General features: G+C 47.5%; 5 protein-coding genes, 1 non-coding gene and 1 pseudogene across 20 annotated transcripts; 1 reads left to right on the top strand and 6 right to left on the bottom strand.

Moving 5' to 3' along the window:
- Positions 1 to 8,684: 8,684 nt before the first annotated feature.
- LOC125128699 (succinate dehydrogenase [ubiquinone] cytochrome b small subunit, mitochondrial-like) lies at positions 8,685 to 10,285 on the bottom strand (annotated as a pseudogene).
- Positions 10,286 to 39,352: 29,067 nt separating this feature from the next.
- Positions 39,353 to 64,677, bottom strand: F11R (F11 receptor). The gene is made up of 10 exons (XM_047784130.1): positions 64,538 to 64,677; positions 43,814 to 43,882; positions 43,534 to 43,641; positions 43,172 to 43,318; positions 42,676 to 42,878; positions 42,397 to 42,499; positions 42,153 to 42,260; positions 41,909 to 41,921; positions 41,566 to 41,614; positions 39,353 to 41,426 (listed from the first exon to the last, which is right to left on the bottom strand). The coding sequence occupies exons 1-10, from the start codon at positions 64,596 to 64,598 to the stop codon at positions 41,391 to 41,393; spliced, it is 897 nt and encodes a 298-aa protein (XP_047640086.1). The 5' UTR covers positions 64,599 to 64,677; the 3' UTR covers positions 39,353 to 41,390.
- On the top strand, positions 54,960 to 55,089 carry LOC125130166 (small nucleolar RNA SNORA19). Its single transcript, XR_007135666.1, has one exon. It is a non-coding gene; the product is annotated as a small nucleolar RNA SNORA19 (small nucleolar RNA).
- Positions 64,678 to 85,560: 20,883 nt separating the features above from the next.
- TSTD1 (thiosulfate sulfurtransferase like domain containing 1) lies at positions 85,561 to 87,287 on the bottom strand. Of its 2 annotated transcripts, XM_047784128.1 has the most exons (4): positions 87,149 to 87,287; positions 86,820 to 86,942; positions 85,845 to 86,007; positions 85,561 to 85,755 (listed from the first exon to the last, which is right to left on the bottom strand). In XM_047784128.1, the coding sequence occupies exons 1-4, from the start codon at positions 87,222 to 87,224 to the stop codon at positions 85,704 to 85,706; spliced, it is 414 nt and encodes a 137-aa protein (XP_047640084.1). In that variant the 5' UTR covers positions 87,225 to 87,287; the 3' UTR covers positions 85,561 to 85,703. The 2 variants fall into 2 exon arrangements, with proteins under 2 accessions (XP_047640084.1, XP_047640085.1); XM_047784129.1 differs by lacking the exon at positions 86,820 to 86,942 and having other exon boundaries at positions 87,149 to 87,274.
- A 253-nt stretch (positions 87,288 to 87,540) lies between these two features.
- On the bottom strand, positions 87,541 to 93,410 carry USF1 (upstream transcription factor 1). 7 transcript variants are annotated; one of them, XM_047784125.1, is made up of 11 exons: positions 93,275 to 93,410; positions 91,157 to 91,264; positions 90,759 to 90,808; positions 90,485 to 90,600; positions 90,099 to 90,200; positions 89,662 to 89,857; positions 89,325 to 89,412; positions 89,131 to 89,189; positions 88,883 to 88,977; positions 88,505 to 88,633; positions 87,541 to 88,312 (listed from the first exon to the last, which is right to left on the bottom strand). In XM_047784125.1, exons 5-11 carry the CDS (start codon positions 90,195 to 90,197, stop codon positions 88,223 to 88,225), a joined length of 756 nt encoding a protein of 251 aa, XP_047640081.1. In that variant the 5' UTR covers positions 90,198 to 90,200; positions 90,485 to 90,600; positions 90,759 to 90,808; positions 91,157 to 91,264; positions 93,275 to 93,410; the 3' UTR covers positions 87,541 to 88,222. The 7 variants fall into 7 exon arrangements, with proteins under 7 accessions (XP_047640081.1, XP_047640082.1, XP_047640083.1 ...); XM_047784126.1 differs by having other exon boundaries at positions 90,516 to 90,600; XM_047784127.1 differs by having other exon boundaries at positions 89,845 to 89,857; positions 91,172 to 91,264.
- A 957-nt stretch (positions 93,411 to 94,367) lies between these two features.
- ARHGAP30 (Rho GTPase activating protein 30) lies at positions 94,368 to 112,656 on the bottom strand. 3 transcript variants are annotated; one of them, XM_047784118.1, is made up of 12 exons: positions 112,255 to 112,656; positions 106,067 to 106,169; positions 103,111 to 103,255; positions 101,083 to 101,165; positions 100,806 to 100,913; positions 100,142 to 100,269; positions 99,063 to 99,234; positions 98,880 to 98,983; positions 98,727 to 98,804; positions 98,032 to 98,433; positions 96,833 to 97,098; positions 94,368 to 96,739 (listed from the first exon to the last, which is right to left on the bottom strand). In XM_047784118.1, exons 1-12 carry the CDS (start codon positions 112,349 to 112,351, stop codon positions 95,126 to 95,128), a joined length of 3,300 nt encoding a protein of 1,099 aa, XP_047640074.1. In that variant the 5' UTR covers positions 112,352 to 112,656; the 3' UTR covers positions 94,368 to 95,125. The 3 variants fall into 3 exon arrangements, with proteins under 3 accessions (XP_047640074.1, XP_047640076.1, XP_047640075.1); XM_047784120.1 differs by having other exon boundaries at positions 97,004 to 97,098; XM_047784119.1 differs by lacking the exon at positions 112,255 to 112,656 and adding an exon at positions 111,938 to 112,242 and having other exon boundaries at positions 103,111 to 103,251.
- A 1,160-nt stretch (positions 112,657 to 113,816) lies between these two features.
- NECTIN4 (nectin cell adhesion molecule 4) lies at positions 113,817 to 140,375 on the bottom strand. Of its 6 annotated transcripts, none has more exons than XM_047784117.1 (9): positions 140,242 to 140,375; positions 121,448 to 121,807; positions 119,591 to 119,881; positions 118,515 to 118,635; positions 117,306 to 117,454; positions 116,900 to 117,059; positions 116,391 to 116,466; positions 115,935 to 116,009; positions 113,817 to 115,597 (listed from the first exon to the last, which is right to left on the bottom strand). In XM_047784117.1, exons 2-9 carry the CDS (start codon positions 121,671 to 121,673, stop codon positions 115,373 to 115,375), a joined length of 1,323 nt encoding a protein of 440 aa, XP_047640073.1. In that variant the 5' UTR covers positions 121,674 to 121,807; positions 140,242 to 140,375; the 3' UTR covers positions 113,817 to 115,372. The 6 variants fall into 6 exon arrangements, with proteins under 6 accessions (XP_047640073.1, XP_047640068.1, XP_047640069.1 ...); XM_047784112.1 differs by lacking the exon at positions 140,242 to 140,375 and adding an exon at positions 130,913 to 131,297; XM_047784113.1 differs by lacking the exon at positions 140,242 to 140,375 and adding an exon at positions 130,913 to 131,296 and having other exon boundaries at positions 116,900 to 117,056.
- Positions 140,376 to 140,641: the final 266 nt, after the last annotated feature.

Here is a 140,641-nt window from a genome sequence, read left to right as displayed (position 1 = left end):
AAAAATATATATATATATATATAGTAGTAAAAGCATACAAATAAGTTTCAATTATATTTAGTAGCAACTATGTTGTCAACACCACCCGGTATTACTGATTATTTACTTATTTCTCTGTGGCCCACACTGGGAAATATGAGTTGTTCTACTAAATTACAAAATGTGCCCTGAAAATTCAAGAAACAGAACCCATTCCATTTCCCCTAGAACAAGAATCACCATGAAAGTTTACTCTACCTCTCACCTTTGCCATACGCCCTAGTGGAAGATTGGACCAGGAGGAGAAGCCTTGAGAAACATATGTATACCTGCCTCTAGCTCATTAGAGAACTGGTCGTCTCACTTCTCTAAGTATCACTGTTCTCACTGTTCAACAGCGATAGGGGTTTGATGAGAACCCTAGTGAGATGAGGAGCAGGCAGGTGGAACCCACACACAGCAGAGTGCCCGGGAATTTGACAGTACGTGTGCTCACTGTTACCCTGGGAATAACTACTGTCACCTCAAAACATCTTGGTGCATTCGGAAGACACAGCTCAGCTTTTACTCCAAGTCAGAAGAGATATTTCTCAGCCAAAGATGCTCAAAAATCCATCCTACCCACCACACCGCACGGCAGGGCCTGCAGCCACCTGGCCAAAGGTCTCCACCCAGCATCAGGGGCTAGAAGCACAGAGCTGAAGCTCCCATTCTAGGGCTAACGAGACCCAGATCCAAAAGATCCCTCTGAGCGGGCACTTAAGCAAGGAGGAAGACGCACAACTAAAGGCCCAGAAGCAAGAATTAGACCAAGACAGTATAGCAGCAAGGTCGGGAAAACAAACTCTTATCACCCCTCGGAGGGAGGATATTAACACCCATCACACCCAGGCTGTCCTGAGGCTCAAACTGGAAGATTTGTGTGTGTAGAGCTCTATAGACGTTAAAACACTACACAAACACTAGATAATATTAATCTCTTTAGGGTTGCGGAATTCACCATCTGCTGCCTAGTGCCAGCTGCCCAGATGGCATCAAAAGGGTGTCAGTCACACAAACCTGCCTGAATAAACCTCATGGTGTCAAATGATCTGCAGCTTGGGGAGCCCAGGTGAGAAGCTGGACCTGCAGACCCCCACCGGCCTAAGGTCTGCATAGATCAGGAAAGTCCCTGTTTCCAGGAATAATTCATTGATCCTTGGGCTTGCAAATCATGCTAGACTCTCTCCAAGATTAGGGCTGGGAGGAAATATTTCAGGGTCTCTCTGGAACAGAACTCTTTCTTTCTTTTTTTTTTTTTTTCTTTTTCTTTTTGTCCTTGCCCATGGCATGTGGAACTTCCCAGTGCAGGGATCAAATCCTCCCCTGGGCAGGTGTGGTGACAATGCCAGATCCTTAACCCACTGTGCCACAAGGGAACTCCCAGATTTTTAAGATATTTCTCAAAATTAAAATGTTTTTAGGAGTTCCCGTCATGGCTCAGCAGAAACAAATCTGACTAGCATCCATGAGGAAGCAGGTTCGATCCCTGGACTTGCTTGGTGGGTTAAGGATCTGTCACTGCCATGAGGTGTGGTGTAGGTCAAAGATTCGGCTTGGATCCCGAGTTGCTGTGGCTGTGGTGTAGGCCTGCAGCTGCAGCTCCGATTTGACCCCCAACCTGGGAACCTCCACATGCCATGGGTGCAGCCCTAAATTACAAAAGACCAAAAAAAAAAAAAAGTTTTTATAACTATACAAACAATACAGATTCAGTTGAAATACATATTTAATCTTTACAACCTTGTGACTCAACAACAACAACAAAAAACCTAGCCTGGAAACTTCCATATGCTGCAGGTTCGGCCCTGAAAAGCAAAAAAAAAAAAAAAAAATTAAAAGGAATGCTTTAATAAATGAATATGTAAGCCAAATATTTCTTGCCAAGATGTCCCTACACCCAAATTTTCTCACCTTCATTAGATACTCTTCCATCTAAAACTGAAAGGAGTTCCCATAGTGGCTCAGTGGTTAACAAATCCGACTAGGAACCGTGAGGTTTCGTGTTCGATCCTTGGACTTGCCCAATGGGTTAAGGATCCGGTGTTGCCCTGAGCTGTGGTGTATGTCGGAGATGGGAATCTGATCCCACTTTGCTGTGGCTGTGGTGTAGGCCGCCGGCTGGCTACAGTTCCAATTCTATCCCTAGCCTGGGAAACTCCATATGCTGCGGAAGCAGCCCTAGAAAAGGCAAAAAGACAAAAATTAATTAAATTTTTAAAAATAAATAAATAAAACTGAAAGAAAAAAACACACGCTATTGGCTCAATTTCCTGCCCTCCATACAATGGAAAAACCCAGTATCCTCTGAGATGTCAAGGGATTCCTGGGGGCTCTTCATGGTCACCTCTGGCTCTCGGTCTGACTCTGTTCTAGCTGAATTCTCTCAGGTTTCCCCTCCCACAGCTGTTGTCTTTCCTCCACTGTATGTAGGATCAAGTATGGAGCCAGCTCTTTTTTTCTTTTTCTTTCTTTCTCTTTCTTTCTTTCTTCCTTCCTTCCTTCCTTTCTTTTTTTTTCTTTCTTCTTCCTTTCTTTCTTTTTGCCACACCTGCAGCATGTTTAAGTTCCCTGGCCAGGGAACGAACCTGTGCTATAGCTGTAACCAGAGCCACAGCAGTGACAACGCCAGATCCCTAACCTGCTGAGCCACAAGGGCACTCCTGGAGCCACCTCTTTCATCTGCAAAACATCACCAATCTGAGACAGTTGTGTAGATTCCTGCTGCAGATTTCAGAGAACAAAGAAGAATTACCTCTCAGCCCCAGAATAAATAAAAATGGGATATTAGACATCTCTATATAATGCTCCTCAGCATTCTGCAAACAAAAAACTTCCAACTGACTGAATTTCCTCCCCAGAAGAATGACCCTGCCTCTGGCTTCCCTAGCCTCCCAGGTCAATCAGCTGCCAACTTCCCAATGCTATTTTATATGGGAGAAGCCTAATTCTTTTTGTTGAACCATCTCCTGTCTAGGCTAAGCTTTCACAACCAAAGTTGCCTATTTTAATGTTTTTCCTAATCCAAGAGTTTACAACTCTGCTAGGCCATGCTCTGTACAAGAGCATTTACTGTCTTCTATGAGCCAGGTGTCCTAATAGGTACCAGGATATAAAGATGAATAAAATATGATTTCTGGAGTTCCTGTTGGGGAGCAGCGGAAATGAATCTGATTAATATCCATGAGGATGTAGGTTTGATCCCTGGCCTAACTCAGTGGGTCAGGGACACGGCACTGCCATGAGTTGTAGTATAGATCACAGATGAGGCTCCTATCCGTGCTGTTATGTCATAGGCCTGCAGCTGTAGCTCAGATTTGGCTCCTAGCCTGGGAACTTCTATAGGCCACAGGTGCAGCCTTAAAATGCAAAAAAAAAAAAAAAAAAGATTTCTATATGAAAGAGGCTCATTTGTCACTTCTTAACCTCAGCATCTAGTTTTCATGACACAGCTGTCTACCTACCTTTAAATGAAATAAATTTCATGCTCTGCTTCAACATGTTGCACTCTGTTAATAGGAGTCAGGAATCTTTTATTTATTTATTTATTTATTTATAATTTTTTTATTTTCCCACTGTACAGCAAGGGGGTCAGGTTATCCTTACATGTATACATTACAATTACATTTTTTCCTCCACCCTTTCTTCTGTTGCAACATGAGTATCTAGACAAAGTTCTCGATGCTCTTCAGCAGGATCTCCTTGTAAATCTATTCTAAATTGTGTCTGATAAGCCCAAGCTCCCGATCCCTCCCACTCCCTCCCCCTCCCATCAGGCAGCCACAAGTCTCTTCTCCAAGTCCATGATTTTCTTTTCTGAGGAGATGTTCATTTGTGCTGGATATTAGATTCCAGTTATAAGTGATATCATATGGTATTTGTCTTTGTCTTTCTGGCTCATTTCACTCAGGATGAGAGTCTCTAGTTCCATCCATGTTGCTGCAAATGGTATTATGTCATTCTTTTTTATGGCTGAGTAGTAGTCCATTGTGTATATATACCACATCTTCCGAATCCAATCATCTGTCGATGGACATTTGGGTTGTTTCCATGTCCTGGCTATTGTGAATAGTGCTGCAATGAACATGCGGGTGCACGTGTCTCTTTTAAGTAGAGTTTTGTCCGGATAGATGCCCAAGAGTGGGACTGTGGGATCATATGGAAGTTCTATGTATAGATTTCTAAGGTATCTCCAAACTGTTCTCCATAGTGGCTGTACCAGTTTACATTCCCACTAACAGTGCAGGAGGGTTCCCTTTTCTCCACACCCCCTCCAGCACTTGTTATTTGTGGATTTATTAATGAGGGCCATTCTGACTGGTGTGAGGTGGTATCTCATGGTAGTTTTGATTTGCATTTCTCTTATAATCAGCGATGTTGAGCATTTTTTCATGTGTTTGTTGGCCATCTGTATATCTTCTTTGGAGAAATGTCTTTCAGGTCTTTTGCCCATTTTTCCATTGATTGATTGGCTTTTTTGCTGTTGGGTTGTATAAGTTGTTTATATATTCTAGAGATTAAGCCCTTGTCAGTTGCATCACTTGAAACTATTTTCTCCCATTCTATAAGTTGTCTTTTTGTTTTCTTTTGAGTTTCCTTTGCTGTGCAAAAGCTTTTCAGTTTGATGAGGTCCCATGGGTTTATTTTTGCTCTAATTTCTATTGCTTTGGGAGACTGACCTGAGAAAATATTCATGATGTTGATGTCAGAGAGTGTTTTGCCTATGTTTTCTTCTAGGAGTTTGATGGTGTCCTGTCGTATATTTAAGTCTTTCAGCCATTTTGAGTTTATTTTTGTGCATGGTGTGAGGGTGTGTTCTAGTTTCATTGCTTTGCATGCAGCTGTCCAGGTTTCCCAGCAATGCTTGCTGAATAGACTTTCTTTTTCCCATTTTATGTTCTTGCCTCCCTTGTCAAAGATTAATTGACCATAGGTGTCAGGGTTAGGAATCTTTTAATTCCAAGTGACATAAATCTAACCTCAAACCGCCATAAGCAAAAATGTGCAATTTATTAGCTATGTGGACTGGGAGATCTGGAGGTGGAGTCAGGGGCATGATAGGGTAAGTGCAGGTTCAGATGAGGTCATCAGGCTGCTCTATCTTTGTGTGTTTGTTTGTTTTGCTTTTAAGGGCCACATCTGAGGCATATGGAGTTTCTCAGGCTAGGGGTCCTATCGGAGCTACAGCTGCCGGCCTACACCACAGCCACAGCCATGCAGGATCCAAGCCGAGTCTGCCACCTACACCACAGCTCACAGCAAAGCCGGATCCTTAACCCACTGAGCGAGGCCAGGGATCGAACCTGCAACTTTGTGGTTCCTAATTGGAATCATTTCTGCTGCACCATGACGGGAACGCTAGGCCACTCTATCTTCTTTTTGCTTCATTTACTCAATCTTTGCTTTTGCAAACAGGCTGTCTACTATGGGAGGGAAAATGGAGAGGCACAGAGGGCACAGCCAGGGAGACTAGCGTGGTACCCTCTAAAGCATAGGACCCTGAACAGGAGCCCCCTTGTCTGGGTCTAAAGCAGTACTAACCATCGCTCAAGCTGAGTTGGAAGACCCAGGTTCAAATCCTGCTGATTCTGCCTTCTAAATATCACTGAAAGTCTTAAACCTTGCCCTTCGCATTCCCTGCTATTATTGCTCTTCCTTTCCTTCACAGGTAAGGATTCCAAAAAACATCTTGCACCTCAATCTCTTTTTCAGTGTCTATAACCAGAAAAGTCAACAAGAAACACCAGTCCTAGGGGAAGGGAGTGGAATGGACAGGGAGTCTGGGGTTAGTAGCTGCAAACTATTGCCTTTGGAGTGGATAAGCAATGAAGTCCTGCTGAATAACACAGGGAACTATACTGAATATCTTTTTTTGTTTATTTGTTTTTTGCTTTCTAGGGCCGCACCTGCAGCATACGGAAGTTCCCTCTCTAGGGGTCGAGTTGGAGTTGCATCTGCCAGTCTCTGCCACAACCAAGCCAGAGCAACTCGGGATCTGAGCCACATCTGTGACGTACACCACCATTCACAGCAACGCCAGATCCTTAACCCACTGAGCAAGGCCAGGAATCAAACCTCCATCCTCATGGATACTAGTTGAGCTCATTACCACTGAGCCACAACGGGAACTTCCTATATCCAATCTCTTGTAATAGAACATGATGGAAGATAATATGGGAAAAAGAATGTCTATACACACACACACACACACACACACACACATATGTGTGTGACTGGGTCACTTAGCTATACAGCATAAATTGACTCAACATTGTAAATCAATTATAATTTTAAAATGAAAAAGAAAAAAGAAACACCAGACCCTGTTTCAAAATACAGGTTTTAGAATTCCTGTTATGGCTCAGCAGTTAAGAACCTGTCTAGCATCCATGAGGCCTCGGGTTCAATCCTTGGCCTCACTCAAGGGGTTAAGGATCTGGCATTGTTGTGAGCTGTGGTGTAGGCGCAGACGCAGCTCAGATCTCAAGTTGTTGTGGCTGTGGCATAGGCTGGCAGCTATAGCTCCGATGTGACCCCTAGCCCAGGAACCTCCATATGCTGCAAGTGTAGCCCAAAGAATACAAAAGACCAAAAAAAAAAAATATATATATATATATATATATATATATATATATATATATATATATATGTATGTATGTATGTAGGTTTTATTACTATTTAGGTATGTCAAGGTAAATAGATCAGGAAACAACTGTCATCAGAGAGATGGCTATACTCAAAGAAGTACTAGGGATGTAACATACAACATGATAAATATAATTAACACTGCTATGGCACACACGGACCTATCTACAGAAAAGAAACAAGATCATGGACTTGGAGAATATACTTGTGGTTGCCAAGGGGGAGGGGGAGGAAGTGGGGTGGACTGGGAGTTTGGGCTTAGTAGATGCAAACTATTGAATTTGGAGTGGATAAGCAATGAGATCCTGCTGTATGGCACGGGAAATATATCGAGTCACTTGTGATGGAATGTGATGGAGGATAATGTGAGAAAAAGAAAGTGTATATATATGTATATTTATATATATATATGTGTGTGTGTGTGTGTATAATTGGGTCACTTTGTTGTGCAGCAGAAATTGCCAGAACATGGTAAATCAAATATAATAAATAAAATTTTTAAACAATATTTAACATTGCCATTTGTTATCTATGACATTTGCTCAGAGTTCTTAACACAAGAAAACAAATTTTATTCTTTTTTCCATTTCTTTAATTTTGTATGTGTATCAGATGATATTTGCTAAACTTATTGCAATAATCACTTCATGATGCATATAAATTGAATTATTATGCTGTACACCTTAAACTTGTACACTGCTCTATGTCAACTGTATCTCAGTTTTTTTTAGGAAAAGAGGAGTTCCCATTGCGGCTCAGTGGTAACAAATCAACTAGCATCCATAAGGATGAGGTTTCGATCCCTGGCCTCACTCAGTGGGTTAAGGACCTGGCATTGCTGTGAGCTGTGGTGTAGGTTGCAGACACAGATCGAATCTGGCGTTGTTGCAGCAGTGGAGTAGGCCATCAGCTATAGCTACAATTCAACCCCTAGCCTGGGAATTTTTTTCATTTTATTTTAATTATACAGCACTTTATTTTTTTAAAAAAACTTTATCTTCATAGAATACATTTTCACATTAGAAATCCCCACAGCAGGAAAACAACAACCTATTACTTATAATTTTGTATTTGTGGACAGATTATTTTCGAACAAGTAAAATAAACACGTGTGGATTAAGTCTCAGTTTAGAATATGTAACAATTTGAAACAACTATAATGAGACCTCTTCCCTACATGGAACTTCTCTATATTCAGAAACTCTCCAGGTTCTTCTTCCTGGGATTTAGAAATCAGTAATATGAAATATCAGCATTTCTAATGTTCTGATTTCCCTAGGACATGTAACCATCAGTAACTAGTAGCAACTGAACAGAAAGGGGAGGCTGTAAAAACTAAACACTGCCTAATTTTCCACAAAGTCTTTCCTTAGGAATTAACAGTCTTTCCCTTTCTCCATCATCCTAGGACAAATACAGAAGTGTGAGCAGATACTGAGAGTTAAAGCTGAATTCCCTTTAAGAGTTTAATAAATGAAAAGGCAAAAGCTCATGTGTACTGCTTAGGTACACTGAGTTCCATGAGAGCTCAGTCTCACAATTTCTTGGATATAATTCCTCCCAAATCTTTCCTAAGATTAAATTCAAAAATAACCCACTGATTAGGAGAAGAGGTTTGTCTCACCAATGGACTTGTCTGTCATTTCCTTCTTATTGTGAACTGAATGGCATGACAGAGCAGAGGCAAGAAGGTGTACAATCAATTCTCAAGGTATTAGGAGTTCCCGTTGTGGCGCAGTGGTTAACGAATCCGACTAGGAACCATGAGGTTTGCGGGTTCGATCCCTGGCCTCGCTCAGCGGGTTAAGGATCTGTCATTGCCATGAGCTGTGGTGTAGGTCGCAGAGGCGGCTCGGATCTGGCGTTGCTGTGGCTCTGGCGTAGGCCGGGGGGCTACAGCTCTGATTAGACCCCTAGCCTGGGAACCTCCATATGCTGCAAAAAATGCTGGCATTTTTATGCTGGTAAAAAAAAAAAAAAAAAAAAAAAAAAAAAAACCTCAAGATATTAGGTCTAAAATCTCAGAGTTTCCACAGCATGGCAACAGCTTTGCAGATGCCCACCTCATGCTAGTTGAAATAACAAAGCCCAGCAAAGGTGAAAGCCAAGAGCGCCAAAAGGCCTGCCTTGGCAGCTTTCTGCAGTGCATCCCCTCAAACATGGTAACGACTTGTCCAATGCCCCAGTGACTATGGAGAGTAAGGGCTGCGGCCAGAGAGTAGTCCATCGTACAGCAAGGATTCAAATAAGCAGCTGGAAGTAGCTCAGGAGCAAAACAGTGACAACCCTCTCACCAGCCCAGGGGAGAGATGCAGCCTTGGAACAAGACTGGTGGCTGGGTGATAGGTGAATGTGCTGTACTGGGGTAGGTCGGTCCAGGGGAAATGCTGAGACATGAGCAGATCTGACCACTGAGGTTCGGAGGACCCGCGCTCCTCCTCCTGAGGCACCACAGAGAACACAACACTGAGCCTCCGGGGAGTCGCCACGTCTCGCCTGGGAACTTTGATATGCCACGGGTGCAGCCCCAAGGAAAAAAATAATGCTTTTTAGGTTCAGCCCTAAAAAGACACACACACAAAAGGGAGAGAGAGAGCTATACTCACAGTTCTGGATTGGGGGAGCCATTCCACAGGGGTCGGAGTTGCCATACAGAGAAGAACCAAGGACAGTTAGGAGGCAGGAGTGAGGGGAAAATGTAGGCAAGAGCCTTTACTGTGGTTTCACAGGAAGAGGCCAGGCATGATAAGTAGGTTTAAGGTTGGCTGGTCTGAATAATTTCAGTGGGCTCTAAGGCACAGGGGCCGTCCCAAGCTGTCTGGTTCCTGGCGCTGGGTGTTTAGGGCAGGTGGATAATGAGCGTGAGAGCCCAGCGGACAGGTGGTTGAGGGTAGGGGCTCTGGACTGGTTGGTTTGCACAGGAATAGGCAAGTTGTTTGCTACCCCTCGCAATTAGCTAACCCTGAAAGGCGTAGGCCCTCCTGGGCAACTAAGGCCCCAAGAAGTCAAAGCACCTGAAAATTAAAGGAAAAGGCTCTTCTGCCGCCATTTTTTCTTTGCTTTTTTTGTCTTTTTTTTGCCTTTTCTAGGGCCACTTCCCGCGGCATATGGAGGTTTCCAGGCTAGGGGTCGAATCAGAGCTATAGCCGCTGGTCTACACCACAGCCACAGCCACAGCAACTCAGAATCCAAGCTGAGTCTGCAACCTACACCACAGAGCACGGCAACACCAGATCCTTAACCCACTGATTGAGGCCAGGGATCAAACCCGAAACCTCATGGTTCCTAGTCGGATTCGTTAACCACTGTGCCACGACAGGAACTCCTCCTTTGCTTTTTAGGGCCGCATCTGTGGCATATGGAGGTTCCCAAGCCAGGGGTCAAATCAGAGCTGCAGCTGCTGGCCTAAGCCACACCCACAGCTACGCAGGATCTGAGTTGATTCTGTGACCCACACCACAGCTCACGGCAATGCCAGATTCTTAACTCACTGAGCGAGGCCAGGGATCAAACCCCCAACCTCATGGTTCCTAGTTGGATTGGTTTCTACTGAGCCACAAGGGGAATTCCCAATCCAGTTATTATCTTAGCAAAAGACTTTAGGCATAATTCTCACCACCATAGTGTTCTCTATTGCACTGCTAAGGAGGGCCTCCCCCAGGAATACCATGCAAATATTATAATTTTCTCTGCGTGCAGGATGCAAAGGTTTGGAAGCACTGACCTAGCAGAATTTCAAAAAGGGATTTGAATTAAATAAAATTGTGTGAATGAATTGATGAATGAAATTAAATTACTGGCTTTGCCTATTGGTAACTGCAAATCGCCAGCATCTCCAAGCCTTGATTTGCCAGCTGCACAGAGAACAATGTCTACCTTATAGAATTAGGAGGATTAACAAGGAATGATCTAAATGAAAGTTCAGCTATAAAATATTATATAAATTTAATTACTGGCTTTGGCAGTAACAATTACACTACCATTTCCTCAACGGATCACCCTTTTTTCAACCTCTCCCCTCTGCTTTAAGAACTCTACACCCAATTCTAATGGGGAAGAGGGGATTTTCCCCTCACTGCCAAGCAGGTCTCCAGCATTAACTGGGTGCTCTACAATTCAGCACGATTCTTTTTCTTTTTTTTTTTTCTTTTGCCTTTTAGGGCCTCACCCTGGACACTAAACCTGCAGAGCAGGAGCCAAGGATCAAACCTCATCCTCATGGATACTAGAGGGGTTTGTTACTGCTGAGCCACAACAGAAATTCCCTAAGCCTATCTGGATTAAAACATATCATTTTGGGGAATTCCTGTAGTGGCACAGCGGAAACGAATCTGACTAGCCCTCCATGAGGATGTGGTTTCCAATCCTGGCCTTGCTCTGTGGGTCGGGGATCTGGCATTGACAGGAGCTGTGGAGTAGGCTGCAGATGCTGCTCGGATCCTGAGTTGCTGTGGCTGTGGCGTAGACCAGCACCTATAGCTCCAATTCAACTCTTCGACCCCTAGCCTGGGAACTTCCACAGGTGCAGTCCTAAAAAAAAAAAAAATCGCTTTTGCTCACAGTGCATTATGCACTAGTCAAATAGCCCCATCTAATTCGAAAACGACTGGTAAATGTGGGTGTGGTAGACAGAATTTAAAGCTATCAGCCCTATTCCTGCCCCATCCGTTACACTCACATCACTCCACCCATCAAGGGGTGCAGCCTGTTTCCCCCTCTTTAAATCTGGGCTGACCTTGTCACCTCCTTGACCAATAGAATGTAGCGGAAATCATGTCAGTATAGTCTAGCCCTTAAGAAGCGGCATCTGGAGTTCCCGTCATGGCTCAGAGGAAATGAATCTGACTAGGAAACATGAGGTTGAGGGTTTGATCCCTGGCCTCGCTCAGTGGTTAAGGAGCCGGCATTGCCCTGAGCTGTGGTGTAGGTTGCAGACGCAGCTCAGATCTGGTATTGCTATGGTTGTGGTGTAGGCCGGCAGCTGTAGCTCTGATTTGACCGCTAGCCTGGGAACCCTAAAAAAAAAAGAAGAAGAAGAAGAAGCGGCATCTTCTGTTTTTGTTCCCTTGGAATTCAGCCTCCATGGATAAGGAAGTTCAAACTATCCTGTTGGAGAGAGAAGGGTCATGGAGAGAGAGGCATGGAGGAAAACTAAGGAGCCCCTGCCAGCTTCCCAGCTGAATGCAGCCCCATAAGTGAGCCTAGCTGACAATATCCATCTCTCAGTCACCAAACAGAATCCGGAGAAATAACCTAAAAGTCTATCTATGAACTAAGTGGATAAATAAGACAAGTCCATAGGATAGAATATTTTTTGGTGATGAAGAGGAAGTATTGATCATGCTATAAAGTGGATGAACCATGTATATGAAATATTCAGAATAGATAAATCTACAGAAAGAGAAAGTACATTAGTGTTTGCCTGGGACTGAGGGGCTTGGGGGAGTTGGGATATAGCTGCAATGGGTATGGGGTTTCTTCGGGGGTGATGAAAAAGTTCTAAACTTGATTGTGGTGATGATTACACACTTCTGTGAACACGCTCTAAAAAAATTCAAACTGTACACTTTTTTTTTTTTTGCTTTTTAGGGCCGCACCCTTGGCACATGGAGTTTCCCAGGCTAGGAGTCGATTAGGAGCTACAGCTGCCAACCTACGCCACAGCCACAGCAACACAGATCCGAGCCGCATCTGCAGCCTACACCATAGCTCACGGCAACACCAGATCCTTAACCCACCAAGCGAGGCCAAGGATGGAACACAAAACCTCATGGTTCTTAGTCAGATTTGTTTCCGCTGTGCCACGACGGGAACTCCCAAGCTATATATTTTTGAAGCAGTGAATTATATGGCATGTGAATTACATTCCAGTTAAGCTGTATTTTAAAATCAAGGTATTTGATGGAGTTTCCATCATGGCTCAGTGGTTAACAAATCCAACTAGGAACCATGAGGTTTCGGGTTCGATCCCTGGCCTTGATCAGTGGGTTAAGGATCTGGTGTTGCCGTGAGCTGTGGTGCAGGTCGCAGACACAGCTCGGATCTGGCATTGCTGTGGCTGTGGTGTAGGCCAGCGGCTACAGCTCCAATTAGACCCCTAGCCTGGGAACCTCCATATGCCATGGGTGCAGCCCTGGAAAAGACAAAAGGTAATAATAATAATAATAAAATAAAATAAAGTTATTTGATATACCCTCAGAACTCTTAACACAATTATCCAGCAGTTCCCTGGCAGCCTAGCCAGTTGAGGATCCAGTGTTGTCACTGCAGCACTGTTCAAGCCCTAGCCATGAAACTTCCATATGCCTCAGCATGGCAAAAAAAAAAAAAATTATCCAAAACTTGCAAATAAAGCAAAAGGATGACTGTATGTGATTTCAATGTCACACAGAAGCATGGTCCAAGATACTCCCCGAAGGATTATGTCATTGTCTCTTTCTGGGTTGTCCAGTGCCTTAACTACAAGAGCTATGGGTATCTCCTGAGCACCTAAAATGCATCTAGGACAACCAAACATTTAATTTCATTTAATTTTAATCAATTTTAATTTTAAAACTCTTTATTTATTAGGAAATTTTTAAATATATTTTTAATTATGCTTGGAACAACTTTTTTTTTCTTTGTCTTTTTAGGCCCCACCCTCAGCATATGAAGGTTCCCAGCTAGGGATCGAATCAGAACTGTAGCTGCTGGTCTATGCCACTGCCACAGTCACAGCAACTCGGGATCAGTCTCGTCTGCAACTCGCACCACTGCTCATAACAACGCCAGATCCTTAACCCATTGAGCAAGGCCAAGGATAGAACCCACATCCTCATGGATGCTAGTCGGGTTCGTTAACCACTGAGCCATGACAGTAACTCCGTGAAACAACTTTTTAACTGTAAATTCTATGAAAATCTAAATGCAGGTCAACAATTTCTGATGAATATGTAGCAAACAAATTAAGCTGAGCTGTATATGTGTGTTAAACACACACTGAATTTTGAAGACTAAGCAAAAAAAGAATTTTTTTTAGATTGAATACACATTGAAATGATAATATATACACATATTAATTTCACTTGGGTTTTTTTTAACTTTTTTTATAGGGTCAATAGAAAATTTTAAATTATCTGCACAGTTCACATTATGTTTCTTTTGGACAATGCTGCTCTGAGGTATATACTTTTGCTTTGCTATTTACAATTAATCAGGGCCTAAACCCTGAAGTTACACATTAACTTGTAAATGTTTGCCTAGTAGCCCAAAGTTTTAGTGCCTAGTTTATTTATTTTCTCTTTTTCTTTTGTGTGTGTGGGAGGGGAGGGAGGGGTTAGGGCTGCATGCTCAGCATATGGAGGGAGGTTTCCAGGCTGCTGCGGGCCCAAAACACAGCCACAGCAACACAGGATCCGAGCCGAGTCTGGGACCTACACCACAGCTCGCTGCAACACTGGATCCTTAACCCACTGATCAGGGCCAGGAATTGAACCTGTATCCTCACGGATGCTAGTCAGATTCGTTTCCGCTGAGCCACAACAGAAGCTCCTTCTTTCTAACTTAGTTGATTTATTCCAGGATGCCCTCTCTGTCTACTATAAGTCTCTATTCTACAAATGCTTTTTGAATCAGCTTTACTATCCACCAGATCCAAGGGATCCCTCACTAATGAGTTAAATAAACACTTGACACATGTTCACTTTATAATTGTATGAGTCATATTTTCAACTTTTTTAAAATTACATTTTGGCAGAGTCCACTGTCATGGTCCTACATAATCAGATTTCTTCTTTAACAGGAAAAATTATAATATAGGTGTTCCTGCTGTGGCACAATGGAATCCGTGGCATTTTGGGGGCACTGAGACACAAGTTCAATCCCCAGCCTGGCACAATGGGTTAAGGATCCAACGTTGCCACAGCTGCGGCTTAGGTCTCAACTACAGCTCAGATCTGATCACTGGATCAGGAACTTCCATATACCATGGGGTGGCCAAAAAAGAAAAAAGGATTATAATATATAGTTCAAATAAAACTTATATTTATTTATTTATTTATTTATTTATCTTTTTAGGGCCGCATATGGATGTTCCAGGCTGGGGTCGAATAGTAGCTGTAGCCACTGGCCTACACCGCAAACACAGCAATGCCAGATCTGAGCTGGCACCTACACCATAGGTCTTCCACCTACACCATAGCTCATGGTAACACCAGATCCTTAACCCACTGAGTGAGGCCAGGGATTGAACCTGCATCCTTCTGGATACTAGTCAGTTTCGTTTCCACTGTGCCATGACCAGAACTCCCAAATAAAATTTTTTTTTTTTGTCTTTTTGCCATTTCTTGGGCTGCTCCCGAGGCATATGGAGGTTCCCAGGCTAGGGGTTGAATCGGAGCTGTAGCTGCCAGCCTACACCAGAGCCACAGCAACACAGGATCCGAGCCATGTCTGCAACCTACACCACAGCTCATGGCAACGCCGGATCGTCAACCCACTGAGCCAGGGCAGGGATCAAACCCACAACCTCATGGTTCCTAATCGGATTTGTTAACCACTGCGCCATGACAGGAACTCCCAAATAAAATTTCTAAAAGAAAAAATTCACAGAGTTCCCGTCATGGCTCAGTGGTTAACGAATCCAACTAGGAACCACGAGGTTGCAGGTTCGGGTTTGATCCCTGGTCTTGTTCAGTGGGTTAAGGATCCGGCATTGCCTTGAGCTGTGGTGTAGGTCGCAGACGTGGCTCAGATCCTGCGTTGCTGTGGCTGTAGCATAGGCCGGTGGCTACAGCTCCGATTGGACCCCCTAGCCTGGGGACCTCCATATGCCTCAGGAGCAGCCCTAGAAATGGCAAAAAGACAAAAAAAAAAATTCACAACCCTGCTACCCAAAGAAAATTGTTTGCATTCATTTTATTATCTAGCAATTTTTGCATATATGACATTTTTCACATAGGTGTAATTATAAGAGGTAATATTTTGCATTTTCAATAGGCCTATGTATGAAAATCATAAAGATTCTTCATGTTTCTGCATGTGCTTCGTAATTATCATTTTTAATAGCTGCATAATACTTCATTGGCCTTTGTGCTCTAACTTAACAATTTGCTTATTGTTGAGAATTTGGTTTCTTTCCAATTTTTACTCTTATAAATCATGCTACAATGAATGCCTTTCATATAAATGTATATACATGACCTTTTGCATCTATTTAATTACTTCCTTAGGGCAGATTCCCATGAAAGGGATTACTGAACTTCAGGGTGTGAACAATTTTATGGCCATTGAAATGTGCTGCTGTGATGCATCCAGAAAAGTCTGTAGCCATTTATATCACCACCAATAGTCCATTAACTTACCAGTTTCCCAAAAGGCCCCTGCTTTGGTGAAAGAATATATTTTTGCTTTTTTTTTTTTTGGTTTTTACTATAAATTAATTCATGTAAAACAGGTTCTGAATTTAAATGCTGCTTATAATTTCCTGTTTTCTTTCTGTTTTGCCCAAAAGAAAAGCAGGCATTCTGGGGACACCTAACGTGAGAATGATTCTCTTTTTCTCTTTCTTTCTTTGGCCACACCTGTGTCAAATGGAAGTTCTCAAGCCAGGGATCGAACCCACACCACAGCAGTGAGAGCCGCTGCAGTGACAACACCAGATCCTTAACCCGTTGTGCCATAAGAGAACTCCAAGAGTGACTCTTAAAATGGACCTACTACATAGCCCTCAGTTGCCTGAGGCCAACCTAGTAGAAATGTGAGCTGCAGAAGTTTTGTTTTGTTTTGTTTTGTCTTTTTGCCATTTCTTGGGCCACCCCTGCGGCATATGGAGATTCCCAGGCTAGGGGTCTAATCAGAGCTGTAGCCACCAGCCTACACCACAGCCACAGCAACTCGGGATCCGAGCCGCATCTGCAACCTACACCACAGCTCACGGCAACGCCAGATCTTTAACCTACTGAGCGAGGCCAGGGATCGAACCCGCAACCACATGGTTCCCAGTCAGATTCGTTAACCACTGAGCCACGACAGGAACTCCTGCAGAAGTTTTTGACAGGAAACAAAGCCTTGTAGTTGTAGAGAGATGTATGAGCCTATAGAGATGGAAACTTTTCTTCTAATCAGTTGTTTGGGTGGTCCAATAATTAAATTGATATGAGAGGAATTATTCAATCTAAATGTCCATCAACAGATGAATGGATTAAAAAGATGTGGTACATATATACCATGGAATACTACTCAGCCATAAAAAAGACCAAAATAATGACATTTGCAGCAACACGGATGGAACTAGAGATTCTCATACTCAGTGAAGTAAATCAGAAAGAGAAAGACAAATGCCATATGATATCACTTATATGTGGAATCTAAAATATGGCACAGATGAACCTATCTACAGAACAGAAACCAACTCACAGAGAACAGACTTGCGGTTGTCAAGGGGTAAGGGGGAGCAAATGGGATTAACGGGGAGTTTGAGGTTAGTAAATGCAAACTATTACATTTAGAATGGATAAGCAGGAGTTCCCGTCGTGGCGCAGTGGTTAACGAATCCGACTAGGAACCATGAGGTTGCGGGTTCGGTCCCTGCCCTTGCTCAGTGGGTTAACGATCCTGCGTTGCTGTGGCTCTGGCATAGGCCGGCGACTACAGCTCCGATCAGACCCCTAGCCTGGGAACCTCCATATGCTGCAGGAGCGGCCCAAGAAATAGCAAAAAGACAAAAAAAATAAAATAAAATAAAATAAAGAATGGATAAGCAATGATGTTCTACTGTGTAACACTGGGAACTGTATCCAGTCACTTTTTTTTTTTTTAATCTTTTTTGTCTTTTTTAGGGCTGCACCCACAGCATATAAAGGTTCACAAGCTAGGGGTCTAATCAGAGCTTCAGCTCCCGGCCTACACCACAGCCACAGCAACTCGGGATCCAAGCCACGTCTGCGACTTACAGCACAGTTCAGGGCAATGCCGGATCCTTAACCCACTTAGTGAGACCAGGGACCAAACCCTCAACCTCATGGTTCCTAGTCAGATTCGTTTCCACTGCGCCACTATGGGAACTCCTCCAGTCACTTTTAATAGAAGGTGATGGAAGATAAAATGAGAAAAAGGTGTGTGTGTGTGTGTGTGTGTGTGTGTGTGTGTATGACTGGGTCACTTTGTCATACATCAGAAATTTCCAGAACATTGTAAATCAACTATAATAAAAAAAAAATTATTAAAAAAAAAATGATAGGAGTTCTTGCTGTGGCACAACCAGACCTGCGGCATCTCTGCAGCGCCAGGACGCAAGTTTGATCCCTGGCCCCACATGGTGGGTTAAAGGATCTGGGGTTGCAGCAGCTACAGCATAAATCATGACTGTGGCCAAAATCTGATCCATGGCCTGGGAACTCCATATGCCATGAAGTAGCCAAAAAAGAAAAAAAAATTATATAAGACAGATTAATAGGAGAAAAACAAACAAATATTTATTATCATATGTACATGAGAGAGACCAGGAAAACTGAGTAACTCCTAGAAATGGCCCACGCACTCCCCTTAAATACCATCTCCAGCTAAAGACAGAAGATGATAGGGGTGGGGTGAGCCACTTATGGGAGGTGTTTGCACAAAGGAAAGTCAACAAGGACAAGGCTGTTATGCAGATTTAAGTCCATGCCTTCTCCATTGAAAAGAGGTTTCCAGAGATTTGATCATTCTCCTCTTCCAGGCACAGAGAGGGAGATACTTTTACAAATAGAGATTTCCCTTATACATGCAGATAATCCTTATGCTAAAGACATATATTGGGGTGGGGCAAATTTTGCTCCCCCGAAAGCTCCAGCAGGAACTGACTCCAAAATACAGGTCTGAAGCAAGAAAGGAATGACACCAGAGTGTATAGGAGAAGTCAGATTGAGTTATGAGTAAAACTGGCAAGGATAAATGGAAACATAGAATAATGCCAAGATTGTTTTTCCCTTTAGAAGTTAAGAACGGGCTTAATAGGCATCATCTTTAAATCCAGCCATATTCGTTTGCTAGAGCTGTCATAACGAAATACCTCAAACTTGGTGATTTAAACAACAGAAATTTATTTGCTTACAGTTCGAGAGGCTGTAAGTCGAAGATCACCAGGTCTTGACAGGTTTGATTTCTACTGAGGCCCCCGTTTAGCTGTGTTATTACTTGGCCAACACTTGATCTGCATGTGTCCTAATCCCTTTTATCAGGACACCAGTCCCATTGAATTGGGATCTACCCTAAAGACTTCATTTAACGATAACTGTTATTAAACTCGGATTCAGCTGCTTAGCACTCAAAAGCCAATACTCCAGAGACAACTGTTAGTGCCACCTGGGGAGAAGGCAAACGCATGTCCAAGGATCCATTTGAGCCCAAGAAGGCAGACTCACGTCCAAGAAGATTCTGCTTGACCAGGAAAGTTTTAAGGAGAAAGGGGAAGTTAATCACAGTGAATCATTGTGGAGGGGCGTCAGAGTCTGTTATCTTTCACTGTGTACAGATTTTCTTCTAACTGGTTGGTGGTAAGGCTCCTGGGCGGTGTTCCAGGAATCTTGTGCTCATCCTGCAGTTTCCATCCCCCAACCGGATGGTAACTTCAGAAGCCCTCAAAGATACTGTGATGTATGTCCCTTGAGGAGGAGCCAAGACCTTGCTTTATTACTGCACTATTGTTTCTTTTTCTTTTCTTTTTTTCTTTTTCTGCTTTTTAGGGCTGCACTCGAGGCATATGGAGGTTCCCAGGCTAGGGGTCGAATCAGAGCTACAGCTGCCGGCCTACACCACAGCCATGTGGGATCCAAGCCGAGTCTGCAATCTACACCACAGCTCACGGCAATGCCAGATCCTTAACCCACTGAGCAGAGCCTGGGATCAAACCCACAACCTCATGGTTCCTAGTTGGATTCATTTCCGCTGCGCCAAGACAGGAAATCCTGCACTATTTTTTCTTGATTTTTCCTCCTTTGTTTCTGAGTTTCCTCACTTTTTTTAATTAGCAACTGTTGGCTCCTTTTTTTGTTTTGTTTCGTTTTGTTTTTCTTTTTTTTTATGGCAATATCTGTGGCATATGGAGGTTCCCCGGTCAGGGATTTAATCCCTTCTACCTCTGCAGCAGCGCTGGATCCTTAACCCACTGTGCTGGGCAGGGAGGGGATTGAACCCACATTCCAATGCTCTGGAGAGGCCACTGATCCACTTTCACTGCAGTAGGACCCCCCCCCTTCCCTTTTTATTGTCTTTTTTTTTTTTTTAAGAAACTGTTTGAATCTACCATTTGATACTCCAAGAAGGTCTAGGAGGCTGAAGCCTCTTTCCTACAAACAGGAAACAAGGGACATGGGAAGGATTTGTTCCCCAAGACGGCCCTGCAGGGTCCTGCTCGATTTTATAATCACCCCTTTAAAGGTCTTATCTGAAAATATACTCATAGTCTAAGGGTCTCAGGGGTTAGAATTTCAATTTATGAATTGGATGGAAAGGTGGGGGCAGAGGAACACAATTAAGCCTATAACAGTAGTGTTACAATTTGTAGAAACGAAAGTTTGAAAACAATAAAGTTGCAGTTCCCTGGTGGTGTAGTGATAAAGGATCTGGTGTTGTCACTGCTGTGGCTCAGGTCACTGCTCTGATGCAGGTTCGATCCCTGGCCCAGGAACTTCCCTATGCCACGGGCACAGCCAAAAAACAAAAAGTTAGTAAGGCTAAAGCCCCTAGAGGGATGGTGCTTAGAAACCACAATTCAAATAAGCACTGTAGAGGCAGAAAATTTTTCCCATCTTCTCTTTTATGTTCTTTGGCCTAATCATTAAACTGATGTAAGGCAGATTAACAAGGGAAAAACAAACAAAAGTATATACTATCAGGAGTCACATAAAAATATGAAGACTCAAGGCAGCCAGGTAACCAAAGCTTATATAACATCCTTAGCTAGAAAATGACGTAAAGGTCTGAAAATACTAGAACCAAGCAGCACCTTGCAGGGCTCCCCCCACCCCAAGTACAAAACCAAGCTATTAATGATTAGGACAATAGAGTTGTAGTCTGATATCCATTCCTGAGTTATTTTACAGATGCTGTCACTGCCACTAGAGGAAAAAGCTAACTCCTTGATGATGACCAGACTATAGCCATGACATAGGGCTCCATCTTGAGCAGTACTGAATCTATAGCTAGCACAATTCCAAGAATTGGCCTCAAGAGAACGGGAATAATACTATTGCTCATAATAATCTATATCTTTCTAAGCATCAAAAGAATTGTAGCTTGCTCTGCCCATATACGTAAGCAGGCAATTAAAACTGTCAGCAAAAAGATCCTGCAGACCCATGTCGACATCTTCCACTCTGAGAATACGGAGCCCTGTGTCAGCATGAAGTTACAGAAGATAAACCTTGAGAGTTCCTGTTGTGGCTTGGTGGCAACAAACCCAACCAATATCCATGAGGATGCAGGTTTGATCCCTGGCCTCACTCCATGGGTTAAGCATCCAGCAGTGCCAAGTGCTGTGGTGTAGGTCGCAGACGTGACTTGGATACTGTGTGGCTGTGGCTGTGGCATAGGCCAGTAGCTGCAGCTCTAATTCAACTCCTAGCCCAGGAACTTCCATATGCTGCATGTGAGGCCCTAAAAAACAACAAACAAACAAAGAGAAGATAGACCTTTGACCCTAATCCCATAAATATGGAATGATTTTTTTTTTTCTGGCCACACCCATAGCATATGGAAGTTCCCGGGCCAGGGATCGAACCTGCACCACAGCAGTGACCCAAGCTACTGCAGTGACAACATCAGATCCTTAACCCACTGTGCCACAAAGGAACTCCCGGAACAATGTTCGATAGTGGAGAATTGAAATCAGCTCTTTTGCTGCTTTCTTTGTTGCCCATTTCTGCTCCCCTCTAACCTTAAGAGAACCTAATTATAGGAATGAGATCACTAAGCAATTGAAACTAACTCCTGACTGTACTCCATGCCTTGTCTAATCTGTTGATTTTTTTTCTTAGATAAGAAGTAGGAGTTCCCATTGTGAATCGGGGCGGTTTAAGGACATGATATTGTCTCCCTGAGGATGGGGGTTCGATCCCTGGCCTGACTCAGTGGGTTCAGAATCCCAAGTTGCCGCAAGATGCAGGCATAAATTGCCATAGATCAAAGATACAACACAGATCCTGTGTTTTCATGGCTGTGGCATAGGCCAGCTACAGCTCTGATTTGACCCCTAGCCTGGGAATTTCCATATGCCACAGGTGAGGCCATAAAAAGAAAGAAAAGTAAAAAAAAAAAAAGTAAAAATGAAGAATTAAGACTAACTTTCTACACCCATCAGCCCTCTTAGCAATCCTGCAGGGAGATCACATAGGCAAGATAACATCTGAAGAAAGAGTCAGCCAGTCTGCACTCAATGGAAAATGATGCAGAACCCAACCTCCTTCCTCAATGATTCACGGAGGTTCTTCCAGCTCCATTTTTCCCTTTAAAAACTCTCATGACTCAGAGATCTGTTATGACACAACAGGTTAAGGATCTGGCGTTGTCACTGCAGTGGCTTGGATCACTGCTCTGGCTGAGAGTTTGATTCCTGGCCTGGGAATTTGCACATGACTTGGGTGTGACCAAAAGAAATTTAAAAATTGGAGTTCCCTTCCTGGCGCAGTGGTTAACGAATCTGACTAGGAACCATGAGGTTGCAGGTTCGATCCCTGGCCCGGCTCAGTGGATTAAGGATTGGGCATTGCCCTGAGCTGTGGTGTAGGTCACAGACACAGCTCAGATCTGGTGTTACTGTGGCTCTGGCGTAGGCTGGTGGCTATAGCTCCAAATCAACCCCTAGCCTAGGAGCCTCCATATGCCACGGGTGTGGCCCTAAAAAGCAAAACAAAGAAAAAAAAGACAACAACAACAAAAACAAAGAACAGAAGAGTATTGCTTACCACCCAGTCCTACAAGGGTTAAGCTATAACCCAATGCAGTCCCCCCCCAAGCCCCCGCTAGTGCAACCTGAGAGAAATTCAGGATGAAAAACAAGAAGGGGATCTCCATGCTTTGATTAAATAGCCCCACAGATATTTTCATGCACATCTTAGGAATAATTTCAATTCTTGCTTCTTCCCCAGAGAAAAGCACTACAGTGTCTGTGATTAGCAGTAATTTTTTACCAAGAAGTATGCTTGTCTGCAAATTCCCTAGCCAAAAAACATCATATTTATACTGGCTCTTCCTATATATACCTCTTCAGAACTACTGAGAGGCACGGAGTTCCGGTCGTGGCTCAGTGGAAACAAATCTGACTAGTATCCATGAGGATGCAGGTTCCATCCCTGGCCTTGCTCAGTGGGTTAAGGATCCAGCATTGCTGTGAGCTGTGGTGTAGGTCAAAGACGAGGCTCAGGTCTGGCGTTGCTGTGTCTGTGGTATAGGCCAGCAGCTGCAGCCCCAATTCGACCCCTAGCCTGGAAATTTCCATATGCCACTTGTGCACCCCTAGGGGGAAAAAAAAAAAAACCTTAGCTGAAGGAGTTCCCTAGTGGCTAAGCAGGTTAAGGATCCAGCATTGTCACTGCTGTGGTTCAGGTCACTGCTGTGGCAGAGGTTCCATCCCTGACCCAGGAACTTCTGCATGCTGCTAGTATAGCCAAGAAAAGAAGAAGAAGAAAAAAAAAAGCTTTGCTGAAACTCTTCTGGGAGTTTGGGGTTTTGGGCACAAGCCACCCCTTCTCCATGCTCACCCCAAAAATAAATCTTTCTCTGCTCCAAATTCCAACATTTTAGTTTGTTTGGCCATACTGTGCATAAGACACACAAATTTTCATTCAAAGTTTAAGTGATGACTAAATCTTAAACTCGCAACTCTCACGTTGTGCATTCTTCTTAGGCAAAGGGGAGGAAAGCCATTCGCAAGAAGGCAGAGGTATTTGGAAAACAAAGGTTGTCCTGTTATTTAAATAAGTTTTAGGCGGCTCTGGTAATAGCTCTCTTCCTGGTACAGGCCAGCTTTCTAATATAAATTTAAGCAGTTGAGGGAGAGGTAAAGAACTTTTCCTGACTGCTGGATTTTGATTATGTTTAGCTCTAAGTAATCCTCAGGCCAAGTGATATTTTGGGGTTACAAATTCTGCCCCCCTTCAATACAAAATATTTGGGGGGAAAAAAATCTCTCTTGTATTTCCATTGTGGCTCAGCGGTAATGAACCCAGCTAGTATCCATGAGGACTCGGGCTTGATCCCTGGCCTTGCTCAGTGGGTTAATGATCTGGCATTGCCATGAGCTGTGGTGTAGGTCACAGACACGGCTCGGATCTGGTGTTGCTGTAGCTGTGGCATAAGCCAGCAGCTGCTGCTCCCATTCGACCCCTAGCCTGGGAACTTCCGTAAGCCGCAGGTGCAGCCTTTAAAAGACCAAAAAGCAAAAAACGAACAACAAAAAAAAATCCTTCTTTACATCGTCCCCCAAAGGACATTGAAATGGGGTAAATCATTAATCTCATTAACTCTTTATAATACCCTTCCTCCCATCTCACTCCCAAACCACAGAAAATTGCCTCTACGCCCACGTTCAGGGCTGCTTCCCAACCCTGACTATACTATTTTTAGTAGACTTTGCAGAAAGTGCCTTATGCTTGCCTCTCCCTGTCTTTCTAGTTCAACCCTTTCACTAACTCTGCATCACAAAAGTTCAGAACCGGTCTGGCCAGGATTTACTCTTTGCAGAAGGGAGGTAGGACTGAGGGTGGAGTCAGGTGTCAGACACGCTGGAGGAAATCACGCTGTTTTCCCCTGCAGGGCAAAGTGACTGGAGAAGTGAACAATAATTATGCACTTGCATTTACTCCACCTCCCACCTTCGAGATTCCCTCGGGACCCCCCCAAAGAGACGCTTAGTATCCCTCCGCACAGTGCGCTGCCTCACCTCCCTCCCTTCCTACCACCAGGGCAGGGTTTCCGCCCTCACTTTAAAACGCCCATAGGGAGAGTCGTGGCGCAGTGGTTAACGAACCCGACATAGGAACCATGAGGTTGCGGGTTCGGTCCCTGCCCTTGCTCAGTGGGTTGACGATCCGGCGTTGTCGTGAGCTGTGGTGTAGGTTGCAGACGCGGCTCGGATCCCGTGTTGCTGTGGCTCTGGCGTAGGCCGGTGGCTATAGCTCCGACTGGACCCCTAGCCTGGGAACCTCCATATGCCGCGGGAGCGGCCCAAGACGAAAAATAAAAAAATAAAATAAATAAAAAATAAAACTCCCATAGGGAGTTCCCGTTGTGGCCCAGCGGAAACGACTCCGACTAGGAACCATGAGGTTGCGGGTGCAATCCCTGGCCTTGCTCAGTGGGTTAAGGATCCTGCGTTGCCGTGAGCTATGGTGTATGGTCGCAGACGCGGCTTCGATCTGATGTCGCTGTGGCTGTGGTGCAGGCTGGCAGCTACAGCTCCGATTAGACCCCTAGCCTGGGATCCTCCATATTTTGCAGCTGCGGCCCTAAAAGGACAAGAAAAAGAAAAAAGAAAGAAAAGAGAACTCCCACGGACCACAAAGTTGTGAACCTTGGTAGGATCCACAGGGCCTGCTCAATAATTTCCTCCAAGATTACTGTCATCTGCATCCCAAGACAAACAAAACAAGGGGAAAGGCAGCCACTAGATGGCCCCTGCTGCCACATCCACAGATATGCAGGGCTCAGCTGGCAGTTTTATTTGAGGCAAAATTAGGACTTAGGCCTGGGAGACAGCATCTCAGGTAGTCCTGAGAAACCACTTCAAGGAGCTAGGATACATAGGAGTTTTTGCAACAAAGGGCAGGGAGCAAGAACAAAAGAGACCTGGGATCCCCGAAATCATTCCTTTGATATGCACCTCAGGGCCAGTTTCCATGCTCATGGGCTGACCCTTGGAGGTGGCTGCATTTGCATGCGACTGGGACAACCTTTGTTTTGTCCACTGAATTACCGGGCTGTGGTATTTCCGATGGCTCTGAAATACTGCTCCAAAGAGGCAGGGGGACATATCCATGTAAATGACAGAGGTGAGGGGGAGGTACCTGCAGCCAAGCCCACGTTTTACAAGTGTCTGTTCCTGGTCTCGTGAAGGTTACTACTAGTCACAAGCAGCAGATATCACCCTGAAGGATTTTAGTGTTTTTCTAGATATGAGGAGGTGCAAGAATTGGGCATATAAAATCTCCTAAAAATACCTGACTATCTGAAGACCTGTTCTTCCAGTTTTCCCAGAGCACAGAGTGCTTCATTCCTGATTTCCACCCCGAGCTCTGTTCAGGAGGGCCCTGGCCAGCACCACGTAGATTTAATCTATGTAGAGGCTGATGGCAAGTGCCAAACTCCAGCTCACATACCCAAAGTTCTGGTAGTCACTCATCCCCAACTGGGGATCCAACTGATCCCGGAAAGATGACACTGGAATCCGGGTTCTTGTTCATGGCAGTCAAAGAATGAATTCCAAGAACACACAGGCAGGAAGCAAGCAAGCAGTCTTAATTAAAGGAAAGCAGATAGCTCCCAGGACAGCTGGGAGGGAGGAGACGAGCCCCCTTCTTTATTGTCCTATAGGGGATTTTATTCCTTAAACGTGGGGAGGGGCAGCGACGTGGGATCCAGAAAGATGTGAATTTCTCCCATCGGCCTTGTTCAATTATCTATATCAGTCCTTGTCCAATAGGGCTTTTGAGGTTGGAAATGTCCCAAAAATTCTATGCGTTTGTTTTTTGTTTGTTTGTTTGTTTTGTCCTTTTCTTTCACCATTCCTCTCATTCCTTTTTTATCAGGTGAGGAGTGGGCTAGAGATTCCCATTTTCTATAGTAAAAAAAAAAGTCTGTGGGGAATGCGCATTTTTTGTAATAAAACAAGTCCTGTGGAGATGTTACCCCCTGGAGCCCTTACTCTCTGGAGCCCTTAAGCCACAAATGTTAATCAATGGCCATATCAAAGAATGCATCGAAGCCCATGCTCCTACGCTGACTACCTGAGTTAATATTCTGCCTCACATCGACTGGCTTCCTGGCCACAGCAGTTCCCCAGCAGCCCGCTGGGCCCCTGTGGAAGCAAATTAAAGCACGAGGACTGAGTCTGAGCTCTGACGTCTGAGTCTGGCTCCACGAGAGGGGGCCCCAGTGGAGTCTGAAGAACTTCCTTGAATTCACTGTCATGGACCTCACTGGGTGGATGCTTCATCTTTGAGGGGGATCAAGTCAGGCCTGCATCTCTCAAAGATCCCAAAAGACTTGGTGGGGAGGGTTGATAGAGGTGGGGTGGGGGTGGCAATGATACATTGAAGACTTTATATTCTCTCTATATTTCCAGGTTATCAGAGCCTAGGGAAATACAGCAGGACCCTGCGGGGCTCTCCTCAGCACAAATCCTTTGTGTCCCCCACTGCCTGTTTGTAAGGAAATAGGCTTCATTCCCCCTCCTAGAACCAAAGGGCGTATTCAAACAGTTGCTCATCAGAAAAGGGAGGGAGGGGTGTTCCCATCTTAGCACAGCTGAAACAAATCTGACTAGCATCAGTAAGGACACAGGTTCGATCCTTGGCCTTTCTCAGTGGGATCCAGTGTTGTCATGAGCTGTGGTGTAGTTCACAGACATGGCTTGAATCCTGAATTGCTGTGGCTGTGGTGTAGGCCAGTGGCTACAGCTATGATTTGTCTTTTAGATAAAAGAAGAAGAAAGGAGAAGGAGGAGGAGGAAGAGCAGAAGAAAGAAAAAGGAGGAAGGGAATGCCTAGGAAGGGAATGTGGTATGGGAGGTTGTCTCTTTGGTGGCACGGGTTCGATCCCCAGCCTGGCACAGTGGGTTAAGGATCCAGCAAGGCTGCAGCTTTGGCATAGGTCGAAGTTGTGGCTCAGATTTGTGAACTGGGGATCAGCGCTTGCCATCTGCCTCTTGACAGATTGAATCTTGAACCAGGTCCAGTTGCTGGACCCTTAACACCCCCTGAGAGGAGCTCAGGGTGGAGATCAGGAGTGAGGCACCCTGTGCCCTGGGAAAACTGGCAGAACAGGTCTTCAGACAGATATATTCAGGAGACAATTTTATGAACCAAATTCTTACATCTTCTCATATCTAGAAAAGCAGAAACCATTCAGGGTGACATCTGTTCCTTGTGACTAGTAATTTTTTTTTTGTCTTTTTTCCTTTTCTAGGCCGCACCCATGGCATATGGAGGTTCCCAGGCTAGGGGTCCAATCAGAGCTGTAGCTGCCAAGCCTACACCAGAACCACAGCAATGCCAGATCCAAGCCTCGTCTGCGAACTACACCACAGCTCACAGCAACGCCGGATCCTTAACCCACTGAGTAAGGTCAGGGATCGAACCCACAACCTCATGGTTCTTAGTTGGATTCATTTACCACTGAGCCAGGACAGGAACTCCCCTTGTGATTAGTATTAACCTTCACGAGACTGGCAGCAATCTCCTGTAAAAATGTGTGCTTTCTTGCATATACCATCCCTTTTCACCAAAATCACATATATACTGACATTCCCCTACCTCTTTGGAATGGTATTTCAGAGCCCTCTGAAATGCTGTCTCCAGGGCTATAATCTTCATTTTGTCCCAAATAAAACTTAACTCTCAACTTCTAGGTTGTGGTTTTTTTGTTGTTGTTGTTGTTTTGTTTGTTTTTGTCTTTTGTATGTATAGGGCTGCACCTGCGGTATATGGAGGTTCCCAGGCTAGGGGGTTAATCAGAGCTGTAGCTGCTGGTCTACACCACAGCCACAGCAACATGGGATCCGAGCCGCATCTACGACCTACACCACAGCTCACTGCAACACTGGATCCTTAACCCACTGATCGAGGCTGGGGGTCGAACCCAAAACCTCATGGTTCCTAGTCGGATTTGTTTCCGCTACGCCACGATGGGAACTCCTAATATGTGCATATTTTTTAAGTTGACAGATTTGATCCCTGGCTGGAGAACTTCCATATGCCTCCAGTGTGGCCAAAAAACAAAACAAGGAGTTCCAGTCGTGGCTCAGAAGAAACGAATCTGACTAGCATCCATGAGGACGTAGGATCGATCCCTGGCCTTGTTCAGTGGGTTAAGGATCTGGCATTGCCATGAGCTGTGGTGTAATTTGCAGACATGGCTCAGATATGGCGTTGCTGTGGCTGTGGCATAGGCTGGCAGCTACCACTCCAGTTTGACCCCTAGCCTGGGACTCTCCATATGCCACAAGTGCAGCCCTAAAAATCTAAAATATATGTTTTTGTTTTTTTTTTTCTTTCTTTCTTTCTTCTAAACTCCAACATTTCAGTTTGTTTGGCTTTACTTTAGGTCTGACAGTGTCTGGTAACACTAGCTTTCTATACAATGAGGTATTTGAAATTGGAGGTAATGTGTAAGCCACATGTAATTCTGGGATCTGTATAAATTTTATGACTTCCTTCCCCTCAAAAAACATCTATTTTTCAGAGTTCCCTTGTGGCCTAGATCTGGCATTGTCACTACTGTGGCCTGCGTTCCATCCTTGGCCTGGGGACTTCCTCACGCCTCAGACATGGCCAAAAAAAGAAAAAAAAATCAATTTTGCCTCCATTTGCAATTACTTCAACATTCTTTTACTCTATATAAACTTGTGTTTTTTCAATTCTCTTTTGAACTGGATATAATAGTTGCCTGATTCTCCCATTTGATAAAAATAAAATCTTTAACCTAGGAACTTTTTTTTTTTGCTTTTTAGGGCAAACCAGAGACATATGGAAGTTCCCAGGCCAGGGGTCACATCGGAGCTACAGCTGTTAGCCTTCGCCATAGTCACAGCAATGTGGAAGCAAGCCTTGTCTGAGATCTACACCACAGCTCACAGCAACACCAGATCCTTAACCCACTGTGCAAGGCCATGGATCGGACCTGTATCCTCATGGACCCTAGTCAGGTTCATTACTGCTGAGCCACGACGGGAATTCCGAGCCAATTTTTTATATTTCAGCATTTGGAGACAATTTCCAAATATATTACAATTACAAATAGTGATTTTGTGTAGAAGTTCCTGTGTGGCACAGTGGGTTATGGAACCAGCATTGCCACAGCTGTGGTGCAAGTTGCCACTGTGACACAGGTTCCATCTCTGGTCCTGGAACTTCCACATGCTGCAATTGTGGCTAATAATAATAATTTGGCCTACATGTATTTTAATATTGTTAGAGGTGTAACTTCAGGGTAAATTCCTAGACATGGGATTGAAACCAAGTCACCTAAAACCGAGTTCCCCTGCTGAGTTTATGATTAATCTCTCTATCCAAAAATTTATTTCCTTTCTTGTCCCACTCCTGTTCCTCTCAGGATTGAGGATTATCAAAGAAAAGAGGGGATTGAAAAAATGAGCAGGACCCTGCAAGAACTTCCCAGGTAAAAAAGCCCTGCCATGGTCCCTGTTTTTTATTCATAGAAAAAGGTTTTAGTCTCCTAGGCCTTCCCCGAATTCCAAGGAGCAGACTTAAGTAGTTACTAATTAGGGATGTGACAGAATCCAGAAACAAGGAAAAGCAAGCAAGCCAAGAAGTGTAGTGATAGCTTAAACAATATTTCAGCCATAATAAGAAAGTCTTATTTCCTTTTCAAGGCATTATCACGGCATATGGAGGTTCCCAGGCTAGGCATCGAATCGAAGCTGTAGCCACTGGCCTATGCCACAGCCACAGCAACGCGGGATGCAAATCGCATCTGCGACCTACACCACAGGTATGGCAATGCAGGATCCTTAACCCACTGAGTGAAGCCAGGGATTGAACCAGCAACTTCATGGTTCCTAGTCGGATTTGTTTCCACTGCACCACCATGGGAACTCCAAACAATATGATGCATATCTTTGAGTCATTCTGCAGAAACTAAGATCGGAGGAGGATGGTAACTACATCTTGACCACTAGCGTGTAGAAGGTTGATGACTAAGATTTCTGAAGCATCACCCTGTTAGCCCACCACCAACCCATCAGAAAAAATTCCGTGAATCCCATGTTGCTGTGAGCTGTGGTGTAGGCCGGTGACTACAGCTCCAATTAGACCCCTAGCCTGGGAACCTCCATATGCCGCGGGAGTGGCCCTAGAAAAGGCAAAAAGACAAAAAAAAAAGAAAGAAAGAAAGAAAAAGAAAATGTAAAAAGTCCATGAACTGCAACTCTCACCCTAAATTTTGCCTTAAATCTTTTCCCTCAAAGCCATTGGAGAGTTCAGGTCTTTTGAGCTCAGGCTACCCACTGTCCGTGCCTGGCTCTTTGCAATAAATGTTGAACTTTCCTTCACCACCACCTGGTGTCAGTAGGCTTTGCTGCATGGCAGGTGAGCAGACCCTAGTTTGGTTTGGTCACAGGATTGCCAGGTCAGTTTTTTGTTGTTGGTTTTTGTTTTGTTTTGTTTACGGCTGTACCTGAGGCATATGAAAGTTCCCAGACTAGGGTTCAAATCAGAACTGCAGATGTCGGCCTGCACCACAGCCACAACAAGGCAGGATCCAAGCCATGTCTGCAACCTACACCACAGCTCAAGGCAAAACCGGATCCCCAACCCACGAGCAAGGCTTGGAATCAAACCTGCATCCAACCTGCATCCTCGTGGACACTAGTAGGATTCGTTTTGGCAGCGTCACAATGGGAACTGATGATGTAAGGATAATTTTGAGCTAGTTAATTTTTTAAAACTGCAGATACTGGAAAAGCTCAGAAAACCAAATAGAAGTTACCCTTTGTAAGAATTTACATGTACCAAGGAAATCTCCACTTGGAAGGATGTCTTCCTCTTGGTACCAGGAAGAGGAGTATTGAAACCCGGCAGGGCCCTCTGGGGCTCCTGGGCACAAAAGCCTACGTCCCCCACTGCTTTTTAGGAAATAGGTCTCATTCAATCTCCTGGATCTTGCCTGAATTCAAACAGTTGCTAATCAGGGAAGGGAGGGGGATGTAGAAACCGGGGAGGAGCAGTCAAGAGACAATAGTACAGCCTTGGGGCAGGGTCCTGGTCCCCCCTCAAGGAATATACATAACAATATCTTTGAGTTCTTCTGCAGCACTAAACCCCCCAACAAATGGAAGTTGTTAATGAAGCATTCTTCATTCCAGGAAAAAGGACCCCCAGAACCGGTCTTGGGACCACTTAACACCAGCTTTGAAAAACTGTGAAACTTGCATCTACCTGATCCTCATCTGTGGCCCTATTTGTCAATCCCAAATTATAAAACCATCTCCTATTCTCTCCCAAGATGAGGGGTGGGGGAAAACAGGGCACAGTTTTTAGGGCATTAGCCTGCTGTGACCCTCCTTTGCCCGGCAAATGAATAAAGCTTTTTTTTTTTTCCTCCTTCACCCAAAACTCTTGTCTCCAAGTTTCTATTCGGTACCAGTGGACAGAGGCCAAATTTCAGCAACATTATGACCAAATCTCTAAAAACTTCTTATCAGTGGAGAAGGCATGGGCTTAAATACGAATAAGAACCTTACTGTGCTTTGCTAGAAAACTTTTAATAACTCTCTCTCCCCCACCACAACCTCCTAACATTTTATGTCTTTAGCTAGAGATAGTATTTAAGAGCAGTGCTTCAACCACTTTGGGGAGTCACTCAGTTTTCCTGGATGACTTTCCAGGGGCACTGAAGGTATACATGTTATTAAACTTCTGTGTTTTTTGCCTGTTAATCTTTTCATTGTTGGCAGTGTGGGTGTGTCTTCATCCAAGAACTTGCAATGGTAGAAGTAAATTTTTTTTCTACCTTATACAAGCTTTGTTTAAATTTTGCCAAACTGATGAGTCAAGTTAACTACTTTTAATTCCCAGTGCTTAACTCTAGTTCCAGGAAATCATGCTTGTAACATTGTATCACGATAGGAAGAGCCATGGCCGCAGGGTCTGGCTCCACCTGGTGGTAGCATATCTAGTTGCAAGAAAAGTCCCTTTTCTTCAGGGCTATTTGTGCCTTTGCACTTTTGCTTCTCTGTTAAATTTCCTGCCCCTTCCTCCCTAATGTGAAAAACCTACATTCTAACCTCTTTTGTACTGACTACAGCATGTGCCATTCTCCGAACTTTCTGAGTTAAATGAATACTAAAACAACCCGCACCCACATAGTTTATTGTTTACACTAACCTGAATTTAATGTGAAGTCTGCATTAACAAGACTTAACTGGAGTTCCTGCTGCAGCTCAGCAGGTTTAAGGACCCAATGTTGGGTCACCACGGGAAATCCTCTCTGTCCCTTGTTAATCTGTCTTTTGTCAGTCTCATGTACAGAGTCTCAGCAGGAGAACCTAGAAGGGTAGTGGGGAAAATGTGTTTTTTTTCCTCCTACAACAGACTTTGGGTGTTCTGTGTGCCATTTTAGGTGAGGAATTGAGGCAGGAAGCAGTTAAGGGCCTGCAGAATTAGAGATCACAGATTCCTAGGAATGTTGCCAAAACATAGGTGGGAAAAGGTGAGAGAAAGAGAGAAGCCTGGGATCTGAGACGTTGTCTTTGCTCCTCCTTTATTCCCCAGCTACACTGCCCTTGCCAAACTCCTTCCAGGGCGGTGTCAACTAAAAGAGACACAACCTGAAAGTTGAGAGTTAAATTTTATTTGGGGTAAAATTAGGATTTAAGCCCGGGAGTTAGCCCAGAGAAACTGTTCCAAGGAGCTAAGGTAGGAGCTAGGATACATAGGAGTTTTTGCAACAAAGGGCTGGGAACAGGAACAAAAGAGCGCTGGGCTCACTGAAATCATTCCTTTGATATGCACCTCTGCTGTCAGGGCCAGCATCCTGAGTTTTCACAGCCTGCAGGACTCACCGGCTCTCACCCTAGTAGGTGACTGCATTCACAGATGACGGTATATACTTGGGGGGTATTCAGACTGGGCTGAAATACCACCCAAGGTGCAAAGGGGGAAATACCAGGATCTGATAAAGGTGAGGGGGAGGTGTATGCAGCATACACACATCTTACAAAAATTTGTTGCTGGTCTCCTGAAGTTTACTACCAGTCACAAGCAGATGTCACCCTGAAGGATTTTAGTGTTTTTCTAGATATGAGGAGATGCAAGAACTGGGCACATGAAATCTTCTCCTAAAAATGTTCTTCCTGTTTTCCCAGAGCAGAATGCCTTGCTCCTGCTGTTCACCCTGAGCTCTGCTCAGGGGCTGTCATGGGTTGGCAGCTGCAGTGGCTCATAATTTAAACCATGTAGAGAGGTTGATGGCAAGTGCCAAGCATTCACAGCGGGACAAAGGGAACTCATTCTTGGAGTTCCTGTCATGGCTCAGTGGTTAATGAAATCTGGCTAGGAACCATGAGGTTTGCGGGCTCGATCCCTGGCCTTGCTCAGTGGGTTAAGGATCCAGTGTTGCCGTGAGCTATGGTGTAGATCGCAGATGCGGCTCGGATCCCACGTTGCTGTGGCTCTGGTGTAGGCTGGCGGCTACAGCTCCGATTAGACCCCTAGCCTAGGAACCTCCATATGCCACGGAAATGGCCCAAGAAATGGCAAAAAGACAAAATTAAAAAAGGGAACTCATTCTTGGCAGTCAGCCTTTACTGTGTAGGGCAATGTCTCTCTGAGGAAGGTGTCAATACTCCTCCTTGGCCACTCAATTCCTTAAACCCTGAGCTGGGCTCAGAGGTAGGAAGAGAACTGAACCAGGGAGCCCATCCCCCTGGGAAGGACTAAGAACTCCAGAGGGGAGTAAATGAGGTTACTTCATTCTCTTCTCGGTGGGTGATATACCCTGCTCCACTGTCTCCACTGCCCACAGCCCAGGAACAAAATGCTTGTGGTACCAACATTTAAAAATCCAGTTCCTGTCATGGCTCAGCAATAATGAACCTGACTAGTATCCACAAGGACACGTGTTCGATCCCTGGCCTTGCTCAGTGAGTTAAGGATGTGACGTTGCTGTGGCTGTGGCAAAGGCTGGCAGCTGTAGCTCCAGTTCTATCCCTAGCCTGGGAACTTCCATATGCCATGGTGAGGCCCTAAAGAGCAAAAACAAAAACAAACAAACAAAACAAGAGGTAATAAGGCTGGTGACAGCTGACATAGCAGTTCCTCAGTTATCTTGACTTATTCAGATTTGGGGACATATACCTATTCACCATTTTTTTTTTGTCCTTTTTTGGGTCCGCACTTCTGGCATATGGAAATTCACAGGTTAGGGATCAAATTGGAGCTGCAGCTGCTGGCCTAAGCCACAGCCAGAGCAATGCCAGATCCAAGCCACATCTGTGACCTACACCACAGCTCAGGGCAACAACAGATCCTTAAACCACTGAGTGAGACCAGGGATCAAACCCCAGTCCTCATATATACTAGTAGAGTTCGTAACCCGCTAAGCCACAAGGGAAACTCCCCAGTCACCATTTATTGCTTGGAATGATGCACCAGACACCAGGCCCGTACAATGACAAGTTCTCCACCCTCAAAGAAGTTGGTGACATCAGTCAAGGAGCTATAAATAATCATTACTGAAAATGACTTAATTTTCCATGCAGTTTAAGAATCAGCTAGAAAGAGAAACTAGATCTATGTTTTGTTCTAAAGTAGTGGGGGAGTTCCCGTTGTGGCTCAGCGGAAATGAATCTGACTAGCATCCATGAAGACTTGGGTTCGATCCCTGGCCTCACTCAGTGGGTTAAGGATCTGGCGTTGCCAGATATGGTTGCAGAGGTGGCTCGGATCTCGAGTTGTTGTGACTGTGGTGTAGGGCAGTGGCTACAGCTCTGATTGGGTCCCCACCCTAGGAGCCCCCACACACTGAAGGTGCAGCCCTAAAAGGGCAAAAGATTAAAAAAAAATAAAAAAAAATAGTGGTGGAGTTCCTCTGTGGCACAGTGGGTTAAGGATCTGGCGTGGTCACAGCAGCCGCTCAGGTTGCAGGTTAAATCCCTGACCTGGGAACTTGTGCATGCCCTGGGCATGGCCAAAAAAAAAAAAAAAAAAAAAAAACAACCAGCATAGTGGGGAAGAGTCTCCCCTACAGTTATACCCTCCTCCCCCAACACTTCTCACTGACCTCTGGTTTTCCATTCACTCCTTTCTCTCCTACTGGCTCCAATGATTTAGCATATATTCCTATCCAGCTGCTCCCACTCACTCTGTCACTGAGTTTCTTTTTCCCCAGAGATGTTACAGACCTGGACCAAAGGAATCTTAAATTCTGCATTCGAAGCCAAATGTGGTTAGTTGCTTTCTTTTAACTTCAACTGTGAATAAAAAGTACTAATTGCAGAGTTCTCATCATGGCTCAGTGGACATGAATCTGATTAGTATCCATGAGGACGTAGGTTCAACCCCTGGCCTCACTTAGTGGGTTAAGGATCCAGCGTTGCTGCGAGCTGTGGTGTAGATTACAGACAAGGCTGGGATCTGGCATTGCTGTGGATGTGGTGTAGGCCAGAGGCTATAGCTCCAATTCGACCCCCAGCCTGGGAACCTCCATATGCCACGTGTGCGGCCCTAAAAAGACAAAAATAAAAATTAAAAAATCGGGTTGTGTACATTTTATCAAACTTTGTTTTGCTTTTCTTTTTTTTGTTGTTGTTGTTTGTTTGTTTGTTTTTGTCTTTTTGCTATTTCTTGGGCCGCTCCCGAGGCATATGGAGGTTCCCAGGCTAGGGGTCTAATCGGAGCTGTAGCCACCGGCCTACGCCAGAGCCACAGCAACGCGGGATCCGAGCCGTGTCTGCAACCTACACCACAGCTCATGGCAACGCCGGATCGTTAACCCACTGAGCAAGGGCAGGGACCGAACCCGCAACCTCATGGTTCCTTGTCGGATTCGTTAACCACTGCGCCACGATGGGAACTCCCTGTTTTGCTTTTCTTTTTTGGCCACCTCTGTGGCATATAAGTTTCTGGGCCAGGGATTGAATTGGAGCCATAGCTTCAGCAACACTGGGCCAGGGATGGAACTGGCACCTCCACAGAGACAAGCTGGATCACTAACCCACTGCAGCACAGCAGGAACTTCCCAAACTTTCTTCTTAAAAATACCTTTGTGGGAGTTCCCATCATGGCTCACTGGTAACGAACCCAACTAGTATCCAGGAGGATGCGGATTCAATCCCTAGCCTTGCTCAGTGGGTTAAGGATCCAGCATTGCCATGAGCTGTGGTGTAGGTCACAGATGAAGCTTGGATACCACATTGCTGTGGCTGTGCTGTAGGCTGGCAGCTGCAGCTCTAAACCAATCCCTAGCCTGGATTTCCATATGCCATGAGTGTGGCCCTTAAACAAAAAAACAAAAACAAAAACAAAAAAAATAGTCAAAAAAAAAATTCTCTGGCCATTTACTCAAAGTTAGCCAACTCCTGTTGCCTCTAGTTTGAAAGCAACCATAGACAACTCTTACAATGTCAAGTAATGTAAAATCTCATTTACTTCTAAAAATTTCATAGGGTAAATACCATCACCATGTTTTAGACGACATCAGAGACCAAAAGAGAAAACTTTGCCAGTGTCACAGGAAAGGCTGGAATCTTCCTGACTCCAAAGCAGTCTTTCTTTCCACTATTCAACACCCCTGCTTAAAGTTCTGGAGAGCACCTTCTCAATTACAACCAGTCTTCCTTGACATCCCCCATTGGTCCTAATTTTCTCCCTTGAGACCATCCATGCACTCATCTTCAACTATCTAAAGGCTGTAACTTGGTCTTGCCTGAGTCTTTGATTTTCTAGGCTTGACTTTGATTGTTTTAGAAATGTCTCTGTGGCATAGTTTTGTTGTTGTTTTGCAGTTTTAAGTCCCTTCATCATCCAGCTCACTCTCTACAAATATATTCTAGTTTGTCTGTAATCTTGAGTACCTCTCTCCTTCTAGACATCCTCCATCTTTCTAAGTTCATACATGAAGAGTTAATTAGCTTTTTGGACACAAAGGCAGAATCTTACACTTACTGTTGAATTTCACGGTTAGATGGAGTTTATCATTTCTGCCTAATGAGGTTTTTTTTGAATTTTCACCCTGCACGTTCCTCTTCTAACCCCTTGCCATCCACAAACATGGCATGCGTACTTTGTTTTTCATCAGTCACTGGCAAAAGTGTAGTGGTTTATCCTCCATTCCAGAAGGTGGCATTCACAGGCCTTCCATTTTACCAACTCCCTCTGACCTGTCCTCCCTATGTCGTTGGCATAGTCACCGTTCCAAGGAAATATCCCAGGGGGACACGATTACTTTCCATGTTCTCTCTCCTCATTCCTACAAACCCACCTCTACAGAGAAAGTTAACTAATCTGTCTCCGGCTCCCCCTCCTGCGCTCTTCCATTCAGGGTCACTGTGAGCAGGACAACCTCTCCCCAGATGTCTTCTTGAACCCCAGATCTACCACTTGCCTAGTCCTGACTGTGTAAACATGGGCTGGCTCCTTAGCATTTCTGTGCCTCTTCTCCCTGTGAATACCCAATAAATAAGGTAGTGGATGATAGTAATTATTCAAAAAGTTACCCTCACCACCACCACAACCAAAAAAGGGATAATAGGAAGAGGTACACAGAAGTTTTTCTTTGTTTCTTCTTTTTTGGCTGCCCCACAGCATATGGAGTTCAAGGGTCAGGGATCAGATCAGAGCTGCGGTTGCAATCTAAGCAGCAACAGTGGCCATGCTGGATCTTTAACCCACTGTGCCGGGCTGGGGATTAAACCTGAGTCCCTTGCCCCAGCGCTACCAAGACACTGCCCATCCTGTTGTGCCACAGCGGGAACTCCAGATATTTCTTTAAGTGCAAGCTGTACTTCTTCATTTATCTCCTTTACTAAGCTGTCCCCTTGCCCCACCCCATACCATCCCCTCATTCACAAATGGACCAACCCTACTTCCCATTTTCCCCTCCCTTGGCCTTGATCCACAGATCTTAAGACAGCGACAAAAAAAAAAAAAGAAACTCGGAGTTCCTATTGGGGCTCAGCAGTAGCAAATCTGACTGGTATCCATGAGGACGTGGGTTGGATCCCTGGCCTTGCTCAGTGGCTTAAGGAACAGTATTGCTGTGAGCTGCAGTGTAGGTTGCAGACTCAGCTCGTATCTTGTGTTGCTGTGGCATAGGCTACCTGCAGTAGCAGGTCCGATTTGACCCCTAGCCTAGGAACTTCCATGTGTCCTACCATATGTGGCCCTAAAAAGCAAAAGCAAAAAAAAAAAAAAGACAGGGACAACAAACACACTCTTAATACGCCATCATTTTATCCCTGATCAGGGTGGGTTCATGTCTAAAACACTAATTTCTATGGAATTGCCTCATTCCCCAACCCCCAGGCTTCCCTTTAATGTAGGAAATGTCCATTTGAATCATCCCAAGTACAGGCTGATAGTAAGTTCAGTTGAAATGTCACTTCGAGACTCTGTAGGTCATCTCTAATCTCTTAAAAAGACTACAGGGAGTGTTCCCTTCGTGGCTCAGTGGTTAACAAACCCAACTAGTGTCCATAGGATATGAGTTTGACCCTTGGCCTCACTCAGTGGGTTAAGGATCTGGTGTTGGTGTGAACTACAGTATAGGTTGAAGAGGTGGCTCAGATCCCGAGTTGTTGTGGCTGTGGCTGTGACTGTGGCATATGCTGGCAGCTGCAGCTCTGATTTGACCCCTAGCCTGGAAACCTCCATATGCCTCAGGTATGGCCCTAAAAAGACAAAAAAAAAAAAAAAAAGACTACAGGTAAGATTTTTGAATGTCCAAAGTCACTCTGAAAGTCCCAATTCTTTTAATATAGAACTTCAGGATTTCAACAAACTCAATGTGAAAAATAAACATTTATTACAAAAAATTAGTTTTAACATTCTAAAATGAAAGCAGACAAGGTGTTTTTCAACTCATAGGGGCTGTTGCAAGCTGGGGAGGTAAATTCCAAGGCTGGTAACAACTGACTCATACTCCTCACAGTGACCTAGGGAGGGAGGGACCATTCGCCTCAGACATACAGGAGCAATGATTCACCTCTGCTTCCCTGTGCTCTTTCTTTCACATCCCTCCCACCCCGTCTCCCAGCCACCATACAAAACTGAAACATACTTCAAAAATCTCATTCTTACTGAACCGTGTCACAGTCTCTACTTTTATTGCCTAATTAGATATTACCTCCATCTGGAAAGTTTACTTTTTATTGGTGTGTGATGGTTTGATTTGGTTTTTGTTTTTCTTTCTGGATCCTTGATGCAAAGAAAGCTCAGTTCTGCGAGGAATTTCCAGATAAGGGAGCAGATGATGGCAAAGTGGCGCTTGGTATCCTCCACTGACATAAGCAAAGTCAACCCTAGAAGACCCCTTATTTGCCCTCTTGCCAGTTAATAAATAGGCTAGGGGTGCTGGGGAGAGGGAGAAACAGATGTGAGGGCAAAGAGGGGTCTGTGTAGCGAGAGGGACGTAGTGACAGGCAGGTCGTCCTTGCTCATTGCTGCTCTCACGCACACCTACCCCACCAAATAAAGCAGGAGCACTACTTTACTACTAAAGAAGTGATTCTCCAAGTGATGGGAGACATCCTGCCGCAGGCTCTGGAGCAGCTTTCCCTGCAGCCTGGGGGAAGCCTCCTTGTGCATCTGGTTGGCCCAGGTGGGAGGGCTGGCCGAGGTGGGAGGGTGGGCGCTCTTCCTCTCCCCGAGAGGATCAGACCCAGTATAACTGGGAGCACAGCACCAGCTTTGCCCAGGGTGCCCTCCTCCTGTGACAAGAGGACTCTGGAATGAGGGTCCAATGTCCAGAAGCTCCAGTGTAAGACAGGAACCAGGAGAAGTGGCACAGGGAGCCAGGGACCAGCCCAGGTTGCTGGAGAGCAGGGCTTTGGGGATTTTCCTGTTTGTACTAATAAGGAGCACAGGAACCTCATTTCTCCCGTCCCCACAATAAAACTAGTCTCACCAAAGAGATAAGTAGTCCTCCAAAACACACACTTGACTTCAGCATAGAGACCACACACTCTCGCGCAAGCGCGCGCACACACACACACACATGCATGCACGCACGCACGCGCGCTCTGCAAAGCTGACAACTGTCCATGTTCCCACCACCCTGCAAACACATCTTAAAAGGGTCAGTCCAGTTGTTCCAGCCAAGGGAAGGGTGATGGCTTGAGCTACCAGTTCCAGCTTTCTCTTCTGTAATTCTTCTGCTCTCGGTCCCCTGAAAGCTTACTATGTTCTCCACAACAAAGGCTCTTGTTTTCCCTACAGATGTGTGGTTGCTGTCAGTCAGCATGTGTTTAGGAAGAGGACGGAGCAGGAGGATCCCAGTGGCACTTCCTTGGGAAGACAGAGGAGAGTGGGCCGCAGAGGTTGAAGAGACTTGATGTCATCACCCAACAACCACTGCAGCTGCTCCGGTCTCCAGTCCCCACTCCAGAACAGCCAGTACCAGTCCTCAAAGGTACCGGTACCTTTTGTCTCAACAAGAAGAAAAAGTCAAGGAACCAGGATCCAGAGCTCTGTCTGAGGACTGCTACATGCAGGGGGAGGGAGCCCCGCCACTCTTGCGGTCTAGTTGGAAGGGAAGTCTTCAGGCATCACTCAGGACATCTGTGTGATCCCTCACAGGGATGGGAAAAGAAAGCTTTAAACAAGCCCTAGGCCACTCAGCAGTGGTGGGCAGGGAAGGGAGGGAGGAAGGGGCACAGGGCTGACATTATTAAAAACAACATTCTAAGATAAAAGTGGGGGGCCTTGTGGGGGCTTGAACACAAATAAGGCATCCTGTGAAACTACAGACATCAGGGGCCAGAGTCTGGTAGCACCTGAGTAAGGCAAGCACAGAGGAGACAGGCGATGCATGGACCAGGGTCACACCAAGAAGGATGAGGTCTGTCTGAATTCCCCCTGAAGAAAGAAAACATCCAAATCAACTCTACATTCTTCTTGAGCTGATGAGCCCCCGGATAGGTATAAACACAGGTTGGAAACCCCTCACTTTGGCTGGGAGGCCCCCCAACCCCTGCCCCAGGAGGGGCATACTCACTTCACTTCGAGCAGTGGGTTGGCTGTAAATCACCTTCTTACTGGAAGTCCTATAGACAAGCCAGAAGATGGAGACACTCAGTCCCCTTGTCTCTGTCCTCAATCTCTGCTTGCTAACGTTCAAGGCCAGGACTGAGAACTTCACAGAAGCACTGAGTTCTCAGTAGGGGGGTTTGGGTGGAGGGAGAGGGGACAGACACAGGGCACAGTGGTCAGGGAACACTGGTCTTCCCTACCAGGCTGGTTGCCTTCACCTCCAACCCCTTTCCCTGGCCATCTGAGCTCCAAACCGTACACATCCATGTTCTCAACCTCAGAGAGCCCCAGGACAGCAGCTCACTCACCCTTTCTTTGCTCCTGAAAAGAGAGGAAATGGGACTATGAGTGTCTGCAGGGTAGAAGACAGCATGGCACACAGGAAGAAGGGGGACCTAGTGTTGCGGCCCTGAGATATGGGTGAATGGTGATCCCTGGGAGGTAACCCCACCACACATGGGTTCAGTATCAAGTTAGTACTCAGGTGGCACCAAGAGCCAGGCCCTGGAATGGGGATGATACGTAGGAGAGCCTTTGAGGGCAAATACTTACTGTCAAAGTAGCCGCGGCTGTAGGCGAACCAGATGCCAAAAATCAACACTCCAAGGAGAATGAGTGTGACAAGGACAGCTGCCACGATGCCGCCCACATTCAGTTCCGCTATGAGACACAAATGAGACGTCAGGCCCTGAATGCTCACCCATGGTCCCGACAACACTGTTAAAGCCAGGATGGAAAGGAGACCCCAGTCCCCATCCCGGGTCTGGGCACAAGCCCTGGCCATGCCCTCACTCACCAGCTTCCATGTGCACAGTATCTGATCTCATGGGTGACCCATACCCATTCTGTGCCTCACAAGTGTAATCTCCAGCATCAGAGGCTGACACAGGATCAAAGATCTGGAGAGCAGAAGGGGAATTGGCTTTCTGCTTAAAGAAGCCAAGTACCTGTCTTTTATACCTCCTGACCCTAATGCCAAGCTCACCTTGTTGCCTGCTCTTCTTTCCCACCATCAGGGGTTCTATAACCCTCTGCCTCCCAGACCACACACCTTTTACCCCATTCCCATCCATACCAGCTCCCCTGTCTTCGGATTCAGGCTATAGGAAGAGTTGATGAAGGCACGGTTGCTCTTGGGCTCTGTAGGCATCAATACCCCATCCCTGAACCAGAAGTATTCAGAGGGTGGGGAACCATCTTTCTCTGAGCAGGTCAGCACAGCCCGGTTCCCGATGGTAGCAGAGGAGGGAACACTGATTGTAGGCTTCGATGGAGGCACTGGGAGGGAGACAAGGTACTGATCACAACAAGGGCAGGAGGGCTGCCCGAAGGTGAAGTCACTGACTAGCATGACACCCCCATCCACCAGCTCTAGCCTCCCTCCCTTACTATGCCCTTTGTTCCCCCCCGCTCCCAACCAGGGGCTCATCCCCCTTCTCCGACAGCCCTGGACCCTGAATCCTCCCACCCATGAGCATTCTCACCATCAGTAAGCTCCAAAGCTTAGCAGAGCTTGCTAAGAGTTTAGGGAAGGGACAGACTGCAAGCCCACATAGACCTATGGCACGTACCAAGCACAATGAGGTTAACAGTGACTTCCCCGTAGGTGTTGCCGCCTTCGTCAGAGACCATACAAGTATACGTTCCTGTGTCTTTCCTGGTCACAGAATGGAAGGTGATGCCACTAGCCGAGAAGGTAACTCGGTTCTCATAGGAAGCTACCAGGAGAGAGGAAGCAGGGCCGGGGACAGTGAGCTGAAGAGCTAAGAGACACAGGTGCCGGCGGCCCCCAAGGCACAAGGGGCCCTCTCCTTCCCCCAAGAAGGGCGATCGGGAGGCCATGGGACTTGAGCATAACCTTCCCCTGGAATCCAGGCACAATCAATCAATCCCTCTACTGCCCAGGCAGGCAGCAAAGAGGTGAGCAACTCACCTGTGATCTTGTTGTTATAGCAAACGAGGCTGGTGATGTCGCCATGGGTAAATTTCCACTCCACACGGGGAGAGGAGAACCCGGAGTAGGAGCAGGACAGCTTGGCAGCTGCAGACAGGATCAAGGTGAAGGCGAAGAAGGAACAGCCAGAAATGGAGAAGATGGGGAAATGGCCCCAGTCCACAGCCTGGGCTGGATGTTCCCCAGGGGTTTCTCTGCACGTGCTCACCTCCCTTCCCCCAACCCCCCACCACCCTCCACAGACCCTCTCCCAACTCACGTTTGTTCTCAGCAACTCTGACTTCTGATTCAGAAGTGTACACTGCACCCCTGCCCAACGTCAGGAAGCCTGAGAAGAAGATGAGTGGGTCCATTAGGAGTTGACAGAGGGAAGAGCAGTCCCAGCTGATGGGGATCTAGGGCTGAGACCCCAAGATCAAGGGATTCAAGAGATTCAAGCTCCTCTCTCTCTATAATACTTCTCATCAATATTCTAAATATTCTCTCTCTCTCTTTTTTCTGCTTGTTATGGTCATACCTGTGGCATATGGAAGGCTCCCAGGCTAGGGATTGAATTGGAGCTGCAGCTGCCAACCTACACCACAGCCACAGCAATGTGGGATCCTAGCTGAATCTGCGAGCTACACCACAGCTCACAGCAACACTGGATCCTTGGCCTCCTTAACCCACTGAGCGAGGCCAGGGATTAAACCCACATCCTCATGGATACTCGCTGAGCCACAACAGGAGATTCCTGCATATTCTCTTTAAATGCTTTTTGCTCTAATTGCCAATACTTCTTTTATCAATGGAAATAACCTATTTCTTTCAAATGTGATTTCTTTCATTCTTTAACATTTTCCCCTCTGAACCCCCAATAACCTAATTAGAGTCCTACAAGTCCAAAGGCAGCTTCCCAAATGACATTTCATGGTTCAGAGAAAGCTTCTCAACAAATAATTGCAGTCACTTGTCAGACAATCCTGGCAGGAGGCCAGCAGAGCTGGAGGCAAGAGAGGGAAGGAAAGGGCGGAGCGACAATAGGATAATAATAACACTCGACATTTGTGGGGCATTTTGTGCTTTGTGTTTTCATATACACCGTATCATTTGATCCTTGAAGGAAGCAGGACAGATCAGCAGGACGAGTATTACCATCCCAATTTTACATGAGGAACCGAAGCACAGAAACGTGTCTAAGATCACACAGCTGGTTCTGGTCCAGAAGTGGGCTCAGATCCGCTCATTAGAATCTCCTCCTGCCCAATGGAGAAGGGAAGGAGAAGGCAGTGGGTAGTGGGGGTGGAGAGAGGAGGTGAGAAGAGGCCAGGCTAATTAAATAACACAATGGGAAGAAGGCAGCAGGGTCCACAGGAGGCCCCACACACTCCAAAATAAGCAGCCGTGAGGATTCTGGGATGGTGAGATAATCACCAACCCACACTGACACAATTACTCTCATTCATGTTTTCAAAGCTCACACTCACGAAAGATGCTTTATTTACAGCTTTATGTCAAAGTCCTGCCTTCCTTAGATAAGTGCAAGCACATCTGTTCAACACAAGTACATTTTTCCTTTATTAAATTACTCACATAACTGAATAGGTCTCTTGACCCCTGAGACTGTTTTCTCATCTGAAACATAAAAGGTTTGAACTAGATGTTCTCTGTGATCCTTTAGGTTCTTTCATTTTCTTTTCTGGTTGGTTTGTTTTCCTCTTTTGGCTTAAATATTTAGAGAGTGCTTTTACATACATTTATTTCAATTTGATACGACAGCACTGAATTTGTCAGGGTATATTTTACAGATGAGAAAATTGAATGTCTAAAAAGTTAAATGGGGAGTTCCCGTCGTGGCGCAGAGGTTAACGAATCCGACTAGGAACCATGAGGTTGCGGGTTCGGTCCCTGCCCTTGCTCAGTGGGTTAAGGATCCAGCGTTGCCGTGAGCTGTGGTGTAGGTTGCAGACACGGCTCGGATCCAGCGTTGCTGTGGCTCTGGCGTAGGCTGGCGGCTACAGCTCCGATTAGACCCCTAGCCGGGGAACCTCCATATGCTGCGGGAGCGGCCCAAAGAAATAGCAAAAAGCCAAAAAGCCTAAATAAATAAATAAATAATAAATAAATAAATAAATAAATAAATAAATAAAAAGTTAAATGGGAGTTCCCGTCGTGGCTCAGTGGTTAATGAATCCGATTAGGAACCATGAGGTTGCAGGTGTGATCCCTGCCCTTGCTCAGTGGGTTAACGATCCAGCGTTGCCTTGAGCTGTGGCGTAGATCGCAGACGCGGCTCAGATCCCACGTTGCTGTGGCTCTGGCGTAGGCTGGCAGCTACAGCTCTGATTCGACCCCTAGCCTTGGAACCCCCATATGCCGCGGGAGCAGCCCAAGAAATGTCAAAAAGACAAAAATAAAATAAAATAAATAAATAAAAAGTTAAATGGCTGATCCAAGTTTTCACAGCTGGCAAATGGCAGAGCTGAGATTAGCATACAGGCTACTCCCCTTTTTCCTTATTATATTTGTATACACCATGCTACTTCTTAGAAAAGCCACTAGTTTAGCAAACCATGTAACTAAATGTCATTCTTTTAAGAAGTCAGGTCCTAGGAGTTCCTGTCTTAGCTCAGTGTAAAACAAATCTGGTTTGTATCCATGAGGACACAGGTTCAATCCCTGGCCTCACTCAGTGGGTTAAGGATCCAGCATTGCCATGAGCTGTGGTGGAGGTCACAGACGTGGCTCGGATCCCAAGTTGCTGTGGCTGTGGAGTAGGCCACTGGCTACTGCTCCAAAGCTCCATATGCCGCAGGTATGGCCTAAAAAGACAAAAAATAAAAAAAATAAAAAAGTCAGGCCCTGGAGTTCCCATCGGGGGGCCGTGGGTTAAGAATCCAACCTCAGTGGATCCAATCCCCAGCCTGGCACAGTGAGTTAAAGGCTGTAGCTGTGGCTCAGATTCAATCCCTGGCTCGGGAACTTCCATGTGTTGTGGGTTCAACCAAAAAAAAAAAATTACTGGTAATGAAATGCTTTGATTTTTTTTTGCCCAAGTCAGCTTTCTTTGCTTTGATGATGGAACTTTAGAGCAAGAGGCAAGATGGCAGAGTAGAAGGACTCAAGCTAACCTCCTCTTATGAAAACCACCAAAATTAAGCGAAGTGCTGAACAACCATCAACAAAATAGACTGGAAGGCTACCAAATAAGATTCTTGGGGAGGGAGCAGGATGGACAGGGAGTCTGGGGTTACTAGATGCAAATTATTACATTTAGAATGGATAAGCAATGAGGTCCTGCTGTATAACACAGGGATCCATATCCAGTCTATCTTGGGATAGAACATAAAGGAAGATAATATGAGAAAAAGAATGTGTGTGTGTGTGTGTATGTATATATATGACTGGGTCACTTTGCTATACGGCAGAAATTGATTCAACATTGTAAATCAATTATACTTTAATAAATAAAAAAAAATTTTTAAAGATTCTTGAATTTTACAATTTGCCACCTATGATGTGAACAAAGACCCTCAAACCAGATGTCTCTTCAGGAATGAAAGCCATGTCCCAGCTGCTAGGACTGCTGCCAGAAGAAAGCCCTCAGCTATCAGCAGTCTTTGAGGATACCCAGAACACAGCCTTGCCCAGGGGCACCCCTCCTACCAAGAAGGGGCAGGGGCAGGGCACCAGCTTCTAATGCCTGATCAGTGAGAGAAGCGGAGACATATAAAGCCCCAGCTCTATCGCCCCAACTCCCCAACCTGGGATAACACTGAAGGGCTATTCCTGCTTCAAAGCTCCTTGTGGAGCAGGCTGAGGCCTTGTAAGGACTACAATGCAACTCAGCTTCTCCCTCTGCTTCCTTTCCATAGGTGTGGCTCCCAAGAACACTTCCTAATTAATGTCTTGGTACAGTCACTAACATCTTAGAGTCAGCTTCCCAAGAACCCAACCTATGACACCACCCAAATAAAGAACAGCTTCTAATTAAGCTAAAAACTAGCCTTTGAAATAAAGGGCCACTGAAAAGAAAATAAATCAATCAACCCCAGCCTATGAATTGGGTGACTATTTCTGCATCACGTCTAACTTTAGCCGAAGTTCTCTTTTGAGTCCTCTCAGGTCATCAGATCTGAAACAAGTTCAGGAATGACACCACCACATATAGACGCAAACATGTGAGGCAACACCTTCCCCTTCTCATTAATTCTGACTGCTATTACCTCATCGAGGTTTCTCTTTTCTTGTTTAAAATATAGGGCCCTTCCCCTCAACGCCTTCTCCCCCTCCCTCTGATGCAGGAGTGCTGATGTCTGCTCGTGGTGGTTGCACTCCACCAGTCACAATGCTACTGTGACTGCGGATCATATCATGAGTCAAGTCCAGCCTTGACACCCTGTCCTTCCTTCCTAGTCATCACAGAGCACCTTAACCACCCTGATCCACGGTCCCTTCTCATTCCTGAACAAACCTCTGGAACCCAGCATTCAAATCCCAGCTCAGTTATTTATAATTTCTGTGACCCAGGTTAGCCACTTAGTCACTTTGAGCCTCAGTTTGTCCATTTGTAAAATGGGGATAATAACAGTTTCTACATCAAAGGGCTGTTGTTGAGAGTTAAACAAGGTAATACAAATAATACAAATAAAATACTTACAATGGTGTCTGACCAACAGGAAGCATCAAATAAGTATCATGCCCTGTTATTACCATCGTCTGCCCATAGGTCCTTCTGCACATACTTCTTTTTCTGACTTCAAAGTTTTCTTCAGTAAGATAAACATCAATACTCCCTGGAAAATGCTTACATTTCAGCTCACCAAACCATCTCTCCTCTAGAAAAGGCTACCTATTTTCTAGAATCCACATATATAAACCAGCAGAGCTGAGGGCTTTCCCTCACCATATTCCATCTACATCACAACACCCAGTTTCCCTACACATTCTCTCATGTTTTATATTTTCTCCTGTTTCATCATGGCCCCCGCTTTTGCACTTAACCTTTGACCTAAACTTGGCATACTGTGCATGCATATAACTGTCCTACTAATTAACACAATAAACTGAAATAGAAGGAAATTTCATCCTTTCCATTGTGATATTTAATTTACTCAAGTTTACAGCAAGAAAAGCCACACAATCAGAGTTCCCGTCGTGGCTCAGAGGAATCGAATCTGACTAGGATCCATGAGGATGCAGCTTTGATTCCCGGCCTCGCTCAGTGGGTTAAGGATCTGGCGTTGCCGTGTGCTGTGGTGTAGGTCGCAGACACGGCTCAGATCTCATGGCTCAGGTCTCACATTACTGTGGCTGTGGCATAGGCCGTTGGCTACAGCTCTGATTCGACCCCCCCCGCCTGGGAACTTCCATATGCTGAGGGTGCAGTGCTAAAAAGCCAAAAAAATAGAAAAAAGAAAAGCCACAAAATCAAAGACATAGATAGATTTTTGGCCCTTTCACATACAGAAAACCTTTACTTAATCTTGCACCCTTCTCAAGTTAAAATCTTTTCCTTCCTTCTTCTCCAAACTTCTTTTTTTTTTTGTCTTCTGTCCTTTTAGGGCCACACCCATGGCATATGTTTCCCAAGCTAGGGGTCTAATCGGAGCTGTTGCTGCCACAGCCACAGCAAAGCCAGATCTGAGCCGTGTCTGCAACCTACACCACAGCGCATGGCAACGCCGGATCCTTAACCCACTCAGTGAGACCAGGGATCAAAGCTGCATTCTCATGGTTCCTAGTCGGATTTGTTTTCCCTGAGCCATGAGGGGAACTCTCCAAACTTCTTAAAGAAGTAGTCCATACACTGTTTTGAGCCCAACATATACATCCACTGATCAACTCACTGCAGTACCCCTTTGACCCTCACCTTGAAATGAATTGCTTTTACCTAGGTCATCAATCATTGTATTCCTCAATTCTAAGATACCCTGATTATAAGATATAACATTGATTTAATAGTAGCTTCTTGGGGAAAAATTATATTAAATATATATACAGGCTATAAATCTTATTCCAATTTCCAAGACATTGAAGATATCCAGTATTTGCTTTTTCAATTACCTTCTGTAGCCTTTGTTAAGAGGTGTGACCCTGCTGATCACGCCCCTCCTCAGAAGCCACTCCACCCCACTGATTTCTTTTTTCTTTTTCTGGTCTTTTTAGCACTGCACCACGGCATATGGAGGTTACCAGGCTAGGGGGTCTAATCGAAGCTGTAGCCACCGGCCTAGGCCACAGCCACAGCCACAACCAAATCAGATCCGAGCCATGCCTTCGACCTACGCCACAGCTCACCGTAACCTCATGGTTCCTGGTCGGATTTGTTTCCACTGCGCCACAACGGGAACTCCCTACCCCCTTGATTACTGTGTACAGCCTTTCTGGCCCTCCTCCAACCTCAATTTTGTCTTTTTTTTTTTTTTTCCCTTTATGGCTGCAAACACTGAATATGAAACTTCTCGGGCCAGGGATTGAATCCAAGTCATAGCTGCAACCTACACCACAGCTGCAGCAACGCCGGATCCTTTAACCTACTGAACTGGGCAGGGGATTGAACCTGCACCTTTGCAGCGATCGAAGCTGCTGAGGTCCGATTCTTAACCCGCTGCACCATGGTAGGAAGTCCTACCTCAGTTTTGCCTTATTCTCCTCCTTGAACTTTACCTCCTCCGTCCATCCCTTAATAGTAGTAATCCCCAGCATTCCACCCTGTGCCTTGTCTCCTCTCTATATTCTCTCTAGGAAATTTCAAACACATACAGTTCATCTACACCTAGGTATGGCCAGCTCCAGCTATTCTCACCTGAGCTGCAGGCTCTTACTGCTATGCCTCCTGACATCTCTACTTGGGACTTCATACACCTCCTCCTGCAATCTCACACCGCTCATCATCTCCCACTGCCTCTCTCTTCCTGCTCCTCCCTCCAGGTTGGTGGTGTCACCATTATTTGGTCACTCACTCCAGAAGCTTTCAAGGCATCACCACCATCTTTCCTTTGCTCTGGTCAATCAAACACCAAGCATTACAATGTCATCTCCCAAACCTGTCTTAAATTCAGCTGCCCTCTCCAAACCCACTGCCGTTTCTTAGTACCAACATCACCTAAACATTTGCATTTGGGCTAGGGATCAAACCAGAGACACGGTTTTTTTTTTTTTTTTTTTCCTTTTTAGGGCTGCACCTGTGGCATAGGGAGCCTAGGGGTCCAATCGGAGCTACAGCTGCCAGCCTACACCACAGCCATAGCAACATCAGATCTGAGCCACGTCTGTGACCTACACCACAGCTCAGAGCAACACCAGATCCTTAACCCACTGAGCAAGGGCAGGGGTCAAACCTGCATCCTCATGATTCCTAGTCAGATTCGTTTCCACTGCGCCACGACGGGAACCCTGCAACACAACATTGACAACGCTGGATCCTTAACCAGCGAGCCACCAGGGAATGCCTCTCTGCCTTGTCTATCCTTGACATCATCACATCCATCCTCCACTGCACTGCTGGAGAAAGAACTCACATATCAAGGCAGTCTAATTCCAGCCTTCTAAAAAGTACAAATTTAGCACTTGCTTCAAGCTTCCAAAGATTCCGTACTGCCTCTAAGATAAAATCCAAATTCTTTAGCAAGGCAAGAGTTCTAGCGCCACCTGACCGGGTGGTGAGGTTATCATCTTCATCACTCTCTCTACTCTTGCAATTTACCCTCCAGTTATACAAAACTACTTAGAATTCCCAGCAAAGATGTACTGTTTCATAACCTCTGCCTTTGCTCATGCTCTTCCTGTTATGTGGGGCACCCTTTCTCCTCTTTCTTCACCTGGCCAGCAGCTATTCATCCACATTATTTTCTGGGAATTGACTTGCCTTACCCCCAATACTCAGCAGAGCCAAGGTAGGGTCTCTTTCTTAGGTTTCCACCAGCCCAAGCAAAACACTGTTAAAGCACTTCCCATGTTAAAATGACATTATTGACGCACCCATCAAATGGTAAACTCAGAATGATAGATTAATACTTGGTCCCCCTGCTTCCTGGGAGTTTAAGCTACCATTCTGAGTTCTCAGCACTTAGCATAATGCCTGGTACAAGCTGAAATCGAACATAGAGCCTTAACAAATCAGGTCATAAGCAGATCATTCACGGTAACATCTACTTGTTAAGGTTTATCTACAAAGATAAGTCCATTTTTCAAATAAGAACATGGGATACACCCAAATGAAGAAAAAACAAACTTGATTCAAAACCATGTTTTTTTTTTTTTTTGGTCTGTTTATGGCCACACCCAAGGCATATGGAGGTCCCCAGGCTAGGGGTCAAATAGGAACTACAGCTGCCAGCCTAAACCACAGCCACAGCAAGGCAGGATCCAAGCCCAGTCTGCAACCTACACCACATCTCATGGCAATGCCAGATCCTTAACCCACTGATCAAGGCCAGGGATCGAACCCACAACCTCATGGTTCCTAGTCGGATTGTTTCTGATGCACCACAACGAGAATTCCTAAAAAATTTTAATACTAGCAAAGGGGTTTTGTTTTAACTGTTTAGTTCTCAGAAAAAAAGGTGTATTCTATTAATCTTTATTCAATTTAGCTTTACAAAATTAAAAACTGGTTTTTTAATTACTTCATATTTCTGAAACAGAATTAAAGTATTTTGCTAAGATAATATGACAAAAAGAATATGTACATATATATATATAAATATATACACACACATACATGATGACCGGATCACTTTGCTGTACAGCAGACATTGACAGAACATTGTAAATCAACTATAATTAATAATAAATAAATAAAGTACTTTTGCACATGAGTGATTTCCACCTGCCATTTTGCAAAAGGGACTGATTCCTGCTCCTGGGCTGCCGTGTCTGAAGGTGTCTGCGTGCACAATGGTGGAGGCTGGTTCCCACATCCAGCGGAATTGTGCAGAGCCAAAAGTGGAAGAAGCACCAGGAAGTTTTCTAAAGCAAGTCTAAAATAGCAGCAGAAAGTAGGGAAACATGTGAATCCATTTAAAATAGTCCAGAGTCCCTACAGTGGTGCAGTGGGTTAAGACTCTGACCGAAATGGCTCAGTTTGCTGTGGGTTCAACCCCTGGCCTGGCACAGTGGGTTAAGAATCTGGCATTACTGCAGCTGTGGTGTAGGTTGCAGCTGTGACTTGGATTCAATTCTTGGCCCGGGAACTTCCATATGCCATGGGAGGAGCCATTAAAAAAAAAAAAAAAAAAAAAACAACTCATTTCCTTTCATCATCACATGAGTAACCTAGGACTCCTAGTAGACTCAAGTCATCTGAGGAGACTCCTGGCTAGATCATAGCCTTTCTGCAGAGGCAAGCTTCAGAATAGTTATGGTTTTTATGGATTGAATTATATTCCCTCAAAATTCATGTGAGAGCCGTAACTCCCAATACTGTAGAATGTGACTGTAGGGGTTCCTGTCATGGCTCAGTGGTTAACGAATCTGACTAGGAACCATGAGGCTGCCGGTTCGATCCCCGGCCTCCCTCAGTGGGTTAAGGATCCGGTGTTGCCGTGAGCTGTGGTGTAGTTCACAGATGGGGATTGGATCCGGCATTGCTGTGGCTCTGGCATAGGCCGGTGGCTACAGCTCCAATTAGACCCCTAGACTGGTAATCTCCATATGCCTTGGGAGCAGGCCCCAGAAAAGACAAAAAAAAAAAAGAATGTGACTGTATTTTGAGATAGGGTCATTAACAATGTAATTAAGCTAAAAAGAGGCCCTTGGGATATGCCCTAATCCAATCTGACTGATGTCCTTCTCAAAGAGACACCAAGGGACAAATGACCATGTGAAGAGGTAGCAAGAGGGCAGCCATTGTAAGCCAAGGAGAGGCTTCAGAGCAAACCTTCCCAGACCAGCAGCATGATCTTGGACCTCTGGGCTCCAGAATTGTGAGAATATAAATTAGTGTTGTTTAAGCCCATCCAGTAAAAGCCCAAGCAGACCAACACAAAGGTTTAAACCGCATCAGCAGGGCAGGTTGAATCCCCAGTCACTACTGCCTTGACTCAAGTACACATGATGACATTTCTGCACAGCAAAGGAAACCACTATCAAAATGAAAAGGCAATGTACAGAATGGGAGAAAATATTTGCAAGTCATTTATCTGATAGAGTATATAAAGAACTCAATAGCAAAAAAACCCCTCAACAATCTGTTTTGAAAGCTGTCAAAGGGAGTTCCCATTGTGGCTCAGCAGGATAAGAACACCACCAGTATCCATGAGGATGCAGGTTAGATCCCTGGCCTTGCTCAGTGGGTTAAGGATCTGCCATTGCCGAGAGCTGTGGTATAGGTCACAGACTCAGCTTAGATCCTGTGTTGCTTTGGCTGTGGTATAGGCCAGCAGCTGTAACTCTGATTCAACCCCTAGCCTGGGAACTTCCATATGCCTCAGGTGTGGCCATTAAAAAAAAAGAAAGTTGTCAGAGTATCTGCATAGACATTTTTCTAAAAAAGATATACAGATGGCTAACAGGTACATGAAAAGATGCTCATTATCACTAATTATCAGGAGAATCCAAATCAAAACCTCAGTGAGCTATCACTTCATACCTGTTAGAATGGCTATTATCAAAAAGACAAGAAATAGCAAATGTTGGTGAGGATGTGGAGAAAAAGGAACCCTCACGCAAACCTCCTGCTGGTAGGAATGTAAATTGTTACAACCACTATGGAAAACTGTATGGAAGTTCCTCAAAAAATTAAATGTAGGAGTTCCCTTGTTGCACAGCAGGTTAAAGATCCAGTGTTGTCACTGTTGTGCCACAGATTTGATCCCTGGCCTGGAAACTTCCACATGCCACAAGCAAGGCCAAAATCAATCAATAAACATATAACTATCATATGATCCAGCAATTCCATTTATGGGTATTTATCCAAAGAAAATGAAAACACCAACTCAAAATGATACAGGAACCCCCATGTTTATATATAAAATACATGCACATACGATGGAATATTATTCAGCCATTAAAAAGAATGAAACCTTGCCATTTGTAACAAGATGGATGGACATTAAGGGCATTACGCTAAGTGAATTAAGTCAGAGCAAGTCAAAGCCATTTCATCCCACTTCTATGAGAGATCAAAAACAAACAAATTCCAGTTATAAAATAAATAAATCATGGAGATGTAATGTACAGCATGATGACTATAGCGAAATAATACTGTGCTGCATATTTAAAAGTTGCTAAGAAAGTAAATCTTAAAAGTTCTACTCACTAGAAAAAAAATTCTGTAATTATGTATGGTGGTGAATGCAGACTTACTGTGGTAATCATTCTTTCATAAATGTAAATATCAAACTATTATATGGTATATCTGAAACTAAAATGTGTGCAAAATATACCTCAATAAAGTTTGGGGTTTTTTTTAAGTCAATAGAGTACACATTTCATTGACCTGCTTTCTTTCATGTATGTGAGAAGGGTTTTTTTCTTATGTGCCTACAAATAATTGAATGTTAATTAACAGTACAACTATATAGTAATGCTGCCAGTCTCCTTCAGATAATTTTTTTAAAACTTCAGAATTAGAATTACATGGAAAAGTGAAATTCAAGCACTATTATTGGTTTATAATAATTTTTAACAAGATAAAAATATCCAGTCCCTTAAATGAAGAAACTGGGAAAAAAGGGAGAAATAGTAGTGGAGTTCCTTTGTGGCCCAGCAGGTTGTGAACCCAACTAGTATCCATGAGGATGCAGATCCAATCCCTGGCCTCACTCAGTGGGTGAAGAATCCAGTGTCACTGTGAGCTGTGGTGCAGGTCGAAGACACAGCTGGGATATGGCATTGCTATGGCTGTGGTATAGGCTGGCAGCTGTAGCTCCAATTCAACCCCTGGCCTGGGAACTTCCATATGTCACAGGTACAGCCCTAAAAATACAAAAAAAAAAAAAAAAAAAAAGCAAAGCAAAAAACAAGATAGGTGTGAAATGTTTTTGGTGAACTTAGAAAGTTAATTAAATAAATACAACAAAATCAGACAGAAACCAATGATCAGATTTGCTCAATTCATCTATGTATCCGTGTTTTGCCTGTGGGTATGCCTAAGTAAAATGCCATCCTACATACCAAAAAAAACAAACCAAAAACAACAACAACAAAAAAACAGAACTCTTGAAGACCTTTGCAAGATTTGTCCTATACTTTTAATTAATTATATCCAAATTCTAGACACATATTACTAAGCATGATCAAATGAATAAAACAATAATAGCAGCTAACATTTCTTAAATATCATGTTCAGGTACTCTTCTGAGAGATGAGAAATACAGCTTTTCTTTTCTATGTTCTACATTTGTGTAATCACCAAGTATGTATAAAGCGTTTTAATTTAACAAAAAAAGAGTGGGAAAGGGGAATAGAAAGGGGGAAAAAAATCATATAGAGAACAAGAAGGAAAGAAAATAAAGCCAGAAAGGAGAGGCAAAACAAACAATGATAAAGAATCACAGGAAATATCCAAATACTGACACACCAGGAAGCACGGAATGATTAAATAAAACTTTAAAGGTGAAATGAAGTAACAGATGAGTAAGAAATAGGAGAATACTACCTCATCCAGATCCTGGAGAGTGTACGTCAGTCTGATAAATTTCCAAGAGAGGATAAGAGCGGGAAGAAACGAGAGCACATCCTTTGTCTCATTAAATCTCTCAAAAACCCCGAGAGACAAATACTGTTGTTATCATCATCCCATTTTATAGATGAGAATGTTGAGGCTTAGCACAGTTGCCCCAAATCACACAGCTACAAACAACAAGGTGGGAGTCTTAATCCAAGTCTAATTCGGAGTCTCCAAAGCTACTGGGCTATACAGCATCTCCATCAGACAAGCAAGGAAATCCCACTCATCCTTCAAGATCTTGTCCCCTGATCCATTACACCTTTCCCAAGTCAAAACTGATTATCTCAGAGTTCCCATCGGGGCTCAGCAGAAACGAATCTGACTAGCATCCATGAGGACAGAGGTTGGATCCCTGCCCTTGCTCAGTGGATTAAGGAGCTGGCATTGCTGTGAGCTGTGGTGTAGGTGGCAGACGTGGCTGGGATCCCTCATGGCTGTGGCTGTGGTATAGGCCAGCAGCTACAGCTCCAATATGACACCTAGCCTGGGAACCTCTATGTGCCATGGGTACAAAACTAAAAAGACAAAAGACAAAAAACAAACCCTGGAGTTCCCATCGTGGCGCAGTGGTTAACGAATCCAACTAGGAACCATGAGGTTGCGGGTTCGATCCCTGGCCTTGCTCAGTGGGTTAACGATCCGGCGTTGCCGTGAGCTGTGGTGTAGGTCGCAGACGCAGCTCGGATCGCACGTTGCTGTGGCTCTGGCGTAGGCTGGCAGCTACAGCTCCGATTGGACCCCTAGCCTGGGAACCTCCATATGCCGCTGGGAGCGGCCCAAGAAATGACCAAAAAAGACAAAAAAACAAAACAAACAAACAAAAAAAAAACCGTGATCTCTCCCTAACTTCTAGGAATATAGCCTGAGAAAATAGTCAAAGGTAAACTTAGAGAGATACAAGTTCAAGGACAACTTAATGTGGAGTTCCCATCGTGGCTCAGTGGTTAACGAACCTCCATAGGCCTCAGGTTGAGCCCTAAAAAGCAAAAAAGAAAAAAAACCAGGAGTTCCCATCATGGCGCAGTGGTTAACGAATCCGACTAGGAACCATGAGGTTTCGGGTTCGATCCCTGGCCTTGCTCAGTGGGTTAACGATCCGGCGTTGCCATGAGCTGTGGTGTAGGTTGCAGACTTGGCTAGGATCCCGCTGCTGTGGCTCTGGCGTAGGCCGGCGGCTACAGCTCTGATTTGACCCCTAGCCTGGGAACCTCCATATGCCGCGGGAGCGGCCCAAGAAATGGCAAAAGGACAAAAAGAAAAAAAAAACCAGCACTGGGTCGTTAACTAATAATCTAAATGAGAAAGTAACTAAAACACAGTTTTGTTTTTTTCCCACTGGGATTCCTACCTAATCTGACAAATTAGCCACAGCTCAAAGCAGTATTTAGTACATAGGTTTGGTTAAACATCAATATCTATGAATTTCTGTTGAGCTGGTGTGACATTGTACCCTAATCAATGTTTACCCACAAAGTCAAGGCTTAAGGAAAAGTCAATGACATCAAACAGCCACTTGATTTTTCCTGATACATTTTGCACTGGTCATATATACCACACATTTATTCACAAAGGAAAGACTAGCCATCAGTATTTAACTCTAAATACAATATGATTCTATTTTCTCTACATCCTTCTGTGTTTCCCCACTTCTCCACATTGAACATATACTATTTCTTTAAAAATTACTGTCTAAGGAGTTCCCGTCATGGCGTAGCGGAAACAAATCTGAATAGGAACTATGAGGTTGCGGGTTCAACCCCTGGTCTCACTTAAGGATCTGGCATTGCCGTGAGCTGTGGTGTAGGTCACAGAGGTGGCTGGGATCTGGTGATGCTGTGGCTGTGGTGTAGGCCGGCGGCAAGAGCTCCAATTGGACCCCAAGCCTGGGAACCTCCATATGCTGCGAGTGCGGCCCTCAAAAGACAAAAAAAAAAAAATCATCTGAGAAAGTAACTCTTTCCTTCTATGCTCCCCAAACATTGTGTACTTTGTGGAGAGCCCCTGGCGTACTGTGCTCTTTTCTATTTAGTCAGTATATGTCTGTAGTTCCTGGGGTACAGAAACCAAGCTATGTTTGTATCCTCTCCCTGCTCCTAGCACTGTGCTTTGCCACTTTGAAGCAAAGCTGTGATAAGAAGGTGGTCACACAAATATAAAAAAAGTAAAAAAAAAATTTTTAAAAAAAGGTGGTCACACAAATATAAAAAAAGTAAAAAAATTTTTTAAAAAGTAGGTGGTCACAGAGGGTGGAGGTGCCCAGACCCCTGACAGAACCCACCAACAACCCTCCCTTGTGTATGCAGATCAAACCCACAGCAGAAGTTACTTCCTTCTGCTGCTTTATTAAGAAACCATTGTTTTCTCTATGCATCCTGTTAATCATTAGAATTCTCCTTAAGTTACTTTCATGCAATGAATTTGTTGTAATTCATTAAAAAAAAAAAAAAAAACAAAGGAAAAGGAGAGGGAAGGCAGCTAGCCGGCCTCACTGGTTTTCTCTGAGAATTTATCCAAACTTCCCCTCTAGGCAGATGAGCCTCATAGGACCTTCCACCTATAAGGAAGAATAAGCCATAGCCTGGGAGAGACCCCAGCTTGAGCCCGCTGCCACCCAGTTTACCGAACTTGTTTTTGCTGATAGTTACAATACCTCTGGCTCGCCTTAGTTTGTCCCCACCCACTGCCTCAGGTCTTCTTGATAGCAGATGCTATTTATTTTCTTATCCCTAATCTCTTGCACAACACTCAGAACAGAGTAGACACCAAAGTTTATTGGATTAACCAATGAATTGGACATGGCAATACAAGTAGACCCAGGGCTTCCACCAACACCAACCCCCTCCCCTTTGCCCTTTCCTTCCCACAGCTCATCCTGTAGAGACTGAACTCACTCCTGGAAGTTGGGGTGGGACAGATAAGGAATGTGTGGGCAAGAGGAAGGCTTTGTTGAGTCCAGTGACAGGCTGGGCTAAGTCTATCTAAAGGGCCAGGCTTGGCTGTACTTTCAGTGACGTTGGTCAGCTGGCACGGCCCTCTGAGGATGGCAGAAAGTGGTGGTGGCAGCGCGGGCCAGGAGAGCTTTCACTCCATTGCTCCCTCAGGCCCTCTCTCAGCAGAATTTCCAGTTCTACCTGCTTACTCTCCTCCCCACCCATCTCCCCATTACAAGGGGAGGTTGCGCCTGCCCAGGGCTCACTTCAGGGGCCTGGCATCAAAATTCCTGCCAACCAGCTGCTTCCTCCTGTCCTACCCCACATTGTAAAACAAATGACACCAGGCGGACTTTAGACAGAAACCCTGCTTATCAGGGAGTCCCAGGCAAATGAACTCTGAATTTTCAATGCCTGGAAAACCCCTGTATGTATCCATTCCCATTGCTTCTTACAATCCCTGACAACACTGAAACCTCAGTCCTCAATTGCATTTTGTCAAACGGCCACTCAGGTCTTTCCTGAACCTCTAAAAAGGAAGCAGGTCTGAGTTTAGAGATCCCCAAGGTCTCTCCTCAATAATAACAGATGTGAAAAACAAGCCCCGTTATTTCCTAAGCTAACACATAAAATGTGCGTAACTTCTAAATCTTTGAACAGGAAGGTTGGCCATTTCTGAATCCACAGATGCCCCCTTGACCCAGAGGACTTGGGGAGGAGGGCAGGGGAGGGGGTGGAATATTTCGGACGAGGTCACAACACCAACATGAAAAAAGTATATTAAGTGAAATAAACAATATGTAGGAAGCAGTAGTATATACTGTGTTTTTATGTAAGAAAAGGGAAAAGAAAGAAATGTATAGTAATATATACTGACGACTGCAGAAAAAAACACTGGAAAGATACATAGGAAACTAGGGGAGGTATGGAGTACCCCCAACTCCTTTAATATCATTTTCTCAAGCCATGTTATTCTAAATAAATAAACATTATTGTTGTTTTAAATTACAGCAGATCATCCTGTAATGGAGGATAATGTGAGAAAAAGAATGGGGAGTTTCTGTCGTGGCGCAGTGGTTAACGAATCCGACTAGGAACCATGAGGTTGCAGGTTCGGTCCCTGGCCTTGCTCAGTGGGTTAACGATCCGGCGTTGCCATGAGCTGTGGTGTAGGTTGCAGACGTGGCTCGGATCTCGCATTGCTGTGGCTCTGGCATAGGCCGGTGGCTACAGCTCCGATTCAACCCCTAGCCTGGGAACCTCCATATGCCACGGGAGCGGCCCAAGAAATAGCAACAACAACAACAACAACAACAACAAAAAAGACAAAAAAGACCAAAAAAAAAAGAATGTGTGTGTGGGTATATGACTGGGTCACTTTTCTGCATAGCAGAAATTTTAACAGAACATTGTAAATCAACTATAATAGAAAAAATAGGAGTTCCCATCTTGGCTCAGCGGAAATGAATCCAACTAGTATTCATGAGGATGAGGGTTTGATCCCTGGCCTCGCTCAGTGGGTTAAGGATCAGTGTTGCCATGAGCTGTGGTGTAGGTCACAGACGTGGCTCAGGTCTGGTGTTGCTGTGGCTGTGGCATAGGCTGGCAGGTGCAGCTCCAATTCACTCCCTAGTGTGGGAAATTCCACATGCCACGGATGTGGCCGTAGAAAAAAAAAGAAAAGAAAAAAAAAGAAAAACCTTACAAATAAATAATAAATTACAGCAGATCCATCCCAAAACAAAACTGGGCTGGAGACCCCAGGCAAGCCCAGATCACAAAGAAACTGAAGAGAAACGTCATAAAGTGAAAGAGTTCTGGAGCCAGGGGGGATGAGATTAAGTCACTGGAATTCCACTACCGTTCACTTCCTAGTTCCAAATTGTTGCTTCACTAGTTTCTAGGTTCTGGTTTCAAGGGAACAATTTCCTGGGAGTAAAACTGAACCCCCAGCAGAGGGAGGGGGAAAGAGGAGTGACTCACCAAGCCACAGTGTGAGGTAAGTCTAACCGTGAACAGCAAAACTAGAAAGGCTGGAGTCTGGAACATCAATAGGAAACACCAGGACTCATGGACTGACCCAGAACCAGGCAGCAGTCCTCCCTTCTGGAATGCCTCTGTGGGGACACTACACTCAGGTAATCGAGGGTATGCAAAAGCAGATTTCCTCTTTCTCCCCTGTGGTTACACCAAAAGTCATCCTATGACGCACCACCCTTCTAAACAGAAATGCCTCTTCCTGCCTGGGAGACAGCTGGAAATGTTCCTAAGCACAGGTGTTCTAGGCAAAGGGAGGCTAGTACTCTGAGCCACCAGCTTTGCTTTTCCCAAGCAGGGTTCTCCCAGTGTTTCTTCTCCAACTCTGTCCCTTCCTCTCCGCTAGCTTCCCCCAGCTGGGGTTGGGCCTTTGCTGGATCCTTTCTTCTTCCTCCCCAGTGGCAGAGCCCACTTGAAGCGTGCATCCTATACATGCTTCCAATATCCCAGAGGGAGAAGACAGACTAGATGCCCAAGAAAGAACCCCTACTTTTTCACTCTTGCCTTCTGGAATCTAGCCAGGTCTCTCCCTGCTTCTTTGACCTGCTCTGCTATGGGCAGCATTGTTTCATCCTCAAAAAATCCAAGGGGGATAATAGCTACCAAGTAATAATCCCTTCGTGTATATGTAATGTAGCTATTATCCTAGTTGATCCTAGGACAAGGTTAGGACAAGTATTATTACTCCTGTTTTACAGATTTAAAGACTGAGTTAGTAGCCTAAGATCATATATAAGGTGGAAAGGTAAGGTAGCCTGGGTGCTATTTCCATCTTCACTGTGCTAATCAAATCACACACACACCAACACACACAGGGTCTAGCCCTATTTAAATGTGACAAGGTCAGGAGTTCCCATCGTGGCTCAGGGGAAACGAATCTGACTAGCATCCATGAGGACGCAGGTTTGATCCCTGGCCTCACTCAGTGGGTTAAGGATCTGGTGTTGCCATGAGCTATGGTGTAGGTCTCAGACCCAGATTGGATCTGCTGTCAAGCTAATGCAACCATCCCAAGCTCCCTCTAAACCACTATTTCTTTCTCCCCCCCCCCCTTTTTTTGGTTGTACAATGGCATACGGGAAGTTCCCAGGCCAGGGGTCAAATCTGAGTCGCAGATGCGAGAGTGAGGGATCCTTAACCCACTTTGTGGGGCTGGGGATCCAACCCATGCTGCCACAGAGACAACACTGGATCCTTAACCTGTTGTGCCACAGTGGGAACTCCTAAACCACTGTTTCTCAATTCCCTGAACAGAGTAGAGGACATTCCCAAGCTCAGACGGGTTCAGTGTCAGGATGTGTTTATTACAGAAAAGAAAGGGAGAGAAAAGAAAGAAGAGAGGAGTTCCCATTGTGGCTGAGCGGGTTAAGGATCCCGCATTGCTGGAAGCTGTGGTATAGGTTGCAGACAAGAGACTCGGACCTGGCATTGCTGTGGCTGTGGCTCAGATTTGACCCCTAACCTGGGAACTTCCATATGCCACATCTTTGGCAAGAAAGAAAGAAAAAGCAAGAAAGCAAGCAAGAAGGAAGGAAAGCAAGAAAGCAAGCAAGCAAGAAAGAAAGAATGAAAGAAAGAAAGAAAAAGAAAGAAAGAAAGAAAAAAGAGAAAGGGAGAAGGATGCAGCTCTAGGAAGCTTATAAGCCTGATGAATACTGTCACAAATAGTTACTGACTCAGAAACTTCTAGGTTTGGGGCAGGCAGTGGGTGGGTATTGTACAGTAACAAGGGTTGGCAAAATCTTTAGTACCAAGTACCATGCAGAACCAAAAAAAAAAAAGAAGAAGAATATGGGTGTCATTAGCAGTTCTAAGATACAGACAGAAGTAAACGGGGAGAAAAAGAATGGAACTTGAAGGGGAAAAAAAAGGAAATACAGGAGAGAATGAAAGAGAAATATAGGAGTAGAATGAAAAAAGAAAGAATCTAGCAGAAAAGAAGAATTGAAAAAAAAAGAAAAATTGGGGCACTGGATGTTTGATATCCTGGTTCCTGTACCACAGAGTACCTGAGATGCTGGACCCAGGAGTGGAAAAAGGAGAAGTGAGTCAGGAGACTTTGGTATTCCCAGTTCCTTTTGTCAGTCTGGAAAAGTCATTTCCCCTCTTTGTACATGTTTCCTCATCTCTACAATAGGGAGAGGAATTGACTTGTCACTAGTCCAGTCCACCCCAAGGGTTAAATTTCTGTGATAAGGGACAAAGGGGTAATCAATCCATCTGTTCTAAGGGCACCTTTCAAATTAAGCAAAGTAATTACCTTATAACCACAATATTGATTGTAATTGTTCATTTCTTTTACATGTTCTAAAACTCGGATGTTGAGGGGAAAATGGAGACTCTTACAGGTCCCCTACTGACACAACTATCCACAGAAGCACACATATAAGGCACACAAGAATCACACGGTTAAATGTACAGGTGCTGACACAGGTGGACTAAGGCACAAACCATACACTCAGCTGGGGACAAACATATCTATAGATAGAGGCAAGCCCCAGCAAGTGAGCTTCATTGTTCCACAGGAAAGGGAGTTTACAAAGGAAACAAAAACTCTCAAACATGGCCAGAGGGAGGGCAGAGTTCAGGCTCTGAAAAGGCTCCAACCAACCAAAAGACAGGACCTCCCCCAGGGAATAGTCAATCAGTCAACAACATTTATTAAGGACTTTTGAAGTAGTTATTCAAGCAAGGAACTTTGAGTGCTGTGCTCTGCGAAATTTCAGACTTCAATTGTATTTCCTTTTTTTCCAGATTTTTGAGCCAAGCACTTTTACCAGAGCAACCACAACAACCCAAAGATAGAGGGGAAAGCTAAAGAGGCCCTTCAGCAAGAGCCGGGAAAGAAACTTCCACCCCACGCCTATTAGATCTTCTCTGAGAATCCTTAAGGAGCAGAACTTCCTTAAGGGATTCAGCGAATGAAAGTCTCCCTATTTCTCTCGGTTGTTCGCAGACGTTGGATGCGTGATGGTGTGAGGGATAGCCATTCCCAGGTGCGTGATCCCGGCTAGGTAGATATATGTGGGCAGGGCCTTCGCGCCCACCAGCCCTCACCAGTAAGCAAGGATTGGGGAAGGGCGAACTAGCCTCTCTCCGTTATTTTTGGTTAATGTGCGAAACAGGCAGCTCCCTCCCAGTGAGTGACAAAGAAGGAGTCACGCTTCACCCGTGGGGGGAGGGGAGCCAGCCACTCATCAGCGGAAGAAGGAGAAAGAAGAGGAGCGAGCCGGGGGAATTAGGAGGGTGAGGCGAGTTGGTTTCCGAACCCTTCCCCTCTCGCGGGCCGGAGGTGTGGGGAGTGACGCCCTCCAAGCTTCGACTAGATCCACGGGTTCCTCCAAAAACAACAGGAACTTACACAAGATCACTGATGTGAAGAGAAGCAATTGTTTCCTCCCGACTTTCGCCTTTGTCCCCATCACGGTCAAGATCCCGATACGACAGCGACGGCCGGAGCCCACGGAACAGACACAGCTTCGCCCACAGCAGCACCGGGACTGAACTCCAGCAGCCAGGTCGAGCCCCGCCCTGCCCTTCCCTTCACTCCCGATTGGTTGGCGCCCCGCCTCTGCACATTCCAATTGGTGGAGAGAACCGCCGCTCCATTGAGTGATTCACCGTCAGCCAGGTGCAACTCCTCCCACTACTCTCCACTGGGGCGGATTGGCGCCTTTCCAAGCCCGAGCCGCCGCTGGTTGGCCCCGGAGACGGTCACGTAAGGAGACACACGCCTCACCTTCCGCAGGTGAAGACACTCTGATTGGGCAAGGTTCCTGAAGTAGGGACTTTCTGACTGGCTGGGTTCTGAGTTGGAGCTGGAAGATTAAAGGAATACCTTAAAGAAGGTGGTAGGGAAGGTATTAGTTCTGGGGACTCGAGGGGGAGACAGGTCTGGTTTTGTTTGTTCGAATGTAAAATGCTGAGTGCTGCAGAAACCTTGGTTTCATCCTTTAGCAAGTGAAAACCACATATATTAATATGCTAGGGTCGGGAGAGAGGACCCGGAGAGAAGTAGAGTGATACTTTGACAGTATTCCTAAACTGTTCCGCTGTCCACTCCATACGCAGCATTCAGGGCTACGCAGAGAGGAGGAAAGGGAAAAGAAAGGGGAAAGGGATCAATTCCGTAGTGGGAAAAGCAACTGACATACAGATGCTCCATAAACATCACTGTGAGTGACTGCATATGTCCTTCACACGTTTGATCAGTCAGCAGAACCCTGTGACTCTGCCTATCTTCTCTTATCTTCTCACTGTGACTAATAGTTGAGTGTTAAGCCTTCTTTCTACAGGCTATGTTGATACCCAAGCTTTCTGTTAATATTTACATTGTTACGTCATTTTTATTTTTTTAAGGGTTTTTGGAGGGGGAACAGGGCGAAGCGGGCTGGCGGCTTGTAGAAGTTCCCGGGCCAGGGATGGAATCTCAGCTATAGCAGAGACAACATGGAATCCTTAACCCCCTGTGCCACCAGCGAACTCCAACGAAAATGTTAAATCATTTTTAATTGAAACTCAGTGTTCAACACCTTTACCCTTTCTAGTTGCTATTTCATAATGATTTAATTTTCAGTGATCCTGGTACATCCAGCTTGCCTGTGGGAAAACTTCCTGAATCTTCTCATTGATTGTAAGAACACACTTGTTTCCAAAACAGTGGTATTCTTAGACCTTTCACTTCTTTCACCTTTGTTCTCATTTCTTTGGTCCAAAGGTTTGCTTCTGGTTCCACTCAAGTTAAAGCAGTGTTTACGAAGCACCTATTGGGTGCTATGGGGAATACAAATAAATATAAACCGCAATCCCTGACTTCAAATGGTCTACAATCTACTTCCAAGACTAACAAAAGAAATAGGACAATATGTTACCAAAAGAGAAATTTTGTATTACTAAATTGAAACAAACAAACAAACAAAAAAAAGTCGGGAGTTCCCGTCCTGGCGCAGTGGTTAACGAATCCGACTAGGAACCATGAGGTTGTGGGTTCGGTCCCTGCCCTTGCTCAGTGGGTTAACGATCCGGCGTTGCCGGGAGCTGTGGTGTAGGTTGCAGACTTGGCTCTGATCCCGCATTGCTGTGGCTCTGGCGTAGGCCAGTGGCTATGGCTCCAATTCGACCCCTAGCCTGGGAACCTCCATATGCCGCAAGGGTGGCCCAAGACATAGAAAAAAAAAAAAAAGATAAATTGAAACAAATATTTGGGTGCCTGCCATATGCAAAACTCTGTTCTTTACCCTCAAGGGAATTTAGTGTTGGAGAGAGAAACACATGAGTGCAGTATTAAAGAGGAGCAGAGAGAAGAGTTAAGAGAAGGGACCAGTCACTCTGGGCTGTGATTGTTGCAGAAATTTTTTTTTTTGTCTTTTTGCCTTTTCTAGGGCTGCTTCCCATGGCATATGGAAGTTCCCAGGCTAGGGGTCTAATCGGAGCTGTAGCCACCAGCCTACGCCAGAGCCACAGCAACTTGGGATCCAAGCCATGTCTGCGACCTACACCATAGCTCATGGCAACACCGGATCCTTAACCCACTGTGCAGAGCCAGGGATCGAACCCGAAACCTCATGGTTCCTAGTCGGATTTGTTAACCACCGCAACACTACAGGAACTCCTGTTGGAGAAAATTTTAAGATGGAGAAATTTGAGCAGGGGTTTAAAAGAACCCCAAGACTGGATGGAGTTCCCCATTGTGGCTCAGTGGGTTAAGAACCTGACACAATGTCAGTGAGGATGCGAGTGTGAACCCCGGCCTTGCTCAGTGGGTTAGGGATCCAGCATTGCTGTGGCTGTGGTATAGGCCAGCAGCCGCAACTCCGATTCGACCCCTGGTCCAGAAACTTCCATATGTCACAGGTGCAGCCATAAAAAGAAAAAAGAAAAAAAACTCTTATGACTTAATCTTCAAGTAGAAGTGTCATTTTAGCGGTCATTTAGGTCATCCTCTCACCTTTCACAAAAGGCCAATATAACTGTTGATAAAAATTAATCAGTTAATCTAAGAAAGAATTGGAGAATTTTATTTGAGCCAAATTTGAGGATTAGAAGAGAGGCTCAGATTCTGCATTATGCACCCACCAAACCTCTCCCATCAGCAGAGACACCTGCTCAACAATAATGAGCAGTATTCTCCCAGTATCAACAAGGTGACTGTATAAAAGATAACGTTCCTGGAGTTACCCCTGTGGTACAACGGATCAGTGGTATTTCTGCAGCACCAGGACACAGGTTCAATCCCTGGCCTAGCACAGTGGGTTAAAGGATCAGGTGCTGCCACAGCTGCAGCAATGGTAGGATCTAATCCCTGGCCCAGGAACTCCATTTGCCTTGGGGCGGCCAAAAAAAAGAGAGAGAAAAAAAGCAGCATTCCTTCTTGATCTTATAACGAAGGGTCACATGACCTACAAGGATGACTAGTAGATCTGGATTATGTTAATTGTGAATAATATGTCACTTGAGGGAGTTCCCCTGTGGCTCAGCAGGTTAAGGTTAGAGCATTTTCACTGCATCGGCCTGTGTATAAAATGCACAGTGTGGGGAGAGAGAAGACCAAAGGGCAGAGAAGAATTTTTATGTTTAAAATTTTCTTGGGAGTTCCCTGGTGGTAAAGTGGGTTAGGGATCTGGCATTGTCACTGCTGTGGCTCAGGTAATTGCTGTGGTGCAGGTTTGATCCCTGGCCTCAGAACTGCATGATGCAGGCATGACCAAAAAAATAAATTACCAAATAAAATAAATAAAAATGTCTTCTCTTGCCATAAAATATATTTTATTTCACACAACCACCAGGAGTTTATACATCCTCTAGTTAAGTCTTCTAAAAATTCTCAAGGCAGACCATTCTGCTTTAAAAAAAAAAAAAAAGGGGGATTTCCCGTCGTGGCTCAGTGGTTAACAAATCTGACTATGAACCATGAGGTTGCGGGTTTGGTCCCTGCTCTTTCTCAGTGGGTTAAGGATCCAGCGTTGCCGTGAGCTATGGTGTAGGTGGCAGACACGGCTCAGATCCCGAGTTGCTGTGGCTCTGGTGTAGGCCGGTGGCTACAGCTCTGATTCGACCCCTAGCCTGGGAACATCCATACTCTGTGAGAGCGGCCCTAGAAAAGGCAAAAAGACAGAAAAACAAAGAACCTCTTAATTGTTAAATACCTTTCGACAAAATTGGAATCTGGGGAGTTCCCTGGTGGTCTAGAGGTTGGGATTTGATGCTTTCACTGCTGAGGCCTGGATTCAATCCCTGGGAACTGAGATTCCATGTCACGTTTCTGCTCACTGCAGCCAAAAAAAAAAAAAAAAAAAGGAATCTGCTTCCTGGTAACTTCCAGGCACTACTCTCCGGAGTTACCCAAAATGCCTCATTATTCTTTACCAATGACAGACTTTCCTTCGAGGATTTTAAGATACTAATTATAAGTCTCTTTTCCTTCTCCAAGCTAAACATTTTTATATCCTTCAGATAGTCTTTTTTTTTTTTACTACTCAAATGAATTTATCACATCTGTAGTTGTATAATGATCATAACAATCTGATATCACAGGATTTCCATCCCACAGATAGTCTTCATATGGCACAGTTTTACATACTCCTCACTCCAATTAATTTCACTCCTCTGTTTATTACTGTAACAAGAACTGAACCAGGCACAGGAGGAACTATCTCTCTATGGGAAGAACAGATCTCAGTTCAAACCCAGTTCCCCAATCTAGCTATCTGTTCTTGGCTGCCACACATCTCTACAATTTTCTCCATGCAGAAAGTAGTTATTATGATGGTAATATGACTTAACCTTATGGCAAAATAAGGAATAAATAATACAGTTGATGTAATATGCTTAGTACAGAGCCGGTACACTTTAAGTACTGAAACAGTGGCTGTTTTTGTCATTCTTATTTACAATCTAAGAATTCATTTGCAAACAATGCATTTACCGTCAATTAATCTGACAAAGGAGATAAGAATATACAATGGAGAAAAACAATCTCTCCAATAAGCAATGCTCAGGAAATGGGACAGCTACATGTAAAAGAATGAGATTAGGAGTTCCTGTCAGGGCTCAGGGGTAACGAACATGATTAGTATCCATGAGGAAACAGGTTTGACCCCTGGCCTCACCTAGTGTGTCAGGGAGCCAGCGATGCTGTGGCTGTGGCCAGCAGCTGTAGCTCTGACTCAACCCTTAGCCTGGGAACTTCCATATGCCTCAGTTTCAGCGCTAAGACAAAAAAAAAAAAAAATTTCCTCATACCATATTTCAATATAAACTCAAAATGGATTAAAGATCTAAATGTAAGACCTAAAACAGTAAGAGTCCTAGAATAGAATATAGGCAGAACACTCCTTTTTTTTCTGGGAAGAGGCATTGTTTGAGGTTTTTTGTTTGTTTTGTTTGTTTGTTTGTTTGTTTTTGGCCAGGCCCGTGGCATTTGGAAGTTCCTGGGCCAGGGATTGAACCTGAGTCACAGCAGCAACCCAGGCCACTGCAGTAACAATGCCTGATCCTTAACCCACTGCATCATAAGGGAACTCCCAGAACACTCTTGAATATAAACTGTACAAAATTGTTTGGATATGTCTCCTAAGGTAAAGAAAATAAAAGTAAAAATAAACAAACAGGACCTAACTGAACTTAAAAGTTTTGCACAAGAAATGAAACCATTGACAAAATGCAAAGACAATCTACTGAATGGAAGAAAATATTTGCAAAATATATGATCAATATACAAAATATATAAATAGCTCACACCACTCAACATCAAAAAAGCAAATCATCTTATTTATTTATTTATTTATTTATTAGGTGTGCAGTGCTTAAAGTGGGATCTCAATTCCCAGACCAGAGATTGAACACTTGGAGCAGTGAAATTGCTGAATCCTAATTACGAGACCACCAGTGAATTCGTGAAACAAGCCAATTTTAAAATGGCCTGAATAGAGAGTTCCCTTGTGTCTCAGCAGGTTAAGGATCAGTGTTGTCACTGCTGTGGCGTGGATTTGATCCCTGTCCTGGGAACTTCCACATGCCAGGGGTGAGGCCAAAAAAAAAAAAAAATGGCCTCTATAGACATTTTTACATACAGATAGCTAACAGGCATATGAAAAGATGCTCAACATTACTAATTATAAGAGAAATGCAGATCAAAACTACAGTGAGATATCACCTCACACCTGTCAGAATGGCTATTATCAAAACGTCAACAATAGGAGTTCCTGTTGTGGCTCAGTAGTAACAAACCCGACTAGAATCCAGGGCGATTTGGTTTTGATCCCTGGCTTCACTCAGTGGGTTAAGGATCTGGTGTTGCCATGAGCTCTAGGGTAGGTCAAAAACTCAGCTCAGATCTGGTGTTCCTGCGGTTGTGGCGTAGGCCAGCAGCTACAGCTCCGATTCAACCCCTAAGCTGGGAACTTCCATATACCACAGGAGCAGCTCTAAAAAAGAAAAAAAAAAAAAAGAAAACCTACAATAACAAATAGTGACAAGGATGTGCTGGAAAGGGGACCCTTTGGTACATGTTGGTAGGAATGTAAATTGGTACAGCCACTATGGAAAGCAGTATGGAGGTTCCTCGAAAAAGTAAAAATACAACTACCATATGACCCCGCAATTCTACTCAGGGGTGATAGCCAAAGAAAACAAAAATGCTGAAATTTCCATTGTGGCTCAGCAGCTGAGGGTAGGGGATCTGGTGATGCCGTGAGCTGTGGTGTAGGTCACAGAAACGGCTCAGATCCCATATTGATGTGACTGTGATATAGGCCGGCAGCTGTACCTCCAATTTGACCTCGAGCCTGGAAACTTCCAAATGCTTCAAGTGTGGTGCTAGGAACAAAAGAACTGGACTGACATCCATGAGGATGTGGGGTTGATCCCCGGCTTCACTTAGTGGGTTAAGGATCTGGCATTGCCACAAGCTGCCGTATAGTTTGCAGACATGTCTCGGGTCCCACATTGTTAGGGCTGAGGTGTAGGCTGGCAGCTGTAGCTCCAATTTAACCCCTAGCCTGTGAACACATGTCACAGGTATGGCCCTAAAAAGAAAAAAAAAATGCTAATTTGAAAAGATACACGAATCCCAATGTTCATAGCATCATTATTTACATTAGTCAAGATATGGAAGCAACCTTGTGTCCACCAATAGGTAGACTGGATGAAGAAGATGTTACACACACACACACACACACTCATATGCACAATGGAATAGTACTCAGCCATGAAAAAGAATGAAATTCTGGGAATTTCCCTTCTGGTGCTGTGAGCTAAGAATTCAGTGCTACCACAGCTATGGCCCTTGGGTGATAACTGTGGCTCAAGTTCAATCCCTGAACTTCCACATGCCACAAGCCAAAAAAAAAAAAAAAGAATGAAATTCTGCCATTAGGAACAACATGGATGGACATAGAGATATTATGCTTAGTGAAATAAGTCAGACAAAGACAAATATTGTACATTATCACTTATACATGGAATCTGAAAAATAAAATGAATGTATATAACGAAATAGACTCACAGATATAGGAAGCAAGCTAGTGGATATCAGTGGGGAGAGGGCAAGAGGGAGGCACAAGATAGGGGGCAAGATAGGGGTATGGGATTAAAAGATACAAATTACTATGTATAAAATGGACAAATAGGAGTTCCCGTCGTGGTGCAGTGGTTAACGAATCCAACTAGGAACCTTGAGGTTGCGGGTTCGGTCCCTGCTCTTGCTCAGTGGGCTAACGATCCGGCGTTGCCGTGAGCTGTGGTGTAGGTCGCAGACGCGGCTCGGATCCAGCATTGCTGTGGCTCTGGCGTAGGCCAGTGGCTACAACTCCGATTCGACCCCTAGCCTGGGAACCTCCATATGCTGCAGGAGAAGCCCAAGAAATAGCAAAAAGACAAAAAAAAAAATTAAAAAGCAGATTTTGTAAACTTCAGACTAATGAGTTTGTCTGCAAAGCAGAAAATTCTGGAAGGGAATATTAAACATAAATTTTGATTCTGTTATCTAGTATATTAGCAGCTATACCTGAATTTGCGCTTTATCCAAGTTTCATAAACATGTTCTCTATGATCCAATCCATTAAGTTAATAAGCTGGCCTTATTTAATAGCACTCTAGGTAATGATATTTCTAGAGGTTCCTATTGAGAGATGCTATGTTTCTGTCATTTACTGGTTGCATAGCTACCTTAAATTTTATAATCAATCTTTTCTTTTTTCCTTGTCTTTGTAGGGCTGAACCTGTGGCATCTGGAAGTTCCAAGGCTAGGGGTCAAATCTGAACTGTAGCTACCAGTCTACACCATAGCCACAGCAATGAGGGATCCAAGCCAGGTCTGAGACCTACACTGTACCTTGTGGCAACACCAGATCCTTAACCCACTGAGCAGGGCAAGGGATCAAACCCATATCCTTATGGATACTAGTCAGGTTCTCAACCCGCTGAGTCACAACAGGAACTCCTATAATGAATCTTGTTAGTCATTTTGCTTTAGTCTCTAGGAAGACCAAACTTAAATTTGCATTTCGAATCCAAAAATTGACATGCATTCCTCACTTCATCTGTCTTATCCTGACTTCATCTGACTGTGCTATTCAGTTTTCCCTTAGCCCTGACTTTTTTTTTTTTCTTCTATCCTTTTGGAATGTAGGGTTTTCTGTGCACAAATATACTTTAGTGGGTGCTGTGAAGTGCTACCCAGACTCCCCTTCAGAAACGAAGAGCTATTTCCCCAGCTCTTGGCCTCTTTGGGAATTGCCTCCACCAAAGAGACCTACGCCAAAGTCACACCCCCTTCCCAGAGTCACCTATATCTAATGACTCGTGTGTGTATAGCCTTCAGGGGTCACCTTGTAAAAAGTTTCAGTGGAATAGTGCAGTTGGCAATAAAACCTGCATGGAGTAGGCCAAGGAGAGAATGTAAATCAAGGAAACATACACTGTGGCTACAGACAGTTCAAGGGAGATTTTGCTAAAAAAGGCAGCAGAAAAAAAGGAACAGCAGCTGGAAGCATGGTGGATGAAGACAGAGTACCTATTTTGTTTACATGGAAATGATGGTTTGCTAATGGCAATGATCCAGTAGAAAGGAAAAAAAAATTAATGATATATGATGAAGAGGGGATAGTTGCAGTACCAAGGTCTTGAGAAGAGAGGAGATGGGATCCAGAGCTCAAGGTGAGGGCCAAAAGGGAGCATAGACTGCCATCCACTATGACAAGAGGGAAGTGTATGGTACAGTTGGTGTATTTGCTGGTGGGAAATGATAAAAATTTAGTCTGACTTCTGTTCTCTAGAGTATGAGGTAAAGTCATTAGTTTAAAGATGAAAAAGGGAAGTTTAGGAGATTGAAGAATGAGGAGAAGTGGTGACAGAAACTGAACACACTAGGGAACTGTACTAGGACTGAGCAGTATTAACTGCCTCCTAGATATTTGGGGCATACATTTAAAGGCAGACTAGTCAAGTTGGTGTGAATTTTACTCCAGGTGTTTGACTGAAAGGAAAGAGTAAGTGGTTATTTTGGTTTGACTAGAGGTGGGATTTTCCCAAGCAAGGGGATGGAGAAAGCAGCAAGGATGTTAAATAGGTGTTCAGGGAGTGGCTTTTTACTAATTCTCTGTGTCCTTCCAGAGTTTATTTTTGCTGATATGAATGATTAGAAACATACGAACAATTATAAACAATTATCAGGTTACTTTTTTTAACACAAAATATAGCACACTAAATTGTTTTGGCCACACCTATGGTACTCAAATTTCCTGGGCCAGGGTTTGAATCTGTGTAACAGTAGTGACAATGCCAGATCCTTAAACCATTGCACCACAAGGGAACTCCCATACTACATTTTTTTTTCACCTATCCAGTGTGTTTCGGAGATCTTTCAGAAGTACGCTGAGAGTTTCCTCTTTTATTTTTTTTCCTAGGGCCACCCCCGAGGCACCTGGAAATTCCCAGGCTAGCGGTAGAATCGGAGCTACAACTGCTGGCCTATGCCATAGCCAGAGCAATGCTGGATCTAAACCATACCTGCAACCTACACCAGAGCTTTCAGCAACACTGGATCGTTATCCGCTAAGCCAGGCCAGGGATCCAACCCACATCCTCATGGATACTAGTCAGGTTCTTAACCCACTGAGGCACAATAGGAACTCCTCCTCATTCTTTTTTTTATAGCTACATAATATTCTATTGTATGTTTATAATGTTTATTTAGTCAGTTTTAACTTAGAGACACCTGGATTGCTTCCAGTATTTTGCTAATATAAATAAGGTAATGAGTAAACACATACATATATCATTTCATATGAATACAAGCTTATTTGTATGATAAATCTTTTTTTTTTTTTTTTGGTCTTTTTGCCATTTCTAGGGCTGCTCCCGCGGCACATGGAGGTTCCAAGGCTAGGGGTCGAATCGGAGCTGTAGCCTCCAGTCTACGCCAGAGCCACAGCAATGCGGGATCTGAGCTGCGTCTACAACCTACACCACAGCTCACGTCAACGCCGGATCGTTAACCCACTGAGCAAAGGCAGGGACCGAACCCGCAACCTCATGGTTCGTAGTCAGATTCGTTAACCACTGCGCCACAACGGGAACTCCTGTATGATAAATCTTCAGAAATATGAATGCTGGGTCCAAAGGTATATGTAGTTATTAGTTTGACTGATAAAGACAAATTGCCCTCCATAGAGGTTGTACCAAATTATATTTACAGAATTTATTAGCATATCTATTGCACTTATGTTGCCATGTAGTGTTCTAATGCCACACCCATAGCAATACCAGATCTGAGCCTCATCTACGAACTACACTGAAGCTTGCGGCAACACTGGATGCTTTAAACCACTACGTGAGGCCAGGGATCGAACCCCCATCCTCATGAATACTAGTTGGAATCTTAACCTGCTGAACCATCCTGAGAACTTCCAACAAAAGTGTTTCATAAAACATTTGATTTTTTGCTAAGCTGACAAATGTAAATTGAAATCTCAGTTTAGCTTTTTTTTTTTTGTCTTTTCTAGGGTCGCACCTGAGACATATGGAGGTTCCCAGGCTAGTGGTCTAATTGCAGCTGTAGCCACCAGCCTACGCCAGAGCCACAGCAACGCTGGATCTGAGCCGCGTCTGCGACCTACACCACAGCTCATGGCAACGCCAGATCGTTAACCCACTGAGCAAGGGCAGGGATCGAACCTCATGGTTCCTAGTTGGATTCGTTAACCACTGCGCCAGGATGGGAACTCTAACCTCAGTTTAGTTTTAATTTGCTTATCTCTTATGAGTGAGCAGAGGTTTAAGAGTCGTGTATTCTGTGAACTGTCTCTTCATTTGCTTTGCTCATTTATCTATCAGAGTAGTTGTATTTTTCTTATCCATTTGTAAAGACTCTTCATATATTTCAGGAATTAGCCCTTTGTGAATGCTATGAGTTGAATTTCCCCCCTATTTTGTCGTTTGTCTTTTGAATGACTTATGTGATGGTTATTTGTTTTTGCTTGTGTTTGTTTGTTTGCCAGGGAGAGATTTTGTTGCTTGTTTTGTACTTTATCAATCTTTTATGGCTTCTAAATTCTGACTTAAAATCGAGATATCTAGGGAGATCCCGTCGTGGCGCAGCAGAAACAAATCCAACTAGGAACAAGACTGCAGGTACGATCCCTGGCCTCACTCAGTGGATTAAGGATCTGGCATTGCCATGAGCTGCAGTGTAGGTTGCAGACATGGCTTGGATCTGGTGTTGCTGAGGCTGTGGTTTAGGCTGGCAGCTACAGCTTAGATTCAATCGTGGGAACCTCCATATGCCTCGGGTGAGGCCTTAAAAAGACCAAAAAAAAAAAAAATCAAGATATCTTCCCCATTTTAATTCTAGGGAGGAGTTCCCATAGTGGCTCAGCAGAAACAAATCTGACTAGTACCAATGAGGACGCAGGTTGGCCCCTTGGCCTTGTTTAGTGGGTTAAGGATCCAGCATTGCCGGTAAGCTGTGATATAGGTCACAGATGAGACTTGGATCTGATGCTACTGTGGCTGTGGCATAGGCCGGTGTCTACAGAACAGAGTCAGTCCCTATCCTGGGAACCTCCATATGCCAAGGGTAGGACACTAAAAAGATGAAAAAGAAAGAAGAAGAATTCTAGGGAGTTCCTGCTGTGGTACAGTGGCTTAACAGCTTGTCTCTAAATTGATTCTGAGCCTGGCACAGGGGGTTACAGATCTGGTGTTGCAGCAACTGTGCCATAGGCCGCAAATATGGCTCAGATTTGATCCCTGGGCTGGGAATTTTCATATGCTGCGAGTGAAGCCAAAAAAGGGGGGAAAAAAGGATGTCATGCTTGATAGTTTGTTTTTTTCTTTTTTTTTCTTCCTCTGATTCTCTTTATTTTATTACTCAAATGAATTTATCACATCTGTAGTTGTATAATGATCATAACAATCTGATTTCACAGGATTTCCATCCCACAGCCCAAACACATCCCCCCACCCCCCAAACTGTCTCCTCTGGAGACCATAAGTTTTTCAATGTCTGTGAGTCAGCATCTGTTCTGCAAAGAAGTTCAGTCTGTCCTTTTTTCAGATTCCACATGACAGTGAAAGCATTTGATGTTGGTGTCTCATTGTATGGCTGACTTCACTTAGCATGATAGTTTCTAGGTCCATCCATGTTGCAAAAAATGCTGGTATTTCGTTCTTTTTAATGGCTGAGTAATATTCCATTGTGTATAGGTACCACATCTTCTGGATCCACTCCTCTGTCGATGGACATTGAGGTTGTTTCCATGTCTTGGCTATTGTAAATAGTGCTGCAATGAACATTGGAGTACATGTGTCTTTGCGAGTCGTGGTTTTCTCTGGCTAGATGCCCAGGAGTGGGATTGCTGGATCAAATGGTAGTTCTACGTTTAGTTTTCTGAGGCATCTCCATACTGCTTTCCACAGTGGTTGCACCAATTTACAATCCCACCAACAGTGTAATTGGGTTCCTTTTTCTCCACCCCCTCTCCAGCACTTATTGTTTGTAGACTTTTGGATGATGGCCATTCTGGCTGGTGTAAGGTGGTACCTCAGAGAGGTTTTGATTTGCATCTCTCTAATAATGAGAGATGTTGCACATCTTTTCATGTGTTTCTTGGCCATGTGTATGTCTTCTTTGGAGAACTGTCTGTTTAGATCCTCTGCCCATTTTTTGATGGAGTTGTTTGTTTTTGGGGTATGGAGCTGCAGAAGTTGTTTATAAATTTTGGAGATTAATCCCTTGTCAGTCGATTCACTTGCAAAAATTTTCTCCCATTCTGTGGGTTGTCTTTTTATGTTCTTTAGGGTTTCCTTTGCTGTGCAGAAATCTTTTTTTTTTTCTTTCTTTCTTTCTTTTTTCTTTTTAGGGCCACACCTGCAGCATATGGAGGTTCCCAGGCTAGGGGTCTAATGGAACTTACAGCTGCTGGCCTATACCACAGCCACAGCAACTCAGGATCCAACCCGAGTCTGTGAGCTGTACCTTTGCTCACAGCAATGCCAGATCCTTAACCCACTGAGCGAGGCCAGGGATCAAACCTGCATCCTCATGCATACTAGTCAGATTTGTTTCTGCTGAGCCATGATGAGAACATGAAAACTCTCATTTTTTTTTTTAAGTTGAAGTATAGTTGATTCACAATATTTGTTAGTTTCAGGTGTATAGCAAAGTGATTTGGTTATACATACATGTATTCTTTTTTTTGTCTTTTTAGGGCTGCACCCACAGCATATGGAAGTTCCTGGGCTAGGGGTTGAATCAGAGCTACAGCTGCGGGCCTACGCCACAGCCACAGCAACGCAGGATCTGAGCTGTGTCTGTGACGTAAACCACAGCTCGCAGCAACGCTGGATCCTTAACCCACTGAGCAAGTCCAGGGATAAAACCTGAGTCTTCATGGATCCTAGTTGCTTTTGTTAACCACTGAGCCATGACAGGAATGCCTCTTTTTTTTTTATTCTTTCCCATTATAGGTTATTACAGGCTATTGAATATAGTTTCCTGTCCTATACAGTAAATCCTTGTTATCTATTTTATGCATGTAGTGTGAATCTCTTAATCTCATACTCCTAATTTAATTTATCCTTCCCCTTTAATTTATCCCACCACCTTCCCGTCTTGTATGTCTCTGAGTCTGTTTTTGTTTTTTAAGTTCATTTTCACTTTTTTTTTTTGGCCTTTTTAGGACCACACCTAGAGGCATACGGAAGTTCCCAGGCTAGAGGTCAAATTGGAGCTGCGGCTGTCGGCCTACACCACAGCCATAGCCACAGCAATGCCAGATCCAGGCCACATCTGTGACCTTCACTGCAGCTCATGGCAATGCCAGATCCTCAACACACTGAGCAGGACTAGGGATCAAACCTGCGTCCTCACGGTTACTAGTCAGGTTTGTTACCACTGAGCCACAGTGGGAACGCCTATTTTTTTTTTTTTTTTTTTGATAGCCACACCAGCATATGGAAGTTTCCAGGCCAGGAACTGAATCCAAGCTGCGGCTGCAAACTACACTGTAGCTGTGGAAATGCCAGATCCTTTTACCCACTGTACCTGGCAGGGATCAAACGTGCCCCTCCACAGCAAGCCCCAGCTGCTGCAATCGGCTTCTTAACCCACTGCCCCAATAGTATAAGGAACTCCTACACTATTTTTAGGGAGTTCCCGTTGTGGCACAGTAGAAACCAATCCAACTAGTATCCATGAGGATGAGGGTTCGATCCCTTGCCTCACTCAGTGGGTTGGGAATCTGGCATTGTTGTGAGCTGTGGTATAGTTTGCAGGTGTGGCTTGGATCTGTTGTTGCTGTGGCTGTGGCCAGCAGCTGCAGCTCCTATTCAACCCCTAGCCTGGGAAATTCCATAGGCTGCCAAGTTCGGCCCTAAAAAGCTAAATAATAGTAATAATAATAAATTAATGTAAATAGGTCATTCCCATCGTGGCTCAGCAGAAACAAATCTGAGTAGTATCTATTAGGATGCAGGTGCAACCCCTGGCCTTGCTCAGTGGGTTAAGTATCCCGTGTTGCCATGAGCTGTGGTGGAGGTCACAGATGCAGCTTGGATCCTGCATTGCTGTGGCTGTGGCAGAGGCTGGCAACTACAGCTCACATTGTACCCCTAGTCTGGGAACCTCCATATGCCATGGTGCAGCCCTAATAATAATAATAATAATAATAATAATGAATAATCTGTTTTTCTATAGTCCAATTCCTGTGTCTAAACGTGCTTAGAGTTTTCTTGTTTGGTTAATAATGAATTCCGGGAGACTTGGTCTATTATTAATCATGTAAACACTAACTGAAATGAAACAGGTGTAGTTGTAATAACAGCAGATAGAATAGACTTTAAGATGGGAAGCATCACCAGAAATAAAGGACATAATGAGAAAAGGATCCATTCTGGAGGAAGCATAACAATTTTAAATCTGTAACATCAAATGACATAGTCTCCAAGTATACAAGTAAAAATGCCAGGAAAAAAAAAGGGAGGAAAGACATGGTGAGAGATTTAAACATACCTCTATAAGAATAAGCAAAGAGGAGTTCCCGTCGTGGCTCAGTGGTTAACGAATCCGACTAGGAACCATGAGGTTGTGGGTTCGATCCCTGGCCTTGCTCAGTGGGTTAAGGATCCAGCGTTGCCGTGAGCTGTGGTGTAGGTTGCAGACGTGGCTCGGATCCCACGTTGCTGTGGCTCTGGTGTAGGCCGGCAGCTACAGCTCCAATTAGACCCCTAGCCTGGGAACCTCCATATGCTGTGAGAGCGGCCCTATAAATGGCCAAAAAGACAAAAATATGTATAATAATAATAAGCAGAGGGAAAAAATCATTAAGAGCTATAGATTTGAACAAGATAATTAAACTGTGCCTGACATATAGTACAGTGCACCTCCAAACTGCAGAATATACCCTCTTTTCAAGTGTTCATGGATCATATACAAAAACTGACCATACACTTAGCCATAAAGCAAGTCTCGACAAGGTTTAAAAGATGCACATCACACAGTGTTTGTTTTCTGAACACAGCAGTGGTTAAATGAGTGTGTAAAAACTCATCAAACTACACACTTAGGCTGACTCTTCCTTTTTTTTTTTTTTTCTTTTTAGGGCCACACCTGGGGCATATGGAAGTTCCCAGGCTAGGGGTAGAATTAGAGCTGTAGCTGCCAGCCTACACCACAGCCGCAGTAACACAGGATCCTTAACCCACTGAGTGAGGTCAGGGATCAAACCCACTTCCTTATGGATACTAGTCAAGTTCATTAACGCTGAGCCACGATGGCAATTCCTATGCTGACTCTCTTTCTTCTTCTTCTCCTCCTTATTCTGCTGCACCTGTGGCATGTGGAACTTCCTGGGCCAGGGATAGAACCTGTGCCACAGCAGTGACCAGAAGTGCTTCAGTGACTATGCCAGATCCTAAGCCTGTTGCAAGAACTCCCCTGACTCTTCTATTACATGTATTTTCTTTTTCTTTTCTTTTTTTTTTCTTTTGACTTTTTAGGGCCACACCTGCAGCATATGGAGGTTCCCAGGCTAGGGGTCTCATCGGAGCTGCAGCTGCCAGCCTACACCAGAGCCACAGCAATGCCAGATCCGAGCCGAGTCTGTGACCTACACCACAGCTCACTGGCAATGCTGGATCCTTAACCCACTGAGCGAGGCCAGGGATCGAACCTGAAACTTCATGGTTCCTAGTCAGATTCATTTCCTCTGCACCATGACGGGAACTCCTGTATTTTCTTTTTAAAAATGCACTTTTCCACTGCCAGTCGTTAGTTCCCTTCCATCAAGTTTCAGTAATATCTATGTTATTTTATTTACCTTGTTGTGTTTACTCATATATACATCTCACAGGTTTTATATGATAGGCACTTTACATATGTTATTATCCCAGTAAACTTTCACAACCATCTAAAGAGATAAGTCTTTTAACCCTGATTTTACTGATAAGTTAGAATTGGAATAGTTAAAAAGTAACTTGCAATGACCACCAAGTAGTGCTGAGTCAGAACTGGACCTCAGAATTCTGATTCACGGCTTTTGCTCTTTATATAATAACATACTACCACTTGTGGGTATTATTCCCAACTCCCCCCCCCCCCACCTCCTTGAATGTCCCTGCCTAGGAATTATTAAACACTTCAACAAAATTCAACATTGATTGAGTACCTCCTTTATACTGGGTTCTGGGTTTTTTGTTTTGGCTGTACCCAGGGCATGTGGAAGTTCTTAGGCCAGGGATCGGTTGAACCCACATCACAGTAGTGACCCAACCTGCTGCAGCGATGCCAGATCCTTAACCTGCTAGGCCACCAGGGAACTCCCTCAGTTCTGGTTTAATTGTTAGCCATTGAAAAGTGAAATAAACAGTCCCTCCCCTTAAATAGTTCAGTCCAAAGGGGAAGAACCACACAAGTTATATTACAGTGTGATAGTGCTACATAGAGATGTGTACTTTATTTACTGTTTTCATGTTTCTTTTGTCCTCCATGAATCAGTTACGTAATCTTATCTGGTTATTTTTCTCCATTTGCCTTCAGCATAAAAGCTCTCTGGATGAAGACAGTGAGTGTTCTGCCAAATACATTCTTCTAATTCTTGTGAAATTCAGAGTGGTAGAAAAGAGGCTGGAAGCGTCCCAAACAGGAGGAATGGTGAGTAAAGGTCAGGGTCAAGTAGTAGGGTCTACTTAGCCCATTAAAGAAACCAGCCTGATGGGAGCTGGCCCTGAAAGATATGTTTGAAAAGCCAGGGTGATGCCAGATCCAGACTAGAAACAGCTGGAAAGGCCAGGCCAAGACACATGCTTGAGCCACTAGGCAACAAGGACCTATTGTAAAATATCAACTCTGACTGATAAGATTAAAATGTTACTTTTAAATTCCTCAGGCAGTGATGTGTCAGAAAGACTGACTTTAGAAGATTCTGGGAGTTCCCCTAGGGCGCAGTGGAAACGAATCCAACCAGGAACCATGAGGTTTGGGGTTCGATCCCTGGCCTCACTCAGTGGGTTAAGGATCCGGCACTGCCGTGAACTACGGTGTAGGTCACAGATGTGGCTCAGATCCCAGGTTGCTGTGGCTGTGGTGTAGGCCCAGCAGCTGAAGATTCAACCCCTAGCCTGGGAACCTCCATATGCCGCGGGAGCAGCCTTAGAAAAGGCAAAAAGACAAAAAAAAAAAGAAGAATTCACGTCTGAGACACTAGAGGTAAGGAAATGAAAGCCAGTTCCTCCTCTGAGGAATTCGCAAACAACTGAGAGAAGATAACCAACAAAAATGTAATGTAGTGGATACAAACCTAGGGTAAAGTATGGTGAGAGAGAGAAGTCTGATACAGCCTGGAAAGGCAGAAGGAAAGGGAAAGACACAGAGCTGGTAAACTAGCTCTTCGGCCTCACCCGCTGAACTAGTTAGCTATGAGGAAATGGAAAGGGAATGTTAAAGGGCAAGGTAATGGGTTGGAACAGCCTATGAAGATTATGAAACTTAAAGTTAATGAAGAAGAAAGAGGAATGTTCTCTTAACAATGATCAAGCCAGAGGGCATGGTCGCAGAGTGGACCAGCTCAGTTTACTTCCAGGAGCCTCTCTAACCTTCATCAGCTAAACTGAAGAAAGCAAACAGTATAGGTTGGCAGACCAGGAAGGAAACTAGAAAACTAGTTTAGGTGATATAAGATGGAAAATGGTTGCCTCGAAAGAGATGGGGGATGGAATTGACTAGAAAAGGGCCCCAGAGAAATTCTGGGGATTTCATTGTTCTTGTTCTTGCTTAGGATGCTTGTTACCAGTAAGCATGCAATTGTCGAAACTCCTCAAACTAAATACTTAAGGACTGTGCATTTTATTGTAGGTAGATTATGAAAGAAAGAAAGAAAGAAAGAAAGAAAGAAAGAAAGAAAGAAAGAAAGAAAGAAAGAAAGAAAGAAAGAAAGGAAGGAAGGAAGGAAGGAAGGAAGGAAGGAAGGAAGGAAGGAAGGAAGGAAGGAAGGAAGGAAGGAAGGAAGGAAAGAAAGAAATGCCATAATTAAGTTCTAAAGCTTGAGGAGGGAAAAAGAGAAGACCAAAACAGTTAAGACCCAAAGTGGGAAACTGGACCCCAGGAAAAATTTCCCAACCAGCCTGAGAACCGAAGCAATTTGAGTATTTGGAGAAAGAGTAAATGACACCTATCATTTGCCAGACCCTAGACTAGACCCCTTTACATATTTCAAATTTATCTCCAGACCCAACGATGTCCAGCTAAGTTCAGACAGTACCGTGATAGGAAATGAGTGAAATTAGTCTGTGGAAGGTGGTGAGCCCAGACAAATGAAGACTGTATACAGCGTGCAGTGTAGACTGTGAGATAAAAGATGTAGGAGGGCTGGGTATAGTCCCGAAGGCAAAGTGAAAAGCAGCGGTAAGAGAAAGGCGAGAAATGCAGGACATGTCTGAAGGGATGTCTTCAGAAATTTGAAAAATCAGACTACTGGATCCATCTCTGACTCGATCTTCTCTTTCATAAATTAAGGAATAAACTTCTTAAAAATCAAATGTAAAAGTCAACTCCGCCATGGAAGTATTTAAAAGGTCTGGAGGGATATGCATGAAACTATGCAGCTTACCAGAAGGAAGTTACATACCTATTGCATAATGTTGAATTCTGTTTCGAGTGCATATGAAATTCCCCACAAGGAAAAATCCTTTTTTTTTGTTTGTTTATTTAATGGCCACACCCTGGGCATACAGACGTTCCTGGGCCAGGCATTGAATCTGAGCTGAAACTGCAGCAACACCAGATCCTTTAACCCACTACACTCAGATCCTTTAACCCACTACACTGGAACCCACGCCTCTACAGTGACTCAAGCCGCAGCAGTCAGATTCTTTCTTTTCTTTCTTTCTTTCTTTCTTTTTTTTTTTTTTTTTGGCTTTTTAGAGCCATACCCATCGCTTATGGAGGCTCCCAGGCTAGGGGTTGAATCAGAGCAACAGCTGCCAGCCTACACCACAGCCACAGCAATACAGGATCCAAGCCATGTCTGTGACCTACACCACAGGTCAAGGCAATGCCGAATTCTTAACCCACTGAACAAGGCCAGGGATGGAACCCGCAATCTCATAGTTCCCAGTCGGATTCATTTCCGCTGAGCCACGATGGGAACTCCCTGCAGTCAGATTCTTAACCCACTGTGCCACAGCGGTAAGGACTTTTTTTTTTTAATTTTTAATTAAATATTGTTAAATCTATTGTGGGATCAGAGAACAGTATTGATAAAAACTGGGATCTGTTTCTGATGGCATAGGGGGAGCTCCTCACACTTGTAATCTGTGTTTGACACATGTACACATGTGTACATGGGATTAAGGGTGGCAGCCATTCCTTCACCCAACTGCCTGGGACAGCCCTTTCCATTTCCTCAACACAGTGACAAAACCTCAGGAAAGTAAAGTTGGGGCTGGGGACCCAACTTGAAGATCTAGTGTAAGGACAGGCAAACTTTTTTTTTTTTTGGCCATGCCTATGGCACGCAAAAGTTCCTGGGCTAGGGATTGAACCCGAGCCACAGCAGCGACAATGCTGGATCCTTAACCACTGAGCCATCAGGGAACTCCCAAACTTTTTCTATAAAGGTCTGAATACGTAAAAATGTAAGACTTTGAAAAACATATAGGAGTTCCCATCGTGGTTCAGTGGTTAACAAACCCAACTAGTATCCATGAGGACTCAGGTTCGATCCCTGGACTCATTTGGTGGGTTAAGGATCCAGCATTACTATGAGCTATGGTGTAGGTCGCAGATGAGGCTTGGATCTGGCGTTGCTGTGGCTGTGGTGTAGGCCGGCAGCAACAGCTAGGATTAGATCCCTAGCCTGGGAACCTCCATAAGCTGTGGGTGCGGCCCTAAAAAAAAGACAAAAAAAAACAAAAAGAAAAAAAAGAAAAATATATAGTCTCTGTTGCAACTCTTCTGCCATTTTTGCACAAAAGTAGCCGTAGATAATATGTAAACAAATGGTCATGGCAGCAAAACCAAGTGGGGCCATAGTTTGTTGACCTCTGATCTAGAGCAGGGGTTCTGGCTCCTGAATGCATATTAGAATCACTTGAGGGGCTCATAAAACCATTAATGCCCAGGTCCCAACTTCGAGATTCCAAATCTGAGATGGGGCCCAAGCTTTTTTTTTTTTTTTAATAAAGTACCAAGTGATTCTGATGTGAATCCTGGACTTAAAACAACTGTTCTAGAATTATAGTCTCTTGACAAAGTGCTGAGTGTTTTTGTTTGTGTGTGTGTGAAGGTTGGGGAGGTAGATGAATGTTGGAAGAAGGACCTAGGGCTGAAGTGAGGTCTAGATGTAGAATTGTTTTCAGTCCACCTGACAAATTAAGCGCTTCCAGTACTTTAATTAAATGCTCTTTATTTGATGCTTTTGCGTGCACAGCACTATAAGAAGTTACCCAACCCAACAAGTCAGCGCCATCATCACTCTTAGTAAAGGTGGCCATGGACAGGGGGAGGGAGCATTCAGTAAACCACCTTCTACCTAGCCTTCTTTCTGGAACCATTCTCTATAGGCCCCTTCGTAGTTCCGAGCCCTGTGGAGAAAAAGAGGCGTGAGGGAAGGATGTGCCCAGGAGGCAGTCCCCAGTCACTCCCCCGGTAGCAATCCACATTGTCCCCATACCCTTTGTATCCAAGGCCCTGTGCCAACTGTGTGGCCTGCAAGCCCCTCTTGCCCATCTGACAGAAGAAAATGAGGTTCTCTTCTTCCAGCTTTGGCTTCTCGGCAGAGTACAAAGCCTTGAAAGCAGCTGGCTCCATCTGCAGGGCACTTTCCAACTCTGACACTGGGAGGACGCGTCAGACAGAGGACAGAATGGAAATGGAAAGCCGGCAGTTAGGCAATCTCAAGATCAGAGGTTGGGCCTGGAAGGACCGGTCCTGTGGCGGAACAAATCTCCAGGGGGCTCCAAAACAACACATGGTGACCACACCCCCACCCCCACCCCCAGAACAAGATTAGTCTACTTGCACATGAAGACAGCCAAATAAGCTTTTTTTGTGTGTGTGTGTGTCTTTTGTCTGTTGTTGTTGCTATTTCTTGGGCCGCTCCCGTGGCATATGGAGATTTCCCAGGCTAGGGGTTGAATCAGAGCTGTAGCCACCGGCCTAAGCCAGAGCCACAGCAATGCGGGATCCGAGCCGCGTCTGCAACCTACACCACAGCTCACGGCAACGCCGGATAGTTAACCCACTGAGCAAGGGCAGGGACCGAACCCCGAAACCTCATGGTTCCTAGTTGGATTCGTTAACCACTGCGCCACGACGGGAACTCCAAAATAAGCTTTAAGTGGAAGCCACTTCCCTAGTTTTAAGGACCAGGCGGACTCAGGAATCCAGCCTTGGGGAGGTCCAGCACGTAGAGAAAGGCTGACCTGCCCTTTCCTCATTGCCTGTTATTCCCTCAAACTGGAAGGGCAAGTTCTGCTGCCAGAATCCGCCTCCAATCAAAGGGAAGTGCGGGTTGGTGGGGCTACGGGGAATACAGGGCCCCCCTAACCAGGGTCTTTCCCACACTATCTTAAGTGAGGTCCCATCGGCTAGGAGCCTCCTGGTCTGTCTCACTCCACCACAGGGGCATCCCCTCACAATCCCATACCCGGGATGTTGAGCGCCCCAGGGATGGTCCCAGCGGCCGCCTCCTCCCTAGATCGCACGTCGATGAGCCGGGCCCGGCCTGAGGCTAGCAGCGAACGGAGTTCAGAGAGCGAGACCGTGGGCTCTGAGGAAGGAGGCACGAGAGCCTTGAGAGGCGCACGACTGCGAGGCCAGGTTACCCCGGCGACCTGGCAGTTCCCCAACCCCGCGGGGGTTGCGTGAGGACCCCTCCGCACGCCCCTTCGCGCCTCTCGCCGCGGACACCTCCACCCGGGGGCTTCACGTGCTCCGAGCGCCACATGGAGATCCCAGGTCTCCCCCTGCAGGTACCTCCAGCCATGGTGCGCGCCGCAAAAGCGAGCTTCAGGAATGTGGCCCCGGCCCGCCCCCTCGGTGCCCGCAGCATCTCTCCCTCCCTCCCGAAGCTGGAGCCGGAGCCAAGTCGAGACCGGAACCGGAAGCGAAGGCACCGCCTCCCGCACCGCCCCCGAGGCACCTATTCCTGGTGGCCTCGATACACACCAGATAGAGAAATCCTCGCGATTGCCAGGCATGGGTGGGCAACCACGCACTGCCCTGTCCCAGGTAGTGGGACTCAAGAGTAAGTAGTATAGGAGCAGTACCCCACCCTAATCTTGGCCAACCCTAATTGGTCAAAGCGCAGTGTGTTCCCTCCCTTCCACCCTGGGGCCCACAAAAGGAGGAAGAACAGGAGACAATTGTGGCTCTGAACATTTTATCTTTAAAAAAAAAAAAAAAAAAAAAGAAGGAAAGGAAAGGAAAAAAAAAAAAAAACCATTCCCACAAGGGGGTTAGGCCCCCAGTGGGCCCCTGCCTGTTGTTCTCCCTCGTTCCAGAGACTTCTGCATAGGCCTTAGCTGCTCACTGGCCAATCCCCTCTTCCTGGGGCAGCAGCCACTGCTAAGCATCCTATCCCCACTTTTTGCTAAATCCTGTTCCCCAGAGTCCTCAGGTGCACATCTGAGCTCCAAGGAAAGGAAGAACCAGTGGAAGCGCCAGAGTCCTGGGGCAAGACAGACCACTGCTTGTCAGCAGACCCTCTGCTGGCACTCTAAGCAAGCACAGGGCAAGCCCCCCAGTTTAGTGTGTCCAGTATCCAGCATGGAGACAGCACATGCATTGTGCGAGAGGAGCACAAGGGCCCAGGGGCTGCATGGTGGGGTTGGGCAAGGCTGTCAGTGCACATCCACATGTGTGTTTCACACCACTGCAGGCTGCTGTGTCACAGGGCCTCAGTTCAGAGACACACCTTCTGGACTTCCCCCAGTCCCACGCCAGAAGTGGGCAGTGAGGGAAAGGGGCACGGGGTTAGCCTGTTGCTCCTGGGCTATCTGCAGTTCTCAGAAAGGGGCTGTAGGGCCCAAAGCCCCTGAATCCCCAGAGTTAGTTGCTGTCATTCTTGATGACGACCTCTACTCCATGGTGCCGCAACTGAGCTCGTAGCAGCAGATTCTTGTTTTTAAGATCTTCCACCTGACATAGGAAAGAGGCAGTAAGGGGAGTTAAGTAGAAAAGTTGGTACAGCCAAGTTCCTGAGCTTACTGGGACATCCACTGGCGAGGATAAAAACATAAAGCCCTCTCTCTGGAAAACAAAGTAAGGAGTCCCAAACTGGGTTAGTGCTATGGAGGTTGAGGACGGCTGTACTGAAGGTGGGGGTCTAACCTGCTGTCGAAGCACATCATTATCCAACTGCAGTTGGTCAAGCCCCTGCAGTTCTTCAGACAACCGGTGGTTACTCTGCCGAAGCTCCTGGATATAATCACAGGCTTTGGACAGAATTCCACCTTTACTCTGTAAGAAAAAGCCAACACAATGAGGACTAGGAGGTGAGATACTTAGGTTGCTTTCCAAAAGCATGTTCAGGCTTTGGAACTCATTTTCCCTTCAGGGTGGTGGAATAACATCTCCCAGGGATTCAGGAACGTCAGAGAAAGATAAGAAAAGACTACTGCCATGTGTGCCCACTCTCTACCATTTCTGGAAACAATACCAGGAGACAGAATTCAGGCATCCTGCCCACTACCAGGGTCTTTCCATGACCTGGCCAGACTTGGTGCTCTCCATGGAGCAGTCTGGGATGATCTTGGACAGCTGTACAATCCAGTTGTTAATCTTGTCTCGGCGGCGGCGTTCCACTGTGGGGGCAGGGGGAGCAGAGGACAAGGTGACTTGAAGAGAACTCACCAAAGGCCCCAAGGTGGTAAAATTTCCTAACCTTTCCCCCCAGTGTCACTGCTGTCCCCAGCCCGACCAGACAGCTCCAAGCTTCACACTCAGATCACACCTACCTTCGTTATGCTGAGCCCTGCGTTTCTCATCCCGAGTTGTCCGAGGAGCTTCTGACTTCCTAACAACAGAGCCCAGGGTAGCCAGAGTGAGGGAACGTCAAGAAATAAGATTGGAGATTGGGTAAGGGAGGACATCAAATCTGGAAAGAATCAAGACCATTTCCAGTAACTGAGATGAAACAAGGGTCACTCACGGGGAATAAGGGTGGGTCCTGGGAGCAATAGAGCGCTGGCTGCCACCTTGTAACACTTCTTGTGGTGACATCATCACAAAGAACTGACCTGTGAAGATGTAGGGGAGGTGCTGTCAGGACATGGGACTAGGAACCTCACCAAGCTCTAAGGCCAAAGCCCTGAGACCCTCCTCTAAAAAGGACATCCTTCCTCCTGCTGGAAGGGCAGCCCCGGACTCACTGCCTACCCAGGTCTTAGTGATCATTAAGGGATTATGAATAAAGGCCCACTGCCCACCGGTTGTGTCCCACAGTCTATCCTAGACCCTCCAGCCAGCATCCTCACACAATATCTCACCAGTGCCAGGAGGGGTCGCCTGCCCCAGTAGTGCCTCTGAGCCCTGGGTAGTAACAACAGCTGCTGTACTCCCCGATGTGGTACCCCCTGCCCCATCTCCCACTGCAGTGCTGGGGAAGTAAGTATAGTGCGTCTCAGCAGCTGTCCCCTCTGTGTCAACTGCATCATCACTCGTGAACGCACCCTGGATCACAGCCTGGGAAAGGGAGCAGAAGAAAAGAGAGAAGTGACAGTCAGATACTTTCAGTGCATTACTCTACTACTTCTATCCCTAGGCAGGAGGGAAGTAGAAACATCCAGAAAGGGAGAGCCTAGAGCTTTGGGTCAAGGCAGCTGTAGCTGCCTCACCATCCCGTGCTACACCCCCATCCTATTGGTTCCCTTCTTCGTCTCCATACTCAGAGCTCCAGTCCCCTCCCCAGTCCATACGCCTGTACCTGGGTCATGGATTGAGTGGCAGGGTAGCCACTGATGGCGCCAGTCCCCTCAGTCTGGCCATCCAGCTGCCCCTCAGACACCTGGATCACCCTGTACATCACCTAGAGGCAAGGAGGAAAAGGGAAGAAGGGGAAGGGAGAACAAGAGAGTAAGTGCCAGGGACAGGGTCCCCAAACAAGAATCCTTCAGAAACATACAGTTAGCCATTCCCTTGCCTTTCCCCAAATAGAGGTTTCAGCATAACCCCTACCCCACCCCCCACCTTCCAGACAGTCCACATCTTCACCTCATCCTCTAATCCAGGTCTCCCCATGTGACAGGTTCAGTTACCTCCCCCATTCCCAACCCCAGATAACACCTGCAGCCACCTGGCCCCCTCCCTTACCTGGCCCCCATTTTCAGTTCGGAAGACGTACTTGACGTTGGGGTCAGGGAAAGTGGCAGCTGACTGGATGCTGGCAATTGCCACACTGGTTGGGTCCTCCCCAGTTGCCACCGCACCTGAATTAAAAGGAAAAGTCTGTGAGTTACTGCCTTTTCCTCTCTGTTCCACCTACGTGTCATTTAGAAGAAGGTTATACAAGTGATGGGCCCATGGGGTAGGGGGAGAGGCCCCAGTGGGCTCTTGGTCTCAGCTCAATTCTGTTTCTCCCACTTACCTTCCTGAATCTGCACTGTCCCCTCTTCCGTTTCAGCTGTTTTCTGCTGCCTGTTTGTGAGGGGACAAAAGAATATGGGAAGAAGTGAATGAAAAGCTCACTGGCCCAATAACATATGGCTCCCAAACTCACTGGCACTCCCAGCAGATGCTCGGTTAGGTCAGAATAACAAGAGCTAGTATTTATTTAGTGCTGAGCTAAGCACTTAACAGGCAATATCTTACTTAGTACTAAGAACAGCACTGTGTGGTAGGTAGCACTGCTTGCATTTTATAAACAGGAAACCAGATCACATAGCTAGGTGATGGAGCTGGGACCTAAATCTAGGTCTGCCTGACTCCAGAACCAGTGCTCTTAGCCATTTTGCATTCTCCCAGGCCTCCCAAACCAGATCCTACCTCTTCTTCACTCACCCCTTCATCTCTCTGTGAGGGGGCACATCCGAGGAACTGGTCCTTCTTTGGAAGTCTTCGTATCTCCTGCCTCACAGGCCTGAGTGCTAAGTCCTGGTAGAAATCAGGAAGTCTAGTGAGTCTAAGAAACTGGAAGTCTCCTCTTTCTAGAACTAGGCTCCATGAAGACACATCCAGGAACATAAACCAATCATCTGCAGGGGACAATCAGCTTTCTCCATTCTGATGCTGAAGACTGGCTACAGTGACTGAAAGAGCAATTATATGAATAGTGTTTCTCGCCCCTCCAATTATCACTCCAACTCCTGATGGAGAAGAGATAATTATACTGAAAGACTAAGAAATAACATATTTCTGGATGGATTATTATTAAAGCTATCATGATCTGCCATGCCATGGAGATTAGAAGAACCATGTTTAGACCACAGCTATCAAAAAACACAAGGTCTTGGATGTTGATGCTTCTTCCCACTTCTCAGGCGTATATTGTACATCAAGAAATTCCTGTCCTCAAATCTAAGAAAGGGAAACCTGAACCCACTGGAGAACCTCCGGAACCATAAAAGACCAGATTTGGCCCTTGGGCATCATTCTACTGACAGGGCTCTTGTTTTGGGAGTCCAGATTTACGTCATTCATTAAAGACCCTAAAGCCCAAGTGTATCATCTTCAAGCCCCTTCTATTTTATTCACTAAGCCTTCCTGTAGAACAACACAGTTGCGAAAATGTTGCCATGACAACTCCAAATCAACCAAGCCTCAGCAAGAGGAGGGAAACTCCAGGTTCAGGTTTGGAAGAAGAGATAATGGAGGAAGAATCCATCTAAGAGGTGCCTGCCTTACAACCCTGACACTGGAGTTCTCTTGCCGCACAGCGGTAAGGATCCAGCAGCAGTTGTCACTGCAGTGGCCTGGGTTGCTGCTGCGGTGTGGGTTCAACTCCGGTCCTGGGAACTTCCACATGCCCGCCCCCACCCCCTGCTAGGCCAAAAAAAAAAAAAAAAAAGACCCTGACACCCAGTGGGGGTAAGTGAGGGTGGCGGCGGCAGGAAAAACAAAGGGCTGAGAAGACAGATGCCTCTAGAAAGAAATAGCAATATAGTACAAAGCAATAAGTAATTCCGACAGGAAAGGGGTAAGATTTTTGTAAGTTCTCTACCTGTAAGGGTCTCCCAAACCTTTATCTTCAGCGGTTAAGTCATGGAAAGCCCATATCCAAAGTGTTCACAAAAAAGAAAAAAAAAAAAAAAAGGAACTGAAAATGAAACTGTCCGGAGCAAGTAGCGCTGCAATTAAGATCCGGTCCCTAAGGGGGAAGTAGCACCAGTATTTCGGGACCACCTACCTCTCCATCCTCGAACGTACGGAGGAAGTGCCCCTCTGAAGCTTGCTGCGCTGACAGCAGAAGGAAGCAGTGAAACAAGAGGGCAGGGCAGAGGAGGCGTCTCTATGGCCCACAGCTGTCAGCCGGGGCAGCCTCTGAGGACGCCCAGCAACGGGGTCAGGATACTTATTCAAATCTTAGTAGGGCATCCAGAAGCATTTCCTGAGCGTTAGGGGTATGCGACAGGAAAGTGGGATAGGATGTCGTAGCGTGCACGCTCAGGCAAGGGGGGGGGGGGAGCCCTGGCTAAGTCTGTACACAAAGGGAAAATAATCAAGTCCCCAAAGAAGGCTGGCGCCTAGACCTTGCCTGAGAATGCGGCGTCTCCCTGCAGGCCCATCAAGCAGTCGGCGCTTAAGAGCTGAGGGCCGGTCGGGCGCGAACCCAGGAGCCCGCGCCGTGACCCGGCCAGCCCGGCCCGTCACATCCCGAGACCCCGCTGCTCCGCAGAGGCAGGAATTGAGGCCGGGGGTTCAGCGGATCCCGTGGTCTTGGCCCCGCGGCCCGCGGCTGCCATCGCAGGAGAGCGCGCCCGGGGGCGGGGAGTGAGTTCGGCCCACAAAAGGGGGTAGGAGATAAAGATCAGGCACGGCCCCCTCCCTCCAAACAAAAGCTTCCGCCCCAGGAGTTTCTGGACCTAAAAAACGGAAATAAAATCGTAGCTGCTCTCCCCCGCCTGCCCACCCAGTCTCCAGACTCTCGTCGGGTCCTGCACTCACCGGCCGAGGCCGCCGCAGGCTCCTATTTCCCTGGACCGAGTTCTCCCTCTCTCGACTCGGGTAGCTCCTTGGACAGCTGATCATGCGCACTACCGGCTCACAGCCATGTTGGTGAGGGGCGGAAGTGTCTCTCCCGTCCGCCCAGCCTACTCAGCCTCTGTGCTGCCCCACTTCCGTTCGCTCCATCTTGCCGGGGGCTGAAGGATGCGAGCGTGTTGGAGGTGTTGCTGGGGTGGGGAAGAATACACGACCGGGGATCCTTGGAGAATGACACTGAAGTCCTAGTCGCTCTAGCAAGGACGGAAGAAAGACGACTAACTTGGTGCTACTATTTTTCTGCTGGACAGGGCCTTTTTAGCTCCAGGAGAAGGGCGTGAGAGAGGCCAGCTTGGATCAAGCGAGGGACATCGGATGGAGGCGCCATCTTTAACAAGGGCTCTTTGGGAGGCCATCTTGGATCAGTATACCTGTTTGTGGTTGCTTATTAGACATTAGGACATAGCTGGTATAAATAGATCTGGATATACTTATTTGTATTAGGGTTAGAAGGCACCTAAAGACCCTCCAGGGCTTCCAGTTTTTGAGAGGCTCACAGTTTCTGGGAGAGGCATCTTGATTCCCATTCTTTTTCAGTCAAGACCTATCCTCAAGTTGGGGTGGGGGGTAATAGACGGGTTCAGAGCCTGGAGCCAGACAAACTCGGGTCTCAGACTAACTCTGCCACTTCTTGGCTCTGAGACCTTTGGCAAACCTTTTGACTTAATTTAGTTTCCTCATCTGTGAAATGGATTTACCTGTAGCAACCTTTTAGAATTATTAAGTGGATTCAGAAAAATGAGGAGCATAGACGATGTGCACATAGAATACCTAGCCTTTACTGGCACGTAATGAGCATTATGCAAATATAAGTTTCTCTTCCGCATTTCCTGACCACCATGAACCCAGCTCTAGTTTCCAGCCGCAGGTCTCTATGGCAACAACTGAGGAAGAGCACCCAAACAATAAAAGCAAAAAAGACAACGAATGGTCAAATATTTGAAAATATGATACCTGTCACTCAAGACTTCAATAAGAGTAATGAAACTCCACACTATTTACATGTAAAAATACAACTTTTATTTTGAGACATTGCCCCTTGGGATTCGTGGCCCCCAGCCTATCCAGACAAGTAGTCCCAGGGTGTAAGTGACATCATTCCCCTTCCCTGAAATAGGAAGTTATTCCAAAGGGAAAAGAAGAGGGCAGAGAGATCTGTACAAGACCTCTCTGTCTTGAGATGCAGGGAGGCAGAGAGTAGGGGAGCTAGGAAGGGAGCCTGTCCCTCCAACAAATACTACAGGGTTCAAAAATTTTCTTGGACATGTTCCTCCTAATCTGAGGAGCAGGAGGCGTTTAACGGCCCCAAAGTAGAACAAGGATGGGTGACTCTAGAAGTGTTTGTGTATAATAAGCTCCGATATGGCCCTGACCTCTGCCTTTACCCTGGACTTCCATGAAGAGAAGTTCATTGCCTCAGAGGATGGCAGGAACTTGGCTGGAGTTCCCCCGTCATTTTTCACTTTGAGAAACCTGTAAGTTTTTCCACCTACTCTTTGTTCCCTTTGGCCAATGACCCCACTCTCTGGGAACAGGATCTTGGTGACTCTTTCTGGAATCTCCTAAGGGATAAGTGCTTTGTGTCTGAGACAAGCTCAAGTAAACAGAGATAGTGCCTCTCACAGTCAAAAAGAGAAACTGGAGGGCCAAAACCTATAGGGTTGGGCACTACAGCTACTCAGGCTGCAGAAGAGACAGCTTCAGAAACCACAGAGTTTCAAGACAACTACTGTCCTCTTTGTGGTCTGGTCCTAATCACAGTCCCTTCCCTTTCCCAGAGTTAGCCTGTGTTTCAAATGCATATGATCGGCGCTGGGGAGGCACAAGGGGGTCAGGGAGCTGAGGTTCTTTAGGGGGCAGACTAAGCCGACTCCGGGATCCAGACCCTTCTGTGCCTTCAGCTGGGAGCTCCAGGCAGCTAAGGGGCCTAGAAGAATGGGCAGGGGTCGTGCTATAGGGGGAGGTTTTAGGGATGAGGCTGTAGTCCCCAGCCCCAGTACAGGTCTGGGTCCGCCGAACGCTCTGAACTTCAGTCCTCTGGCGGTCCCGGGCCAGGGCAACAGCAGCATCAAAGGAAAGACTGCCCCCATTCCTCCAAGAGGAGCGGGAAGCTCTGGTACCCCAGGCCCTTTCCCCAGGAGTCCCATCAAGCCGGCCAGGCCTCGGGCATGGGTTTGCTGGTGCCACGTGGATCTTGCCACACATTGCAGTGGGCATTCTGGCAAACTGTGGTTTAGGAGGCACCACAGGCACAGAGCGGACCTGTTGGACCTGAACCATGGTGGAAGCCAGGCGCATGCCCACACCACCAGCCGTGCCAAGGGGACTTGGCTGCCCCTCAGGCTCCATCTCCTCTGACTGGGGTGGCTGTGGGGCTGCCTGGTCTGTCTCAGTGGACTGGGCACTGCCCTCTCTGGCACTGTCAACCTCCAAAGACTCAATATCTGACCTGTCAGGGAGGGAGCCCTCTTCTAAATGGTCACTTGCAGCCCTCTGGTCTCCCTCAGCTTCTCCATCTCCAGTCTCCTGTTCCTGACTGACCTCCCCTGCTCTTCCTTCAGCTGCTGCTTCTGGGATTCTGCTGTCTTCACCATCTTCTTGATCTTCTCTTGTCTCTTGGTCCTCATTCCCCCTCTGTCCTTTGACCTCATCTTCTCTTTCAGCCTCTTCTTTGTGTACAACCTCCCAGCTCTCCCCAGCAATTTGCTTTTCCTGGGCGCCATGCTCTGGCTCCCTTCTGGCTTCTACTTGAGCTTCATCTCCTTCCTCAGCCTCGTCCTCTCTCTCAGTATTTCTTTCCCTCTCCTTGTCCTTACCCTGCTCTACTCCTGTTTCCTCCACACCTTTAACTTCCTCCTTACTCTCATCCTCCTCCTGACCTTTGGACTCTTCTTCCTTGGCCTCTGTGTCCTCTGTCTCTTCTCCACCTCCTTCCCTCAAACTGTCAATCACCTTTTGGCTTCCCTCAGGCTCCACTCCTTCCTCACTGGCCTCTTCACCCTCCACCTCGGTCTTTGGTCTCCTCTCAGCCTCCTCCCTGATGTCCCATCTGCTTCCAGGCTCAGCCTCCTTGCCCTCCCTATCTTCCTGGAATGCCTGCTCTCTGTCACCCTGTCCTGGAGCCTCCTGTCTTCCACACCCTGCTACCTTTTCCTCTAGACTGCCTGGACCCTCCCAGGTCAGGGGTTTGGGCCCCAGAAGGGGACTTAGGTCATCATAGGCACTCAGGAAGACTTCTTCCCCACTTTCTTCCTCTGCTTCAGGCCTGGGTTCAGGAGAGTCCAGGGAGCAGCAGCTGGGAGCCAGGACAAACTGCGCCTCATCCAGAGACAGGTCATCCAAGGGTGGTTCCACAGAGAATTCCTCCACCTGTAAACACCGTATTGTGGCTCAGGACCAGGTGGCCCTGTCCAAACCTCGTGATTCCTTACCACCCCCAAACGCAGCACAGCGCCTCCTTACCTGAGGCCCAACTCCCAGGAGCTCCTCCAGGTAGCCCATCCCAGGGTCGTCCTCCCCAGGGGAGAAGGCTGCTCCTGCTGGTTCTGCCTTGGCCACCTCCCCATCCTCCACCCCCACCCACTCGGGCTCTGAGCTGCTTGAGTCCTCTAGGAAGGAGAAGGAATCCTGCACCTCCTGGGACAGGCAGTCCTCCAGGGCAGGGGCCACATCCACTGGGCTTGAGTCAGCCAGGGGACCTGGGGCTGGACTTGCCTCCAAGTTCTCATCTGTTGGGAAAGAGATAGTTGCAGGAGTACAAAGGTCAAGACCAGCCCTGACCCTTTCCAGTATGAGTCTTCCCAGCATTGCTGCAGTATGGGCCCAGCATTCCCAGCATAGATACCCCATGTGGCTGATCTCTCAGACCAGTATTCCCAACTCTTGGCTTATAGCCATGTTTATTGAGCTCCTGCCAGGTGCCAAGCACTGTGCTATACATTTTATGATGCATTATCCTATTTTCTCCACAAAACAACCCCATAATGTAGGGTATTTATCCCCATTGTACATATGAGGAAACTGAGACTCAGATGTGTCCAGAGGTCACACATGCAATAAGTGGCACAGCCAAAGTTTGAATCCAAGGCTGCTTAACTCTGTACACCTTGTCCTTACCCAGTATCCTATGCTGCCTCAGTACTTTCTCATCATCGACACTTCAGGAACTGGAGTCAGAGCAAAGATCAGATCCTGGCTCTGCCTCCTCTTACCAAACTAAACCTAAGTCTCAGGTCCCACTGCTGTAACATAAGGATAACAACAAGACCTGTGTCAACATTATGAGAAAAGGAAATGAGCTAATGCCTTCAAAGTCCTTAACAAAGCACATTGTAAGCTCTTGACAAATGTTAGCTATTAGTATTAATATTATTATTATTACCGTGATCTAGTCTATATTCCTACTTTGTATTTAGTAATTCCTGCTGTATATATCTGACACAGATCCCCATTCTTGCACCTTTCAGTGATCTAAGGCTGCCAAGGATCCTCCCCATGTGAATTTCACACAACTTGAAAATATTACCGGATTCCTCCAATCTTGAATCCAAAGAGGCAGGTGAAGCTAACCACCCAAAGCCCACGGCAGATCCGCAACATCAGAGCCTCAGCCTAGAGTTCTAGTCCCCTTTTCCAGTCTTGGGCAATCCCTGAGTTCTCACCTGGGGGGCCAGGGCCCAGGCCAGGGCCAGGGCCAGGGCCGGAGGCAGGGCTTGGCCGGGGCTGTAGGGCGGGGTACTCAAGGCCACGGGTGAACCCAGCCAAGGAGATGTTAGAGATGATGTGTGGGGATATGTTGAGCATAGAGCTGATGTGTGGTGGGAGGTTGACATCATAGGGCTCTGAGATGTGGACTCCAGCACGGCGCTCTGCATGGCTGTTGCCCCCAGCACGGATTGCTGACCGCCCCGTTCGTGGTGTGCCTGGCTCAGAGCTCGTGCCACCCAGCGCCTCTGCCTCAGGCTCCTGTTCACCCTCTGCTGCTTCTGCAGAATCATTCTCCAAGCTCTCTGGCAGCAGCGGGCTTGGCCGGGGACTTCCGGATCCCACCAATCCCTCTGGCTCTGTGGAGGAGACAGAGGTAGGCAGGCAATAGCCTGGGCTGCAAGGGGCCTGGACACCTCAGAAAGGCTCTGAAGAGTGCCCGTTGTTTTCTCTAGCCTGGAAAGCACCAGGCCCAACTTCCCTTAGCCACTGCTGCAAACTCTTCATAGTCAGCAGATCAAAGGCCACCCCACCTGCACATACTTAGGAACCCCCTTCTCTCCCTGCAGGCACAGTCACTGGCCATCACTACCTACCCCCCCCCAAGATAACCCCCCCCCACACACACACAGTAGTGTACACCCATACTCACCATCATTGGCTCCAGCCACAGCACTCAGTGAGTCCATGCTCTTGGCTGGCCGCAGAGTCCCCTTATCGGATTTGTCCTCTGCAAGACAGTGATGTGTGTAGAGCCAGTGCCCAGCACACCCTCAGAGCTCCCTGTACATCTCCCCAGACTTACCCCTGTCCTCAGCACCCCGTGGAAATTTACGCTTGGTTTCATGACCAGAGCGACCCAGATTGAAGATGGATCTCCACTTCCTGACCTTCAAAGACCCCTTCCTCCTGGAGGGAGTGGAGAAATCACTGGGGTCAGAGCCTGGTGGTCAGTGCAGGGCAGAAGGGCCCAGGAAGGAGGCCTTACTTGTGCTCCGCAATCTCTATGATAGTGTGATAGGGCCGCATCTGTGGAGGTCCATCACCAGCCTGCAGGATGTTGGGCAGGTGGTAGGGTAGGGATCTTGGCATAAGGTCCTCAGGGCTGCCTAACACCCGGGCCCCAGGAAGTGGTCGCCATCCACTTTCCACCTCACCACCTAGGAAGAGAAGAGGAATCAGCCAGCCAGGAACAGAGGAGCTTTGGGTAGCCAACTCGTCACTGCACCCTCCCACTTATCAACTACCGGGCTAGGGGTACGCTCAGGCCCCTGGAGGCAGACTCTCTGTGTCTAGCTCCTCAAGAGGGAGTCCTCAGGGACAAAGAGGGCCAGGAGCTCCCAGAACATTGTCCCATAGGGCCGGGGGTGGAAATGATCAGTCACTAGCCTTAAGAACTGGGACAGTTGGAGTTCCCTGGTGGCCTAGTGGGTTAGGGATCTGGTGCTGTCACTACTGTGGCTTGGGTTACTGCTGTAGCACAGGTTTGATCCCTGGCCCAGGAAATTTCACAAGCCACGGGCATGGCCCCCCAAAAATTAAAAAAACAAAAACAAAAAACTGGAATTCCTGTCGTGGCGCAGCAGAAACGAATCCAACTAGGAATCATGAGGTTGCGGATTCAATCCCTGGCCTCGCTCAGTGGGTTAAGGATTAGGCGTTGCCGTGAGCTGTGGTGTATGTTGCAGACATGGCTCGGACCTAGTGTTGCTGTGGCTGTGGCATAGGCCAGCGGCAACAGCTCAGATTAGACCCCTAGCCTGGGAACCTCCATATGTCATGGGTGTGGCCCTATGATGACAAAAAAAGACCAAAAAAAAAACACTGAGATAATGATTAAGAAAGTGTGCCCTGGCTTGAGAGCAAAAGAGGCCTGCTCAGGTCCTGACTGCGCCATTATCTCTCCAAAGCCTTCTCCCCATGACCATGAGCAGCATCACTTTATGAGACTCAGTTCTATCATCTGCAAAGCAGGGAGACTGAATTAGATGATCTCAGAGCCCTCTATACTCTGACATGACTTCCCAGATAGAGAATGGTGATGAGGTGGATAGGAAGGACACTGACCAGAGAGAGCAGCACCCCCAAAGAGCTGGTCCACATGCGTGAGGATGAATTCCACGACAATGGACTGCACACGCACTTCCATGAACGCTGCTGTCCCGTTGAACCCTGAAGCCTCTATATCCTTAGACCTGTGGAGATGTGGAGTTATTCTTCCCCAGCCCCGCCACACTTCCCCATCTGAATTCTCCCTAGAACTACCTTATACCCTTTCTCCTGCATGTCATTGTTCTACACGCATGATTCAAGTTTCAAATACCACTTCCTCCAGGAAGCCTTCTTAGACACCCTCCTCACCTCTACCTCCTCTGCACACCAGGATGCCAGGTGTATAATAAATCTCAGGACTTCTCATAATTTACCTTGCACCACAGGGAGTGACATGCAGGCCATTTCTCCATCTGCTCAACAAACATTTAATGGGGACCCCTGTCCTGCTCCAGTTCCTGAGCTCAGTGACACTTTGTAAGAAAATACAAAGGTCCTGCCCTTAGGGACTTTACTCAAGCTCAGAGAAGGAGCTCACATGGGTAATCCTGAACCTTCCTGTTTCTCACTGGCTTCTGTGAGACCCCTCTCCAGTGCACCCACACAGCCACACCCCATCCTCGAGCAGCCTAGGCTCCGCCTCGGGAACCCACGCCAAAATCCTCACACATGTGCCCACCTCAGCAGGTTGGGGGCCCATACGATGGCCAGGTTGCGGGCATGCATATTGGTCTGGGCACTGAATGAGGCCATGTGAACCAAGTGCCGCATGAGGAACTCCAGTGTCCTGCAGAAAGGGGGCCGTAAGGGGCAGAGGTCACATGGGGAACACACAGGCTGGGGTAGGATTGAGGTGTGGGAGCAAAGAGAAGTGACAAGCCAAGGCCCCAGGTGGAGAGAGAGCTTGGGCTGAGAGAGGGAAGTTGAGACTCTGGGTAGGGAGGGGCTCCACACACCTGTAGTTTGCGACAGGGAGTTCTCGAAGCACTTCTAGAATCTTGACCAAGCGCTCAGGTTCCAACTGCACTGCCACAGCTTCCTGGTTGGGAGGAAGGGTTCAAGAAGCAGGAGTCAGGGACCTAGGGCTGCCCTGGCTCACTCCCCAGAGCTCTGAGCCAAACTCTCAGAACAAACTGTGCTGTACCCACGCTCTCCCATGCCCTGGATCTTCAAAACCCAGTCACGTAGCAGACAGAATTTGGGACCCACAAGACCTGCAGCCGAATCTTGGCTATGCTTCGTGACCTTGAGTAATTCACTGCCACTCTCTGCTTTAGCATCCTTATCAATAATGCTCTGGTGGCATTCCCCTTGTGGCTCAGCAGTAACGAACCTGACCAGTACCCATGAGGACACAAGTTTGATCCCTGGCCTCACTCAGTGGATTAAGGATCCAGTGTTGCCGTGAGCTGTGGTGTAGGTCGCAGGTGTGGCTTGGATCTGGCGTTGCTGTGGCTGTGGTGTAGGCTGGCAGCTGGAGCTCCCATTTGACCCCTAGCCTGGGAACTTCCATATGCTGAAGACGCAGCCCTAAAAAGAAAAAGACAGAGTTATAATGCTCTGGTACTGGAATGCATCAGTGGGTCCACCCTTCGGGTGCCCCAGGAGCCAAGGAATTCTTTCAAGGTGTCCAGGAAGGCCTATGCCCACCCAGTCTAGCCTATATGGGTTGAATGGCATGCCCTGCTGTTCGGAACCACTAAACGATGTTGTGTTCAATAAAATGCAACTTAATTTAAAAGTGTTACTCAATTAAAGACAGCACTTTTGGAGTTCCTTTGTGGCTCAGTGGGGGTTAAGAGCAAAACACAGTGTCTGTGAGGATACAGTTTCCATCCCTGGCCTCCCTCAGTGGATTAAGGATCCCATGTTGCCGCAAGCTGCTGCACAGTTCTCAGATGTGGCTTGGATCTGGTGTTGCTGTGGCTGTGGTGTAGGCTGGCAGCTGCAGCCCCAATTCTACGCCTGGCTCAGGAACTTCCATATGCCCCAGGTGAGGCTTAAAAAAAGAAAGAAACTGTAAATGAACTATAATGGAAAAAATAAAAATCATTAAAAAAAAAAAAAAGATAGTACTTTTTTTTTTTCTTTTTTCTTTTTAGGGCCGCACATGCAGCATATGGAAATTCCCAGGCTAGGGGTAGAATTGGAGCTACAGCTGCCGGCCTACACCACAGCCACAGCAACACGGGATCTGAGCTGTGTCTCCAACCTACACCATAGCTCATGGCAATGCCGAATCCCCGATCCACTGAACAAGGCCAGGGGTCAAACCCACATCTTCATTATATACTACTTGGATTCCTTTCTGCTGCGCCACAACAGGAACTCCCAAAAGATAGCACTTTTGTCATATATTTTCTTATTCAAAAGGTGTTCAACACTAGAGTTTCTGCTGTGGTGCAGTGGGTAATGATCCAGCTGGTCTCTGTGGCATTGCCAGATTCCATCTCGGCCTAGCACAATGGGTTAAGGATCCAGCTTTGCCACAGCTGTGGTGTAGGTCACAGATGTGGCTTGGATTTGATCCCCCGGCCCGGGAACTTCCATGTGCCATGCAGGTGCAGCCAAAAACAAACAAAACAAAACAAAACAAAAAAGATGTTCACCATATAATCACAGTTCATGGAGAGGCATGCTTAAAAATTTTTTGACTTTCTAAAAGGTTTCTTATTCTCTTAAATATAGGGAAGCTCCGGTCTAGGTGATTTCCAAGGACTTTCCAGCTTCTGCTCTCTGCCTGGCCTCTACTCTCCCCAAGTCTTGCCCTGCACTGTGTGCAGTTTGCCGACCTTAGGAAAAGGAAAGACAATGAAGAAGGTAGCAGGGCTAGGAGATTTGAAGGGGAGGGGTCTTTTCATCTTCCTGTGGTCTCTGTCATTCAGAATCCCTAGGACTCTGTCTGGCATTGGACGCACCTGGGATGTCAGAACCAGAGCAGCCACCCTCAGCCTTCTGTTTCACCCCGATGCCTCTCAACTCACAGCAAACTTGTCATAGAGCCGATAAGTCAGCAGGGGGTCTGGCAGCTCTCTGAAATAGGCCTTGCACAGCGAAGAGACGCAGTGAATGTCCTGAAGGTAAACATCTCGCCGCAGGTCTGGCTTCCGCTCAGCCTCAAACTCCTGCCTGGGGAGGTGCAGAGTGGTCAGGAGTGATGGGGGATATGGGGGGTTGTGGGGAGAGGGGGGAGCTATAGAGGTGGAGTCCAGGCATGTTCGAGGGTCAACTTGTATGAAACTTGGACCGAAGCCATTGGGTTGTGTATATACATGAGAAAGCAGGTATAAGGTGTTGTATCTGTCAACATGCAAAGTGGATGTGAAGGTGGGTAAGTGGATGGGTAGGTGGATTTATGCATGAACAGGGGTAAATGTTAGGATGTAGCTGTAGGTGTGAGTAGCAATGGAGGGGTCTGTAGGAGTCGGAGAAGTGGGGCAGGGGAAGACTAAATGTGTGTTTCTGGGTCTGTGTAAAGATGGCTGAGTGTAGGGGTTCCCGTCATGGCTCAGCAGAAATGAATCTGACTAGCATCTGTGAGAATGCAGGTTCAATCCCTGGCCTCACTCTGTGGGTTAAGGATCTGGCGTTGCTGTGAGCTGTGGTGTAGGCCGAAGACGTGGCTCGGATCCTGCTTTGCTGTGGCTGTGGTGTAGGCTGGCAGCTATAGCTCCATTTTGACCCCTAGCCTGGGAACCTCCATGTGCCGCAGCCCTAAATAGACAAAAGACAAAAAAATAGTAATGATAAAAGAAGATTGCTGAGTGTAACTCTTAGAAGGAAACTAAGTGTAAATTTACATGACCTTGGATTAGGCAACAGTTTCTTGGATATGACACCAAAAGCACCAGAAACCAAAGGAAAAAAAGATAAATTTAATATCAAAATTACAAACTATTGTGTTAGAAAGGACAGTTTTGAGAAAATGAAGACAACCCACAGAATGGGAGAACATATTTACAGATCATAGATTTAATAAGTGGCTAATATTCAGGATATATAACAACTCTTACAACTCAAAAGAGACAAATAACCTAATTTTATGTTTTATTTTATTTTTATTCTTTTAAAAAAAATTTTTTTTTGTCTTTTTGTATTTTCTAGGGCTGCACCCAAGGCATATGTAGGTTCCCAGGCTAGGGGTCCAATCGGAGCTGTAGCTGCCGGCCTACACTGCAGCCATAGCAATGTCAGATCCGAGCGGTGTCTGCGACCTACACCACAGCTCACGGCAACGCCGGATCCTTAAGCCACTGAGCAAGGCCAGGGATCCAACCCGCAACCTCATGGTTCCTAGTCGGATTCTTTTCCTCTGAGCCACAACAGGAACTCCTAAACTACTTTTTTTTTTCTGTGGCTGCGGCCGTGGCATGTGGAAGTTTCCTGGCCAGGGATCAAACCAGTTCCACAGCTGTAACCAGAGCCACAGCAGTGACAATGCCAGATTCTTAACTCACTAGGCCAGCAGGAAAATCCCTAAAATGCACAAAAATTTTGAATAGACATTTCCCCAAAGAAGATACACAAATAGCTACTAAGCACACAGAAGGTGTTCAACATCATTAGCTACTAGAGAAATGCAAATAGAGATAAAATATCCCCTCACACCCATTAGGGCAGCTATAGTCAAAACCACACAGAATTACAAATATTGGCAGGGATATGGAGAAATTGGAACGCTCCTATATTGCTGGTAGAAATGTAAAATGATGCAATTTCTATGGAAAACAATTTGGCAGTTGTTTAAAAAATTCAACATAAGAGTTACCACATGACCCAGCAATTTTAATCCTAGGTATATACTCAAGAGAATTGACACCGTATTGATATGAATATAAATTATTGAAACCATGTTTATACAAAATATGTGTTCATGAACATTTATATCAGCATTATTCATAATAGCCAAAATGTGGAAACAATCCAAATAGCTACCAACGGATGAATGGATAAACAAAATGTGGTAACACCACACAATGGAATATTATTCAGCCAAAAAAGAAATGAGGAGTTCCTGTTGTGGCTCAGTGGAAATGAATATGACTGGTATCCATGAGGACTCAGGTTTGATTCCTGGCCTCGTTCAGTGGGCTAAGGATCCGGCATTGCCGTGAGCTGCTGTGTAGGTTGCAGTTGCAGCTTGGATCCTGCGTTGCAGTGGCTGTGGTGTAGGCTGGCAGCTACAGCTCCGATTCAACCTCTAGCCTGGGAACCTCCAAATGCTGCGAGTACAGCCCTAAAAAGACAAAAAGAAAGGAAGGAAGGGAGGGAGGATGGAAGGAGGGAAGAAATGAGTATTGGTACATGCAACATTTGTGAACCCCGAAAACATGCTAAGCAAAAAAAGCCAGGTACAGAAAATTACAATTATATGATTCCATTTATATGAAATGTCCAGAATAGGCAAATCCATAGAGACAGAAGGTGGACTCATGGTTGCCAGGGCCTGGGAGAGAGAAGTGTGGAGTGACTTGGTGATGGGTTGATGAAATGTTCTGCAATTAGATAGTGATGGTGGTCGCACAACCTTGTAAATATACTGAAAACCACTGAACTGTACATTTTTAAAGTTTTATTGAAGTATAGTTGATTTACAATATTGTGATAATTTCTGCTGTACAACAAAAGTGATTCAGTTTGAATTGTAACTTTTAAATGATGCATTTTATGGCATGTGAATCATATCTAATTTTTTTCTTTTTAAAAGCTGAGTGGACGCCTGTGGGAGTGGAGATATGTGTGTGTGCACATGTGTGCACATGCATGCACACAGGCTAGCCTGTGGGGAGTGTGGGGCATGGTCTTCACCTTTCCTGAGGAGACTGGAGCTCCTCCCTTGGTACTGACCTCTCATCTATGTTTCCTCCTCTGCACTTCCCTTCACCCCTCTGGCTCCCTAGCCTCCTGGTCATAGAGCCCTCCCCTCACTGCCTGACTCACCGAAGCTTCTGGATGTTGGAAGAGACCCCTGAGAGGCGGTAGATCCCATCCACCACTCCATATTCCTCCACAAACTCTGCACAGCTCCTTAGCACCTGGGGTACTGGGACACAGAGGAGGCAAATAAAGAAAAATCAGAAGGACTGGAAGGTCAGAAGCTATGGCATCTGAGAAATGGACACATCAGGCAAGGGAATTAAGGGAGATTGAAGGCAAACCTCTTGGAACAAAAAGTTGTCAGGGAGTTCCCATCGTGGCTCAGAGGTAATGAACCTGACTAGGATCCATGAGGACGTGGGTTCGCTCTCTGGCCTCACTCGATGGTTTAAGGATCTGGCATTGCCGTGAGCTATGGTGTAGGTCACAGATGCGGCTCGAATCTGGTGTTGCTGTGGCTGTGATGCAGGCCAGCAGCTACAGCTTCTATTTGACCCCTAGCCTGGGAACTCCCATATGTTGTGGGTGTGGCCCTAAAAAGGCAAAAAAAAAAAAAAGTTGTCAGAAAGATTTTTACAGGACATCAGCTCCAACCTACCAACCTATTAAAATCTCTCTGCCGGAGTTCCCCTCATGGCTCAATGGTTAACGAATCCAATTAGGAACCATGAGGTTTTGGGTTCTATCCCTGGCCTTACTCATTGGATTAAGGATCCGACATTGCCGTGACCTGTGGTATAGCTTGCAGATGCGGCTTGGATCCCGAGTTGCTGTGGCTCTGGCATAGGCCGGTGGCTACAGCTCCAATTAGACCCCTAGACTGGGAACCTCCATATGCCACAGGTGAGGCATATGGAGAAAAAAGGAAAAAAAAAAAAAAAGACAATAAAATAAAATCTCTCTGCCCATTGGGTCTAGAGTCTTTTGGGTTTTGTTTGTTTGTGTGCTTTTTAAGGTGGCACCCAAGCATATGGAAGTTCCTAGGCTAGGATTAGAGTCAGAGCTACAGCTGACAGCCACAGCCGCAGCAACACAGGATCCCCAACCCATTGAGAGAGGCCAGGGATGGAACCCGCATCCTCATGGATACTAGTAAGATTCGTTTTTGCTGCGCCACAATAGGAACTCCCTGGGTTTAGAGTCTTGGCATAACCCCCGCCCCTGCCCCTCCATACTGCCCATTCCTGTTAGAAAGTTCTGCCTTTGTTGACCTGAAATGTGTCTCCCTGTAATTACTAGCTGCTACTACAGCAATTTTAAAGAGGCACCAGTCTGCTTGGAAGAGGAGTCCGGGTAAAGGATCGGTCTTGAAACTGCTTTTAACTCTTACTCTCCATAAGATAAAGGAACATTAGCTTTTCCAACCAAAATGAGACAGAATTGATGGGCACTACTGTGAAGCACCTCCTCCAATAAGCAAGTGCATAGATGTTAGATCTGTCATAGGAAGGTACACTAAATTGTGACAGACCTTCAGACAGGTCAGTTCAGGAGAGAAGTGCTGGTGTTGCCAAGCACTGTGCATTAGACAAGAAAAGTAAGGATCAAAGAAGTAGCAGTTCCCGTCATGGTTCGGTGGTTAACGAATCTGACCAGGAACCATGAGGTTGGGGTTCAATCCCTGGCCTCGCTCAGTGGGTTAAGGATGTGGTGTTGCCAGTGAGCTGTGGTGTAGGTCGCCGACGTGGCTCAGATCCTGCACTGCTGTGGCTCTGGTGTAGGCCAGCAGCTACAACTCCAATTGGACCCCTAGCCTGGGAACCTCTATATGCCTTGGGTGTGGCCCTAGAAAAGACAGAAAGACAAAAAGACAAAAAGACAAAAAAAAAAAAAGAAGTAATGAGTGCCTGGTGTCACCCAGCTAGAGCCAGGATTCAAATCCAAGAATACAAAAAGCTGTATTATCTCTTCCTACTTCAGACCCCTCCCCAGTTACTAGATTGTAAACTCCTTAAGGACAAGGACTAAGTATGACCCATTTTACTGTTTCTTCTATTATCTGCCATGGTTTATCCTCAGATACCATGTGTTGAATCTCATCTCCATAAGGCCACATATTTCTTTTTTCTTTCTCTCTTTTTTTTTTGTCTTTTGTCTTTTTTAGGGCCAACCCACAGCATATGGAGGTTCCCAGGCTAGGGGTCTAATCGGAGCTGTTGCCACCGGCCTATGCCAGAGCCACAGCAACACCAGATCCGAGCTGCATCTTCAGCCTACACCACAACTTACGGCAATACCAGATCCTTAATCCGCTGAGCAAGGCCAGGGATCGAACCCAAAACCTCATGGTTCCTAGTCTGATTCGTTTCCACTGTGCCACGATGAGAACTCCCAAGGCCCCATCTTTCTAAAGTCTTTCCATGCTTTGCTACAAACATGCTCTGCCACACCCTAATCTTCAACGCTTACTTTACAGACACAGAATAAAATAGTAACTGCTCAACCTGGTATGTTGTATGAGACTCTTCACAATGCATGTCTAGCTGCCATTCCAGCCTTGGCTCCAGCCAGTTCCCCAAGAAATCCCATGATCCTTTGTTACTCCGTGGACAAGATTTGGTACCATCACTCATGTTATTCCCTTGCCTGGAAATGCACTCCTCTCTGGCTATGCTTGGTGAACTCCTATATATTCTTCAAACATTACCTCCAATTCTGAGCCCTGTGCTTTTATGTGTGTTATAGTTCCCACAGTCCTTTGTTTATATCTATACTATACCGCTTAGTGTATTTTGTTATGATTAGTGTATTTCGTATCTATACCTTCTGACAAACAGTAACATCCTCTTCAGCATCTAGCACAGTGTTGAAACAGAACAGGTGCTCAACAGATGTTTATCAAATTACTCAATGAATTAGTCAATGAACTGAAGATTTTATAGAGAATATTGCCTAAGACAAAACATTGAGTCCAATTAACTGAGACTCACCAGAGAAATCCCTGTCATGAGTTCCTGTCAGAGAAAGCTGTGATTCTCTTAAGCCACCTGTTTTTTCTTATGGCTTTCTGGATTTTATAATTGATTAGGTTTACCTCTTTACTTAACTACTGGAAAGCTCAGACCCCCATCCCTATAGGAGCCATATAGACGACCTAGGATGCATTTCTGGGTACTGTGTACAGATCTTACCCGTCTCATTTTCCCTTCAACTCAGTTCCTCCAGTTATTGGTTCTTTGTGTAAAGGCTTGGGTTTGGGGAGTCATCCATCCCAAGCTCTTTGTGGAATTAGGTAAGATAGAAATACAGACTGAAGGAAGTCAATAAACCCATCAACCACTATTTTAAACCCTCCTTATATGACTTGATGTCCACACCCTTTACCCTCCTGCACCCCAAGCCAAGACTTGGGTGAGAAACGGAAAGCATCGATAGTGCAAAAATTTAAGGAAACACTCACTCTTAGGGTTGCGCAAGTGCCCGCTGAGCACATGCACGATCTTGTGAGTCAATGCCTCCTTAAGAAAGAAGCACCTAGGTTACTTGACCAGCCCTAAGAGGGAAATCTTCCTTAAATTTTGCACCCTAGTCACCTCTCTTGCTTCACTTTAGTCCTAGCCTTACGTTCACCATCTATCCCTTCAGGACCTGTGCCCAGTTGCCAGGGTCCCCCTGACCTCAGGTTCCCCCTACTGAATGCAGAGATGGGACAGACTCTCCTCATTCAAGCTGTTGCTCTTCTCTGAGTGACTAATGCTACCCCAGCTCCTTAGGCCACCACTCTGTTGATTCATAAATAGTTCACTGCCACCTAAACCCCAGGTTCTTTTCACACGAAATGGAACCAAACCAGATAGTCCTCACCCCATCTTTCTCTGTTGATTGTGAATCTCCACAGAATGCCTTTTAAAAAGGCCTTCGAGAGCGTAAGGAGTCAGAGCCAGAGATGAAATGGATCAAAGAGATGTGAGAAGAGATAACAGGCTCAGAGAGATGGAGGAGTCAAGGAAATAGAGGTCAGAGAAATGGGGTCAGAGATAAAAGTTAGAGACAGAGTTGGGGTGGCAGAGTCAAAGGGATAGAGACACAAGGAAATCAGTGTAATTTCAGGAGGAGGGCCTGAAGCTTAGGAACCTAGAGAGTCAGAAACCTGAACAAGGTATCAAAGAGATAAAGATTAGGAAAAAGATGGACTTCATACATATAAGTGCTTGGGGAAGAAAAGACGCATCTAGGACAAAGAGCTAGGAGAAGGCGCTGAGATGGAGTGGAGCTGCAGGGATGGGGAACCAAAAAAATCAAGGAGGATGAATTAACCAGAAATACAACTCCCCACTGGCCTGGGCTTGCTTTCTTTCTCTCATCCATCCTTCCTTCCTTTTCTCTTTACTTGTTTTCTTTCTTTCTTGCCTTTCTTTCTTTCTTTTTCTTTCTTTCTCTCTCTCTCTCTTTTTTTTTTTTTTTTTTTTGTTGCACGCTGCACCTTCACAGCCACCCACTGCAGTCAGAGCCTTAACCCACAGAGGGAACTCCTGGGCTTTCATTTTTGCTGGGTCTTGCCTTAAAGAGAGAAACCATCACCAGCCTCTCTCTGTCCTTCCACTTTCCACCTGTCTGTGTCACGGGGAACTGGGCAACGGTAGAAGGCTGCTGCTGCTGCTCTGCTGCCCAGGATACCCCTCCACCCTTGGGCTCAAGTGAGGTTCTGGTGAAGGGTAGGAGGTGCTTCTGTCTCTCTCTGGGATTCACCAGGATTCGGGCCCAGAAACAGATGTCTATCCCTTCCAGAGAACACGACTTTCACCTTCTAGGAATGTGGACAGAGCCCAGGAAGGGTTGCAGGATTGGGATCTAGGCTAGCTATGAGTTCAGTGTTTGAAAATGAGGTTGGCAGGGGGGCCACAGGAAAGGACAACACCAGAATGAGGAGGCTGAACTGAGGGTTTGCAGACACCTGGAAGAACATCAGCCCCAATTAAATCATGTGGCCCTTGATCAAGAGTTGTCTTTCAAGAGGAATCCCTTGCAAAGGTGTCAGCCCTGGGCTAACTGCTGGGATCTGCCCCAGAAGAAAAGAAAGGCACTGAGAAGCCACTTCAGCTGTTTAACACCCTTTGTTGGGGCCGGCCTTTGCCTTAGCTGAGGCCAGTGGGGATGGGGGCCTCTGGGGGGGGGGAGAAAAGGGGAAGGAGGTGTCTGGGGACATAGGGGCGGGGCTAAGAGCAGGAAATGAGCTGGGAACCACCATCGCCCTCCCTCCACTGCAGGGAGCCACAGCCCAGAGCTGAGAAGAGGACAAAGAGGAAATGACAGATTGGGGTGGGGTGGGGGTGCGGTGGGGGGGGGGCGGAAATCGTGCCCATCTTTGGGAGGAGCCCGAAGTACCAAAAACAAGCTGGAGTGGGCAGCCAGGATACCTGTGTTCAGTGCCAGATCAAATCAAGAAATGTTTTTGAGTGTCTGCTCCACACCGAGCACAGTGGAACTGATGTCCCTGGTCCTGCTGGTTTCTAAGCCCCCTCCGAGGTAACTCAGGAAGGATGCTGGGCAAGCTCCACAGGCAGTCCCCACACCCGTCCTCCTTTCCTTGTGCCCTCCACCCCCACCTTCAAACCGGGCCCCAGGCCGTCTCTCCTACTCTTCGGCTCTTCCCCATTTTAGCAGCTTCTTCCCTCACCCTCCACTTTGAACCTGTTTCTCCTTTGCTCAGGGAGAACCAGAGAATCAGAGAGACTGGGGGAGGGGACCGTCCCACCCCACAGCTTCACCCGGGGCCCAGCAAGGCTGCAGAGGAACCAGAGCCTCCTAACTTCGTCTCCTCTAACCAAGAAACCCCCGTGGTCCCCATGTGCCATCCTCTGACTCTCCAGAGGCCCTTCTCCCGCCTCCTTTCATTCAGACCCAAGGACCCTCCATTGCCCTCCCTTCCGCCTCTCATCTCCTGACCCTGTCATCTCAGCTTCCTTCTTCTGTCCCCAGCTGTCACCCTCTCACCTCTGTTTCTTCGACCTCTCCTGGGTTTCCAGTGTCTCCATACCCGCCTCTCAGTGGTGCCTTGGTGTCCCCGTTCTCACTCAGAGTCCCTCAGAGTCTTCACCCCCAGTTAGTCACACAAGGGAGCTACTGCGCCTTCTTCACTGAGCCACGTTTCCTGCCTCGCCTGTTAATCAGTCTCCTGGGGGTAACCCCAAGCCCCTGCCCCTTCTCTGTGAACTTCTGGACACTGTTTCTGTACCCTCAGACTGGATCAGGCTGGAGAAGCTCCGTGCCTCCCCATCCACCCAACAGCAGCTCCGGGTTGGCCTCCTTACCCTCCTGGCCTGAGTTCTGCAGGTGCTCCTGCAAGTCACACCCAAACACCCGCTCCTTCGAGCTGCCCTTCTTCTTTCCTTTCTGCCGAGACTTCATGGCCGGAGCCCCAGGGCTCTGGCCCAGCCACCTCTGTCCCCCAAGACCTTTGCCCTACTAGTCCCCCATGGGATCCCAAGCCAGCCTCTGGGCTTGGCCCGGCCCCAGGGGGCAGGGCTCCGAACTGGGGGGTGGAGGGTGGCCTGGGCAACGGACAGCAGCTCCTGCCTCTGGGGCCCCGGCCACACGGAAGTAGCTGTGGAAGAGGAAGCTGCCGGGACCCTGGCAAAAAGCTGTGTCTCGTGGCTGGGCCTGGCACTCGCCCTTCTCGCCCCACTCAGCCCTGGAGGGGCAGGAAGCTGTGCAGCTCCTTAAACCCACTTCCTGTTAGAGCATCTTTGCAACCACAGGGCTGGGGTGGGGGAGGTAGCTGACATTCACATCCTCACCCATTGCTGGGCCTTCGCTCATTGGTCAAGAGGACATGATGTCAGAGCCCTAGGGTGGGGTGGTAGCGCCTGGAGCATGAACAGGTGACTGACACCCTTGGAGATCAGAATTCTAGGGTCTGAGGTGGAGACCGGAGACTTGCTTAGGAGCAGAGCAACACAGGGCTGTTCAGGGCACACCCAGGAGGCAGGATGCCCAGGCTCTGCACCTGATGGCCTGTAGTCTCAGTCAAGTCACGTTACTCTGCTGAGCCTCAGTTTCCACACATATTTAAAATAGGAAGACAGTGGAATTCCCTGGTGGCTCAGTGGGTTGAGGATCTAACATTGTCGCTGGTGTGGCTCGCGTGGCAGCTGTGGCAGGATTTGATTCCTGGCCCAGGAACATCTGCATGTCTCAGCCATGGCCAAAAGTAAAAAATGAAGAGAGTGAACTAGACGATCTTTAAATCCTTCCAATTCTGCGAGTTCCCGTTGTGGCTCAGCAGTAACAAACTTGACTAGTATCCACAAGGATTCAGGTTCGATCCCTGGCCCCACTTAGTGTGTTAAAGCGTTGCCATAAGCTGTGGTGTAGCTAGGTCGAAGATGTGGTTCGGATCTGGCATTGCGATGGCTGTGGTGTAGCTGCAGCTCCAATTCGACCCCTAGCCTGGGAACTTCCATATGCCTTGGGTGCAGCCCTAAAGAGACAAGCAGAAACAAAAATAAATAAATAAATGTGTTCCCAATTCTAGCTTTCTGTGGAACTCATTTGAGTTTCTGGTTCTTTGCCTGTAAAAAAGTATATACTGCTGTCTGCTTTCCAGGCCTGTCACAGTGAGACTCCAATGCAATACAGGATGTAAAATACTGCCAACTAAGGCACTGCTTATCTTGGAAGGAGTCCTAGCTCCTACCTAGGGACTCTGAGAGATGGCTGAAGGTCTTGTGGAGGCCCCTTCTCTCCCCTGTTCATCCCTGTTCCAGGCATCCTAACTCCTCCCTTATTTGGACCACTGGAAGGATGGTACCGAGGCAGAGAGTACAGACTTTCAGGACTTGCACAGTTCAGGGGGCAAGACAGGAACCAGAAAGAACAGGTTTTATCTGTTTATTTAAAAACAGAATATCATTTTATGTACACATATGCACATATTTACACAAAATGTACATACTAGAATTCTGTACCTTCTAGTTCCACATCCAAAATCCTGGGATGGCTTGGGGAGCAGGGGATGGGAGGCTCTCCTTTGGTCCAGAAATCCAGCAGTGTTCAGGCCGAGCAGGGTTTGGGCACTACATCTAGATATTCTGGTTAAATATATTTGGTGGGACTTCTCTAACCCCAGCCCGCTCCCCAGAGAAACGGCTGGAAGAGCCCCAAGTTAGTGAGCCCGAGACCCCAAGGAAAGGAGACATCCTTGCCTCAGCAGCTCCTTCACCTCACCTGACCTCCCACCCTCCCTTGGTCTAGAATCCCTATTCTCTCTCCCCTCTCCCGCGACTGAACCAGGGACTGTCACCAAGTCCCAGCCACCCCCTCAACAAGGGACTGCAAACAACCGTGGCTACAACTAAGAAAATTTGAGGCTAGGGGAAGAGCTGAGGAGCCACGAGGGCCACGGACACTACCTGCCCACCCACAGCCAATAACGGTGGGGCACGCACCCCTCCTTCAAACCCCTCCAGCTCTTTAGTTCCCTCCCGAGAGTCTGCCTAGATTAAGATGCCTTAGAGCGAGCACTGTTCAGAACCACAGGAATTAACCCCCTGGGGTGAGGCCTGAGCAAGATCTAGCTTTGCTGAATTCCTGTGTAGGCTGATGTCACTTTAAGCGATTCTTGTAATAATAAACATCCAGGTGAATCGAATGTTTTTGTTTTTTTTTAAAGTCTATTCTCTTATTAGTGGGCTGGGGGCAGTATTCCTTAAAGAAGCTCCCCTGTGCAGGTTTATTTACAGAAAATATGTACATGCAGCAGACCCAGAGGCCACCAGAGGGCAGAGGCCTTCTTCTGTAACAGTTTGAGCCCCTGGCAGACCCCCTAGGCCTGCTGCTTCACACTTGCCCCAACGGCTCCCAAGTGATGGGAGCCCAGCTCCCTGACTCAGGAGGCCAGATTCCAGCTCCAGCTATGCCCGCACACCTGGGTCTGGCCCACAGTCTCCACCTCCCGCCTCCAACCTCTGCATCATTAATACTGCTCTGGGGTCTGAGAAGAACACCTGTTTTACAGGCAAAGGTCACACAACCACACGACACACAAACCAATCCCCCATGGCGTTCTCCACGCAGCCACGGAATCCTGTGGCAGATACACCACGGTTCACGTGGACTCTGACGTGACAGCATGATGCACACCACAGGCATACACATCCTCCTGCACACTCACACACACACACACAGTCAGAGAATATTCACACAAGCACAGACACACACACAGTGACCTGCACGCACTGTGGGAGAGACTCAACCAGGAGAGCCCTTCCATCATCTAACAGAAGGGCTGGAGGAAAAGGTCGAGCAGTCAGTGGGATGGGGAGCATCTTACTCGAGAAAGGAGTGTTTAGGGAGGCTCCCCTGGGGATAAGCTGAACTCTTCCACGTCAGCAGAGGAAGCCAGGCTTAGGGGAGGGAGGCAAGCCTGGGTCAGACCAGGTGCCCCCGCCCATTGATGTAGATGCCGTTGCCCGTGGGCTTGGCCCGCAGGGTCCCATTCTCCTGAACAAAATGGTTCATGGCCTGTTTGATGCCTTCGTCCCGATCTTCCTCCTCCTCAGCCCGCCCAGAACCTGGACACAGCAGTTCAGTCTGTGTTTCAATCTCCCGCACGGTGGTCAGCGTGGAGTAACTGCGGCCCTCTGGCTCTTCACTCTGGAGACCAAGGGCAGAGGGCAAGTCAGGAACCGAGGCTGGGCAGCCAGGGATGAGGGGGCAGGGTGGGGCAGGGTGGGGTCAGAGGTCAGACACCAGCAGGGGTGAGGGTTCGGGTCGTCTCAGAGGCAGTGGGGCTCAGAGATCAGGGGGCAGGAATGAATGTTAGGTGTGGGGAAGGGGAGAACACAGGCTCAGCAAAGGGGGTGGGGAGGGCTGGGCAGCGTGAGTCTGAGGCAAGAGGGACTGGTGAGGGGGCTGCTGACGCACCACATCTGGGACCAGGAGAGGGGCCTGAGGAGAGTGGTGGGGACACCGGTGGGGCCGGGGGCCTCACCATCACAGAGCAGCTACTGTTGTCCTTGAGACTATCAGGGTGGCCCTCGGCTCTCAGCCCTACACTCTCCTCCGGCTGCAGGGCCCGGACATGGGGGAGGAGTCAGAACAAGGCTCAGCCTGGTCACCTCTGTCCTCCCCCGGCCTCCTCCCTAATTACCTCTCCCCCACCTCCGAGTGTCCATTCTCTCCTTGATGTAAACGTCTTCATCTCCCCCACCCCACCCCAAGCCCACCCTGAAACCAGTGTTGAGAGTGGCTTCCCTGAGCAACCCCTAGGCTGGTGCTGAAGGGAGGCTTCTGAACGAGCCCAGGAGACCCAGAACAACTGTGCCCAGTGCAACCCCACCCCCAGCTCCACCCTCCAGCTATGAGTCAGCCACCAGGCTGCACTCCTGGTGTGCAGAGGGCCCCCCCCACCCCCGGCCCCACAAATGCACCCAACCTTGGCACCCACCTGGTTCCTGGGATCCGAGTGATGGGAATGCAGCCTCCGGATGGAGTTCTCCCTGGTCAGGGTCAGCTCCTCCTCACTGGGAAGACACCCCCTTGTCAGGAGCTGGGGGTAGTGGTGGCCTCCCCAGGTGAACCTAGCCTGGCCGAGCCTATGTGAGCCGGGGCTGGAGGGTGTGGGTGCTGGGCTGGCCCTGCAAGTGTGCGTGAGTGGCTGCAGGGGGCGGTGTGGCTACAGAGCATGTGAGCGCCTTGTGGCATGTGTGAGCTTGGTGATACCCAAGCCTATGGGTCTGACCCTCACACAGGCAACATGGTGCCCATCAGCCAGCGATGGTCCTGACCCCACGGCCCTTCTCACCTCCTGAAAGACGCTGCCTACCTCTGGCCCACCAGCACCCCAGATGTCAGGCCACCCAGTCACCTCTCACTCCTCCATCCTGGCCCACCTCTCGCTAGCCTCCTCTTTGTTCCCAACTCAGCTCAACCCACCCAGGGGTGGCCCATACTCACTATTTCTGGGTCATCTGCTGGGCCTTGCGCCGATGGTATCGGGACATGAGCACCACCACCACCACCAGAAGGCAGAACAGTAGCGCGGCGATCACACCCACCACCACCACGGAGGCCGACACCAGGTCCACCTGCTTCCCTGGGGTATCCTGAGGGTCTGCTGGAGACAAGCCACTGACTGAGGCCGATCCCCAGATCCCTGACCAGCTCCAAGACGCCACAGCATCCCGCCCCACTGCCCTCACAAAACACGTCCAAAACCACCCCATCAGCCAGACCCTCTGCAAAATATAGGCAGTCCAACCTCCTCCAAATAAATACTCTTTGAATTCACCCTCTCTGCCTGGCTTCCTGTTGCCCCCACAAGGCCCTTGGCCCAGGTCCCAGTCCCTGCCCCAGTGCTTACCAAGAATATCCACAACCACCTGAGAATCCCTCGAGGAGAGCTCATTGCTGACGTGGCAGACGTAGGTGCCACTGTGCTCAGTGGTCAGTGGGGGGAAGCCCAGGGTGTCTCCTTCTGCTCGTACCCCACTGGGCAGAGGCCCGTCCAGCCTGGAGGACAGGAAAGCTGATGGGTGCTGGCTGGGGCGGGCTGAGGCTGCCATCACCCAACGTGCCCAGGCAGCTCTCCACCTCCCTCCCCCATGACGTCACCCAGAGCCACCGGCTGTTCCCACGGTGCCCCTCCCTCCCCTAGGCAGGTCTAGGCAGAGGCCCCTTCTCCCTGCCGCCCAGCCTGACCCGGGCACCCCCACACACACTCAGGAAAGATTCGCACGCATGCCATCTTAACAACAGTCACTGTCAGCTGAATCTTTTTGTCTTATCCACTTTAGGCGCTTACATAAATATATAAAGTATTGACATTTCAATACTGTATTATATTTCACAAATTTTTTTACGACCACACCTGTGGCATATGGAAGTTCCCTGGGCCAGGTACTGAATCCAAGCTGCAGCTGCAACCTACGCCACAGCCACGGCAACACCAGATCCTTTAACCCAATGTGCTGGGCTGGGGATCAAACCTGCACCTCTGCAATGACCTGAGCCACTGCAATCAGATACTTAACCCACTGCACCACGGTGGGAACTCCTACATTTCATAATTTTAAAGTTAAGGTAGGGAGAGCCCATTGTGGCGCAGCAGAAATGAATCCAACTAGTATCCATGAAGATGCAGCTTTGAACCCTGGCCTCCCTCAGTGGGTCGGGGATCCGGTGTTGCCATGAGCTGTGGCATACATCATAGACTCGGCTAGGATCCCGCATTGCTGTGGCTATAGTGTAGGCCAGCAGCTGTCGCTCTGATTTGACCCCTGACCTGGAAACTTCCATATGCCTTGGGTATGGCCCTAAAAAGCAAAATAAATGAATAAATAAATAAAGTTAAGGGAAAAGGCCAGGGACTTAGCTAATTCCCTACCAATCACCATGTATCCTGTAGTCTCTGATACAAGCCAATAATAATGTTTGCTGACCATGCATATTCTTGTATTGATCTGAATGTGTGCCCCGATTTGGGGGGCGTTCGGAATATATTGTCTCATCCCATGATGAGTATGTGCTGGTCCAGAGAGGTAAGGTGCCTGGTCCCAAGTCAGGCCCTTACCGTGTCCAGTTGAACGAGGGAGGGGGCTGCCCTTCACTCAGGCACTTGAGCATAGCTCCTTCTCTGCCAACTTGCCACAGCTTTCGGTCTTCAAGGCCCCTCACAGAGGCCTCAGCAAGGACTGGAATGGGAGGTGGAAGGAGAAAGAATGCTCTCAATCATGCTCTTCCTTGAAGGCCCCCACCCCAGGCTCCACCCTGCCTGGAATAGCCTCCCCTGTCTTCCTCCATCCTATTCATCTGCGGCCAAACCTAGCCCAGCCCCACCTTGCTGACAGCTCCCTCCCCTCTCTGAGCTCAAAGAGTCCACATTGGTTTACCTGTGCAATGGGCCTACAAGTCCCTCTGCATAGCGATGTGTCATACCTTTTCTGAATCCCCTGTGGTCCCTAACATAGGGTTAGCCACAGGACAGGTGCTCAGTAAACCTTCCTTGATGCTTCAAAGGCTTAATCATCCTACTAGTTCATTCATTTCTTTCACAAACATTGGCTGAGGAGCTACTTTGTGCCAAATTCTGTTAGTATGAGTAGAAAACATCCCTATCCCCCACAGAGGCTCAAAGTCTAATGCTGGGAAAACAATATCCACCGCAGACCGAGCACCTTCTACGCACTAAGCAGTGTGCGAGAGGCTTTGCATTCATGGTTTCTAATTCCCGGCAGAACCCTGTAAAGTTGATATAATTATACTCCTTCTGCTGATGGAGCAAACGAATCTTAACAAGATTGAATAACAGCAAGTAAATAACAGAGCTAGGGCTCATCCCAAGTCTGTCTTCAAATCCTAAACTATTTTACAAAATACTTTCAATCCCATGTTAATAACTGATTCTCCCAACCAGCCATGAGGCAGGGCAAGCACCTTTGTAAACAAGAGGACCCTGAAGGTCAGAGGTCTAAGCAATTGGCCAAGGTCATCTGGGATGGGCTCCAGGTCTTCTACCTTTGGGCTAGTGCTGTCTTGGCCACACGAGGTGGCCTCCAGGATCCAGGCTGGCCAGACTGGTGTGGCTCAGTATATCACCAAACCTCTTGGAGCCCGTGGGGGAGCCCTGTGCAAGATCCGAGTACTCACAGGCCACTTGAAGGATGTGGGTGATCCTTTGGTCCTGGAGCAGGCCAGGGTGAGACACCACACAGGTAAGTGGCTGCCCATTCATGCTGCGGCTGGGCACCAGATGGAACTCTGAAGTGACAGCGGATGAGCGGGAATGCGTGAAGGAGCGGCTGGATGTCGTGCCCTTGACCTCTGTGTCCCAGGTCACGCTGGGGGCCGGGCTGCCCTCTGCTGTGCAGGAGGCTGCCAGTGTCAGGCCCTGGCCCTCTTCTAGCGCTGGACCAGGATTCAGCGAGGGCAGGGGAGGCACTGCAGATGGGGGGAGGTGAGGGGTCACAATCTTTATAACCCCTGTCAGGAGGCCCCGCCCTATTCCAGTTCAGTCTTGCACAGGTGCACAGTTTCAGGCCCCTTTTTCTTCTTGTATTTCACCAACAAAGATGCCAGATGCGTGGCAGAATTTCAGCTGACTTTGTACCTTTCTCTATTGTTTGAATTTTTTACAATGAGTATGGGTATTTTTTTAATAAAAATAATGAAGTAATTAAAAAACTAACCAGATAACATCTAGATGACAATAATAGCCACCATTTATTATGCACTTACTATGTGCCAAGTATTGTACTAAACACTTTACAAACATTATCTCTTTTAATCCTAAAAACAAACATGAAAGAGGTATTATTATCCCTATTTTAGAGCTAAAGAAACTGAAGCTCAGGGGGTTTCAATGATTTGTTCCAGATCATTAGCTATTAGGTGGTGAAGCCAAGATTCACACTTGGGTTTTTCTACCAAGACTGACTAACCTCCGTGTAGCTAAAAGGAAACTATTAAGGCCTTTACTTATTTTTCTCTTCATAACATTAACAGTCCAAGCACAGAATGGAAAAGATCTAACTTTTTTTTTTTTTCTTTTGGTCTTTTTAGGACCACACCCATGGCATGTGGAAATTCCTAGGCTAGGGGCTGAAATGGATCTGTGGCCACCGGCCTACACCACAACCACAGCAACGCCAGATCTGAGCCACATCTGCAACCTACCCCACAGCTCATGGCAATGCTGGATCCTTAACCCACCGAGCAAGGCCAGGGATAGAACCTGCCTCCTCGTGGATGCTAGTCAGATTCGTTTCTGCTGAGCTATGACAGAAACTCCCCAAAAGACCTAACTTGACCATAAGTCTAGGGCATCCGTTGACCACGAGTGTCCACAGTGCAAAAGGGTGGTTTAGGAGGTGACTGTGGTTTTCAACCACATTCACTGAAGAACCAGGTCAAGGAGGGTATTAGCCCCACTAGTCATGGCTGGGCCTGCATGTCCACCCTAGGCCCCCACCTTTTGTAACCCATGAAGCCCAGGGTGGCAAGGGAGGCTCTGAATGTCTTTGGTAGAGCTGTTGCAGAAAACATTAAGTTTAGCTTCAAGAAGAGGAAATTACGGCGGGGCCTGACAGAGGTCCTCAGCTTTGAAAGGCTGTTGTACAGAAGTCTGTACAACACCCAGAGAATAAGCCTAGGAGGTGGTGCTGGAGAGGGTGAAAGTAACAGAGAGAGAGATTTCAATTCTGCAGAAGGAAGAACTATGTAATAAATTGATTCTGCCCCCAGGCTGACCGAGTTGTATCCAGCTTTTGGAGACACCTGGAGAGAATTTCGGGATTGGGTGGGTGGATGGGCTGAAGGAGGCTCCCTCATCCTACACTACCCCATCTCTTCTCCCTGTTCTGCCTCCGCCCCATCGTCGCTGCAGTCCCCCATCTCTGCATCTCCCCCTGCCTCCGGCTTCTGCTCTCCAAAACCCAGGGCCTGAGGACCTGGTGCGTCTGCACACACAACACCCGCAACCAACCATGCCCAGCCGGCCCCACTTACCCAGCACTCGGAGCCGCAGGCGCGCCTGAAAGCTGCCGGCAGGAAAGGTGCTGACGCGACACTCGTACTCGCCTTCATCCGCCTGCACCGCGTTGCGCAGGAGCACGGCGCCGTCCAGGGGGTTTCGTGGGGGTGGTGGCTGTTCCACGCGGCCCTCATAGGCCGAGCTCACGTGCAGCCCGTATTTGGAGTTTAGCAGCGCCAGCTCCCGGGCACCCTCGCTCATGTCCACGCGAGCCCATGCCACCTGCTCCACCTGCTCGCCAGGGTCCCCTCGGTAGAAGCAGGGCAGCTTTGCGTCCTGGCCCAGCACCACTGTCACCAGGTCCGTGGTTTCCAGCTCCCCTGCCGAGTACAGGCCTGCAGGGAGCAGACAGAAGCAGCCGGGATCAGGGTCGATGCCAGAGCCAGGAACACTTATTCATAATGATAATGACAGCAAAGGCAGCCCGGAACTCCTGGAGCATTTTGTGCTTGCGAAGCGCGTTCAGTCCATTACCTCATTAGATCCACAAAACATTCCCAAGAGGTAGGCATGATTATTGCCATTTAGCAGATGAGGAAACTGAGACCCAGAGAAAGGAAGTGACTTGCCTAAGGCCACACAGATGGCATATGGAAGAGTCACACCCTCTCCCAGCCCAGGATTTTATCCTGAGCAGTTGTGCGGTGGGAGGCTTGTAACAGGAGGAGAGACCCAGTCTCTGCCCTCAGGGAGCTCAGGGAAATCGATTTTATGAGCACAAAGACAGGGAAAACTGTGGACAAACTTTCACAGAAGGCTCAACCTACCAAGGAGGGTAAAGTGAGTGCTTTCAGGAAGTGTGGCTGGGAGCCAAGGCGAGGGTCGAGGACAGTTGGTGTCTGGGAAGGGGCATGTAGAGTAGGAAAGGTCCATCCAGAACATTCTTTTCATGGCTTGAAGATGAGAGACCTAGATTCCCAGAGAGAAGAAGGTATTCCATGTGGGAGGAATGGCACGAACCGAGGCTCAGAGGCAGGAGTAAGCAAGTCACTAGAGACAGAAATGCCCTAGGTCAGAGGCCCAGAGAGATGAGGTCAGTACAGACAGTGACAGGGGGCAGAACCATGAAGCAATCAGAGGACCAGAGATGGGGACCAGCAACGAAGGACAAGTGTTACGTGCACTGACAGGGAACAGTATGAAGCACTCAGGGGGACCTATCATGTAGCCTTATCTGCAAAGAAGAATGCATTTCCTGCACTCAGAGCCCTCTTCCTGCACTCGTAGAGATCTCTTCTAGAGGAAGAGATGCATATGGAGACTGATATGGAAACACCTGTGATGGTTGCTGACTTAGTGCTTGCTGGTGTCTGACAAGTTAGTCGTGGAATGGGACAGTCACGGTGGTCCCAAGTCATGTGGGAGGGCCTCTTGCATGAATTGGGTAGAGTCAGGAAAGAGTGAAATGTGGAAAGGGGTCCCCGATAAGGGACCAGAGTAGGCAAACCCCAAGGAGGAGGAGAGGCTGGTTCAGGAAGCAGAGAGGAGAGGACACAACTAAGCCAGGGGAAGTGTGTTAAGCAGGAGTGGAACATATGGTTGGAGCGAAATCACCCACGACCTTCCATACCAGGTAAAAGAATTCAAATTTGGGAAGTTCCTGCTGTGGCTCCCACGATGTAACGAACCCAACTAGTATCCATGAGGACTTTGGTTTGATCCCTTCACGCAGTGGATTAAGGATCCTGCATTGCCATGAGCTGTGGTATAGGTCGCAGACACAGCTTGGATCCCGCGTTGCTACGGCTGTGGCATAGGCCGGCAGCTACAGCTCTGATTTGACCCCTAGCCTGGGAACTTCCATATGCCACAGGTGCGGCCCTAAAAATACCAAAACAAAAAAAAGAAAAAAAAAAAGAAAAAAGAAAAAGAAAGAAATTCAGATTTGGCCAAGAGAAAATAGGGAGTCCCTAGAGCATGAAGCCAGTGGGCATGTGCCCTCCAACTAGAAAGTGGTGACACTAGGGACAGGAGACTCAAGAGGAACATGCAGCTGTCATCCTGTGGTGCTGCTGGGCTGAGAGGAGGGGACAGTTCCTGCAGGAAACTAGGCAGGATTTGGACCTTGCCCAGAAAGAGAGAGGAAAGACCCAAGACAACTCTTAGGTTTCTAGGATGAGGGAAGCAGGGCCAGGGAAGTTCCTAGCTAGGAAGAAAGAAATTTGGAGTTGTGGGAAAAAAAGCCTGGGAAACATAGGGCTGACGGCGGGAGGCTGGGGACAGAGTGAAAGCTCTTTTGGATGGCGAGAGCTCCTTGCCTTGGAAGGCATATCCAGCAACTCGAAAGAGTTCAAAGCTCCTGCCTGAGACCAGCACTTCACACGCCCTGCTGGCCCTCCCCTCGCTCACACTGTGCTCCTGCCCGGAACGCCCTCCTCCCTATGTCTGGTAGCTCCTACTCATCACTGTCTGGATAACTCCTACTCATCTCTGAAGACTCCGCTTAGACATCAGTTCCTCCTGGAGTCCTCCCTCTCCCCACCCCCACCTAAGGCAAGGTTAGGTGCCCGTCCGCTGTTCTCTTCTAGCACCCTGCTTTGACCCATCACAGGATCTGTTCTCTTCTAGCACCCTGCTTTGACCCATCATAGGAATTTACAACCAAAGATTGTAGTTGCTGTTTTCTTGTCTGCCTCTTCCACCAGACTGAGAACCTTAGGTATAGAAACTGGGTCTCACATCACATAGCGAAACATGGTTTCTGGGGTTGTGCTCAGTGTGTGTCTTCCTGGCATATAATCGATGTTCAGTTAATGTTTATTGACTGACCGAATGTGTGAATGAGTGAGTGAATGAATGAATGAGACAGACGGAAGAAAGAAAGGGTAGATCGAGGAGGACTAAGCAATCGAGTTGGGCTGGGCAGGGAGGGGGTTGGCATAGCAACCAGAGGGGTGGAAACAGGATAGGCTGGCTACTAGGGTTCTCTGCCAATGTGTGTACCTCCAGACTGGACACAGGGAGAAGGAAGGGGATGAAGGGGGGCAGGCATGGAGGGAGAAAGCAAACCCCACTAGAGTGGACCAGGTAGTTCCAGTGAGGCAGAGCATGAGGCAGAGGAAGGGGGTCCCATGGCCCTGCTGGCAGGGGAGGAGGAAGGGAGGATGCTGTTGAGAGCTGGGAGGGCCCAAACAGGACGGGACAGACTTGCAGGGCCAGATACCAGGGCCCTGACCTGCCTAAGCTGATGTTGGTCCCACCCTGCCCAGCCTGGGAGTCCAGCTAACCACCCGCACCCCTCCCAGGCACCTCCTCCTGGCACTGAAGGGAGCAGGGCTGCCAAGGAAGGGCTGTAGGTGGGCTTGAGATAGGGGCTTCCTGGTTGATCCTCTGCTTCAAACACTAGCATCCATGCAGGCCAGAGGGAGCCCAAGCCCTGCTCCCCTGGGACATTCAAACCCTTCCAAAGACTATTTCTGGGACAATGTCAGATGGCATAGTTTCCATCCCCATCCCTACTCTGGCCAACCAGCGGGCCTCTCCCCACCACTGATTGCCTACATTGCCCCCCAAAAGGTATCTTCTCAGGGCACAACATGCATCCAGTCCTCCTCATCCCTACCTGTGGGTCCAAGATCCCTGTCATCCCAAATGATAAGGCCAAGCTTGCAGGATGAGGAACCCAAGTAAAACAGGAAAGTCCCTCCTGGGTCCCTCCCCCAGCCCCCCATTGTCCTAAATCCACTATTTAGTGGGAGCTTCTCAGCTTGAGCAATATCCTCCTTCAGTTACACACACACACACACACACACACACACACACACACACACTGCAAGAGAAGGAAAAGAGAACTTGGGCTCTAGAATCCCTGTCCTGGGCTCCCTGGACCCAGAAGCTCAGACTCCCAGGGTAGGGCAGGCCAGGACTGCCTCCTCCTTCTCTCCCCCACCCAGTGCCCGCCCGGCGTCAGCATGATGATGTCACCAGAGCCAAGGAGACACACCGCCTGCCTGGTGAGGTCACTCTGCGGGCATGTAGTGGCCAGGCCAGGCCCACAGACCCTTCTGCTGCAAATTGTTTGCTGAGGCTGGTGGACTCGGCTGGCTGGGTGCTCCTCCCTCTGACCCTCCCCAACCCTCCTCCTGGGAGCACCAGAATGCTGGTCAAGAGGCTTGGTGATTCAGCCTCTGCTGCACAGCAGGCCTAGCCACAGCCGCCACCAGCCACCACCTTGCGCAAGGGAGAGAACAGGCCTAACTGGCCGGACGGGATCCCTGCCCTCGGCCTCCCCCACCCCTGGCCAGGCCCCCATGGGCCTCTTTGGGGCCCTGCCCTCTGTGTACCCCGCCTGCTCCCAGACAGGCCCTCCGTTTCTGGCTTGGGCTGGCTGCCTGCTCCCCGCCCTGTGCCTGGGTCCCAACTTTCCTATTGCATGAGGCCCAGCCTCTGAGCTCAGGAGGGGAAACTGAGGCTGGCAGGTGCCGATAAAAGCCTCTCGGGGAGTTCCGGTTATGGCTCAGTGGTAACGAACCTGACTAGTAAACATGACGATGCAGGTTTGATCCCTGGCCTCGCTCAGTGGGTTAAGGATCTGGCATTGCTGTGGCTGTGGTGTAGGCTGGCAGCTGCAGCTCCGATTTGTCCCCTAGCCTGGGAACTTCCATGTCTTCCATATGCTGCACATGCAGCCCTAAAAAGCGCACACACACAAACCCCCCCCCCCACACACACACACACTCCAGGGAAGGAGGCTTTTCTTTCTGAGGGGTCTTTCTCCATCAGCATTAGTGCCTATAGGGGTACAGGATGGGGTTCTTAGAGACGGGCCTCTGAGGAGGAGGAAGGGAATAAGCATGAGCCTTTTGTGTCTGAATGTACATCTTTGGGTGAGGGGGAGCCTGGTGAGTCTCAGTGCTGGTTGCTATGCTTGAGAGGCTCTTTGCATGAACTTGCAGATGTTTTGCACACATATGTGTTCCTGTCTCATCTTCAGCAGTGTGCATGTCTCGTCTGCATCCAGAAGGAGCTATGGAATGGTGTGTGTGCGAATGTGCACACATAGTAAATATTTTGATGTCGGTTTCTCTTGGCTTCCGCATGGCTGTCTGCCTCAGCTGCCTTTGGTCAGCGGTGTGTGGCTCTGCGCCTTTGCCTCTGCGCCCGTCTGGAGTGTCGCCCAGGCATCCCTCCCCCCTTCCCTACCTCAGACTTAAGGGCAGATTCATCTCAGGTGGAGGTACCCAGAGATGAGTTCACTGTCCCTCCGGGTGATGGGAAATTGCCATCAAGGACTCCCCAGCAGAACAAAACAAAAGCTCTCTCTATCCTTGCTCCTCAGGTTCCTACTAGAAGGACCCCCGCTCCCACCCTTTTCACCCCCTAGCCACGCCCTAGGGCCCCCCAACTCCTCCGGCCCCCCAAGGAGGCCTCTCCCTGGGAATCTCTGTCAGACCTCTGCTGCTGCCACCACCAGAAAAACCAGCTCTAGCTCCAGGTCTGGGGTGAGGGTTGTCTGGTGTAGGTTTGGGGTGGGGGGGAAGTCTGCCTGGGGCTAGAGGGAGGGGTCCAAGCTGTCTAGGGTCTCATTCTCCTTTGTTTGTTAACTCTTGCCTCCCCTCACCCCACAGCTGCAGCTTCCATCAGAGAGAGCTGCAATACTCGGGCGAACTTGGGGTAAGAAAGGAGGGGAGGGGAGCCCTGAAGCACCCCCCCCCATTCAGGACAGGTGACATAAACAACCCAGCACATTTTTTTCTTCCATCCTTCCCCCCAGTAACCTTGGTCTTGGAGTGCTAAGGAACTTTGAAAACCGGCAGATTTTCCCTCTGTCTTCATCCACCTCCCTTGCTTACCCCCCATTGTCCTAAGCCCCCCAGCTTAGTGAGAGCTTCCCAACCCCGGGCAAAGCGCCCACCACAGATTAGTGGCTGGGGAGGGGGGCCACACCAATCACAAAAGGAGGTGAGAACAATGGGGGAGGACAGGCCTTGAGGCAGCCCCAGCTCTGGCCCAGACACAGCTCCCAGCACAGATAAGTCCCCTAAACCCCCCGGAGCCAGAGTCTGAGCCTGGCTGAGTCACCACAACAGCCACACTGTGGGTGGGAGACCCAGAATTCAGCTTCTCCCAAACTCCTGAGATCCTAACCCCCGCCTCCAGTCCTGACAACCAAGCCCCCACATCCACCCCCTCACAACCCTGCAAGTGTGGCCAGCTTTGCCCCACCCCAAATCACAGCCTCAACCCAGCTCTCAGGACTCGCCATTCAGTTTCAAAGGCAAGGGGGGAGGAGGGTGGCTTGAAAACCAAGGGGAAATCTTCTGAGGTCAGAGGCTCCCTGGTCCAGCGAGAGAGAGTGATCCCGACCACCCCCTGCACAGCCCTCCCCCAAGAGGCTTGGTGGCTGACCCTGGGTCTGAACTTGACCTTTGCATTTTTGATTCCGTTCCCAGATCCATCTCTAGGCTGCTCTCCTCCCTTCCCTCCTGACTCAGCTCCCCACCCCACCCCCATCCCTTTGCTCTGCCTAGATTTTGGTCAGCACTGGGGCAAGTTTGGAAGGCCAGAAAGTCCAGGCATTCTCTCCTCACTAGGCCTGTTCTCCATGGGGGCTAGGCCCTCTTCACTTTGTCTGGAGGACCCCTGGAGGATCCTAAGCTGGGGTCTAGAGGCTGGGACTTGGTCTCTACTATGAGCTTCTCACAGCCTTGTGGCTGGGGTCCGTTAGCCCAGCTCCCTGAAACACTGGGGTGGGACCGAGGTCACTGGGGCCACAGGGATCCCCTGAGAGTCTCCTATTCTCCCTCGCTTGGGAGGCCAAGCTAGCCTCCCTTTCTGGCTTCCCTGGCTTTGGGTAGGTCCTACAGGAAAGGGTTTGCCGCCTCTCTGTAAACAGGACTAGAAAAGTAGGGATGGGGCCTCTCCCGTTCTAGGAAACTAACTTCAGACAGAAAGCTGGTCCTAACCCTCAAGGGACAGACCTCAACATTCAAAGAACCCCACACTCTCTGATCCTGCACGGGCTCAGTTGCACCCAAGCAAAGATTTAGGAACTGGGGTCCTGTTGAAGGGGTGTCTGTAGATTTGGGGCCCTCAGCTCCAGGGCAGGAGATGGGAGGGAGAAGGGAAGGGACCTCACCCGGAAACTCATCCCATTAAGAAGAGACAAAGAGCTGTGGTGCCGAAGTGCCTCCCCAGCCTGGGCTCCTCTCCCTGTCACGGGTGGGGCAGGGCCCTGGGGCTCAGAGCTCTAATGGCCCAGGATTTGGTGGGGGCCCTAATTTGCAGCAATGCAGGGGCAGAAGGCAGCATTCAGGGTAAAGCTACCCTTGGCCCCGCTGAGAGATGTATGTGGTCAGGACATTTCCTCCTTCTGTCACTGCAGCCAGACGGACCACCTCTTCCAGCACCCAGCTCCCTCCTTCGGCCAGCCACAAGCTTTTGGAGATGGAAGGCCTCTAGAGATCATCTTGTGCTACCTCTTGGTCTACTGAGGTCTAGCTTCTTAGTTGCCTAAGGTCACATAGCAAATTAATTGTAGAAATGCAGCCAGAACCCGAGTCTCCTGACTTCCCAGCTCAAGGCTTTTTCAGAGACAAGCCAGCCAATGCCCCCAGCATTCCAGCTTCCTGGGGGCCATTGAGGAGATGCCTACACACAGAGGAGCCAGAAAGGGGGTGGCAGTGAGATGGGCCCTTCTGATCCTTGGTCCGGGAACCTGGGGTTTGAGTTCCAGCCCTCAGAGCACTCAGTGCAGGTTATAGCAGCAGATTGTGGCCCCCTGGGCACCTGCTTCTCGGGGCCATTCTGGAGCCAGGCTGCCTCCCCACAGCAGCTGTTCATCAGGCCCTGGGCAAGGTTGGGGGGGACGTCACACTTGAGCTAGTCTCCTCTCCCCTTCCCTGGGCTTCTTTGAAAAAGAACAGCTTTGTGTCATGGAAAAAGAAGGCGGGGACAGGGTCTTGTTCACCACTGCTTCTCCAACATCCAGTGCCCTGGCTCTACTCAAAAGTGCTATGCTTTCATGAACCAGGAGTTGGAAGACCAAGACACTAACCCCAGTTATACTTCTAATACTGACTAATCTTGAGATCTCCCTTACCTATCTGTTTCTTTCCGTTTTCCCATCTGTAAAATGAGGGAGTTGGAACGGTGATCTCTTTGGTCATTTCTGAGTCCCGAGACATCATGGCTCCATTCTTTAGGTGTGGGTAGTTCCTACAGGAAAGTGACTCCCAAGTTCCTTGGCCCCAGCAACCAGGCCCCACCCTCGTGGCCTAAGCAGGTGAGAAGGGCTGTCTGGAAGATGGGGATTAAGATGTAGGGGGAAGCGGAGATGGCTGGGGTTGGAGTTCAGTATCCTGGGATTGGAGGCTGTGCCAATGACTCTTCCATTATAAGATCAGAGAAGAGCAGCCCCCACAGGTCCATACATCTAAGCCTCACTCTCCTCCTCATGGCTTCAGCTGGGGATGGAGCTTGGGGGAAAGCTCTGCTGGGCCTGCTTGACCACTGAGGCTCTGGGACTGGGAATCAAACTGTCCTATGGAGATAAGGTCCTATCTTTCCGAGGAGAAAGATTTCTCAGTTGCCCATTACCCTGGGAACAGCCTATGGAATCGACCACGGTCTCATCATGTGCACTCAAACACGAGTGCGTGCACACACACACACACACACACACACATGCACACACACACACACACACACGTTCTCTCCCCCACTCTAAAAACTATAGATTCCTATAATTTATATCTGCTATTTATACATTAGACAGGAGTAATACAAGGCATCTAGTTGAGAAAATGGGGGGATAGGGTATAAACAAAAGGGGACCACACCCTATCTAAAAGACCCCCACTCATCTAAGTAGGCACATTATTTCCACCGTGGCACCGCACAGTGTGCCCAGGGAAAGAGGGGGCCAGGGTGAAAAGAGCTTCCAGCTCCCCTCTAGTCCCCTAACAGGTGCCCCAGTCCTGGTATTCTAGGACATCGTGGAGAGAAGAGAAGGAGATAGAAAGACCCCGTCCACTCTCGGGGCATCAGGCTTCCTACACCCTGATGACTATGGAAACCAGCTCAGCCCTGAGTCAGCCGCAGCCCCAGTCAGCAATTCTGGAGCCCAGGGGCTAGGTGAGGGAACCTCCAGGAAACCCTGGGTCCCCACCAGTTCCACCTCCCTGCCTACCTACACTGGGTCACCATACCTCTTCCCCAAGAGGCTGCTCCAGCCCAGGCAAGGCTTTGGCTGAGGTAGTTGGGGACCCCAGACCTAGCAACCTGGCCAAGAGCTGGAAGGGGCAATGAAACAGAAGAGCTACAGTGGCTGTTCTGGGGACAGTGCTGGCAGCTGGAAGTGGGAGAGAGATTCATTCCTCTGTTTCAAGGAAAGGGAATGTAAATGCATGTGTGTGTGTGTGTGTGTGTGTGTGTGTCTGTGTGTGTGTCTGTGTGTCCCCGCTTGGGCTCAGAAGCAAAGCTCATGAAGCAAGTCCTACCTGTAAATGATGCCAGAAGCAGTAGCAGCAGCCAGGCTTCAGGCCCCCACATCTCGGCTCCCAGGGACAGAGGCATTGGTCGAAAGGCAGAGCTACCCGTGTTTCTGAAGTTCCGCTGAGTTCTCCCTGGGAGCCGGCTTTAGAGCTGGATAGGGCAACTGACCCAGAAGGCAGGAAGTCACAGAGTCCTCAGGCACTGACACACCTGCCTATCCCACTGGGGTCTCCACGGGGGGACCAGGCCCCGTTCCACCCACCCAGCTGTGGCTACTACCCCCAAGAAGCCGTGCTCGGGAGCTCCGAGCTCCCCCAGAGCTGCTTCCCACGCCGTGGCCAACAACGACGGCAGAAACTTGGGAACCTGCTCAGCAGGTCAGAACAGGTGCGTCTCTGGGGGCTGGGCCTGGCACGGAGACTTGGCAGCCGCCGCCCCCACGGCCTGGGCTGGCTAATAGGCGCCAGGGAGGGAGGGAAGGAGGGAAAGACCTGGGGGGGTGGGGGGGGAATCCCATCGTCAGTTCCAGGCTTTACCTGGCAGTGTGTAGAAGGGGCTGTGACGCTATGGAGAGAGGCAAGAGCAGGGTGGGGGCTGGGTAGAAGAAGGCCCCCAGGGGCTCAAAGAGGGAGGCTTCAGGCCAGGAGGAACAGGGGCAAGGCCCTTGTGGGTGAAAAGGAACCCAAACATCTCACACCCCAGCCCAGCCTTGCTGCCTTCCCCCCTCCCCTGGGGCCTTGCTGAGCTCCTCGATCTCCTGGAGGGGCTCAGCTTCAGGGCCACGAATCAGAGAAGGCCAACACTGAAGTCAGTACTGGTCCAAACACCTCATGCATCAGGTGACAAAACAGAGGCCCAGAGTGGGAAGGGGCTTGCTGGAGGACACACAGCTTAGGTAGTGTCCTGGTTTGCTCAGACCTCTCTAACCCTGAGGCAGGGAGTTAGCTCTAAGACTGGGAAGGAGCTTAAAACAACCCACTCCCCAACCACCCCCCCTCCTCTATAGAGAAGCCACCAAGGGACTGACCAAGGAATTAACCCCACTGATTCCTGGCCTCAATAGCAGGGCCCTCCCTCTGGGTCAACGACATTCTCATTACTGACCGGGAGTCTCAACAGTGCATCAGCACTACTTGAGAAGAAAGGGGTTCCTTTCCACTATCTCATGGTCATTGGACAAGGCCACATATCTGGACTTTGCAAGGACAAACTTGATTTCAAATAGCCTGTCCCTGTATTCCTATAGGTATACCCAAACCTGAAGACTTTGTGTTGGATGCATATAATGTAACGACCAAGTTACACAAAACCTTACCAGCCTATCTGAGAGAGCCAGGGGAGGCAGGCAGACTCTGAACTCCCTGAGAACCGAGGGAAGGAGAGGGACAGGATCACTGAGACACTGGAGCTTAAAAAAAATACACAGGTAGGAGTTCCTGATGTGGCACAGCAGAAACGAATCCGACTAGGAACCATGAGGTTGCGGGTTCGATCCCTGGACTTGCTCAGTGGGTTAAGGGTCTGGCGTTGCCATGAGCTATGGTGTAGGTCTCAGATGTGGCTCAGATCCAGTGTTGCTGTAGCTGTGGTGTGGGTCAGCAGCTGTAGCTCCAATTCGAGGAATCCCCTAGGTCGAATCCCCTAGCTTGGGAACTTCTATATGCCACCGGTTGAGCCCTAAAAAGCAATAAATAAATAAATACACAGGTCGACACGAGAGAAGAAAAAATACATACGGGTTAAAATATTGCAGCAAGATCCTCTTGTCTGGAGAGGGTCAGGAAGGAAGGGTTAAGAACTGTATGTAAGAGGGGGTCGTTTCACATGGAATATTTTCCACGCACCGCCCCCCCACCCCCACCCCTACTCTGCTTGTCAAAATCTTACTCATCTTTCAAAGCTGACCTCACATGCCACATCTTCTATGAAGCCTTCCCAACTCCTCCCACCTAAAATTAATCTTTCTCCCTTCTGTTCTTCCTCAGCCTCTGCTAGTCCCTTTATTATAGCTTGTGTCCTCATAATTTGTGCACATCTTATCTCCTTAACTAAATTGTTAGCTTCAGTTCAAGAGACATCGATTGAATCCTGCTGTGTGCCAAGGATTCAGTTAATGCGTTCAGCTGAGGGACAGAACAAGAGCTGGAGTCTGTGAACTTCTGGAAAGTGGGGTTTGTTTTACAATCTTTTTTTTTTTTTTGTCTTTTTGCCATTTCTTGGGCCGCTCCCGCGGCATATGGAGGTTCTCAGGCTAGGGGTTGAATCAGAGCTGTAGCCGCCGGCCTACGCCAGAGCCACAGCAGCGGGATCCTAGCCGAGTCTGCAACCTACACCACAGCTCATGGCAACGCCGGATCCTTAACCTATTGAGCAAGGCCAGGGATCGAACCCGCAACCTCATGGTTCCTAGTCGGATTTGTTAACCACTGCGCAACGACAGGAACTCCTTGTTTTACAATCTTGTCTCTGTCATCTGGGCTAGGACAGTCCACAGAGCTTAATGGAGAGGGAATACATTTTCGCTGAAGGCACGAGGTTATGAATGGAAAACGTGGTCAGGGAGTTCCTGTTGTGGTGCAGCAGAAACGAATCCAACTAGGAATCATGAGGTCTCAGGTTCGATCCCTGGCCTCCCTCAGTGGGTTAAGAATCGGGCATTGCCATGAGCTGTGATGTAGGTCACAGACTCAGCTCAGATCTGATATTGCTATGGCTGTGGCATAGGCTGGCAGCGGTAGCTCCCATTCGACCCCTAGCCTGGGAACCTCATATGCCAAGAGTGAGGCCCTAAAAAGCAAAAAAAAAAAAAAAAAGAAAGAAAAGAAAAGAAAAGAAAGAAAGAAAGAAAAGATGGCCAGGGAGGGTCAGCAAAGTGGAGATCCTGACTCCCCCGGACCTGGTTAGTCCCCCAGACTTTAACTCTTCCTCTGGACAATGACCCCAGTTCTGGCTCTAGATCCCCAAATCTCAGCCATGCCCATGGTATCAACCTCCTTTTTGAGAGCTATTTCCCACAGGTCAGGAGTAGCCTCGAGGGTCAGGCGGAATGCCAGAACTCCCATTTCTCTCTGCCTCCGCCTTGGGGAACCCCTTCCCCTCTTAGGGACTCACATCCCCACCTGTGCCAGGGGAACAGCCCCACCCCGATGCTGCTTTGAGATCCACTGCGGCAGGGGTGGGGTAGAGCCAGGGGGAATGGGAGGTGGGGAGCATCCTGTGTTATAATTATAATTATTACACCTTGGATCCTATCGCATGATTTCAGAGGAACTCCTTTCCTTCCCACGGATTTACCCCTCCTGGTCCAAGAAACCATAGGAGAAACTGAGGCACAGTAGTGGGAGCACAGTTCAGTCACAGGTGGGTATCCAGTTCTTATTTTTCTTTGAGTCTTTCTCTTTTTTGGGGGGTTGCACCCTCGGCATTCAAAAATTCCCAGGGCCAGAGAGCAAACCCAAGCCACAGCAGTGACCCAAGCCACAGCAGTGATGCTGCTGGATCCTTAACTGCTAGGCCACCAGGGAACTCCTCCTTCAGTCTCTCTATTCCCAATACATCCACAGTGCTGCCAACTGGGAAACCTTCGAGCCCCTGGTTGGGACCATCACTCACCTATCTGCATATGGAGCACTGAAGGGAGGCTGGATTTTCCAGAGGTGTTAAGGCTGGGCTGTGCCAAATACTTTTTCACGAGTATGTTCATGTCCTAGTAAACACTAGAGGTGGCCTTGAAGGGAGAGCTAAGGGTACCCCTGGGCCTGGAAGGGAGCACTTGGGCCAGGCAACCCCTCCAGACCTCTGACCAAGGTAGGGATCTTTCTAGCCCGCATTTAGCAAATATCTCTCTCTGGCCCCTTGTGCCCTCAATCCTGTATCTCTCACATGGGCCATGCCTTTGAGGAACACGGCCTCATTCTCAGGCTTTTCCTTTGCTCTTCTGAGATGAAGCCTACAGAAGGCAAATTCCAGGGTTGAAGCTAGAAGGAAATTTTGGTTGGGGAAGATTTTTCAGACCTGTGTCTGGTCTTCCGGGTTCTGCTCTTTGTTCTCCATGGAAACCCCACCCCCCACCCTGATTCCCCTCATGCCTCACTACCTACCCTCCTCCCACCCGCATTCTGGGCCCTAAGAATAGAAACAATTCAAGTCAAGGTGGCATCTTTAGCACGTATGTTGTCTGAGTGACATCCCTACATGCACACCTTCATGCCTGAGTTCATGCGACAGACACTGAGTGAGCAGGACTTTGTGCCAGGCTCCAGGGAGAGGGCAGAGACATGTAACACCAGGTCTCTGCCCTCCAGGAGCCCTCAGTTAGAAGAGACAGACACATAAACAAGTGTGACATGCTATATCCCTCCACCATGTGTTCCCTACGTGTCTCTGCACGCGTACCTGCCATGTCCATACCCGGGCCTGTCAATGTGCATAGCTGCGGATGTTCATTAGCCACATGGGTCCAAGCATCCGCTTGTAACCTGTGTCTGTCCCCATGGCAGGCTGCACACCTAAGCCAAACCGGTTGGAGTGGGTTGTGCTGAAATTTTTGTTTGTGTCAATGGGACTTGGAGGTGAGTCAGGGAGGGACCAGGATGGGTGGGGTGGTGTGGGGGAGAAGAAGAGTGAGAGTGAGGGTCAGGATGAGTGGGGTGCGGGGAGGAGGGAGTGGGTCAAGGGGAGTAGGGGTGGGAATTGGGAAGGGGTGGGGGTGGGGCATCAGGAGGACGGCTTGGGGGAAGGAGTAGATGGGAGAGCTTCTTGGTGAGTAATATCCTGTTTGTCTGCAGTGAGATCCCAGGTCAAAGAGTCAGAGGCTGACAGGGGGACCCTTGGGCTCGGGAGAGACAAGAATGTATAATAAATCAGAGTGGAGAAGTTCCCGTCATGGCGCAGTGGTTAACAAATCCGACTAGGAACCATGAGGTTGCGGGTTCGGTCCCTGGCCTTGCTCAGTGGTTTAATGATCCGGCATTGCCGTGAGCTGTGGTGTAGTTTGCAGACGTGGCTCGGATCCAGAGTTGCTGTGGCTCTGGCGTAGGCCAGTGGCTACAGCTCCGACTGGACCCCTAGCCTGGGAATCTCCATATGCCGTGGGAGCAGCCCAAAGAAATAGCAAAAAGACAAAATAAATAAATAAATAAATAAATCAGAGTGGAACTAGTTGGAAGCATGGGTGTGGACAACATGTCTGCAGTCCAGTTCTGTACAGCTTTTTCTCTGCATGACATTAAACTATTCCTGATCTGCTCATTGGTTTCTACTGTTTGTCCAAAGAGGGATTGGGGGGCTGATTGACACTGTAGTGGAAGATTATTGACATAGGACTGGATTCCATGCTCCACGACCAAGGCTTTTCAGATAGAAGCGTCTAGGTCCCTCTTCCTGCTCTTCCCTAGGCTGCTCCTCACCCATGGAGGGGTGGGAAGGGGCCCCAGTACAGAAGGCAGGGACTCCAGCAGCTTTTCCTCTACTGCAAAACACCTTTGCTCTCCCCTCCATCTGGAGCTTACCTGTGCCCAGGATGGGGGCATCCTGCTTTCCAAGAACCGTTCATCTAAACATTGCCATGTCCTGGGCTCTTCCTACCTTCCTGTTCTGCAGGCCCACTGATTCCCAGTACCCAGCCCCATCCCTTAATGACAACCACACTTCCTGGTTGCCTAACAACGTCCCTTAGACCTCAGGGGGTTGGATTTTATTCATTCCTGAAGAGCCCTAGAGCTGGAGTGAGGAAGTAGCTGCTCACATGACATATTTGGGTCCTGTTTCTCAGAGCCTCCTCCTCACTCTCACCCCATGAACTCCCCAAGCATCTGTAAATACAAAATCAGGAGTTTCTGTCATGGCTCAGCAGAAACGAATATGACTAGCATCCATGAGGATGCAGGTTTGATTCCTGGCCTCGCTCAGTGGGTTAAGGATCTGGTGTTGCCATGAGCTGTGGTGTAGGTTGAAGATTCGGCTCGGATCCTGAGTTGCTGTGGCTCTGGTGTAGGCTGGTGGCTACAGCTCTGATTAGACCCCTAGCCTGGGAACCTCCATATGCCGTGGGAGCAGTCCTAGAAAAGGCAAAAAGACAAAAAATAAAAATGAAAATATAAAATAAAGAAATAAATGAAAATAAAAGTGGCAGCCAATCCAGAGACATGGGGTCAAAGAATAAAGGCATCTGTCTTTCTCTCTCTCTCTTTCTCTTTTTAGGGCTATGCCCATGGCATATGGAGGTTCCCAGGCTAGGGTTCCAGTCAGAGCTGTAGCTGTAGCCACAGCAATGCCAGATCCTAGCCGAGTCTGTGACCTACACCACAGCTCACGGCAATGCTAATCCTTAACCCACTGAACAAGCCCAGGGATCAAACCCACAATCTCATGGTTACTAGTCGGATTTGTTTCTGCTGTGCCACAACAGGAACTCCTTGGGCTAACACTTTTAGAAGGCTCTGGAAATAGGTGCTAGCTGGCCCAGGACAAGAGTAGGAGACTTCGTGGAAATCAGAGTCTTTCAAGTGTTGACAACAGCAGTGAGAGTTGCAGTGGTGAGGAGCGGGTAAGAGCAAAGGTTAGGGGGGTTCCTAAGAATTTGGTGAGGGAATAGATTTTAGTGAGGACTCCAAGCTCCATTCTCCCTGTCACTGTCCCCATGGTAGACCACAGAAAGAGCTAGGCTCTTCTCAGGGAGCCCGTCTGTTGGGGAACATATAGGCAGCACCCAAGGGGCAGCCCAGCCTGCAGATCCTGCACCATCAGGGCATCTTCAGGTAACACCAGGCCTGTGTCATTTCTAACACTCATCTCCGAGAATCCAGCTTAGATGATGAGGGTGTGATTCCTCTCCGAACCAAAGACTGTCACTTCCTGGCCATCAGTCTAGGCTCTTGCCACCACGCAACTTGGCTTCCCCAAGGGAAACTTCCTGAGGCTCTGCAGTCAAGTATCACCCTTGGACCAGCCACTGGCAGAGGTAGGGACAGCTGCAGAGAAGAAAAGGGGACTGTGGATCAAGAAAGACACCATGAGACCCTGGGGCTGAGAAGCCTGGAAGGGGCAAGAGCTTGGGGGAAAGAGTGCAGAGGACTCTCAGGAGAGAGGGCAAGTGTTGAAAGGACCCTGAGGGAAGACATTAGAGGAGGAGGCAGAAGTTGAGAGGACAGGAGTGGGAGGTGGGAATCAGGGGAACTAGTAGGATCTAGAGAGTCCTGTAATTGGAGGGTGTATTTTCATATGAAATTTGTTAGCATAATCTTCCTTCTGTATGGTCCAGGAATATTCACCTCTCCATCATGTCAGCTCTAATCCCCTCCTTTTTTTCCACCCCGGGACCCAAAGATACTTCAGACCTGCTGCTCCACTTGTTTCCATCATCCCTGCTCAGCACTCAGCAGGCAGGTGTAGCTGCCCTGGGCAGAGGTCAGGATGTGATGCAGCTGTTGTGGAGCCCTAGTCTCAGTGCCCCAGGCTCTCTCACTGTCTGGTCCTGGAAAGCAAGGGCCAGACGTTCATGTTCCAAGATACCCCCAAGGCCCTGCTGCAGCAGAACTAGTTTTTTGGCCTTGCTCTCACTGAACTCAGAGACTTGGACCCTGTCCTGTATCTGTTTTCAGTCTCAGAGATAGCAAGGTTGGGAGCCTTGGAGCTGAGGATGGAGGAAGTCCCAGTCTGCAGGAGAAGCAGTAGAGCATGCCCCTCACGCCCTTCTGAGCATCTTCCACCACACATCCAAAGATATACTTCACGCTTCCCTTGCAGGAACCCCTAATAACTGCCCTCCGGCCACACCTTGAAGCCTTCCTACATCTCAATTTTCCCCTCAGTTCTAGAAGTGGCATGAAAGAAGAAGGGCTAGGGATCAAGAAACGGAGCAAGAGTCCCTTGCCTGTGATAACTAGCAATGATCAGGAACCATTGGTCCATGGGCTATAAGGAAAGAGTAGAGGAACAAAGATTGGAGTCTCAACTCTCTTTGCCAACTGGCTTCTCTCCCTGGGCCCAGGCCTCCATGCTCTAAGGTCCTTTGTGGGGAAGACCATTCCCTCAAAAGACACCATATGTTAAAGCTCACTCAGATTTTCATCAATAATAATACCCTGTGACTGGTCCCAGGGACCCCAAACTGGTTCTAAAGTTCTAGAATACAGCCAAAGGGGAGAAGCCTGGCCACTCCAAGAAGGTTCCAAAGCTCCTTGCAGAAAAGTCAGATGGGGAGATCCCCGCTATGGTGCAGTGGGTTAAGAATCCACCTGCAGTGGCTCAGGTGGCTGCAGAGGCATGCGTTCGATCCCCCGCCCAGCACAGTGGGTTAAAGGATCTGGTGTTGCCACAGCTGTGGCTCTGATTCAATCACTGGCCAGGGAATTTCCATATGCCAAGGGTGTGGCCGAAAAAAAAAAAAACAACAAAAGATCAGATGGTTGGCTTGGTTTAACAGGAGAGAGAGGACAGTGGGGGCAGAAGGACAGAGACCTAGAGAGAAAAACACAAAGTAGAAGTGGTGAGAGTGATCTCAGGGCACAGGGAGACAGGTTGAAACCTAGAGATAGAAACCTACAGAAAGAGAGGGAGATGGAGTTCCCACTGTGGCTCAGAGTTAATGAACCCAACACGGATCCATGAAGATGCGGGGGTTTTTTGTTTGTTTTTGCTTTTTTTTAGGGCTGCACTCACAGCATATGGAGATTCCCAGGCTAGGGGTCCAATCAGAGCTACAGCTGCCAGCCTACACCACAGCTCACGGCAACTCCAGATCCTTAACCCACTGAGTGAGGCCAGGGACTGAACCCGCAACCTCATGGTTTCTAGTGGGATTCGTTTCCACTGCACCACGATGGGAACCCCCGGAGGATGTGGGTTTGATCCCTGGCTTTGCTCAGTGGGTTAGGGATCCAGAATTGCGGTGAGCTATGGTGTAGGTCATAGACGCAGCTCAAATCCTGCTGAGTGGCTGTGGCTGTGGCTGTGGCTGTAGCTGGCAGCTGCAGCTTTGATTCGAACCTTAGCCTGGGAAATTCCGCATGCTCCAGGTGTGGCCCTAAAAAGAAAAAAAAAAAAGGAGAGGGAGACACACACATACACACACACAGGAGTTATTGAAGGGGGTGGTAATTCAAAGAGACTGAGACAAAACATGAAACAGAGACAGAAAGATTTCTGAGATTTCTAAGATAAAGAGAGATTTCTGGATGCCTACTGTTAGGATCACTCAGGTACTTCTTCCATTCTCAATTTCCACCACTCAGTAATGACCCATTGATACTTTCCTACACGACATCATCAAGTCCCTCGAAAACTCAACTTCTTCCCTATCCTTATCCCACCTCTCCATCATTCTCTAACTCACCTGATTCCCACTCCTCTCCACTTCAGGTCTGCTTTCAGTTCCACCTTTCTCTTAAACTCCTTTCAGCCCTCTTCTCAATCACGTCTCAAGATTTGGCTTCTTGAAGTCTCTTTTCCCAGTCATTTGTCTGTCCTTCTGTTTGCCTGTGTCCTCCTTCTGGCTCAGCTGAGAAGGCTTGAAGCCAGGAAGTCAATTGGCCGAAATGAAAAATGCAGAAAGGTCAGAGGATAATAAAGAAGGAGCCAGAGAGACAGGCCTGAAGGATAGGACAGCCTCAGAGATACAGGCAGAGGGAACTGAGAGAATCTTGAGAGTCTGACCAAGACCCTTAGGGTCCAATTGTTGGCTTTCTGTGCGTAATGAACAATGCTGAGAACCAGAGATGATTCCAGGGTCAGAA

This window comes from Phacochoerus africanus, chromosome 6, assembly GCF_016906955.1.
Source record: "Phacochoerus africanus isolate WHEZ1 chromosome 6, ROS_Pafr_v1, whole genome shotgun sequence".
In the NCBI taxonomy this organism is placed as follows: domain Eukaryota; kingdom Metazoa; phylum Chordata; class Mammalia; order Artiodactyla; family Suidae; genus Phacochoerus; species Phacochoerus africanus.
The sequence above is the reverse complement of the archived record's forward strand: the minus strand, read 5'-3'. Positions and strand labels throughout refer to the sequence as shown.

Bases quoted from the DNA above. Each gene is read 5' to 3' on its own strand.
- F11R (XM_047784130.1), bottom strand. From the start codon at position 64,598: ATGGGGACAAAGGCGAAAGTCGGGAGGAAACAATTGCTTCTCTTCACA. The intron at 43,642-43,813 runs GTGAGTTGGGAG...TCCTGTCTGCAG, and splicing joins CAGAGTTGCTGAGAACAAAC to CTGCCAAGCTGTCCTGCTCC. The intron at 42,879-43,171 runs GTACGTGCCATA...TCTCCCTCCCAG, and splicing joins TGTTAACCTCATTGTGCTTG to TGCCTCCATCGAAGCCTACA.
- TSTD1 (XM_047784128.1), bottom strand. From the start codon at position 87,224: ATGCTGCGGGCACCGAGGGGGCGGGCCGGGGCCACATTCCTGAAGCTC. The intron at 86,008-86,819 runs GTATGGGATTGT...GCGTCCTCCCAG, and splicing joins TGGGGCGCTCAACATCCCGG to TGTCAGAGTTGGAAAGTGCC. The intron at 85,756-85,844 runs GTATGGGGACAA...TTTTCTCCACAG, and splicing joins CAGGGCCTTGGATACAAAGG to GGCTCGGAACTACGAAGGGG.
- USF1 (XM_047784121.1), bottom strand. The intron at 90,601-90,758 runs GTAAGTGGGAGA...CTTTTAATTCAG, and splicing joins GACAGTGCAGATTCAGGAAG to GTGCGGTGGCAACTGGGGAG. The intron at 89,413-89,661 runs GTGAGATATTGT...ACATCTTCACAG, and splicing joins GGCGACCCCTCCTGGCACTG to GTCAGTTCTTTGTGATGATG.
- ARHGAP30 (XM_047784118.1), bottom strand. From the start codon at position 112,351: ATGAAGTCTCGGCAGAAAGGAAAGAAGAAGGGCAGCTCGAAGGAGCGG. The intron at 103,256-106,066 runs GTGAGTCAGGCA...GCACCTCCCCAG, and splicing joins TCCAACATCCAGAAGCTTCG to GCAGGAGTTTGAGGCTGAGC. The intron at 98,805-98,879 runs GTAAGTCTGGGG...ACTGTCTTGCAG, and splicing joins ACGGGGTGCTGAGGACAGGG to AGGACAAATCCGATAAGGGG.
- NECTIN4 (XM_047784112.1), bottom strand. From the start codon at position 130,988: ATGCCTCTGTCCCTGGGAGCCGAGATGTGGGGGCCTGAAGCCTGGCTG. The intron at 117,455-118,514 runs GTAAGGGCCTGA...CCTGTCCTCCAG, and splicing joins CCCTCGTTCAACTGGACACG to GCTGGACGGGCCTCTGCCCA. The intron at 116,010-116,390 runs GTGGGTGCCAAG...CGGGCCCTGCAG, and splicing joins ACTCGGATCCCAGGAACCAG to CCGGAGGAGAGTGTAGGGCT.